The sequence below is a fragment of the Anguilla anguilla genome, chromosome 9 (genome assembly GCF_013347855.1).
Source record: "Anguilla anguilla isolate fAngAng1 chromosome 9, fAngAng1.pri, whole genome shotgun sequence".
In the NCBI taxonomy this organism is placed as follows: Eukaryota; Metazoa; Chordata; class Actinopteri; order Anguilliformes; family Anguillidae; genus Anguilla; species Anguilla anguilla.
In genome coordinates, this window is record NC_049209.1 from 600,279 (window position 1) to 738,874 (window position 138,596).

Sequence of the window (138,596 nt, forward strand, 5' to 3'; positions counted from 1 at the left end):
GCAGGGAAAGCTGATGAACAGCCAGGATCTCCAGTGTAGGAACAGCTGGGGAACAGTCGGGATCTCCAGTGTAAGAAAAGCTGGGGAACAGTCGGGATCTCCAGGGCAGGCACATGATTTACCTCCACAGGTGAAGGCTTAAGGCCGTTGCATACTGCACCATGCGAACACACAACACTGCGTCTTTTTGTTCTTCAGTTGTTCTCATTGCTTCATTTTGCTCAAAAAGTTCTACTTCTTACGACGTATACTGCCTACTTTATAGCTGTGACTTAAAAGGGGCAAGCCAATCATGGAGGACCTTCGTTTTTAAATAATTACCAAAATAAATACCAAGTATGGAATCACATTTCTGCCAAAATTAGAGAAAAAGCCTACATGACATAAATAATCATAGGAATGAACGAAACAATAAATATAACAATATAAAACTTAGTAAACAAATTGTGAAATAATTAAATAATCAAATAATACTCAACTTATAATTATTAAATATATCATAATACTGTTTCACAAAGACAATGGTTCTGTTTAAAACAGAGAAGTTATTTTTTTCCCTTTTGCGTTTCATGGCAATTCTGCAGTTCATGACGCTTTAATTTCGTTATAGTTGGAGAGGGAGATCTAATGACCCCGCTAGGGATTGCCCAGCTTTCCAATATCAAGCGACCTAGCGTGGAAATATTGTTTCGTCCGTCAAAATTGAGCAGCACATCTGACTGTAAGCCTTCAACATATACTGGTTTTCGCCCTCAAGAAGCAAGGCTAAGATAGACCACGTGACCGTGTCAGTCACGACACGCGGGGTAGGGGTACGGACAGAAGGCATTTCAGGTGATTCGCCGTTGAGGGCAGTACTTTGTTTAACCAACATGTGGCAGCAAATTCCATTGTATGAGTACACTTCGCGCTAGCTGCCTAGCCAAACATCTTACGCGGTATACTTCATAACTGTTCAGTTTTACAATATTATAGCTGTTTGGATTAGTGCACTCGTATTACATTCAAGTCCCTGTCAATTCTATATACAATCCGTCCAAACATGAATTGACACAAAATATAAAGATTATTTTCATGGGATGTGTTTAGAAATGTGTCCGTCATAATACGGTCTGAGATGTTGAATAAGGATTGTGGAAACACAAGGGGCATGAGTATAGCGCTAGAGGTCCTGATAAACAGGCTCGCGGTCTTTACAGTGCTGGGCTTGCGTGGCACTCTTCATCTTTTGCGACAGTCCTCGAGCTTGGTCCTATAATTGCGCAATAGCACAGCTGCATCATGTTCAAAAAATAAGCAGCTACTGATATATTGTCGGGAAACACCATCGCAGTAGGGGGCGGGGGGAGAGCTGTTTCCGGACATGAATGAGCTTTACTGGTGTGCGGCGTTTCCAGTGCTTCACGTAAAACACAACCCGGGATAGACAGAAACAGAAGTAGCTGCTCCCAGCCCACTGGACCGTGTCCACTCCCGTCGCAGTAGCGCTGTGCCCCCCGCTTTCCGGAGCCTTGGTAGCTTCCCCCAGCTTTGTCAGCAGCACGTAACTGTTCTAAGGAAGCTGCGGTAACCCGACCGCCTCCATCATATAAATGTCTATTTGCTTTGTCAGTTGTGTGCCAGCAGCGCAACCTCTGATCTGATCCGAACTTAGGACTTTTACCCGAGGCCGGCCTTTATCAGACGCCCGCGGCTCCTTATCGGCCCTTTTCCATCGCCGCGACGCCTGGCCAGCCTCCTACGGAGCTTGAGCAAGGGCACCCCTGTTTTGCTGTAGCAGTTAGGATGACATTAAAATCAAATAAAAACGAACCGGCGGTGGTGTTCGAACGGGTCAACAGCGTCCGAACGGCGCTCTCCGACCTGTACCTGGAACAACTGCTGCAAAACAAACCGAAGTCGGAGAAGGTAAGATGTTTTGGAGCTGAAGTGTGCTTTAAGCCACTTCCTCTCTGTGCGTTTTCTCGACCAGTGGTTAATTGCCTCAAATAAATTATACTCTTGCCTATCTGGATTATCACCACTTCCACTTGTAGAATAATTGAATGATTGAGTACTAGCTTGCTGGTATACTCAAGCAATGATGCGTAAAGGGATCCAGTACTGTGCGTCGACTCCTTTTGGCAAGGTCGAGATGCGCTGGTCTGTACTGGAACTACCCGGTTTAGCCGATAAAGAATGTTTCTATAGAAAACTTTGGCTATGATCTGGCGTGCACTGTTTTTGACACTTGCGTTCATTTAGGTTCTTGTAAAAAAAGATAATAATAATATTTTAATAAATAATATGAATAATAAAATACAATAATCTTTATTTTGTTAAATCCAAGATTACAGAGCAATATGGGTCGTAATTTTGATAGACATTTTTTATGGAAAGGAGGAAGTCTGTTTTTCCTGGTCTACGATTATTTATGTATTTTTTTATTTTTTTTAAGTTAGTCTGATGGTTCATTAATTTGTGAAGGATAACTCCACCTGTGACTTGTTTACAAAGTACTGCTGGCAAGTCAAGTGGAAATTAACTGGCGTGAAACCAGAGTACTGCCACTGCCACGCAACATTGGCAAAACATTCCAGTAACACCGTGAGGTCGTTTAGCGTTAGCAGGGTGGACAGCGCTCCGTCTTCTTAACCTTTCCCATCGCATGCAGCCGACGGAATTATCTCTGTCAGTGCGCTGTAGTTCCTAATACCCTGTGATAGTAATGTAGTGCGCGTTATCGTATACTGTAATGACCGATGTGGCCCCCGTCCCCCACCAGGCTCTCGGCTCTCACTCAAACGGGCGGAGAGGGTTGACAGCAATGCTTGTCCTTTAGGAAATGCCGACCATAGTCAGTAGTACATTAAGCACTGAGAATGCGGTTTCATTAAATAAACTTTGTTGTCGTCATCCGTCTGGGTGACGCTGCAGTGTTTAGACGGTGTTTTGGTGTGAGGTTTTCGTATTCCTCCCTCAGCAGAACGCGAGGCCCCAGGGGCTGTGAACAGCCGGGTGATGGATAAGCCTTTGTTTTCCGTTAAGTGGAATTTCAGGTTGCGGTTGCTTTGAAAATGAGCCTCCTGGGGCTGAGGGCTAAGTAGGGTGTGGGAACACCGTTAGTGTTTGTTGTTGACTCCTTCAGATTTACCCGCTGAACAGCCAGCACTGTGAGCTAAATAAGGAGCAGGGTTTAGTCTGACAACTCTGCTGCTTCAGCAGAAAGAAAGAACGGAAGAAAACGGAATGTTTCCAGGGAAACTTATGTGTGTGTGTGATTGTGTTTGTGAGTGTGTGTACGTGCGTGTGTTTGAGTGTGTGTGATTGAGACTGTGTGAGTGTGTGTCATATAAGCAAATATCAGACAATGAAACACTTCTCCCCTTTCCCTCTTTACGTTAAGCTTAGCAAGCTCCTGAAAAAACACCCTAAAAACAGCTCTTATGCACTAATGCTGCCTATAATTTTTATATGCTGGAATGCCAAGCGCCAGCTAGAGAGAAGGCGGAAAGATGTCATTTCTTTGATGAGATGGCATCAGACATCCTGAGGACTGGACATAGTGAGGACTGGACAGTGTGAGGACTGGACATTGTGAGGACTGGAGTGGTGGCACAGATGCAGGGACTATGGCTTTGTGTGCCTGACATAGAGCTGCAGTACTGCGCCCTCTCTGGAGGACTATTAACCTTCACCTGCCTAGGGGGCTGTGGGGTCTGTAGCCTAAATTACTGCCTGCAGTCGGAGTGTTTTGCACAGATCAATACGGTTAGCATGTGCCTTGCGACTTCGGTACAGAGATTGCGAAATCCTGTTCTGCAGCTTGGCTCGGGTTACATGTCAGCAGACAGAGGGGGTCTTTGTTCTTAACTATGTTCTTCAATATCATACACAACACAGCCCCTTTTTATTCTGGAATCACATCTAATGGCCAATAATAAATACACTTCTAGCCTGCAGTTCTATTGCATTTAGAATCGTGAGTCAGAAAAACAGAGTAGAAAGCAATCCGGAGTCAAAAGCTAGCCGAGTGGAAAACAACTATAAATGTCCGGCCTTCTGATGTGAAAACGCATCACAGATGTCTGTTAAAACCGCACGTTCCTGCTTTTCCCTGGGACCGTGTGTTCCCTTTATCAGAGTACTGTGTGCTCAGTACACCGTTCTGGCTCACTGACAGATCTGCTCAAGTCTGCCAGAATTCCTGATGCCACACAGGAAGAGGAAGTCCCACCGATGAGAGAATAGAGGCTGAATCCTTTAAATAAACGTCCTCGGCAGTGAACGGTTTCCATGCCGTTTCTCCCGGTGCCGTGTGCGGCGCCGCTACTCTTGAAATTCAGAAAAGACGAAGTGCCTCCCTCTCTAATGGGAGGTGCTGTTTTGGGAAATGAAAGTGTGTTTCTTGTGACTTGGAAACGTATACATGGTTTTGGCAGCAGAAGGCATTCACACTGCAACCCTGAGCTCTCTGAGTACATGTTTATCAGTTATAGGCCTACCATTAACAGCGCAGTTTTAGCTGGGCCTTGATGTCAAGTCTCAAGTCTGGCTTGACAGGGACCACAGACATTTGAGGCCAAAACATTACAATTATTCACAGTGATAGATATTCAGTATTCATCTTAAAACAATAAATGAATCCTTTTTTTTTTTAGCTTTTCGGGCATTTTGTCAGAAGGTACTTGTTTCCTTATTTTTTAGCTCATCTCTGGCCTGTCATTTCTTCCACTCTTCCACTCTTCTACTCTCACTCATTCACTCTTCCACTCTTCTACTCTCACTCATTCACTCTTCCACTCTTCTACTCTCACTCATTCACTCTTCCACTCTTCCACTCTTCCACTCTTCCACTCTTCTACTCTTCTACTCTTCCACTTCATTTGTTGAAGCATCAGCTCACATCTGTTCAATTGTTTCCTAAAACAATTATAAACTACAGTACATGCTTTTTTTCTCATTAAAGTATTCTTCAGATAGGGTAAGTTTGATACTATGATTAAATATGTCTGAATATTGCTTAATTGTTTGCACAAGAATTTCCTTACAGATAACAATAAATCAAACAGGTGTAATTCTGTCACCTTGTTAAGTTTCCAAGGTGACAAGCAGAAGTGCACTGTGGTTTGGCTGCATCAGTATGTGCACAGTTGGCATATCTGTAATCTGGGGGTGTAGAAATGTGCTACGGCGGCCTGTTCTTCAGCTGACACGCGCAATTTGGCCATAGAAGACTTGGGCGACTGGAGATAGCAGCTGACCTCTGGACTGGAGCTTGCTATCAGGATCGGCGTTCCCTCCCACCCCAAGAGTATGCGGGCAGGATGGGTCAGCATTTTACAGAGGAATCTACTCAGAGCGTTCTGGTGATGCTGGCTCCTCCCTCCTTCTGACTCGTTCAGTTCACTAGGAATCCTGGGAGCTGCGTTTCATTAGGAGCAAAGCAGTCCTATACCATGAGAGTTCAGACTGTTATGGAAGGTCCTCCTGGAAAACAGAACGGCTGATTAAAGCAGGTAGTGAGTGTGTGCAGTGTAATCCTGCGGGCACATCTGTAGACGGCCATGCCGCACTGTTCTGCCAGATCGGGCCGTCTCTGGGATGGGGCCAGCTCTGGCCTTACTGAGGCCCGTATCCGGCTCCTGTTGGTTTGGCCACTGGGCTGTAATGCTTCCTCAGTAAGAGGATGTGATTTCTGCAGACGTCAGCACCGCGAGCGACGGACCCAGCGACTCCCCGCTGCTGCTATTCCTGTAGCCTGCGCTGGTAAATACTGGCATTAGATTACAGCGTAAACACCCTGTTTATCCTGCAGACGCCCAGAACACTCACAGCCTGGGCTCGGACCCGCAGGGTCTTACCCGGGAGCAGAGAGGAGCTCTCGCTGCCGGACTGCTCTCTGCGGGGGTGTGTGAGGGTTCGTCTCATCCTCAGTCCACAGTCTCGTTCAGGGCAGGGTGGGGTGCGTGTGGGCGGGCGGGCCGGCCTGGGAGGGGGGGGGGGGGGGGGGTTTTCGCTGAATCACCAGCGTGTACTTTCGCATCAGGTGGCCTGAGTGTGATCAGACTTTGAGTGTTGTGCTGTCTGTGACGAGCTGTGCTCTGCTTATTCTGTGCTTTTTACACCCCGGCGACAGAACAGCCGCTCAGCTCAGGAAGTCTGACATGAACACGAGGCAGTGCAGAGTGCCAGACCGTCCGTGTGTGTGTGTGTGTGTGTGTGTGTCACAGTGTGTGTGTGTGTGTGTGTGTGTGTGTCACAGTGTGTGTGTGTGTGTGTGTGTGTGTGTGTGTGTGTGTGTGTGTGTGTCACAGTGTGTGTGTGTGTGTGTGTGTGTGTGTGTCACAGCGTGTGTGTGTGTGTGTGTGTGTGTGTCACAGCGTGTGTGTGTCAGAGTCAGAGCATAGAGCCCCAGTCCCCACTGTGCTGGCTGTGTGTCACAGCGTGTGTGTGTGTGTGTGTGTGTGTGTCACAGTGCATGTGTTTCCTGTGCAGACTTTGCTTGAAATGAGCTGTGCAGGCAAACAGAGGGCAGAGATTTCCAGTGATTTATGATGAATGAAATGTTGGCCCGTTGTTCCCGGCTTACCTCATTGGTGCATTACTCTAATCATAATGCCCTGATGTACCACAATTCCCTGCTGCTTGCTGACACCCCCGCCCCCCCTCATGGGAGGAACTGCTGCACGAGAGTCAATTATGCGTGAAGTAGCTGCTCCTCTCCACCTTGCGCCTCTGAATTAGCAGAACGTGCGCCTGTGCCAGCTTTCTAACGCAGCGCACCGTAAGCGATTCAGAGGCTTAAGGGGGACAGTACCGTGCTGTAAGGGGAGAGCCTGTGATTCGTTGTGACCCAGCAGCATTCTGAAGGCTCTAGTTTAGCTTCCCATTCCTCACAGGGTCAGTTACTCTTGTGATATTTCAGCTCTGTTTGGCTGCTCTGAACCACTGTCCTACGATTCATTCTGTGAATTATTTTGCAGCGATTGGCCAGATTGGATTTACACTCTTTGGCTGGGGTGTTGTGTCACATTCGTAAGAGTATGTTAACTTGCGTTGTCCCTACCAAATAAACTAGATAAAACCTAAAGGCCGACTTTCTCATCGCCAAACTCGAGTAATCGTTCACCTCCAGTCATTTTGAAGTGATCTTGGGTTTGGGTTAGCAGTGGGGGTGTAGTTCTCTGTGCTGTAGCAGTGGAGCTGTAGTTCTCTGGGCTGTAGCAGTGGGGCTGTAGTTCTCTGTGCTGTAGCAGTGGAGCTGTAGTTCTCTGGGCTGTAGCAGTGGGGCTGTAGTTCTCTGTGCTGTAGCAGTGGAGCTGTAGTTCTCTGTGCTGTAGCAGTGGGGCTGTAGTTCTCTGTGCTGTAGCAGTGGGGCTGTAGTACTCTGGGCTGTAGCAGTGGGGCTGTAGTTCTCTGTGCTGTAGCAGTGGGGCTGTAGTTCTCTGTGCTGTAGCAGTGGGGCTGCGTTGGGTTAAATGCTGAGGTGGGGAAGCTGAGTCATTGCGCTGGGTTATTTTTCTGCAGTGGTTTCCCTTGGTTCAGCAGTTCTTCTCCAGGCTGGGCTGGCTGGGGCGTTAAGAGCGTGGGCGTGGTCTCTGCGCTCGTGACTCCAGGCCATTGGCACGCCGAAACAAAAGCTCCAGATTGTTCCGCGGAGCAGATTTAGGAGGCCGGTGGGAAGGTCCCTCGGCTGAGCTGTTCTGGCTCAGTTTGACCCAGAAAGAGGAACATAAGGGCTGCTGGCTCTCAGCACTCAGCCTGCTGCTTGTTTTCTGTCTATTTGGGGGAGGGCGGGGGGGTTGTAATTTAAACTCCATTGAAATGTGGTGTGTTTCTGTTTGAGCTATGTTTGAACACTTCAGTGGCAGCTTGGCTCTCTCTTAATCTCTCCCCATAACAGATTCTGTCATGGGTTTCTACAGAGGGTTCCTTGGGCCAGGCCTTGCAGAAGTACCCCCCCCCCCACCCCCCCCCCCCCCCCCCCCCACCCCCTCTGGGCGGACACTGCTGACTCTGCGCTTCAGAGTACCAGCATGCTTTAGCTGAGTCTCAGCGCAGATATACACAGTTACTTCAGTAGAAAGTAGTTTTCAATGAAACTGCAGAACAGGGTCTGTGGATGTCTGTGAGTAACCGTGCCATTATATTGGGAAAGATGCGTTACCGTTTAGTTCTTCAAATGTAAACGGTGGGGGTGGGGGTGCGGCAGGGCAGGGTGGTGCTCGGGACACAGCTGAGCAGCCAACTGTGTAATTACAACGATGCTCGCCATTTTCCTAAGTAAATCAGTGCTCCGCTTACCTACAGACTACATAGTATCTAACACTGTATCAAGCCTAGTCTTGAAAATCCCCAGAGTTGGGGGACTGTGTATAAGAAGGGCATTAATTCTGGCACATTTCACCTGATATGGTTGAAAATTCCCTAAATTTAAAGCAATGTGCTGGAACACAGAGCCAAAAGAATACAAATTGCATCACTGTCCTAATACTTATGGACTGCACTGTATACGTGCACTATTAAAATGTCATTTCAGACACAAAGTGACAAAAAGTTCTTCTCTCCCTGGGCCCTTGTGTTTGGTATCTGGTCTCTGGAAGCAGACAGCTGACCCAGCGGGAGATGGGCGCTGCTGTTGTAAATGTAACAGGCACATTAATTTTTATGATGGATGTGTTTTTTCATATCAGTATGGTTCCTTGAATATAAGTACTGCCCTCGGGCCTACACGTGATGATTATCTGTGTCCATAGCAACCTTACATTGTGCTCTCTGGGTCACTGGCCTGGGTTGTCTTGGCCTAATGAGGTGTTAAAAATGGGGAGTTAATTTTTAACTCTGAGCAGATGTCAATAGTGCAATTAAACAGAGATGCTTGGACTCGTGTGAAGGCCTTTCCCAGTGAAACGACAGTCAGAGGTGAAATTAAGCAAGGCTCTGGTAAAAAAGGAAACCAGTTTTTGAAAATGAACTTCTATTATAAAAACCATACAGAGCTGCAACTCACAACATACAAATATACAAATTTGTCACAGTTATAAATCTGTCACAGTGGTAAAAATAATCATTTTTATACTGTTTGCTGACATTCCACAAACCCTCTGTTTTTAAGGGTCTGTAATATCTGGAACAATATTATTCCTTAAATTTACATGACTGAGTTTTTCTAGCTGTTCATAATCTTCCCCAGTTAGGTGCTTCATAATTAGCTTTAATATTCAGCTGTAAAGTGCTTACTCACGATCGAGACAAAAAAATCCTGTTATTCGATGCATTAAAGGCACTGCGTACGCACTGAAATGCTGTCTGTAATTTTCAGTGTTTTTAAGGCGGCAAGCGGAGATTCTCCCTTGGGGAAAATAAATGTGTCACATGGTGTTTTACTCTACACTTGTCCTCGGCGAAGGCTCGGTTAAATTAAACAATCGAGTGTCCTGAGTTTAGCCAACTTGAATTCGCTATATGAGGGGTTTAAACTTATCTCAGACTCAGATTAGATCAGATATACCTTCTCACTGTCTCTCCAGGAGTGTTAATAATCACTCGCTCGCTGGTTGGTGTTAATCAGTTTAGCAGACCCTGTGTACCTCCTCACTGTCTCTCCAGGAGTGTTAATAATCACTCACTCGCTGGTTAGTGTTAATCAGTTTAACAGACCCTGTGTACCTCCTCACTCTCTCCAGGAGTGTTAATAATCACTCACTCGCTGGTTAGTGTTAATCAGTTTAGCAGACCCTGTGTACCTTCTCACTGTCTCTCCAGGAGTGTTAATAATCACTCACTCGCTGGTTAGTGTTAATCAGTTTAACAGACCCTGCGTGTGACTGATTACCTGCGCAGGTGTTTCTACCGATGGGGCCTGCAGGTGACAGAACGGGTCGTTTGTTCTAGATTGTTCTAGATTGTTCTGTACACGTCAACTTTGGTGGCTCTTCACAGGTGAGCATGCAGACCTACGAGGCCAAGGGGGAGGAGGTGTACACCAACGGCAGCACCAAGATCAGCAACGGCCAGGAGCTGGCCAAGATACGCGAAGTGGCCTTTGAAAAGTCTCCCTCTGAACCCATGGTAATGAACACTCCTAACCTACAGTTCTCTCACCGAATCTCAGTTATAAACGATCTACAGTTCTCTCACTGAATCTCAGTTATAAACGATCTACAGTTCTCTCACTGAATCTCAGTTATAAACGATCTACAGTTCTCTCACCGAATCTCAGTTATAAACGATCTACAGTTCTCTCACTGAATCTCAGTTATAAACGATCTACAGTTCTCTCACTGAATCTCAGTTATAAACGATCTACAGTTCTCTCACTGAATCTCAGTTATAAACGATCTACAGTTCTCTCACCGAATCTCAGTTATAAACGATCTACAGTTCTCTCACTGAATCTCAGTTATAAACGATCTACAGTTCTCTCACTGAATCTCAGTTATAAACGATCTACAGTTCTCTCACTGAATCTCAGTTATAAACGATCTACAGTTCTCTCACTGGATCTCAGTTATAAACGATCTACAGTTCTCTCACTGAATCTCAGTTATAAACGATCTACAGTTCTCTCACTGAATCTCAGTTATAAACGATCTACAGTTCTCTCACTGAATCTCAGTTATAAACGATCTACAGTTCTCTCACTGAATCTCAGTTATAAACGATCTACAGTTCTCTCACCGAATCTCAGTTATAAACGATCTACAGTTCTCTCACTGAATCTCAGTTATAAACGATCTACAGTTCTCTCACTGAATCTCAGTTATAAACGATCTACAGTTCTCTTACTGAATCTCAGTTATAAACGATCTACAGTTCTCTCACTGAATCTCAGTTATAAACGATCTACAGTTCTCTCACTGGATCTCAGTTATAAACGATCTACAGTTCTCTCACTGGATCTCAGTTATAAACGATCTACAGTTCTCTCACTGAATCTCAGTTATAAACGATCTACAGTTCTCTCACTGAATGTGTTACAGAAGCTCATAACCTGCAGTTCTCTCACTGAATCTCAGTAATGAACACTCAGAACCTACAGTTCTCTCACTGAATCTGTTATAAAAGATCTACAGTTCTCTTTGAAACTCAGTTTCTCCTTTACATTTGGCTACTGTTGCGCTTGGGTCAACAGACACACTTTTATATGACTTTTTAACCGCTTGTATTGCATTTGTACTGGGATAGTTTGGGTTGCAGTTTGTTTTGCAGTTCAGTAATAAACCCACATTGGCACAAGTATCATAAACATTTTTGATAAAAATAAGATGTAGGACGATCATGTTTTGGAAACACGGTTTCTGTTGTTGGGATACCAGCTGCCACACGCTGTAATTTTTCCACAGTGCTGTACAGCCTCCATCTTGTTCCCTTTCTGCAGGGGGTGACGCTTAAATTAAACGAGAAGCAGAGGTGCACAGTGGCCAGAATCCTGCACGGAGGCATGGTACACCGACAAGGTACTGAACACACTGCGTTCAGCCAGCAGGGGTCTCATCCTCGTGTACTGAACACACCCTGATCAGTTAGCTGTTAGTATCATCCTCAGGAGGAGAGATGCTGTGTTCAGTCATTAAAAATCCCAGTTTGTGTGTTTCCTGTTTGGGCATGGTCATGTGGCCGAGTCTGTGATGCGTCTCCTCTGGATCCCCAGGGTCGCTGCACGAAGGGGACGAGATCGCGGAGATCAACGGGAAGAGTGTGGCCAACCACACCGTGGACCAGCTGCAGAAGATCCTGGCAAGTCTGGGCTCTTCGCTTAGAAAGAGCAGCATAGAACTTATTCTGCAGAGTCTGTCCCTGCAGATTCTGTCCCCTACAGAGCCTGTCCTTTACAGAGTCTGTCCCCTACAGAGCCTGTCTTCTACAGTCTGTCCCCTACAGTTTCTGTCCCCTACAGAGCCTGTCCTTTACAGAGTCTGTCTTCTACAGTTTGTCCCCTAGAGAGTCTGTCCCCTACAGTCTGTCCCCTACAGAGCCTGTCCCCTACAGTCTGTCCCCTACAGAGCCTGTCCCCTACACAGTCTGTCCCCTGCAGGAAAACATATTTTAAAATATTACACAAGAAGCTAGATCATATGGGATAAATCTATATTTTGGTCCTTATCATACTGAGTTTAATTTTCTTTAGTGTTGGTACTATCCGCACTGGGGTTCAGGCGAGGATATCCAAAGATGGAATACGTTAAAGCTGATGTACTCTGGGTTTAGTAATGCAGTGTGCTACATTGTTGGTTTTCTCTAATCTGTTGCAGAAAGACACAGACGGGGTTGTGACCATGAAGATCATCCCCAAACAGCAAATCCGCTCTCTCGTCTGTGAGGTAATCACATCTAACTGTCGACTCCTCAGCTGCCTACATGACACTGGCTTTACCAGGATGTGTGTGAGGTGAATTTCTGCATAACGAAGAACTGCTGCAACCCTTAATTAAAGCAAATCTGTTCCCGTCAGGCCCATCCTGCTCTAAGCCAATGAAAGACCCAGGTGAATATTCAATCAGTAGATGCCAGTAGTAGTTTCCATAGCCCATTAGCTTTTAGCTTTGCTAATCTAACTGGAAACACATGGAGAATGTGTTTCATCCTGCCATCTGCTGGTCATACTGTGCTATAACGAGCCTGGTCATGGTTCTGTAAATTAATCTTTCCCCATTACATCACCACATGGCTACTTAGTGTGTGCTGATAACATGGCACATTCTGATCCAAATCTAATTTGCTTCGTTAGTGTTATTGTTCAAATATTTTAAATGTTAAGTAAAACCAAATACATTTGAAGTAAATATTCCTCAAATATATGAGGATATTTTTATGGGGATATTTTTGTGCACATTTTGAGTCTATGAAGTCCATCTGTAATTGCAGGATAATGTGAACACATTTGAACAGTGTGGCAAGTGATGGCAGTCTTTAAGTCTCAGATCTTTTTCATACTGTCATTGTGAGAATAACTAGTAATTAAGTTTCTGTTTGAACAGTTTTTCCCCTTTTGTGCAAATCTGTCCTGTGGAAGCAGCGAAAGCCTTTTTAAACGTAAAGCAGGTGAATCGCTGTGACTCCGGGGGAGAGGTTTGCCCATGTTCTGCTGAACAGGAATCCAAACGGCCGACCAAGATGGGCTGAATGGCCTGTTCACCTCATTTTTTTTATTCTTAACTACTGTTAAAAATGTGACATTACATACTCACAATCTTATCTGGATGTTTCTTCCTGTCTTGCCATTTAGTCATATGCTGTTTAAAATGATAAATGTTAATAGTCATGGATTAGTGAGTAGACTATTTAGTTCTCACTAGAGTAGACTAACTATTAGAGGTTAAATTAGGCTCCTTCCACTCAAAGCAGCCTGACAGACCGCTCCTTCCACTCAAAGCAGCCGTACAGACCGCTCCTTCCACTCAAAGCAGCCGTACAGGCCGCTCCTTCCACTCAAAGCAGCCGTACAGGCCGCTCCTTCCACTCAAAGCAGCCGTACAGGCCGCTCCTTCCACTCAAAGCAGCCGTACAGGCCGCTCCTTCCACTCAAAGCAGCAGTACAGGCCGCTCCTTCCACTCAAAGCAGCCGTACAGGCCGCTCCTTCCACTCAAAGCAGCAGTACAGGCCGCTCCTTCCACTCAAAGCAGCCGTACAGGCCGCTCCGTCCACTCCAAGCAGCCGTCCAGGCCGCACACGAGCCGCTGGCTGCGTTGGCTGAGAGGAGCCGGATAAACGGCGGGAATGCAGACTTTGGCGTAGCGAGACATCCGGCCCGTCAGAATCCACAGCGCTCTCACACGCGTCCATTTCACCCCACGCTTGGCAGGGGGTCGGGCTTCTCTGCAGAGCCTGTGTCTGTTCAGCTGCTCTGTGTTTTATCTGCAGATGTACATGAGGGCTCAGTTTGACTACGAGCCCACCAAGGATGACCTCATTCCGTGCAAGGAGGCGGGGCTTAAGTTCAAAACGGGCGACATCATTCAGATCATCAACAAGCAGGACCCGAACTGGTGGCAGGGAAGGGTGGACAGCTCCGCTGCCGACTACGCCGGCCTCATTCCCTCCCCCGAGTTACAGGAATGGTACGTTCCAACACAGACGCCTGCTGAGGAAAAGCCAGACGGGCTGCGCCAACTTAGGAGATTTCTTCTGCCCAAATTAATTTCTCATTTGAAAATGATATCAAACTAAATTTTATTTACAGCAAGTCCTGAACAGCACAAGCTGCACATTGTGTCTGAACATCGGCCAAGGCCTTTGGTTATGGGCAGGAGACCCTGTATCTTGAGAGGAAGTCAGGAATCCAGTAACCTGAGTTCACTTCCTGTGGCTGAAGCATTCTCATGCATCTCATGCAGTTGTGGTGGTCTTTTTCACTCAGGCCCTCTCTCCCTCCCTCTTGCTCTCCCTCTCTCTCATCCTCTCCCTTCCTCCCCCACCCTCCCTCTCTCCCTTTCTCTCCCTCTCTCTCTCTCTCCACCCCTCCCTCTCTTCTCTCAGGCGTGTGGCCAGCAAACCCAGGTCCTCCTCCACAGGCAGCCAGTCCTGCAGCCCTTTTGGAAAGAAGAAGAAATGCAAAGACAAGTACCTGGCCAAGCACAGCTCCAGTGAGTGCGAGAGAGGGGGGTCAGGCCTGAACCAAGGGGGAGCTCTTATTTTTAAGGAGTGCTGCAAATTAGCTTTGGCAATAAAAGCCGCACAGCACATGCAGCAGTGCTATCTGTACTTGTCCCTTTTAAATCAGTAAAAGAAGAAAGAAAGAAAAAGTAAACCATTCATTTTATAACAGCACCACACTAAAACTTTTGTTGATAAAACTATTCTATTATATATTATATGATGTGCATTGACTGTATTATATATAATATTGTATATATTATATACATAATTATCTATAGGTAGTTTAGAATTGAATTATTTGAATAATGGTAATGGTTTTGATATACATTACTAAACTAGCATATCCATATATAATCTATTGCTGAAAGGCAATTTGGCAATATTAATCTATTAATATCTATTAACTAAAGATGGCAGATGAACATCTAAATCAGTACCATTTTATATAAATCAGTATATTTATCTAAATCAGTTGTGTTATATACATCAGCACTGTTTTATATAAATACGTAGTTTTAACTAAATCGGTACTGTTCTATATAAATACGTAGTTTTAACTAAATCAGTGCTGTTTATCTAAATCAGTACTGTTTTATATAAATAAATAGTTTTGTCTAAATCAGTGCTGTTTTATATAAATAAATAGTTTTGTCTAAATCAGTGCTGTTTTATATAAATAAATAGTTTTGTCTAAATCAGTACTGTTTTATATAAATAAATAGTTTTGTCTAAATCAGTGCTGTTTTATATAAATCAGTTGTTTTATCTAAATCAGTACTGTTTTATATAAATAAATAGTTTTGTCTAAATCAGTACTGTTTTATATAAATAAGTAGTTTTGTCTAAATCAGTGCTGTTTTATATAAATAAGTAGTTTTGTCTAAATCAGTGCTGTTTTATATAAATACATAGTTTTGTCTAAATCAGTACTGTTTTATATAAATAAATAGTTTTGTCTAAATCAGTGCTGTTTTAGATATGTACTCTGTGGTACTTCCCTTCAGCTCAACTTGTGTAAAATGTCCCCCCAGTTTTTGACCAGTTGGATGTGATTTCCTATGAAGAAGTGGTGCAGCTTCCCGCCTTCAACAGAAAAACTCTGGTTCTGATTGGTGAGTTCAGGGCAATACCCGCCCCCGAGGGCGACACGCTAGCATGCGGTGCACGCGCGTGACCCCCGCTTCACACCGCTTCACTTCCTGTGTGTCCAGGTGCCCCGGGGGTCGGAAGGAGCCACATCAAAAGCACCCTGCTGACCAAATACACCGAGAAGTTTGCCTATCCCACGCCACGTGAGTGAAGCTTTTCACAGCGCTGTTCAGTTCAGGCGCAGCGGGCATCTGGCCGACAGTAACACCAGTCTAACAGTATCACCAGTTTAACAGTAACACTAGTCTAACAGTAACACCAGTCTAACAGTAACACCAGTCTTACAGTATCACCAGTCTAACAGTAACACCAGTCTAACAGTAACACCAGTCTAACGGTAACACGAGTCTAACAGTAACACTAGTCTAACGGTAACACGAGTCTAACAGTAACACCAGTCTAACAGTAACACCAGTCTAACAGTAACACTAGTCTAACGGTAACGAGAGTCTAACAGTAACACTAATCTAACAGTAACACCAGTCTAACGGTAACGAGAGTCTAACAGTAACACTAATCTAACAGTAACACTAGTCTAACGGTAACACTAGTCTAACAGTAACACGAGTCTAACAGTAACACCAGTCTAACAGTAACACCAGTCTAACAGTAACACCAGTCTAACAGTAACACTAGTCTAACGGTAACACTAGTCTAACGGTAACACTAGTCTAACAGTAACACCAGTCTAACGGTAACACGAGTCTAACAGTAACACCAGTCTTACAGTAACACGAGTCTAACAGTAACACTAGTCTAACGGTAACACCAGTCTAACAGTAACACCAGTCTAACAGTAACACTAGTCTAACGGTAACGAGAGTCTAACAGTAACACCAGTCTAACAGTAACACTAGTCTAACGGTAACGAGAGTCTAACAGTAACACCAGTCTTACGGTAACACTAGTCTAACAGTAACACTAGTCTAACGGTAACACTAGTCTAACAGTAACACCAGTCTAACAGTAACACTAGTCTAACGGTAACACCAGTCTAACAGTAACACGAGTCTAACAGTAACACTAGTCTAACGGTAACGAGAGTCTAACGGTAACACTAGTCTAACAGTAACACCAGTCTAACGGTAACACCAGTCTAACAGTAACACGAGTCTAACAGTAACACTAGTCTAACGGTAACGAGAGTCTAACGGTAACACTAGTCTAACGGTAACGAGAGTCTAACAGTAACACGAGTCTAACAGTAACACTAGTCTAACGGTAACGAGAGTCTAATGGTAACGAGAGTCTAACGGTAACGAGAGTCTAACGGTAACACTAGTCTAACGGTAACACCAGTCTAACGGTAACACTAGTCTAATGGTAACGACAGTCTAACGGTAACACCAGTCTAACGGTAACACCAGTCTAACGGTAACACTAGTCTAATGGTAACGAGAGTCTAACGGTAACACCAGTCTAACGGTAACACCAGTCTAACGGTAACACCAGTCTAACAGTAACACCAGTCTAACGGTAACGAGAGTCTAACAGTAACACCAGTCTAACGGTAACGAGAGTCTAATGGTAACGAGAGTCTAACGGTAACACTAGTCTAACGGTAACGAGAGTCTAACGGTAACACCAGTCTAACGGTAACGAGAGTCTAATGGTAACGAGAGTCTAACGGTAACACTAGTCTAACAGTAACACCAGTCTAACGGTAACACCAGTCTAACGGTAACACCAGTCTAATGGTAACGAGAGTCTAACAGTAACACTAGTCTAACGGTAACGAGAGTCTAATGATAACGAGAGTCTAACGGTAACGAGAGTCTAACGATAACACCAGTCTAACAGTAACACCAGTCTAACGGTAACAAGAGTCTAACGGTAACACCAGTCTAACGGTAACAAGAGTCTAACAGTAACACCAGTCTAACAGTAACACCAGTCTAACGGTAACACCAGTCTAACAGTAACACCAGTCTAACGGTAACGAGAGTCTAACGGTAACACGAGTCTAACGGTAACGAGAGTCTAACGGTAACGAGAGTCTAACGGTAACGGGAGTCTAACAGTAACACTAGTCTAACGATAACACCAGTCTAACGGTAACGAGAGTCTAATGGTAACAAGTTTCTGCGCCGGCAGACACGACGAGGCCTCAGAAGAAGGAGGAGGAGGATGGAAAGGACTACTTCTTCATCTCCAACGAGGTCATGACCAAGTGCATCACGGAAAACCAGCTGCTGGAGTACGGCAGCTTCGGGGGCAACATGTTCGGCACCAAACTAGAAACCATCTGGAAGATCCACGAGCAGGGGAAGATGGCCCTGCTGGACGTGGAGCCACAGGTAGGCCCTGCAGCCACAGGTAGACCCTGGAGCCACAAGTAGGCCCTGGGGCCGCAGTTAGACCCTGGAGCCACAAGTAGGCCCTGGGGCCGCAGGTAGGCCCTGGAGCCGCAGTTAGGCCCTGGGGCCGCAGTTAGGCCCTGGAGCCGCAGGTAGGCCCCAACCAGCAGCCAGACTGCAGACGCAGGAGGTTACACCGTCCCCACACCACACAATCTACTGTTCAGGGAAACAACTATTCATACGCAATAAGCAAACATCAGACAAAATGTCATTTTGAATGTAACTCACAATGCTACGATAACCAGAACAACTAACACGCGAAGATTAAAGCCATATAGAAGGCTGTAAAAGTGAAAGCACGTCTGGTATGATGGATTAGTTCCACCATGATTATAACCACTAAGCTTGATCTGTGGGGAAACACTGCCATACCTCCTCTTCCATCCTTCCTTCACAGTTCAGAATGAGCCACGTTCGTGTTACTGAACACTTGCGGTTTTACAAATCTTTCCACGAATAAAATAAGATTTAGTATTATCCTGCTAATTCGTCCGTTTAATCTTAAAAGTAAAGCGTTCGTAGCTGTCATTCAGCAGCTAGCTGAGCTGAGGCGTTTCTGTTTTCCAGACTCTGAAGATCATCCGGACGGCAGAGTTTGCGCCCCTTGTGGTGTTCATCGCCCCCACTGACACGGCAACTCAGGTGAGCCTAACTGAGCGAACGTCTTTATCCACAGTCTGCTGAATGTCGATCGGTTTGCACCTCACGATTTTCCCCTCTTCCGCAGTCCGAGTCCCTGCTCTCCATCCAGAGGGAGTCAGACGCCATTCTCGCCACTTACGGGCACCACTTCGACTTGATCCTGGTGAACAACGACGTGGACGAGACGGTGAAGGGTCTGGAAGAAGCCATCGAGCGCGTGACCTCCACCCCGCAGTGGGTCCCCGTGTCCTGGGTCTACTGACCGCCCCACTCAAAGCCCCCGTGTCCTGGGTCTACTGACCGCCCCACTCAAAACCCCCGTGTCCTGGGTCTACTGACCGCCCCACTCAAAGCCCCCGTGTCCTGGGTCTACTGACCGCCCCACTCAAAGCCCCCGTGTGCTGGGTCTACTGACCGCCCCACTCAAAGCCCCCGTGTCCTGGGTCTACTGACCGCCCCACTCAAAGCCCCCGTGTCCTGGGTCTACTGACCGCCCCACTCAAAGCCCCCGTGTCCTGGGTCTACTGACCGCCCCACTCAAAGCCCCCGTGTCCTGGGTCTACTGACCGCCCCACGCAAAGCCCCCGTGTACTGGGTCTACTGACCGTCCCACTCAAAGCCCCCGTGTCCTGGGTCTACTGACCGTCCCGGCTGGTGCAATATCTCTCTCCCGCCCCCCCACGAGAACCACGAATGTGCAGACTGATCTCCTGGGCGGCAGCCCTTCATGTTAACATGTAAACGTCACTGAGGAGTTTGGCACCTTAAACCCCTGGGATCACCCAGAAGCAATACCCAGGCCATTATTCCATTTCAGATATGCATACTCCATGTGTGAACTCAACAGCACGCTAGTAAACACTAGTCCAGCTAAGACAAAATGTTCTCGCAATGTTGCTGGAGTATTTTGTGAATGCTGTACAACATTGCCTCTGCATGGCGGCAACATTGAGAGAACGTTGTGCGTTTGCTGGCTGTTGAGCTGAGAGCTTTAAATGTTGATTAATTTCATCCACATTATTATACAGATCTGTTTCCCACTAAGTAAAGGCATGATTGTTTCTATCTGAGCAATGCAAAGAGGACCACTACTGTGAAATTAATAATCGTACGACAGGGATTCATCACGTTCCTTTGCCTCCGTGAAGGAAACCGCCATAACATCCACTGTAAATAAGAATTTGATCAAATGATCTGAGAATACAGGGGACAATGTATGTCAACTAACCACGCATTGTTTTAATGATCTGGTTTTCATCGATCTAAAATCAACTCAAACAGTAACAAAACATACCTCATGTCTGAATGCAAGGCACTTTTAGACTTTATTAAAAAGCTCCCTTAACCTGAACTTGTGTCATTCATGTGTCAATCAAGTACGCTTTCTTCTCAAAACCCCTCAAGGGAAACTGGCCAGCTCAACAGAGCTCCTCTACGAACACCAGTCCTCGTTATCTGAAAAATGCAGGTGGACTTGCTTGTCCCAGAGGTTGAACATTGAACACAGCTGCATACTCCAAAAACTCAGCACTGCTCTCCATTTCAAATGAATCAGGATTTATGGCTTTGAAGCAGACAAATTAACAAAAACTTCTTCAGTGGCTAGTGCTTGAACTGCCAAATCCCGAACAGCCCACTTTACCACCAGTGCGCTGGGTATGGTCCACTCATGCATGTACCATGAAAAGATGATTTGCTAAATTATTTTTCCTCAAAAAGCTTTATAAACCACTCCCCCCGTGTGTGTGTATGCATGCACTAATGCTGGTTTTGGTTTCAGGTAATGTCTTCCAAAATTCAGCCACATCGGGCTCTTTACCGTTTGCGTTGTCTTTGACCATTTTCCACGAACTGTTGACTTATCGACCGCTGAGCTTATAGGGCTGGCAAACTTCCGCAAAAGATCCACCTCCTGAGGACTGGATCTCCTGAGGGAATCACCTGCTAGTCACCTTCAGGAAATTAAGCGACACTCCCTGGTTTTATAGCCTTACTGTATGTACGCAAGTAGAACTGATACTTTGGCTCTTGGTTATCACAGTTAACGCACTCCTGTCCTCGCTGGTCTGGAAACATTAGTCAGGCAGGGCTTTATTGCTCATTCAGATAAAGGGCAGATTAACCAGCGAATGCACTCTGATCTTTACTGCATTCTGAGCAGCCACAGATAAGCTAAATGAACCTGAAGCGATCGCCTGAGAGCCGATCTGATCAGAAGTGCAGCCTCAGCAGCTTCCTGTTTGAGCAGGACAGAGGGGCGTGCGGCGAACGTCACTCAGCCGGGTCAGGTGCATCCTGCAGTGCTAAAACAAGCGCTCTCACGGCACGTGCTTCCATGTCCCCAGCTGCACAAACCCCTTCCTGTAGCGTTCCTGTAGCGACTGGATCCACGTGAGCGGTCTTCCTAGTTTTATTCACGAAGCAACTGCTTAAGGTCTTAAAATGGAAAATGACCGCAGTGAAATAGACAAGTTTTTGTCTGGTTCATAGTTCCCATCTGCACGTGATCGAAAGACCAAACTTCCTGTAAGATCTTGAGACGTCAGGGTTTTTCACCAAATGCACAATGTCGCAACACTAGAAAACCCACAAAGTGCCAAATGTATGTGTGCGCGCTCATTTAAACAGAAAACACTGTTCCTAGGCAACAGCACCCCCCACCCCCATCTGCAATAATGTGTGTGGTTATTCACAGTAAACTTCTAGACAAAAAATCAAACAGCCACAAGTAGATAAAAAATCCTTTGTTGGCATATTTTCATGATTACACTTCTGCCCACTGAACACTCACCCGACTTTACTGCCACTTATTTACAATACAAAAATAAGACCCTCCGCCATCAGCATGTCTGCACACGCAATAGTAGGGTGCCCCCCCCAAAAAAAATACAGACTTAAGCAAGGGGTGAGAAGTTTTAAAAGATCAAAACAAGTTTAAAAAAAAAAAAAAAAAAAAAGGGATGTTGAACAGTCTGCGTCGGCCATGACCACTGAGAAGTGGCCCCCCCCCCACGAGAACCGAAACAAACGCAGCTCTGAAGAGAAGAGTGGGGGGTGGGGGGGGACTCCTCCGGGCCGACGTCTGTACAGCTGTGCGCTGCGACGCGCTCACGCTCTCCTCATGGAGGCTAACAGTCCAGAGCGTTCCGCTACGCCGCGTCGCCACGGTCAGTCACATGACCTCACTCGCTCTCCGCCTCCTTCTGCTTCTTTTTCTTCTTCTTCTTCTTGACGCTCTCCCCGGCCTGCACACCGGAAAGCACCACATTAAGAAAGGCCAGATCTAAGCCCGTGACTGACTGCACGCGTGCGGGGCGCGGGTGTCGGGGACTCCAGGAGCCAGTGCGGGACGAGCCCACGCTGGACTGAGCTGCAGCCCCCTGTGATGTAGCAGACTGACTCCCTCTAACGCCACTCACACAGGCAGGAGAGGGATAACCGTCTGCGGCAGCACGTCATATCCATAACCAACCACCCACCCCACACCTCATATCCATAACCAACCACCCCGCACGTCATATCCATAAGCCCCCACCCACCACGTCATAAACATAACCACCCAAACCCCCCACACGTCATATTCATAACCCTAACCACCCACAAGTCATATCCATAACCCCAACTGCCCACCCAGCACGTCACATCCATAACCACCCACCCCACATATCCATAACCACACACCCCCCACACGTCATTTCCTAACCCGCCACCCAACACCTCGAACCCCTGCCCACCTCTGTCGTGGTCTCTGCAGCTGCCTCCTCTGTTGCCTCTTCAGTTGCCTCTTCAGTTTTCAGCTTCTTCTCTTTCTTCTTTTTCTTCTTCTCCTTCTTGATCTCTCCGTCAGACTTGGGAGTGCTGGGCACCGAGGCGGCAGGTGTGGCCGCAGGTGAGCCTGCGTCACTGTCGCTGTCACTGGCCTCTCGCTTCCGCTGATAAACAAACGAGTCTGTCAGTCACTCGAGCCAGCACAGCCATTTAACACTGGACCCAGTGCCAGCACAGCCATTTAACACTGGACCCAGTGCCAACACAGCCATTCAACACTGGACCCAGTGCACACACAGCCATTCAACACTGGACCCAGTGCAAACACAGCCATTCAACACTGGACCCAGTGCAAACACAGCCATTCAACACTGGACCCAGTGCACACACAGCCATTCAACACTGGACCCAGTGCAAACACAGCCATTCAACACTGGACCCAGTGCACACACAGCCATTCAACACTGGACCCAGTGCACACACAGCCATTCAACACTGGACCCAGTGGAAACACTGGACAGTGAGCGTTTTGGGGCCACCCACAGGGCAGCCATTGCCATGGTTGAAATGGGCAGGTCACACCTGAGGAGCCCTTCCTGCTCACCTTGGGGGGCTGTGCAGTCTGTGGGGCGGCAGCAGCTGGCTTTGGTGTGCTGAAATAAGATTAAACTTAAAAATTAGTCTCTACTTCTCTCTCAGAACTCAAACACAGCAAAACAAAAGTCTGCATTTCACACTTTCTTCATTCCAGAACAAGGGTGAGGAAAACTAAACCATGAAACACCACATGTTTAATACATCTGCATGTTCTCTAACCCACCACTATGGGGCAGCAGAGGCACACTGAGGGGACCGTCTTCTACTGATACAGGCAATGTACACAAAAATCAGAAGTCCAACTTGCACTGAATGCTCTGTGAACACGTCTGAAATCTGCGAGTTGATTTTGCAGACTGACTCCCTCTAAAGTCACAGAGACAGAAAAGGGATAACTGTCTGCGGGTACAGAACTCTACCTCGCCACCTCCCCAAACCCCCGCCATCCTACCCCTGCTAGGACTCTCTCTGTCCCCAAACCCCCTCCCAGGACCCCCTCCAGACCCAAACCCCGGCCGTTCAGCGCACGCACCTGTAGTCCACATAGCCCTCCTTCCAGTCAGACGGGGTGCTGCCGTTGGGCTTCCCGTGTTTGTCCAGCAGACCCTTCTGGATCATCATCTTCTTCTGACTGGCCTGGGAGGGAAGTGCAGTATAACGGGTAAGGAGCTGGTCTGGTAACCTAAAGGTCACAGGTTCAATTCCCAGACAGGACACTGCCATTGTACCCTTGAGCAAGGTACTTAACCAGCATTGCTTCAGTACATATCCAGCTGTATGAATGGACACAATGTAAATGCTACGTAAATGTTGACTAAGTCGCTCTGGATAAGAGCGTCTGCTAAATGCCTGTGATGTAAAGACTGCCTCAGCACAAAAGCTGTCAACTACGGTATACAATCTGTTCAGTTTAACAACACGTCCAATAAAACTTTACATGCAACAATAACCAGCAGGCGAGCAAAATGGCGGCTGTCCGTACCTTTGGTCCCAGCCCCCACTTGCGAGGGTAGGTGTCGCGCTCCATGATGACCCTCTTGATCTTGGCCACCACGCCGTGGTCACAGGTAGAGATCACCGCCGTGGTCATCAGGGCGATGGCTGAGGGGACCAAAGTCAGTCTGAGTCAGAAACACCGCCAGCGCTACTCTACAACAGGGCGGGCAAACCGCAGGGGTTGCAGGTTTAACTCCAGTCCTGGAGGGCCGCAGGGTCTGCAGGTTTAGCTCCAGTACTGGAGGGCCGCAGGGTCTGCAGGTGTCCAGGACTGGAGCTTGGCCCCATACTCTACACCTGCTCTGCACAGCCATCAGTCAGGGGTGATAGATCACTGGTCATCTTTGCACTGAGTGCTACTGCAGTCTACTTCACATCATGTGGCTGGCAGAACAGGTCTGGATCGTGGTGAGAGGCGTGCCAGCCTTACCCAGACAGATGGCCTCTCCCTTCGTGGTGATGATGACGATCTCCTGGTTCACCTCGATCCCGTCCTCGTACCTCAGGACGCCCGGCAGCATGATCTTAGCGCCGTAGCAGATGGCATTCACCTGCAGGTCAAAGCAAGAGTCACTCCACATCCTGAAAGCAGCGTCAACAGCACACCCCTCCACCCATCTCTCAGACCTGAGCAGGACCTGGCGGCGTGCCTGGCCCCCCCTCCCCCCCAACTGCCCCAGCCCACTCACCGCACTGCCCCCCCACTGCCCCAGCCCACTCACCGCACTGCCCCCCCACTGCCCCAGCCCACTCACCGCACTGCCCCAGCCCACTCACCGCACTGCCCCAGCCCACTCACCCCACTGCCCCAGCCCACTCACCGCACTGCCCCAGCCCACTCACCGCACTGCCCCCCCACTGCCCCAGCCCACTCACCCCACTGCCCCAGCCCACTCACCGCACTGCCCCAGCCCACTCACCGCACTGCCCCAGCCCACTCACCGCACTGCCCCAGCCCACTCACCGCACTGCCCCCCCACTGCCCCAGCCCACTCACCGCACTGCCCCAGCCCACTCACCGCACTGCCCCCCCACTGCCCCAGCCCACTCACCGCACTGCCCCAGCCCACTCACCGCACTGCCCCCCCACTGCCCCAGCCCACTCACCGCACTGCCCCCCCACTGCCCCAGCCCACTCACCGCACTGCCCCAGCCCACTCACCGCACTGCCCCCCCACTGCCCCAGCCCACTCACCGCAGTCCCCCCACTGCCCCAGCCCACTCACCGCAGTCCCCCCACTGCCCCAGCCCACTCACCGCAGTCCCCCCACTGCCCCAGCCCACTCACCGCAGTCCCCCCACTGCCCCAGCCCACTCACCGCAGTCCCCCCACTGCCCCAGCCCACTCACCGCAGTCCCCCCACTGCCCCAGCCCACTCACCGCACTGCCCCAGCCCACTCACCCCACTGCCCCAGCCCACTCACCGCACTGCCCCCCCACTGCCCCAGCCCACTCACCGCACTGTCCTTCATGACGATGCGCTTGTGGGACACCAGCAGCTTCTCCAGGGGATAGATGACCCGCCGGAGGTAGGTCTCGTCCTTGTTGTGGTCGAACTGCCACTGGGCGTCCAGCACGTCGTGCATCGTCACCATGTTGTCCTGGGACAGGAGGAGAAGGGGGGCATTAGGAGTGAATCCTGAGCAAACTGAGCTCAGGCCAGTGTGTTAAATGCAGTTAAATCACAGAAACATGACCGCAAAAACGCATGTAGGCAGGAGTGGGGCAAAATGGCGCAGACGACTACTTCACCAACAAACCCTGCACTCCAGCCATCTCCTGTGCCAAAGTTAAATTACCAGGACCGGGGAGAACGCCCAGAACTGAACTCAACACTTTGGACCAAATAACCAGAGCAGCAGCACCACCAGGAGAACAGCGCGGGACCCTTACCCGTTCACCCAAAACTCCGGAGCGCACCCTCCTCAGCTCCTGCATCTGCCCCCCCACGCCCAGCAGCAGCCCCAGGTGCACGCACAGCGTCCGGATGTAGGTCCCGGCCTCACAGCTCACCCAGAAAATGCCTGAGGAACAGAAGCAGAAGCCAGCCTCATTCCCGACACCAGCGCCAAAGGCATCACAGCAACAGCACTCAATGGACTCGGATACTCATTCATGTTATGTCTGTAAACACATTACTTACATCAACTACATCTGATCCTCTTACTTTCCCTCCTATATTAACTTTTCAGTAACGCCAGCAAACTACCAGGTCTCTAATTACAGTGCTTTCCAAATTTCCCAGCGATGAGAGAAAATTAGACCAATCAGATCTCGGCTTGGCTCAGGTCAGGGTCTTCTAATCAGGCAAGGCAGACAGCACATTTGTGAGCTCTTACCCAGCATGCTCTGGGGCGTCCTACTCTGAGCACTTACCCAGCATGCTCTGGGGGTGGTGCTCTGAGCACTTACCCAGCATGCTCTGGGGGTGGTGCTCTGAGCTCTTACCCAGCATGCTGTGGGGGTCACTCAGCTCTTACCCAGTCTCCTCTCGGGGTCGTACTCGATGAGCTTGCTCTCGTAGATGGTGCGCACCCTCAGCTGCCTCTTCACCGCGGCGATGAGGGGGGGTCTCTGGAACAGGGCCCCCGTCAGCGTCTCCAGACCCTGGAGCCAAAGGACAGAGAGTTAGGCCGGCCTCACCACCCCCCCACCCCACACACACGTCTGTATGTGATCAGCAGGCTGCCCACCCCCCCCCACCCCACCACACATGTCTGTATGTGATCAGCAGGCTGCTCTCGTCTTGCTCTTGCAGGCCTGCTCCACCCGCCCACAGCCACCTGCACCAGTAAAACACTGAGGCAGCAGCCGGGGGGCAGGAGAAGGGGGGCTGAGGTCCAGAACAGACCACAGCGCCCCCTACAGCCTGCAGCACTCAGAGAATGGATAAACAGCTTCATCACTTCACATACTTTACACACATTCAGCTCAGGCTTTTAAACTATTCCACAGCAATCCAAGCAGTTTCACAGGAGTAAAGACATCCAAGGCATGGTAAGATCTACCATAACATTATAAAAAAGCGCTAAGTACTGAGCAGGGTACAGCGTGGCACACACGTGGCACAGCTTGGCACGGCACACTTACCCTGGCTAACTGGTGCTCGTTCTCAAGCGCATTGTGCAGCCGAACAATTCCCACATACTCTTTGCCTGGAAGAGACAAGAGCAGTCAGGAGGGGCCGCGTTTACTGTGTGCAAGACTGCAGAGAGGGGGGGCCCCACACGGGGGGGGGGGGGTTGAGGCTTACCTGCGCTCTGCTGGGACTTGACCAGGCGGGTGGCCCGGTCCACACACACGATCAGGCAGCCCGTCACCTTGGGGTCCAGCGTGCCGCTGTGCCCCGTCTTCTCCACCCGCAGGATGCGCCGGATCCAGGCCACCACCTCGTGGGAGGACGGGTTGGCCGGCTTGTCCAGGTTAATGAACCCGGACCTGCAGGGCACACATTACCAGGGGGGGGGGGGTTAGGTACAGCATGCCTACAACACGAGGCCATCCAAATCCCCTTTGTGGTGTAGCCATCAGAAAAGGGTGATAGATAACTGGTCATCTTCGCACAAAAGTGCTCAAATTATCTCAGTTCATCATGTGGCTGTCCGGTACATATTACCAGGGCAAAGGTACGCCACATTTTAGCAGAAATGTTACCTGACATAGTCCTGGATGGTCCTCTTCAGAGGGTTTGATCCATTTGGAAGAGGGGTGTAATGAGCTGTCCTAATGTTTAGCTTGTCAAAGTTCTGCACAGACAAAAATCAAAACGGCTCCAGTTAAGGAGGACCCTTCAGACTCAGCGCCACACGTTCCCACATGTCATGCGTTTGCACAACACAAGTCTGTGATCAGGAGTTTACACTCGTCTTTGCGATTGCTACACCCACTATCCCCGCCCTGGCCCCCGCCCCCAGCCACAGAACCCCCAGTAAAACACTGGAGGTACGCAGTGGGGGGGGCAGCCAAAACGCTCGGGCCTAGAACAGACCCGAACACTGCAGAGAGCAGGCGAGCAGCACTCAGAGAATGGATAAACACCTTCATCATTTCACACACGGCTCCCCCTAGTGGAGAGAGGATGAACAACCGGTTAAAGAAATGTGGATTAAAAATACCTTCAGCAGCAGAGGCCACTGAGATGTGTCCAGGCTGGCAACCTTAGACTCCGGTTTGATGAGAAAATCACCCGTTTCCTGGATGTCCTGCAGTGCACAAGGAGGAAACTGCATTAACACACTCAATTCCCACAAAAGCACAACCAATCACTTCATCTGTGACCCCGTTAGGCATCCCCACCTCAACCTCGTACCTCCATATTTATATCAATTAATACCCAGGTTTAAAAAAACATAACACCTAATGGATATATAAGCAGGTCATAATCCAATCCTTTTATTCCAGTCAAGAGTGGAAAAGGCTAAAAACCGTGATCTGCCAAGTACGAAAATACAAAATGGCAGAGACAGATTAAATGTCATTTAGTCGATATCTGGGTGTTAAGTTAAGGTTCCAACAGCATAAGAACAGCGCCTTACCCCCACTTCATCATCAGCCACTTTCTTTTCCTTCTTCTTCTTGTGCTTCTTCGCTGAGGCAACTAGGAAGAGAGGGGAATTTGCGCGGCTAAGTCCATCAGTCATGCAGCAGCACGTGGGACTTCTGCTGCCCTGACCCACGAGCAGTACGCACAGAGGGCGGCCTAGCTCAAGTACACAGGTCACTTGGTCTTCAAAACAAATATCCTGTAAGCCGTTAGGACAGGGCAGCCCAGCAGCACGCGGCTTGTGCCAATCCAAGTGCAACGCGGGTTTTATCATTTAACAACGAGACGTACTTACGCTATCAACTTAATGGATATTAAGTGCACGGTCTGGCATCGTAAAAAGTTACTTTCAAGTGGAAGTAGACTACAAGATGAGTGTTGCAGTGAGCGGGTAATATTATTAGCATGGATATTCGACATCCGGTGTGTAGATAATTCACCGACAAATGCCCTTATCCCGCTACCAACAACCACGTGGCAGGTTCTGCAAGCACGTGGGGAACTGCGGCTACCGCTAGCTAGCCGATAGCTATACTGTACGCCCATTCTGTCAAGTAATATGTGCGAACAGCGTTTCGGATTTTTCCCCCCCCGATTTACTAAACTGATGTTAGTTCATATAGCAAACTTAGCCAGTCCAGCGTTATAGTTATTTGGCGCGCCACAAAGTTTCACGACCGTTGTATCGTTAATGAGTGGGTATAATTTTGGTTAAAAACAGAATACAACAAATAAGACAACTAACAAATTAGATAATGGGACAGGGCCCGCAAGCTCCACGACCAATACCTAAAGAGAAAACAACAAATGTGTAATCTAAGAGTTAGCCCTCGCAAGCTACCTAGTTGTGATTGGCGATTTAGCTATATATGCAGACTGTTACATCAAGAAGCACTAAACCTAAACATACCCTACACGATTTAAAGAAAATGTCAGTTAGACTGCTAGACGATAGTTCACTAGGTAAATACAACGTTTGTGTCCAACTGGATTTCTTTTACCCAGTATCGTTAGCCGGGTTTTCACCCACGCTGCCATACCATTTTACCCCCGTAAAGCCAGGTACGTATATCTTGAAACCACATACATTCCTACACAATTAAATGCATGTGATTTTAGCTAGCTATTTTAGTTAACTTAAAATATACACCATTGTAGATGAGTACATTTGCATGAAATGTCTTGCTACAAAGTTAAAACGGGAAAATACACGCAGACTTACTCTCTCCGTCCGCCATCTTCACAGTGCGACTCTGGAAAGAGGAGACACGTGGGTACATCTGCGCATGCCTATTTTCAGGACATCCCGAACCAACATACCGCGAGACATCGCTATCAGAAGCGTCACAGGAATATTTACCATTTCCCTTTTCGACGAGTGGGGGTGCTATTGTCAAACTAGAGGGACTTCCTTTGGTTGGCTGTTATTCATCGTATGAAGTAGAGAACTGTATAAAAAATGTCTGTGGTTATAAACCATCATCATTTTACGGATTGCGTCATGGATGATCAATTCAACGATAAAAAAATAAGACGGTTCCCTTTTCAACCCTGATATGAACCTCAGATAGACCTTATTGAGGCTTTCAGCAGCAGAGTATATTTACGATCTAAATACTTTTAATCATTTGCGAACACTGCATATTGATTTAAAATTGGTTTGGTGGATTCAGGATGAGAACACAGTGGCAAGTCATAAAGAGTATCTTTTATTTTATTGACAAAATATAAAATACATTGGCGTATTGTTGTGATTATTATTTTATATAGCACAAGCTTCTTCCATCTTGGATTTTACCAGAAGACGTTGATCTATTTTGATAGATACCACTTAAACACAACATAGACCAAACCAATCCATTGGATAACCTGAAAATAAGCCCATTACATAAATATACAGCCAACGTTCATAATATTTTAATGGGTTATGGTGGATGAACCATGCCTGAGAGCAACCTAACTGAACCCTCACCGTTAAATGACTGAGGTAACACCGGTTGCTAAGATACTAGTACAGTATTAATCCGTTTTGCCCCAGAAAAAGCACATGAGGTGGTACAGCTTTTTTTTAAATGGTTTTACCCTTTGAATCTCAATAGAAGTGCACAGTAAGTACATAAGTAAACCTTTAGTTATACAGAACTGTTTGAAACATACAGTTACAGCAATGCGCTTTGCAATGGTAACTAGTAATAAAAAAGATTAGATAAAAACACAAATCGGCCAAATGCTGGGAATACAAATGTGTTTTTAGATGCTTTTTGGAAATTTAAAAGTATTCCACCAGTCTGAGGCTTTGGCTGAGGCTGTTTTGTAGTCTGGGGGCCCGGACAGCAAAGGTCACCTTTTAAATTAAGGTGAGTCCTTGAAACAGCAAAGGGACCGTTCTCAGAACACCGCAGAGACTTTGAGATACTGTCAGGGGGCGACAGCTCAGTTATAAACAATGGTGCCTGGCCATGCACTGCCTTATGAGTTACTAAAATAAATTCAAAGTCCTATAATTAATAGCCAGCTAATGGAGGGAGGCCAGAATTGGCACGTGACCTACATCTGCCCTTGGTTTAAAGCCCTGCTGCAGCATCTTGAACCAGCTGTAACCTGGTGATGCAGATTGGTTCAGGCGTGTAAACAAGGCACTGCAATAGACTAGGCATGATCAAACAGAAGCAGGAATAATTCTCTTTAAACCCTAGAAAGATAGAAAATTGTACCTTTATTTCAGCCTTGAACAGTGCAATCAACTTTCACTGAAAATGTGTACAGTTCCTTCAGAAAATATTCATCCCCTTGAATTTCTTCATGTTTTTCTTGTTACACCTTAACATTTTAATGCAGTCTTATGTTTTCTCTTCACCAAGTCAAAATTTATAATGCAAAAACACATTTTTATTCAACAGTTTTTCCAGAAATCAAAATTTGACATTTCTCATTTGCAAAGTTTTTCATTGGTTATTTCTCTGACAATTGCCTATGTCTGGTCACATGGTTTGGTAGATCAGGCAGATCTTGGGAGAGTCTCAGTTGTGCAATACTTTTCCATTCTAATTACAAAAGAACAAAAGACTTAAGAGAAGCTTTGCCAATCTTTTTATAACCTTCTCCAGCTTTTTGCCACCTGATAACTCAATCGCAAAGATCCACAGGCAATTTCTTGGCCTTTTATGAATGGACATCTGATTTACTGTTTAAGTTGAGACCTCCCAGTGTCTCTGGTATTTATTCTGCAAACCTGAAACCCAACACAAGTGGAGCTCCTTAAGGTATTTAGAGCGAGAGTGCACATGGCCAAATTTAGGGCGGGCATACTTATCAATTAAGTCATTTTTAACATAATTCTGAGATACCCAAATAGTTTATTTAATGTTGAGAATTATAGAGACATACTAACATTGGAGTAGGAGGGGGAAAATCCAATTAAATTTGGATTTTTAAACAGCAAAACAAAAAACAATCAAATGTGGGTGAGACCCCTCTGAAAGCAGAGTAGGCCGAGTGCCACTGATCAGACGGCCTCGATCAGAATAAGCCACATTACAGTTAACCAGCTCAGAAATTATATACGGGAGTGTAGCACAGTGGGTAAGGAACTAGACTTGTAACCGAAAGGTCGCAGGTTCGATTCCCGGGTAGGACACTGCCGTTGTACCCTTGAGCAAGGTACTTAACTGAAATTGCTTCAGTATATATCCAGCTGTATAAATGGATACAATGTAAAATGCTATGTAAAAAAAGTTATGTAAGTCGCTCTGGATAAGAGCGTCTGCTAAATGCCTGTAATGTAATGTAATGTAATGTGTCAGGATTTGTGATTTCAAGCATGAAAAACAGCTCCAGTCCAGATTCATTTGGTCATACAGTGTACTTCTCTACACTGCATGAAGGATATTATCACACATCATGTATATGCTACAATGTAAAACATCTTATAAAAACAGAAGTCCAGAGATTCTAGAACTTCTTAATTTATGCTTTAAAAACTGCAAACATTTCCAGTTTAAATAAGCATTCACCAGCTCCACTCTGTGAGCCCACATTATATAGAAAAGAAAGTGTACATGATTATATAACTTAATTTGAGAAACATTGATCATAGGCTAAGCAAATAATTATCCTCTAAAAATCCATCAGTAAGAAGACATATCTTCAGGTCCAAAACATTGTAAATGTATGATCATCAATTTCACAATCAACAGGCTGAAGCCTACATCCTAGCATTTATACATTAAAACAGGTTTAAATGCTGTCCTATGCCAGTTAAATGAAAGATTTAAAAGTGATTTCTCCTGGTGGGAGTGGGGAGTTTTCCAAGTTTGAGTGGGGATTTGACCAGGTGTGACTGGGGATTTCTCCAGGTGTGAGTGAAGAGTTCCCCAATACCCCTTTTCCACCAAGGCATTTCGAGGGCAGGTTCGGAGCCGGTGCCTAATCTCGAACCAGTTCTTCGCGTTTCGACAGCAAAAGAACCGGCTCTCGGCCAGAAAAACTGGTTCCAGAGCGGCACCAATACTTGGCTGGTCTAGAACCAAGAATCGCTTACGTCAGGGGCTGGGGGCGGAAAGTTTTGTGACCGCCAAGTAGAGTGAGAGCACCTATTATCGACCGCCTTCTTTCGACAGACAGGAAAATGTAAACTGATTTGCAACTATATATGAACTAGGTGTAATATCGGTAACAACCTGTACCTAGTTATGTAGGAAAAAAATGTCCTTGTTATTCTCCAGTGGTTATTTTTTCAGTACTTTCACTTTTTCTGTGCCGGCAAATAAGTCAGAGGTGGTCCAGCGCTAGCTTTTGGTTGCTAAGAGCACGTGTATCGACCACCCCAATGGAACTTTTATTTGAGGTTAATATGAGAAAGGGTGGTCGCTATCAGCATGTCTAGGGGGCACAAGTGTGATCAGCAGTCTATGCTGGATGAGGCTGTGTTTTGGTGCTGTTTGAGGCTGTGTTTTGGTCCTGGTTGAGGCTGTGGTTTGGTGTTAGATGAGGCTATGTTTTGGTGCTGGATGAGGCTGTGTTCTGGTGCTGGATGAGGCTGTGTATTGGTGCTGGATGAGGCTATGTTTTGGTGCTGGATGAGGCTGTGTTTTGGTGCTGGATGAGGCTGTGTTTTGGTGCTGGATGAGGCTATGTTTTGGTACTGGATGAGGCTGTGTTTTGGTGCTAGATGGCGCTGTGTTTTGGTGCTGGATGAGGCTGTGTTATGGTGCTGGATTAGGCTGTGTTTTGGTGCTGGATTAGGCTGTGTTTTGGTGCTGGATGAGGCTGTGTTTTGGTACTGGATGAGGCTGTGTTTTGGTGCTGGATGAGGCTGTGTTTTGGTGCTGGATGAGGCTGTGTTTTGGTGCTGGATGAGGCTGTGTTTTGGTACTGGATGAGGCTGTGTTTTGGTACTGGATGAGGCTATGTTTTGGTGCTGGATGAGGCTGTGTTTTGGTGCTGGATGAGGCTGTGTTTTGGGGAGTGCTTTGGTGCCGCTGGGGTCCCTCAGGCCTGCAGACCCAGGGAACGGGCTGTGTTGAGAACGTCATCCCGGGTCAGGTAGCACCCACACAACTGCCTCAGACCAGTGAAGGACTCCCGACCATGCAGAACCCGCCAGTTATCAATGAAGAGCACCTAGAGAGAGAGAGAGAGAGAGAGAGAGAGGGAGAGGGAGGGAGGGAGAGAGAGAGAGGGAGGGGGGAAGAGAGAGAACAGGCATAAAGGCACTGAACGAGTTCCCTACAGCTATAGGAAGGAAGAATTCAGCCAGCATACCATAATACAGCAGTGATGTTTAGAAGTGATTAGAAGCATGCACTCCACAGGGCAAAGGAAGTATGCCTGCACTTTTGTCACTAAAAGCCCAGGGGCTGCCTTCAATTACTACTTAACAAGTACTGCACATTTAAAAAAGAATAAACCTGCAGCAACCTGAAGTACTGTCACAAGCATGGATCTGTAGAACTCTGCACAGACAGGTTATGCAGGTATGGATCTGTAGATCCCTGCACAAATGGGTTACACAGGCATGGATCTGTAGAACTCTGCACAGACAGGTTACGCAGGTATGGATCTGTAGATCCCTGCACAGATGGGTTATGCTGCCATACCTTTCCTGGTTTGAGCTTCACCCACAGCTCATTCTCAGGCTTCCTCAGCTCGGTGGTCAGCTGTCGATGGGCCACGTACCAGCGCTGCACCACGTCATGGGGGATCGTGTTGATCACAGCACGGTCATAGTTGTTGTACCTGGGAAAGAGGCATCCCAAAAAAAATCCACTTTTACCCCATCCTGGATGTGGGGGAAGAACCAATGAGCCAACAATGGGGTCACAGTGTGAGCAGTCAGCAGCTGTCAACCGAACCGACTCTGTTCTCTGTGACCGTGCTGTCACTGGGAACGGCCGACTGTGGATCCAATGCCACTGGAACTACAGAACATGGCATGTTAACAGCAGCCATCATCCATCAGCCATCATCTTTCACTCAAGGACAACCCTTACATGCCAGGTTCTGATTAATTAAAATAATCACAAAATAGCAACTATGAAGCTTTAGAAAACTCTTCATCAAATTTGCCTTCAACTAATCTATCCATGCACATACGCAGACACACACACACACACAGGTATGCAGAACCCCATACCGGATCATGTACACCTCGTTATTCCAGGGGTACACGTTGAGCACTGGGCCGATTCCGATCATGTGGTTTCTGTGGTCGCTCATGTTCTCGATGTACTCGTGTTTGATGGGCACACGCGCCAGCAGCTCAAAGTGTTCCGGGGTTTGCTGGAGCACCTTCTCTGCGGCGTAGAAGCCATCCACCAGCAACGTCCGTCCTCCAGTGCCCTCGTGCCGAAGGCAGTGGAACACCTGGATCCTGCAACCAATTAAAAACACCGTTACAGTAACTCCCCCATGGACCATGGAACACCTGGATCCTGCAACCAATAAAAAACACTGTTACAGTAACTCCCCCATGGACATGGAACACCTGAATCCTGCAACCAATAAAAAACACTGTTACAGTAACTCCCCCATGGACCATGGAACACCTGAATCCTGCAACCAATAAAAAACACTGTTACAGTATACATCACTTACACACTGCTGTGGTGTGTGCTAGACCCTCCGAGGTGAAACTTACTAGAAAGCCAACAACTACTGAGCTGCAAAGGTTTTGACTGACAAGATTTGGAGGGTCCCAGGGACCCAACTTTCTTTGCTTTCAGTGAGGTTTCTTCGGCCATTTTCTTCTTTTTACAACTTTAAGTGCAAAGATTACTGGATCTTCCATAAATGATTGACAAATGTTGAAGGAATAAACAACAAGCAATAAATAACGAACTATGATAACTGCGTATATGAACAAAAAAAGCCTTCCATATACCGATATAAGCCCAACCTTGTGGGGTTGTATTGTTTCATCACCAAACCCACCAAAACGCAAAAGGCAAAGACTTCAGATCAGCCAGATGAGAGTCAATTTTATGACTTTTTAGAACTAACACAGAAGATTTTAACAGTACAGCCATCTTGCAACATCGCCTTATCAGTGAGATGATGCGGACTGTACCATTTTAGTTAATCTCTAACCCACACTGTGGCGATAAAGGAATATTACACTAACTCCTTATCTCTTTCTGGATCACCTGTGCCAAATCAAATCCATTCCAATTCTGTCCCAAGTCAAATCCAGAGCAACTCATAAAAGACTTCTTCTTGACTTTGGAACTTTTTCCTGGAGCAAACATTCTTTTGTATAACTCCAGAAGACTCCCCAGACTGCACGTGCAAAGACCAGAACCACAGATGCAGCTGGCAGGCTGGAAATCTGCCGACTTCACAGGAAATCAGCTGTAGCTAACCTCCCCCCGACCCCAATGGTGAAGAATAGCACCCTAAAATAATCTTCCACCTTGGCATCTAAATACATCTTTCATGACAGTTCCTTATCTCAGTTACCAAATCAGTTTAGACTTAATGTTCACAGACTGATAATGGTTCAATGATCTGATTGCTCAAACATTACAGGATTACTCTTTGTTAACGATGTCCCTTATCAAATAAATGCTCAATCATTTATTCATATACATAAGAATTAACCCCTTAAGTCACATCGGCCTGTATTCGGGCTGCAGCGGGTTTACCTGCATTCATTCTGTTTTTTTACTGTGAAATTTTCACTCAATCTGGTCACATGATATACCATTTGAAACTGTTAAAACTCATGATTCTCTCAAAATATTTTACAATGCCAATGTTTTAGTGAAAACTGTTCCTTCTTTTGTAACATATGCTCTGGAAAAACAAGCCTGGGGGTCCTCGCCTTCTTTGCATTTTGGAAATCTGACACAAATCATGATAAAGTCGATTTGTTTGTCATAGCAAGAATCCAGTGAACAAAATCCATATTCATTTTTAGTCCCAAAAACATGCTTGAAACTTGAAGAAACCTTGACAGAATGTCCAATGTTGAAATTTTCTAGAAGAATTATCATTGTTGTTCATTTCGCTTTTGTATACATTGTACTGTGTACAAAATAATGTTATCATCTCCGGTTTGTATAGATTCTCTGTAACAAACCGTGACCACCTATAAGCTTCCCTGACGAGTACTGGCCAAGCAGTCCCTCAGTATCTCCAATGGGACCTGCAACGACTCAACATGGACAATATATTTTCTGCCCAGTACACTGCCAGCCAGAGGAGGACAGCTCATTCCCCTTCAAGCCCATGGAGCAAGGAGTACACATGGAGCAGACAACTGAGTACACCTGCATATACCTGTAGTACTCACCCACCTGTATATACCTGCAGTACTCACCCACCTGTATATACCTGTAGTACTCACCCACCTGCATATACCTGCAGTACTCACCCACCTGTATATACTGCAGTACTCACCTACCTGTATATACTGCAGTACTCACCCACCTGTATATACCTGCAGTACTCACCCGCATGGTTCCTGGAAGTAGGAGGTGTCGGTGTGGCGATCCAAAGCCAGTTTGGTGTAGGCCGTGTCCCCTCTCGAGAAATCTGAGGTGAAGTTCCACACCCTGCCGTACATCGTCTCCCTGGAATATCAACCATCACAATTCAGCCCTCTAAGTATCTACCATCATAGCAGCACAATTCAGCAGCAACACTGGGGCTTAGGCCGAGGCACTGATCCCATCTCCACATGGAGAATACACAGAGTATCAACCCCATCTCTACATGGGGAATACACAGAGAATCAAACCCATCTCCACATGGGGAATACATAGAGAATCACATTCAGGCCCAAACCTTACAATCATTAAAAAACATAAAAGAATCTGAGATTTGCAAGATGTGCTGTCCTCCACATAAAGTGTGGATTAGAGTGCGGATGAAAGAGGGTTTAGTGGAGGGATTAGTGAAAGAGGGATTAGTAGAGCACTTCCAGGGGTCCCTCTTTCAGTCCAGCACCACCTGCCAAGTGTTTCCTGAACACGATGAAAAACAGAAAGTTATTTTCTTCTCCCTCCCGATTCCGTGTCTGAAATGTTAACAAGGCCACTGACACAGCAAGTACACGGACAGTCACAAGGGCTCGTTTAAAAAAGCCATTTGCTGCTCAGTGATAAAAGAGCAGTTTTTTCAATCTGATAAAGGCTAGAGGGCAGGAAGTGCCTACTGCGTGCTGTGCCACCACACCGAGCACATCTGCATCGCAAAGCAGCAAAACTGGTGGGTATGAAAATGACTCGTTCTAACAATACACCCTCCAAGAAGGGCTCAGTGGAATTTGGATACACGCACTAGCCACAGTATAATCCTTCCAATTCTGCAGGCAGTGTTCAATTTGAGATGTTTTCCAGGAAAATCCATCATGGGTCTGCGAGAACACACCAAGCAGCCAATGCTCAAATACATCCAGTGCTCAAATACAAAACAACTACTTTCCCACTTTTTCTTGAAATGAATGCAGGACCTTCTGAAGTTTTAGAGGGGTAGAGGTAGGGCAGGGGCAGGGGCAGGGTTAGGGTTAGGGGTAGGGTTAGGGGTCAGGGTAGGGTTAGGGTTAGGGTTAGGGGTTGGGGTAGGGGTAGGGGTAGACCTGGACTGGCCTTTCCAGCATCTCAGGAGCGGGAGATTTGACTCTTCCAGGGTCACGCACAAGGGGAAGCTCACCTGATGATGCTCACTCTCTGGGTCACTAACTCCGTTGCCTCCAGCGTTGCCGGGACGTTGTCCACAAAGGCGATGCCGTACAGCAGGAAGCTGTTGAGGAAGCTCTTCAGCTCCTGGCTGCAGCTCATGAACCGGTCCCAGCTGGCACTGGGCACCTTGGCACTGCTGTAGATCTCCGAGTTCCACAGGATGCGAGGCTGCATGGCCCTCTGCCTCTGTCCCTCATAGCTGTTCTCCATCAACCAGGCCAGGCCGTACCGAGTCACATGACCATCCGGCCCTAGGGATGGGAAATTAACTTTTAATATTCACACATTTTATTGCCATCACTCATCTTCCTGGACATCCAAAATCTCTTCATTTTTTTGCCATTAATGTGTATCTTCAAAAATGTTTATGCACAAGTTTATAATTTGCAAAACGTCCAAATAACACAACAGCACTGTCTTCAATGAGGACAGACACTATCTTTGGGCCACATTTCCTGTTTACAGCGATTCCCATCTCAGAGTAACAAGTCCTCTGGGGCAGATCATAGGCAATTACCCTCTGCACCCTTCAGTGCTCAATTACCCTCTCCCCTCTGCGTGATGTTGTCTCGTCCGCTTGGCAAACTGCCGTGCTGTCAGCGATTCTGCTACAGTTTACAAGATTCAAAGTTCTAACTGTGGGTTAACACTTGACCCCCAAACAACTGATCACACTTGTGGATTTCTTTAAATAACTCTGCGAGGTGATCTCTGGGGTGGACAGAGAGAGAGGATTTTTGACATCAGGGCACACTAGGTTACCCTGCTGCTAAGTGAGATCACACCAAATGTTTCTGCTTCGCTGTTTCGCTCCACAGAAGCCCTTCATGCTCATTACATCACAGCTGTATGAAGAGGTACAGAAAGGAGGAAACTGCTGCTGCTTGGCTTCGAACAGAAAATATAGCAGCTTTCATAAAAAGAGCAGGAAGAGAAGTTTCGCTCAGTAAACCAGCATAAAATTAAACTTTCCTTCATTTTACTGCTTTTTTTATACTGTCATTTGACATTCATAGTTGGCTGCATGAACAAATGTAGCATCTGCTATTTACTACATAAGATTAAGTAAAACATATTATATCATAGCTGAACAACTGGATCAAACTAGCAGTGAACATGATAGATCCAATCGTAGCCCTAACCCTGATGCTATAAACACAATAACGCACGGCACCTCAGGGGAAGGCCTTCCCGCCACTCACACGTGAGGAAGAGCGACTCTTCATCCACCCGGGTCTTCACTGGCCGTATGGTGAGCTCCACGTTTCCCGTGTCCAGGTTGCGCTGGTTGGTTTTGGTGTTGTAGCAGGACGCGGATCGACAGTGGTCCCGCAGCCACACATAATCCAGGTGCATCACGAGCCCACCGTAGTTCAGCTCTGCAAGATCAACACCAACGTATCGACACCAACGTCTTAACACCAACGTATTAACACCAACGTCTGTGTCCTGTTACCGTGTTCAGACACACACAGATTAACACTAACGTCTGCCTCCTGTTACTGTGTTCAACCACGCACAGATTAACACTAACGTCTGTGTCCTGTTACTGTGTTCAGACACGCACAGATTAACACTAACGTCTGCCTCGTCTGTGTTCAGCCACGCACAGATTAACACTAACGTCTGTGTCCTGTTACTGTGTTCAGACACGCAAAGATTAACACTAACGTCTGTGTCCTGTTACCGTGTTCAGACACGCACAGATTAACACTAACGTCTGTGTCCTGTTACCGTGTTCAGACACGCACAGATTAACACCAACGTATTAACACCAACGTATTAACACTAACGTCTGTGTCCTGTTACCGTGTTCAGACACGCACAAATTAACACTAACGTCTGTGTCCTGTTACCGTGTTCAGACACACACAGATTAACACTAACGTCTGTGTCCTGTTACTGTGTTCAGACACGCACAAATTAACACTAACGTCTGTGTCCTGTTACTGTGTTCAGACACACACAGATTAACACTAACGTCTGTCTCCTGTTACTGTGTTCAGACACACACAGATTAACACTAACGTCTGTGTCCTGTTACTGTGTTCAGACACACACAGATTAACACTAACGTCTGTCTCCTGTTACTGTGTTCAGACACACACAGATTAACACTAACGTCTGCCTCCTGTTACTGTGTTCAGACACGCACAGGTTAACACTAACGTCTGCCTCCTGTTACTGTGTTCAGACACGCACAGATTAACACTAACGTCTGTGTCCTGTTACTGTGTTCAGACACGCACAGATTAACACCCGTCTAAATTTTAATATCAATTTCCAATAGAGATTGACAGCCTGGGGAAGTACAGACTTTCACGTGAGTGCAGCTGCTCCTCAGGCCTACTGGCGATCTTGGGCTAACTTGGGCTACTAAGACCTTCCGCCATATGGGGTTGATTGTCTATGTTCGCAGTGCTGGAAAAATGAGAAACACACTTTTAAAAAATGCTTTGTTGAAAGACTGAAAAAGTAGGGAAGGTCAAAAAAGGTTATTTTAGGACTAGCAAAGTAATATAATACCAACATATAAGGGCACCGTACTGATCGAGGAAACTACACGCATATCGGTTTAATTTGCATTATATTTAAAATACAGGAATCTATCATCAGAGACAAATTGGAATTATTTTTTGAAAGTAACAACATCCAAGGGGACAGCCAGTATGGTTGACAAAATTTGACATGCCTGACAAAACTTTTGGTATTCGAGGAAGTTACCAAGTGTTTTGATTGTAGCAAGGCTTATAATATCATTACATCACAGGCATTTAGCAGACGCTCTCATCCAGAGCGACTTACATTATTACATAGCATTTACATTGTATCCATTTATACAGCTGGATATATACACTGAAGCAAGGTACAATGGCAGTGTCCTAGCGGGGAATCGAACCTGTGACCTTCAGGTAACAAGACCAACTCCTTACCGATTTTGCTACACCGTCACCAGCAAATATTATAATATTTAGATTTCCATAAAGTTCATTTGTTTGGTGCGCACCCAAGTACAGGTGGAGGTTTCAGAACAAACCAAACTTAGAAAAAGAGTTTGATTGGTCCGCACCAACAGAGGTAGGTGTGAAAGCACCCCTTAAGAGTACTGTGTGCAGTTCTGGGGACCATACTACAAGAAAGATATAGAGGCTCTGAAAAAGGTTTAGAGAAGGGCAACTAAAATTTTTCCTGGTATGAAAGATAAAAGTTATTATGAACAATTTAAGATATTCAACCTCTTCAAGCTTAGTAAAAGGAGACTTAGGGGAGATTTGATTGAGACTATTAAATTCATAAAGGGGTTTAACAAAGTAAAGTTTGAGTTCAGTAGTAGTTCCCGTGTGGAATAGCTCACCAGGTCATGTAGTAGATGCAGAGTTTTCAATATCAGGCTCGATACCGTGCGGGATACTATCTAGTTTGTAGATACAAGGTGAGGACTAGGTAGTTGTAGGAAAAGGTGAGCATTGTCGGGCTGAATGGCCTATTCTCGTTGTTATGTTATGTAATTTTATCGACCTTTACCCGTGTCTCCACTGGCACCCTCTGAAGCTGGCTACGCTGGCATTTGGGCTGATCTGGTTAAATATTATGGCTGTTAAACCTAGGTGTTATTTCAAGACTGGTTGTTAACAAATTACAGAATGTCCTATACTTATATGGAAGTGAGTTTAATATTTTTGCGAATGATAAATGCATAGGAAAACCTGTGGTAAGGGCTGTTTTATCCTTTATTCAACACTTTTTTGTAATATAGCTTTTCCATTAAGACTGCACTGATAGCATGAACGGAGGACAAAAAAGAATACACACCAAAGCAGTCATCTCGAAGCTGCCAACTACAGCTACTAGACTGTGGAGCTGTGTGTTGCCATCGTCTGTTGCCGCCCGTCCGAACGCGCGCGGGGATCACTGGTGACAGGGCTTGGGCGCGACATCTGGACAAGGAATGTAAACTGCTACCCACACGTGCAAACATCCGAGTTAAAGCCATAACCTGCAAATTAAAAAAACAGGCCTGTGTTTAAACTGCTACAAAGATACAGGCTTCCTCTTTGTTCTGCTTCATCCATAATGCCATGTTACCAGCTCCTTAAGTTTTTGAGCACCGGTATTTCGGTTGCACCAAGTTTTCGATCAACCGGTGAATCACCGAACGTCCTATAAACGGAGCACTAAATAAAACGGTGTTTTATTCCACTAAAATAAATCTTATAAATCTGCGATTGTTTGTTTAAAATGAGAAGAAAATTAAGATGCAGAAGTTAAATTAAAATAAACTAGTGCCGACTGCCAAAAGTAGCAGCTATAGCAAGTGATCTCGACTGAAGTTACACTGTAGCGGTAGCCTACCACCTATAAAGCTAGCGAAGGAAAAAAAAATAAAAAAGAACTAAATAAAGATAAAAAGCAAGCCAAGGGTGTAAAACATTTAGCCTACTTTGCAAAAATGACACACTCACAGAACGTAGCTCTTCGTAGCTCTTGCAGTCCCACGACTTTCAAATTGCAACTGTACTTACGCGAACTTTTTAATCATTAAACTTAATTTGTCTTTACTGGCGCATGCACAAAATTGTGAAGTTCAATCATTATGACAAAGCATCCCCGCCATTGCTCTAGCAGAGTCAGCTAGCTGACACGCAGGCGCTGTGTGCAAGTCCACAGAAAGGAAAAGCAGCAAATTCAGGACCACGGTGTCCGACCACAGCTGGAGAAGATACGGAAATTCAAGCGGATTCTAAACCACAGCGCTCTGCATAACAGACTGCATTGCAGTCTATGGGAGCGAATGCGTAAACACTTCAAATTGTTCCGGGTAAACGTGTTTAACAGCCAATGCCAGGAAGGGTGTCACTTCAGCTTATCGAATGGTGGCACAACTGGACTCATGCGCTCTATGGGTGACACCCACAAACACCGCTGTGCGCGCCACGTAAACGGTTACATCGTACCCACTCGTGCATCGCCCATCGTTCCTTGGAAAGAGAGGAGAAAGACATTGAAGCAGGAAAGGGCCTTCCCCAAATTGTTACCACAAAGTTGGAAGCACACAGTTCTCTAGAATGTCCTTGTATGCTGCAGCATTAAGATTACCCTTTACTGTAACTAATGAACCTAGCCGCAGACCAGTATTCTTCCTCCGCCAAACTTTGAAGTTGGAACTATGCATTCGGGCAGGTCGCGTTCTCCTGGCATTCACCACCCAATATTCGTCAGTCAGGCTGTCAGATAGTGAAGTGTGATTCACTGCAGAGAACGTGTTTTCAGTGCTTCAGTGGCGAGTGCATTACACCACTCCACCCGACTCTTGGCATTGCGCATGGTGATCTTAGGTTTGTGTGCGGTTGCGTGGCTGTGGAAACCGATTTGAGAAAGCTCCTGACGAACAGTGCTTGTGCTGACATTGCTTCCAGAGGCAGTTTAGAACTTGGTAGGGAGTGTTGCAACCGAGGACAGATGATTTTTATTTTATTTAACCTTTATTTGCCCAGGGTAGGTTCACTGAGCACGGATGCTCTTTTGCAGGAACGCCCTGCTTCACACTCATACACATTCACACCTGGGAGCTGTCCAGTACAACCACAATTCTCTATTGTTGGCCACTGAGCAGTTCCACTGGAGAGAAAGAACATTTCTTAGCCAATTAAATCAGGGGATGATTAGGTGGCAAGTTTTTGCGAGAGCCAGATCTGGGATTTTAGCCAGGACACCGGGAACCCCCTCCTCTTTGCGAATAGTGTCATGGGATCTTTAATGACCAGAGTGAGTCAGGACCTCGGTTTAACATCTCATCCGAAAGATGGTATCTCCTACAGCACAGTGTTCCTCTCACTGCACTGTGGCATTGGGGTTTATTTGACCAGAGGGAAGATTGCCCCCTGCTGGCCCACCAACACCACTTTCAGCAGCAACTCAGTATTCCCTGGTGGTCTCCCATCCAAGTACTAACCAAGCCCACACCTGCTTAGCTTCAGCCAGTCGGCAGGTGTGGGCGGGGTGACGGGGTCATTAGACTGTCTTTGGTTTAGTGAGATGTTGTCGCCACCTGCTGTTGAATATGAGAATTGTAAGAACTTTATCGCCTTTTCAAACCGGAAGTTTATTCGAGGGCGGAGACGAGGGCACATTCCTTTATTGGGAGAAAATGGCGTCTCCAAAAACAGTGCCGAAGGATGCTCAGGTAGGAAAACATTGCACAAAATCACGAAGATGTTGCACAGGTTAATAATGTTGTTATTTAAGAATGTATTTCCGTTGGGTATAGTTGTAACTACGTTACAGTACGCCGCCTTTCATATCAATAGCTAGCTGTTCAACCGCTATCTAATGTAGCCTGCGAGCTAAGGAGTGTAGTTACCGTGGCTAGCTAGATACTAACTGCGCTTTATCGAGCTTTAAAGTTAGCTTGTATGAGGATGAAAGATCAGTGCACTTTAAATTATTTATGACCACTGTGCTTCGCTAGTATTATCCGTGGAATAATTTAAATTAAAAAACCCGTCTACACGACTTGATTGCTGCTACCACTCGCTGTATAAAATTGTATTCAGGAGCTAGCCGTTTTGCTGAAGAAGAGGCAAACGAACAGTAGCTAGTTATGTAGTCAGATAGCGAATGTTGCTTGGTGCCATAACGTAAGAACTAACGTCAGCGGAGGCAGAGAATCCTGTATTTGCGATCTACTTTTAACTGACTTTTGTGGGGTCTGAATAACAGTAGAGTTATTATTGCACGAAAACTGTCGGTAATATTTGTATTTAAGCAGTGATGTGCCTTTTCTTTGGTCATGCAGGTAATGATCCAGATCCTGAAAGATATGGGCATCACTGAGTATGAACCAAGAGTGATCAATCAGATGCTTGAGTTCACCTACAGTGAGTACCTACTCAACAATGTGCAGCCATTTTATTACTTACATTATGTGTTCTGCTGAGAAATGCTTTGATTGACTTGTGGGTGGCTGTTGTCTTTCACAGGGTATGTAACAACCATAATTGAAGATGCCAAAATCTATGCAACCCATGCCAAGAAGTCCAGCGTGGACGCTGATGATATCAGACTAGCGATCCAGTGCAGGATGGATCAGTCCTTCACCTCCCCACCGCCTCGAGATGTGAGTTCCGCTTGCTTGGGGCTCGCCGTTAAACTAATCCGCACACAGGGTTTTTAATGGTTTAACAGACGTCTATCAGACTGACCCTGGGATTCTCCTCCCGGCAGTTCCTGCTGGAGGTGGCCAGACAGAAGAACATGATGCCCCTGCCGCTGATCAAGCCCTATACTGGACCCCGGCTTCCTCCAGACCGCTACTGCTTAACCGCACCCAACTACCGCCTGAAATCCATCCAGAAGAAGGTAAGGCTGTGCCACAGCACTGGGAGGTAAACCTGCAGCTCTTCTCTAGTTAACTCGCACTAGTAGGTTAATGAAGTTGTGCCTATAACTCATTGGTCTGGCACTGCTGCTCAGATTGATCGGATGAATGCACTTTTGTTTATCTTGCGTTGAGCTGCTCTGGAGAACAGTGTGTGTTAAGTGGCTGTAATGTAATCCCTCTAGCGTTTCTCCAGTGTCCCCTGGTGATTTTCAATGTATGCACTTCAGAAATGTGTGGAAGACCCTGCTGCACCTCCAGTCATTGGTGTTAGTGTTGATATGTAGCGTCTGTAGTTCCTCTGAAGAACGTCATTGAGGTAGTGTCCTCATTGGACCTCATGATGTGTCCCAGCCTGACCATGCAAAGAGCATGAAGGGTTTAAAGCAGTTTGGGAGGTGAAGTAATGGGTGTATTTCTCTAGTGTGTCAGCTGTGCACTTCAAGTGGCCATACATAGAGTGCTGGGAGTGATTAGAGTGAGAGTTGTGTCTGTTTTATGGTGTGGGAGAGGATGCAGAGTGAGAGTTGCATGTGTTTTATTGTTGCTGAGATACTGGAGAGTGAGGTGTGTGTGTGTGTTTTATTGTTGCTGAGATACTGGAGAGTGAGGTGTGTGTGTGTGTGTTTTATTGTTGCTGAGATACTGGAGAGTGAGGTGTGTGTGTGCTTTGTTGTTGCTGAGATACTGGAGAGTGAGGTGTGTGTGTGTTTTGTTGTTATTTAGATACTGGAGAGTGAGGTGTGTGTGTGTTTTATGGTGAAGTTGGAGAGTGAGGTGTGTGTTCTGGTTCTCCGCAGGTGTCGTCCTCCGCAGGTAGGATCACAGTTCCGCGCCTGAGCGTCGGAGCCGTGTCCAGCCGCCCGACCACGCCCACCCTCGGTGAGTGACGGACGCAGCTCCAGCTCAGCGCGCCTGCCTGTTAGGGGTGTAACTCCTATGAAAAAGAAAATACTGCATCAAGCCATTATTTGTTTTCCCGTGAAGGAACTGTCATTCGCATGTGTTGCCTTGAAGATTCCCAGACGGACCATGTGTAGCATGTCTCTGTGTTGGTATATCCTTTGTGTTGACCAGTATTGCTTCACTGCCATTGAAATTTTAGGTATGCTGATGTCCTTTTACATCTCTAAATGTGCATGCCTTGAGTAGAGCCATATATATGTATGTATAAATGAAAAGGGCTTGAAAACTGTTGCCCCCCCCCCAGTAAAGCTGTCCCTGTGTCCCCCCCATGTCCCTCAGGCACCCCGTCTGTCCAGACGGTCTCCACCAAAGTGGGGACGCCGGTGTCCCTGACCGGCCAGCGGTTCACCGTTCAGATCCCGTCCTCCCAGGCTTCCTCCGCCAAGTCAGGTAAGTGTCAGGGAGCCTAACTTACCTGTGTGCCAGGTAACTGCATATCCAGCACAGTATAGGAGTGTAACTTGCCTGTGTGATTTTGACTGATGTTGTAACAGGTAAAGTTAAGTGCTTTGTTATCATGGGACAGGTGCTGATGGAACCTTAGGGAGTTTATAGGGAGTCTATATTTAAAGTCAGTGGTAGGAGTTATACTTGTTTTACAAGACATTGAAGAAATAGCATTTATATATTTTAACTCTGATTTCCTGATGCCCTGTAATTTTGCATTTCTCCAAAGTGACTTTAAAAATGTAATCTTTCCTGCCACAGCTACGCCATCCACCCCAACAGTTCAGAACGTTCTCATCAACCCCTCATTGATTGGCTCCAAGAACATTCTCATCACGACTAACATGGTTTCCCAGAGTTCTGCTGGTGACTCCAGCTCCCTGAAGAGGAAGCACGAAGAGGATGATGACTATGATGCATTATGACCTCACTAATGTCTTTTAAACAAGCTATTTTCAGCCTGTTGAAGAACAAGGGTAAAGTGTAAATATAGTAGATGTTTGAATTGAAAATTGTTTCCTTTGTTTTCACTGTGGAAAATGACCCATAAGGCTGTAATGTGAAAATTGCTAATTTTGTCTATAAAAATAAAACAGTACAATCTACCACGAGTTTCAGTAATGTGCAGTTGTAAAATATGAAAAGTGAGCGCTTTTAGCCTGTAATACATCTGAGCCTGAATATTGAGATTCCATAGACCAGGGGTGGCCAACCCTGCCATAGACCAAAGTCCCTGTTGCTGTAGCTGATATGCTTCCATATAAATACATGAATGAATGCACATGCACATGTAGAATTTTTATAATGAATGGAAGGCTACTAATTTCCATACAGTCGTGTCAGTGACTTCTCATTTGTGACTAGAAGAGTGGTAATACAAATGTTCTGTTCATAAATGAAGGAGAAAGACATCTATGGTACTCACACATTGGAGTCACATACTTGGCATTTTGTCCAGTTGTTTTTTTGTGCAGTGGTACACTGTTTACTGCACGAGTCTTAATTTGTGATTATAAGACTGTGTTGGCATGAGACCATTAAAAAAAGTTTTAACTCATGCATAGTGTAAACAGATTTGTGATATTACATGTGGTGATTCCATGAATGGGTTGGACATCAGTATTAAATCTCCAGTGAACAATAGATCTGGTAAACCTTGAGGGCACACATTTTGAAGTTGGATATAGAATGCTTGGGAGTCAATGCTATCGTTATAATTCTGTGCATACACTCACAGGAACAAAAGGGACAGAAAAGTGCCAAAGAATATAAAACGTGTCAGTGGGGTGGTACCCTATAGGTACATAAAAATGTAGCCCAGCCAGAAATACATCTTTCATTTCCACACCTTTTGCTTGTAAAAGGTACTTAGTACCCAAATAGAACATTATTGCATTTCCAGGGTACATTTAGGAATTTCCTTAAAGAACAAAAATATACCTCCATTGCACCTCAGGGTGTTGATCTAAGTTTTCTAGAAGAATGCCTGCCTAACAGATTTGAAGACAGTGTGTAAATGCAGTATGCTTTCATTCTATTTCCAGTCATTCTAACTCCTATGACAAAAAATACAAAATTTAAGTTTTGTTTTAGTTGGGTATAGTATTCATTTGATAAGTTTTCTAACCTTTTTTCAAACTGCAGCACATTTAGTTGAAACTTTTAAGTCCACAGAAGGATATATTTTAAACATGGGGCATTCATTAACTTTTAAATTGAGATAAAGCTTTCTATTTAACATGACCAATGCAGTAGGCAGTATTTGTCATTTGAATGCCTGCGTTGCTGCTCGTGGAACAAAGCCACCGTTGATGTGCCTGGTGAATAAGATGAAGTACATTTCTCTTTTTACATTTTACACACACTATTTGCTCTTCTTTCAGAGAGAATTCCAAAGCACTCTTCTTATAGAGCCTTATGTTTAAAAACCTCCATGACATGGGCAAACCCATGCCTTTGAAATTTAATGTTAGCAACACGTGATCCTCGTGTTTAAAGTCTGTCAAGATCAAACCACGTGCTCTCCATGCATAGCAGCAAGACAGCCTTCAAGGCCTGCAGGTGGTCATTTTGCCGTTATACGTAGCTTGTTATTGATAATTCCTGAAAATGAGGGGCCCATGTCCAAGATTCACATTTATTTGAATCTCCTATTATTTCCACAAACACAACATGTGTCACTTAGCCTGATTCACACTTAACAAGAGCCAGAAAACACTGGATCAGCTCCTGTCTTCTAATAAGGTTTAGTCATAGCTTGCATCCTATTTCTTAATAGACAGTCTGGCCATAATCTGTTTGAGTGAGTGAATTGCTTGTCATATTTAATATGTTAAACATAAGTAATTAGCTGATAGGCCTGTACGTTATTAAGTCACCATGTGTAGGCTACTGTGAGTCACTCTATGATATTTTCGAAATGTAAAAAGAAGAAAGACGTAATAAATATATATTTATTTTCAATTCTGTTTCTTTAAATCCACCTGCCCTCTTGCGTTCGATGTTGTGGGGTTTCATTTCGGTATAACTACAAGTCCCTAAATCCTTGAGTGTAAACATATGCATTACGTAACCTTCATTGGTGTTTTCTGATTGGTCCAGCCACTGTCAATCCTCGACGGTTCACCCAATGGGTGTTGAACCCTCTTTCAAGCAGAGGAAGCCATGTTATGTTCTCACTCTTCAGGGACATGAGATTTTTTAGGAAGCAGTAGTAAAGCGGTCTTTATCCAGAGTATAACACCGGGGGTTCTGATATTGAGCTTCTACCTATAAACCAAAAAGATCTGAACTAATCGCCATGAGCCGTCCGTCCTCAGCGGGCGGCGGGGGCGGAGGACTTGGGGCCGGAAAAGCCGGAGGAGGGAAACACGGAGCTTCTGCCGGAGCCGCAGCTGCCGCCGCCGCTGCTGCAGCCGCCGCGGCCGCGGCAGCGGCGGCCGCTGCTGCCGGAGTTTCGGGCTCAGTAGCTGGGGCTGGCTCAGTCGCTACTGCTGCAGCTGTTGCCTTGCCCGCTGCGGCGTTGCAGGGCCAGTCGGCCGAGCTAACAGCGCTATTTGAGTGTCCAGTTTGTTTCGATTACGTCCTGCCTCCGATCTTGCAATGCCAGGCCGGGCACCTAGTTTGCAACCAGTGCCGACAAAAGCTGAGTTGTTGCCCGACTTGTCGAGGCCCTCTTACCCCGAGCATCAGAAACTTGGCCATGGAGAAAGTTGCCTCCACGCTTCCTTTTCCGTGTAAGGTAAGGCGCAACTCGAATCTCTCGAACTGAAAAAGCTCTAGAACTGCTGTCAGTGTTACATTTTCTTTGCTGGATAGAGGTATAACACTCACTTAATGTACTGTTAACTAGCTGCGTTAGCCAAAGAGCTTTTTGAACGAACTTGTTTTATGTTTTCATGGGTACTGTAGCTGGTTAGGACTGCTAACTGTCTGTGACAGTTTGAACAGGGAATGGAGTGGTGAATATGCAGTCGTGAGATGACATGAGTTGCATGTGGGACGTAGCGAGCGGCATAACGGCGCACTTAATTGGTCTTTAGTGACTACGGGCGAGAGGAGAGTTGCACGTTCAGTGCCACCAGCTGTTCCTTAGGTTTTACTAAACGTTTCAAATAAATAAGAAATTTCCAAGTGAAAGCCGTGCATGTGCAATTCAGCGTCGTTTTACGTTAAGCAAAGTTGTAAACACGGCGTCTATTTGCCGTAGTCTAAGCTTATGCAAAGGAACGTCTGGTTCCGGAAGTAGAAATGGCATTCATATTCGCCATAGATAATGATATCATTATATATTAACCGTAAAAGGTAGACTTCCCATGAGCTACGAGATTGTGAAACGATGGCACATGCTTCTTTAGAAGTCATAAATCGGACCAACGTTTTTAAGAAATTGTGTTTTAATCACGAATTCCCGTTGAAGTACTATGCTACCCACAATCCTAAAGTGAGTTCCACCAATCAGGGACGTCGCCGTTACCACAGAGATTAAAACCACTCTGAAGGCGCGCGGTCGACAGCTGCTTTTTAAAAATTTTATTTTATTTTTTTTACAGTTTATAATGACAGCTGGAGTTCAGTGCCAGCTAGAAACGCGCGAAGTAGTCACCGTCTGTTAGCAACCTGCTGCATCACTGTTTCCTCTTATTTACATTCAGTATGTATGCCATGCATTATATATATATATATGCCAGTTAGCTGTGTTTATGACAGTTGCACCTCTTGCGATCTATGTGATGCAGGCAGAAAATGTATGATTGGATTGGTGGTTGTTTGGTCTGAACTTGATTTAGATTGCCTGGACTGTAAATACGTATAATCTTCTGTCAGTTAGTTTATCTGTGCACAGTGCCTGTGATTAGTTTGTGATTGTGAGTTTGCGCACAGACAGACAGACAGATTGCACTGATTGGCTTTGTCTGTTAGAGAAGCACTGAGAGGCTGCTGCATTGTTTGTGCATGGGTTCCGCTGGCTCCTGCTCTAACACATTTGTGGTGGGAGACTGGTTGCGTTACTGCACCATTAAAGTTGTATTGGTGCAGCGCGGGGTCAGCGGCCCCTGAAAGCTCATCTCTGCTCTCTCGGCTGGAGTAGTGTTTCAGTGGCGTGGTGGGGGCAGTTCCTCCAGAGCGGCGTTCTCTAGAGCGGGTTCCTCCAGAGCGGGTTCCTCCAGAGCGGGTTCTCCAGAGCGGGTTCCTCCAGAACGGGTTCTCCAGAGCAGCGTTCTCTAGAGCAGGTTCCTCCAGAGCGGGTTCTCCAGAGCGAGTTCTCCAGAGCGGGTTCTCCAGAGCGAGTTCTCCGGAGCGGCTTCTCCAGAGTGAGTTCTCCAGAGCGGGTTCCTCCAGAGCGGCGTTCTCTAGAGCGGGTTCCTCCGCAGTGGGGTTCTCCAGAGCGGGTTCTCTAGAGCGGGTTCCTCCGGAGTGGGGTTCTCCAGAGCAGGTTCCTCCAGAGACGGGTCGGGGGTCGGGGGTCGGGGGTCGGGGGGGGGGGGGGGGGGGTCTTTTCTCATCGTGCTGGACATCGGCTGCAGGTTGTCCTCGACAGGCTACCGATGACAGGCTTTCTGCCATAGAAAGAGTTAATTTGGGAAACTGTGAGTTGCATTTTACAATCACATTAAATCTGATTTTTTAACTGCGTGGGTCATTGGGTCATGGGTCTCAATGTTGATAGTGTTTGCTGAGTATTTTTGGAATTACAATTTAAAAGCAAGATTGCCCTGAGCTGAATCCACATTATTGTTTAATCTGTAGAAGTTAACAGAAATATTTCCTGTGGCTATTTTATTAATTTCATGAGTTTAAATGGTATTTTCAAGCGTTTACTGTTATTACACTCAACATCTTGTCTACTGTATTAAAATGGTGTATAAAGCAAATTTTTTCTTAGATGTCTGACATTTAAAAAAAAAGAGTTTTCCTTACACCGGTCCAGAATCATTTTGATGCAGATGGTTTCTGCAGCTCTAGATAGTTTACCATCTATAACAGGGAGGAGCCCAGACAAATTATGTATGTGTCTCTAAATAAATGCTTGTTTTGAGTATATGCTCTTAGATTTAGAATAAAACAGTTGCATTAACTCTACAAAGTGCATAATATAGAACCTAGGCTTAAATGGCCTCAAGATCAACATTATTGATTAGATTATGAATACTTAATCCCAGCCATACAGATTTTATAGCGCTTCCAGAAGTGAGATTAAGCAAGTTTTTTTTATAGATCATGAAGAGTTAATTTAGCAGGGAAAACTGTGGAGAATAGCAATGAATTTATTTAAAAAAATAAATCTATGAGAAGGGCAGGGATTTGAAGAGGTGCAGTTAGATGGTTTATTTTGAACTTGGAAAATTGAAGCTTGAATTTAAGAATGACTGATTAAGCATTTTGGCTAAGGAAAAATAACAGCACAACCGTTAATACCAGCTATCTACCTGTAAATTCCACACTGAGTGCTGCAGAGTTCTGTGTATGGCCGTGTGTGCATCCTGGTGACATTTTAGAGGATATTACTGAATAAAGCTAAATCAATGACTAATTGCTCATTATTTAAATGGCAAAGATTGTCACAGTGCCACAGAACATTTGGCATTAAAGAAAACAGTCAGGCCCTTCTGCTGGGAACCATGGCAACAGAGGGGCCAGGTTCAGTAGAGGGGCCAGGTTCAGTAGAGGGGCCAGATTCAGTAGAGGGGTCAGGTTCAGTAGAGGGGCTAGATTCAGTAGAGGGGCCAGGTTCAGTAGAGGGGCCCAGTTCAGTAGAGGGGTCAGGTTCAGTAGAGGGGCCAGGTTCAGCAGAGGGGCTAGATTCAGTAGAGGGGCCAGGTTCAATAGAGGGGCCCAGTTCAGTAGAGGGGCCTGGTGATATATATAACAGCATGATATATGAAGGCTTGGTAGCCTATATGATATATGAATGCTTAGTAGCCTATCTGATAATGAAGGCTTGGTAGCCTATATGATATATGAAAGTTTGGTAGCCCATATGATAATGAAGGCTTGGTAGCTTATATGATACATGAGGCTGGTGATCACATGGGGTGATCTTTGACGGCCATTCCTTCTTATAGAATCCTTCAGTAGACCTCAAAGCCTTTGAGGTCTGCGCTTGTAGACTCTGCCCCTTTCTATTTAAACCACTAGTTGTCATCGTATTCAGGTGTGGCCATTGCAAAGTGCAATTTATTGGTCAGTTAGCCAAATTATTTCTTGGTTGATTTTGAGGTCGGCTTGGGGTCTTTGGCTTGGCAAAAGAATGCACTTGCAGATTTAAAATAGACCCCTTGAACAAAATCCTTTTCTCCAAGCAATTTTGTTTGTATTTATAAATTTAATTTTCCTAGTTTTTGATCATATCATTTATTGCTCATTTTTATCAAACATGTGAAGGCTATGTATGTATGTGCTTATGTAGGCTATATATATATGTATGTATGTAAGTACGTAAGTATGTTGGTGCAGTAAGTAGCCTACATGTGATATATATTTATGTTTAGTTGGATGTTGTATGTATGTAAGTGCTGTGTGTATATATGACATATATGTATAGTAGGATGTTGTATGTAAGTGCTGTGTGTATGTATGATGTATATGTATAGTAGGATGTTGTAAGTGCGGTGTGTATGTATGATGTAGGCTATATGTATAGTAGGATGTTGTAAGTGCGGTGTGTATGTATGATGTATATGTATAGTAGGATGTATGTAAGTGCGGTTTGTATGTATGATGTATATGTATAGTAGGATTTTGTATGTAAGTGCGGTGTGTATGTATGATGTATATGTATAGTAGGATGTATGTAAGTGCGGTGTGTATGTATGATGTATATGTATAGTAGGATGTTGTATGTCGAACAGCAGGTGTTGATGTTCCTTACACTCCCCGTCTGATATTGCTCCTCCCTCTGTTTCCCCTCCTCCCTCCCTCCACCTTTCCTTCCTTTCATCTTTCCCTTTCTTCATTTCACACTTGGAAAATCTCATCAGGCGCAACACTCCAAACTGTATCCGTGTGTGTGTGTGCGTGTGTGTATGTGTATGTGTATGTGCCTGCGTGTGTGTGTGTGTGTGTGTGTGTGTGTGTGTGCATGGTGGGGGGTGTGTGAGTGTGCGTGCATGGGGGGGTGCAGTGTGAGTGGAGGGTTTGGCAGACTGCCAGTCTTAACCCCCCCCCCCCCGTATGGCAGTGCTGGTGCTGGGGAGGGGGTCTGTTGTGCTGCCCCTGGCTGGGGCTCTCCTCCTGATGGAGTCTTCAGGCTCTGTTGGAAGAGCAGATCCACTCCACCCGGCCTGAATGCGCCAGGAGCTTCACATATCGATTCTTCCAGTACAGTATTATCATTTTCCAAAGCATTAATATTTATGTATGGCCTTCTTTTGTGTGTGTGTGTGTGTGTGTGTGTCTGCATCTGTGTGTGTGTCTGCGTGTGTGTGTGTGTGTGTGTATGTGTATGCGTGTGTGTGTGCCTGTGTGGGTGTTTGTGTGTGTGTGTGTGCACGCGTGTGCGTGTGTGTGTCTGTGTGTCTGTGTGTGTGTATGTGTGTGCATGTGTGGGTGTGTGTGTGTGTGTGCGTGTCTGTATGTGTGTGCGTGTGTGTGTGCCTGCGTGTGTGCGTGTGCGTGTGTCTGTGTACGTGTGTGTATGTGTGTGTTTTTGTGGGTTTATTTTTTGTGAACTTGTATGGGGTAGATGAAGAAAAGAGTTTTGACAGAAAAGAAATATCAGAATTGTTCTTAGCTGAATCAGAGTGAGGATTCCACCCTTCCTCTTCCTCTTCATTCCTCATCCTCTTTGTTCCACTTCCTGTAAAATCCCAGCCTCCCTGCTCCTGCTTTGCCCTGTAAACACTGGTCATTCAGCCCTCGATTGAATCTCAGGGTTTTGAGAACTTTAGTTTTGAGTTCAGCTCATGCGGCTCATCACTCATTATGATGCAATCACTGAAGCCCACTGACCCATGACCTCACTGGAGGCGGGCTTTGACAGCTGACTGACAGCTGTTCAGCCTGTGATGTGTGCGATGCCCCCTTGACTGGAGCCTCACGATTGAGCTGTCAATCACTACGCCTTCTGTAAATAGACTGAGGAGTATATTACAGTGCGCACACACACACACACACTCACACACGCTCTCGCACATGCGCACACACAATGACACACACACACACACATAGACAGACAAACATACTCACACGCACACACACACACACACGCTTCCTGCTTCTCTAGTGTAATGTGCAGTTCAAAGTGCTGGAAGGGATTTAAAGAGAAAAGCATGAAAGAGAAGATGGCTCAACCCGGCACAGGAGAGAGGACCCTGAATCTTGGGGGGGGTGAGACAGAGGGGGGGGGAGGGAGAGAGAGACAAGAGGGAGGGGGAGAGAGAGGAAGGCAAGATGTATGCAGGGGGAGTTCTAACAGACTCCCCCATCCCTCTCCGTATCTCTCTCTCCCTCCCTCCCCCTCTCGCTCTCTCTCTCTCTCTCTCTCTCTCTGGCAGCGGCTGTGTTAGTGTTGCAGTGTTAGGGTGAGGGAGCGGAGTGAAGCTCTGTCACTGTGTCCGTGTCTCACTGAGGAGTACAGCTCTGTCACTCTGTCCATGTTTGACTGAGGGGTACAGCGTCTGGAGAAACTGTGTTGCGTGCCGTGGGGTGGGGGCCTGAGACTGAGGTGACGAGCGTGGGGGGGGGCCAGTTTACGGACACGGGAACACTCTTCTCCTTCATTTCACACTGGGACAGCTGGAGCATCACCAGGAACACAAAGTTCTTTGTTTGGATCAGACTACACACACGTGTACCTGCTCGTATTTGACAGGTGTCCAGAGCATCTTGTGTGTTTTTACGTGCTTTGCTTAGCTATTGTAGACTTGTGTGTTTTTACGTGCTTTGCTTAGCTATTGTAGACTTGTGTGTTTTTACGTGCTTTGCTTAGCTACTGTAGACTTGTGTGGTTTTACGTGTCCTGCTTAGCTACTGTAGACTTGTGTGTTTTTACGCGTCCTACTTAGCTACTGAAGACCTGTGAGGTTGTGCCTGGTGTTTCAGTCTCTATTCAGTATTTGTGGGTTTTTGTGCCAACAGTGTGTGTTCAGTGGGACTGACAAACTGGATTAACGGTGAGAGTAGTCTGTTCTTGTGGGGACTGGTGGGATTAAGCGTGAGACTAGTCTGTGCTTGTGGGGACTGGCGGGATTAAGGGTGAGAGTAGTCTGTGCTTGTGGGGACTGGCGGGATTAAGGGTGAGAGTAGTCTGTGTTTGTGGGGACTGGCGGGATTAAGGGTGAGAGTAGTCTGTGTTTGTGGGGACTGGCGGGATTAAGGGTGAGAGTAGTCTGTTCTTGTGGGAACTGGTGGGATTAAGCGTGAGACTAGTCTGTGCTTGTGGGGACTGGTGGGATTAAGGGTGAGAGTAGTCTGTGTTTGTGGGGACTGGTGAGATTAAGGGTGAGCGTAGTCTGTGAAGTGCAGTCGCTCAGCGCCTTGCTGGAATCGGTCCATCTGACCCGCAGCTTCGCTGAGTCTCCTCAACATCTGCAGAGTGTTGGGCTGGCCAATCAGGGGCCACAGTTTAGAAGCGTAGTCAGCCTTTTCTTTCCAGGATAGGTTAGGGAGGGGGGCAGCAGGGTGGAAGTTAGGCCAGAGTGGGGCGTGTCTGTGGCTGAAGGGGAATCGGTGGGCTGCACGTAGGCATAGAGGGTTGGTGGCATATGAGATGGCGCCCCCTGCTGGACACTTCTGGGTGATGCTGTGCCCGGCCTCCTGCCTGCCCCTCTTACGCGAGTTGTCCCAGTGGCGCTGCCTGCTGGGATGGCCACGCCCACACAGGGTGAGTGGCACCCGGCCCATCTGCCGTGCCACTCCTCTTCCTGGGAGAGGCTCCGCCCCCTCATTCCGCGAGGTGAGTGATTTGCTTAGCTCCACCCCCTCATTCCATGAGGTGGGTGATTTGCATAGCTCCACCCCCTCATTCAGTGAGGTGAGTGATTTGGGGGTGGGGTGTGGGGGTGAGGGTGTGGGGTGGGGGTGGGGTAGGGTTGAGGGTGTGGGTTTGGGGGTGCAGGTTAGGGTGGGGTACGATGCTGGGAGGGGGAAAGAGAGCACTAAATTGTCTGCACCACCGTCTCTCTGACCTAATAATCAGAGTCTCTAACTTGGTGTCCTTCCAATCCCAGACTTTTAGTGTGATTGGTATTGATTGGAGGATGGGGTGTGGGGGCTGAGTTTTGTCCCGTGCGTACACTGCGGGGACTGAAACAGGACTCCGGGCGTCCGGCGGCCGTGTCTCCTTCAGGTCGCCGGGGCTGCGGGCTGGCGGTAAATACGCCCCTCATTATGACTCCGTATTCCCGCTAAGCGGTGATGTCAGAGGCAGCAGCCGCAGGATGACGGGAGTCCCAGGAGATTTCTCTCCTCCGTTTGAGGGCAGTCCATCTGCTCGTCCCCTGGGAGTGCACCCCCCTCCCCTGCAGTGCAGCCAGCAAACTGTGACCCGCTTAGTGGCGGTAATGATGGCGGAGTCACGGCGTGTGAACCCCCGTCCCTCCAACCTTCAAGCCCAGTACCCCAGGGACTCTCCGCAGAATACCTCCACCAAATACTCCCTGTCACTGCCACTTCTCTCCCCCTCTTCCGCCCCTCTCCCTCCCTCTTCCTCCCCCTCTCCGTTCAGCTTGACGGTGTAATGAATTGGGCCAGCCTGTCCTTGCCTCTTTAATGAGATGTTTGTTTGGTGTCCTGGTAGCTGCAGCCAGCACAGAAGGACAGCCTACTTGGTTTTGGGTGGGGTGGAGACGTGCCAAGCGTTCCTGTGCCTCTGGTACTGCACTGGGGGGGGGGGGGGGGGGGGCATTTAGGGATGGGGGGTCAGGGGAGGTCAGCCTCTGGTACTGCACTGGGGGGGGGGGGGGGGGCATTCAGAGAGGGGGGGTCAGCGGAGGTCATTCCCCCGCAGGCACAGTCTCGTTTGACTGACGGGACGCAGGATGTGTCTTACGCGGCGGTCGGGGTTAAATTTTCCAGACTCTGTCCCGGTGTGGAGGGGGAGGAGGAGGAGGAGGAGGATTTGGGAGGTAAAGGGTGCTCATTTACGGGTCCGTAGACAGAAGTGGGTGGGGGCGCGGGGGGGGGGACTGCTGTGTGAATATGAATGAGATGCAGGCTGTGTCCCCACTCGCCAAGTTCAAACTGCTTTCTGCTGACGCTCCTCTCTTTCTGACACTTCTTTTTTTTCCTGACACTCCTCTCTTTTCCTCTGACACTCCTCTCTTTCCTCTGATGCACCTGTCTTTTTCTCTGAGCTCCTCTCTTTTTCTCTAATGTATTTGGGCTGCAGTCAGTCAATCAGTCACATTTATTTAGTTGAGCGTTTCTCGCAGTGGAGCTGGACTCCGGAACACTGTGGTGTGTGCGGTTGATGCATTTCTTGGGTTCCTTGGTTTAAGAGTACAGGAATGTTCCATCAGGAGGGGGCTAAATTTAGACCCATTTGGGTCTGATTTCACAGGAGATGCATTTTGCAACATAAAAAGCTGAAATTTAAATGGGCCCTCATAAGTGGATCTGTTTCCCTGCTGCCTCATACCGGACGGCTTTAGCTCAGATTCAGTCTGTACTGGAAAGAAAATGTCTCGCTCCTTATCTTAACCAGCCCCAGAGATCAAACCACAGGCGGATTAAGATTTAATTAAAAAAGAAAGGGAAGAAAGACTACATTTCAGTGCCACTGGCAGATTTTTTTGCTTCTGTGTGTGATTTGGGATTAAAATATAAACCGATTGGTTTTTGCAAGCTTGCCTCCAGAGAACTGTGTGTGTGTGTGCACTCGTGCCCGTGTGTGTGTTTGTGTGTGTGTGTGTGTATGTGTGTGCACCTGCTTGCGAGTGCCTGAGAATGCTGCCTGGATCTCTGCTCCTGGGAGGGTCACCCATGGCGGTAAGGTCGAGCTGGACCAAGATCTTGACGGCTGAAGGATATTGCTGAAACCCGATTGGCTGATGAAGGCCAGCTAAGGGAGGAGAAAGGATGCTCTTTCTCCTGGAAAGGAAAACCAGCTGAGGATCCACGGGGTAGGTTTTGCCATTAAGAAAAGGTTCATCAGCCACCTCTTTGAACTCCCAGTGCGCATCAGTGCGCATCTAATGACCATCCACCTGATGCTTGTGGCCACTGTTGTGAGTTATGCTCCAACACTTGAAGTTAAAGAGGCTTTCTATGTTGACCTGGACAAGGTACTCACCAGAATCCCCAAGGAGGAGAAGTTAATCCTGCTTGAAGACTTGCTAAGGTTTGATGGACCTACAGCCTGTGGGGAGGCATGATCGGGTGGGAATGAGTTAGCAATACAAACTCCAATAGCATATTATTGCTAACTGAATGCTCAGAACACAATGTGACCATTACCAACACACTCTTCCGCCAGAAGAACAAACTCAAAACATCTTGCTATGACATCAACTATGTCATTATTCGCACCAGAGACTGCCGTGATGTGCACTACACCAGAGCAATGACCAGCACAGATGACTGCTGGACAGACTATCACCTCATTCGCTCCACCATGTCCATCCGTCTTGTGCGTGCGGAAAAGGCCAGTCAGCTTAGGCGCAACAGTTGGATGATACCAGCTCTCAACGAAAGCTCCAGGCTGCTCTTAGTGGTGAACTCACTGGGGCTTTCTTAAGTTCATCCCTGACACCCTAAGCAGGAGCACCCTCAGCTTTAAAACCAAGAAACACCAAGACTGGCTCGATGAGAATGACTCCGAAATCCAGCAGCTCTTCAATATCAAGCGGCAAACCTTTAGTGCCTGGCAGAATGACATCAAGTGCAAGGCTAAGAGAACTGCCCATACCAAAGAGAAGGCAGCTGTCCAGCATCAGGTGAGAGACTTGAAAAACTAGTGGCAGACAAAGAAAGCCCTGGAGCTCCAGCAGCTTGCAGACTCTGGGGAACCAGGGGCTTCTTTGACGCTCTAAGAAAGGTATACAGACCCAGCCACCATGGCTTAAACCCCCTTCGTTCCAAAAATGGGCAAATGCTGGTTAAGGATGGTGAGTCAATCAAGATGGAAAAAGCACTATGAGGAGCTTCAGAACAGAGACACCACAGCTGAGTTGGAGGCTCTTAACTATGTTCCTCATAAAGGGAGAACCATCTAGCCTAAGAGAGGTGCAAGATACCATAAGGAAGCTGGGTAACAAAAGGCTGGGCCTGATGGGATCCCAGCTGAGGTCCTGAAGGCAGGCGGGGAAAGTCTAACCCACATTCTCACCTTGCTCCTGGTATGGGACAAGGAGGAAATCCACGTACAACCACAGTACTCTGTAGCAGTGGGGTTGAAAAAGATCCCTTTAAGGTGGACACTGGAGTCAAGCAAGGCTGCATCGTAGCAGCCATCCTGTTTTCTGTTTTCATTGCAGTCATCCTCTACCTCATCTAGGGCAGTTACCTCTGCAGATCATTCGGGGTGGTTACCTCTGCAGGTCATTTGTAGAGGTTACCTCTGCAGGTCATTCGTAGAGGTTACCTCTGCAGGTCATCCATAGAGGTTACATCTGCAGGTCATCCATAGAGGTTACCTCTGCAGGTCATTCGTAGAGGTTACCTCTGCAGGTCATCCATAGAGGTTACCTCTGCAGGTCATCCATAGAGGTTACCTCTGCAGGTCATCCATAGAGGTTACATCTGCGGGTCATTCGTAGAGGTTACCTCTGCAGGTCATTCGTAGAGGTTACCTCTGCAGGTCATCCATAGAGGTTACCTCTGCAGGTCATCCATAGAGGTTACCTCTGCAGGTCATCCATAGAGGTTACCTCTGCAGGTCATCCATAGAGGTTACCTCTGCAGGTCATCCATAGAGGTTACATCTGTGGGTCATCCAGGGCAGTTACCTCTGCAGGTCATCCGGGTCGGCCTGCTGCCTTTTCTCCCAGACATTTTGAGCTGTGCGGTGGGCCCAATGGGACCTATTGGGGCATTAGGGTGGCTGATTAACTTTACCACTGGGTACTGAATACAGGCAGGAGGGAACTGCCCCTCTGGGGTTGTTCAGTGGAGCAGAAACAGATGTTCTGCCCTGCTCTCCCTCCCCCCCCCCCCCTCGCCCCAAATCAGAACCTTCCAGCAGGACAGAAGAGGCTCTGGACATAGGAAGGTTACCCTGTCCTTTTTCCCTAAAGCCAGCCCACCCCCTCCCCCGCTTCCCCTTCACTGACCTCCATTCCACCTACAAACCCGGGCAGGCACTCCACCGAATGGGCTTTCGATTAAATAATCCACTTAATGTCAGCAGAGCTCGCTGCCTTCTTTTTAGCCACTTTGGAATGCTGTCCCTGCATATAAATGCCTAATCTCGCTAGCAGGCACTTTAAAAAGCCGTGCTCCATGTCTTAATGACTAACTTATGTATTTCTTACCATAGAAAGTGGCGTGTTTAGCTGGAAAGGGTCTTGTATATTTCTATCAGTGATCTGAAACCTGTTTTTGTGTGTGCATGTGTGTGTGTGAGAGAACATGTGTGTGCGTGTGTGTGTATGTGTCTGTGAGAGTTTGTGTGTATCCAATACACACGAGTGGTATTGCGGGGACCGCACATTGGGTACAGGTTTCTATTTGGTACAGTAAGCTTGAACTGAAGGTCTTTTTGACCTTCATTGCTTTGCTTGGTGAGGTAATCAAGCAGAGAGTCCTCTGCCTTAACTGGGCTATTTTTCATCTCCTGATTGACCTGAGCTGTTCCACCCCTCTCTCTTACTCTCACTCCACACAGACACACACACACACACACACACACACACACATATACACATGCACACACTCATGAACTCATGCACGCACACATACACATGCAAAGACACACACACACACATTGGAGAGCTGTTGGCTTTTTATGGTCATGGTTTTTATGGTCCTCTTAGTGCTGGTCCTTTATGAGGACGTACAATTTGACATTGTTGTGCTGATGTATCACAGTGTTCAGAGGACTTATTCTCTGAGTAATCTGTCCACAATTTTGATTAAATGTTTCTGTTTTCTCCCCCTCCCCTTTTCTCTTGTTTTGCCTTCTTCCCATCCTTCCTTTCTTTCATGCTCTGTTCTTCTCTCCCTGCCCTTCGGCTTCTTCTTTGACTTCTTATGGCTGTTCACTCTCCCTTCGCCTTGCTCTACCTCTTCCATCCTATTCCCTCGTTTCCCACCTTTGCCTCTCACTCCTTTTTCACTCGATTTCTCTTTTGTTCTCTTGCCCTCCTCTCTCTCTCACTTACCGTTCCCTCTCTCTCTCTGCTCTAGTATGCCTCTGCTGGCTGCCTGCTGTCACTGCACCACAGTGAGAAGCCGGAGCACGAGGAGGTGTGTGAGTTTCGGCCGTACTCCTGCCCGTGTCCCGGGGCGTCCTGTAAGTGGCAGGGCTCGCTGGAGGCGGTGATGCCCCACCTGATGCACGCCCACAAGTCCATCACCACGCTGCAGGGCGAGGACATCGTGTTCCTGGCCACGGACATCGACCTGCCGGGGGCGGTGGACTGGGTGATGATGCAGTCCTGCTTCGGCTTCCACTTCATGCTGGTGCTGGAGAAGCAGGAGAAGTACGAGGGCCACCAGCAGTTCTTTGCCATCGTGCTGCTCATCGGCACGCGCAAGCAGGCCGAGAACTTCGCCTATCGTCTGGAGCTCAACGGCAACCGCCGCCGCCTCACCTGGGAGGCCACGCCCCGCTCCATCCACGACGGCGTGGCCGCCGCCATCATGAACAGCGACTGCCTGGTGTTCGACACCTCCATCGCCCACCTCTTCGCCGACAACGGAAACCTGGGGATCAACGTCACCATCTCCATGTGCTGAGAGGCGGGGTTTGGCGGGTTTGTGTGCTGAGAGGCGGGGTTTGGCGGGTTTGTGTGCTGAGAGGCGGGGTTTGGCGGGTTTGTGTGCTGAGTGGCGAGGTTTGGCGGGTTCGTGTGCTGAGTGGCGAGATTTGGCGGGTTTGTGCGCTGAGTGGCGGGGTTTGGCGGCTCCTCTGGAGTTTGGGGTGCCGTACAGAAGAGTGGGTGGGGTCGGATGAGAGCGGAGGTCAGATTTGTGTGTCTGTGTTTGTTCCTGGGGCCAGTCCCCCCCCCCTCACTGAGGCCTGGCCCGGTGCAGGAACATGGCCCCTGGGGGAGTGAGTGCCTGGAGGACAGACGGGCCTATGGGTGGACAGGTGTGGATTCGGGGCATGGCCAGTTCCAGGTGTGTCCTGGGCATTGTGCCCCCGTTGGCTTGGGCGCGTATTCAGGAGGGGGCTGAGGTGTGCTGGGATGTCCTGACTCACCTGCATCTGAAAGTAGCCCTGTGTGTATGTGTGTGTGTGTGTGTGTGCGTGTGTGTGTATCAGCAAGTACCATGAAGTACGGTATGTGCAGAAAAAGTACACTGGGCATTAGTTCAACAATCAGCATAGAAATTATGCCACTTTGACCCTATAATGACAATGAATTAGCTGATTTCCAAGTCTGTTAAATACTGTAGTGGATATTCTGATGATGACGATGAGGGTCCAGTGCCTTGTATGTAGGGCTGCATGTTGGTTATGAAGGCTGTGAAAAGACTGCATGTCTGGGAAGAGAAACAGTGGAAGGGCGTTTTTACCTGAGTGGTTTCTGACGTGTCACCTGGCTGCCCACACGGAACGGAAACGTCTTAAGATCGGATTTACAGTCTAACCCTGACCCTAACCTGCCGAAGACTTCAGATTATCAGGTCAACTCGGAACTGTGAGAGAAAGAAGAGCTGCATTTGATGGGTCTTCACAGAGATGGATCCTCACAGAGATGGGTCTTCACAGACATGGGTCTTCACAGAGATGGATCCTCACAGAGATGGGTCTTCACATAGATGGGTCTTCACTGAGATGGGTCCTCACAGAGATGGGTCTTCACAGACATGGGTCTTCACAGAGATGGATCCTCACATAGATGGGTCTTCACAGAGATGGGTCCTCACAGAGATGGGTCTTCACAGACATGGGTCTTCACAGAGATGGGTCCTCACAGACATGGGTCCTCACAGACATGGGTCCTCACAGAGATGGGTCCTCACAGAGATGGGTCTTCACAGAGATGGGTCCTCACAGAGATGGGTCTTCACAGAGGAACACATGAGAAAACAGAATAATGTTGAGTGAAAATACAAAGGTCTGAATGTCTTAATTATTCTGTACATTGAGCTCTTGTCCTCACTTTGTATTTTACCAAACACAGGTAATGAAAACGTGTAGTGTGTGTGTGTGTGGATGTGTGTGTAAATGCATTTCATTGAATGGATGTGTGTGACCGCTTTCTTGCCTAACTTTTCCTTCTTTTAAAATGGGGGCAGTTGGTAAAAACAGCAGGGACTGAGCAGTTGCTCCCCTCACACTGACAGGAAGTTGTTAGAGTTCACACTGTGATTACTTCCTGTTTCCAGTGCTGGTCCTGGGCACTGAGTTAGTTTTTATTTCCACACAGGTCACCCTCTCCTGCCTTTTTACTGCTTCAGGAAATCCCACCTGGGTTTCAGCGGACATCTTAAGCGAAACACATTTTGTAAATGTATGTAATGCTGATCCTGACAGGACTGTGTAACACCCAGATTTCTACAGTTTGTAAAAGCTGCTGAGGATCTTTTCATTTCCTCCTGTTGGTCAGTAGCCCATTAAGCCTTACTTACCTGTACAGGTATAAACAGCTCTGCACTTTGGACCGACAGCTTCTGAGCAGGTCAGGTCACCCAGGTGCAGTGTTCTGAAGGGAATCTGCGGATCCCCAGGTGAAATGCATTGTGGGGGAAAACACGCTCTTAGGTGACTCTATAATGCTCACCTTACTGAGCCCAAACCCCACCTCCTGTACAGTACAACACAAACCTACCGTAAACAAAACTCTGAAATACCTCTGATCATGGACACGTCTGTACTGGGACTGATGGAGTTCAGCAGGACTCCAGGTCCTGCCCGTTATGGAGCTGATCTCCCCTCTGTGGAAGGTGCCTGTTCCAACATTTTATTTTATAAATGACTATAAAATATGATTAACATTTATACAGTATATTTCAACAGAATTGTACACAAAAATATCTTTGTGTTATTTTAAGTCATTATTTGTCAGTGACTTTCCTACCTGCACACACACCTCAGATTCCCATGCGAGCAGCGTTTCTTCAGTGGGAAACGCTGCAGAATCACCAGGCTGTTTAACGAAGAACTGAGTCGTTAAGTGATCTGCATAAACAGGTGCTTCTCTCAGAACGTTTTCGTCCACATGAACAGCAGCCCCCACCCACAGTCCCGGTTTCTCTTCAGTAACGAGTGACCTGGACAAAGTGTGTGTGCTGAATCTGATGTTCCGGGGACACGGGGTGTGTGAAGTGTATTCGGGAGTGGACTGTTGTTCCGGGGACACTGGGTGTATGAAGTGTATTCGGAACTGGACCTGCTGCGGGGTTGCCCCTTGGTGTGCGAAGAGAAGCCGGCTGATCACTGCGGGATGTTGCCGCTCATCAAAGCAGGCTTTCAGGACTCCGTTCCTCACCCTGCTGAATTCCAGAGCCACACCTCACTGGCTCTATTACACAAAATTTGTTTAAAAAAAAAACAAAAAAAAAAAACAGCCTTCCGTGTTCAATTGGCAAATGGCAGAAATACTCTTCATGATTTCTGTATGACCCACTCCATTGTGCCCTGACCAATGTTTAATGTTCATTTGAAGAGGGGAAGAAAGTGCTGTAGCTATGAGGTCAGATTGTGTAACTGCTCCTTAGCCGAGCCCTGCCTAACATAAACGCACTTCAGCCGAGAGATGTGGGCTTAAAAAAAAAGGAACACAACAAAAGCAGTTGTATGACATGCGTCGAGAAAGACTTGTATCTGTGTATCGCATTATTTGCAAAATCGATTGTGATCAATTTATGATCAAAGCATCTTCTTGGATCTGGTCCTCTGTTTGTCAGTGTTGTAAGTATACGTAATCATGGTTTCTGTGGCAATTCATCATTGATTGTAATTATGAGTATTTACAATTCTGTATGTGTACATTGTAAATGTTATATTTACAATATTATAATTTTCCCTTGTTGATGTATATAAAAGTGCTTTTTGGAAATACGTGGATAAGCAGATGGAGATATTTGATGACACAGGAGTGTATAACCACACACGTCATTAATTTTAATTAAGTCCCAAAGGATGTGTGTTTGATTAGTTGCTGCTGCTTATGAAGAGCTGGGGTTATACCTCAGTCGATAAATACGGATGTCAAGGTTGATAATTTCCAGCAAATAAGGATACAAAAGCTCAGCAGTTTTTAACTTGATCACTAGTGAAATAAGTCTCTGTCTCATCGCTCTCTAGCGACCCCTGCTGGTCATCCAGGTGCTGCGGTCTCTTTGCTGAAACACACGAGTCTTCCTGTATTGGCGTCTGTGCAGCCGGGCTCGTGGGTGGCAGTGTGAAAAGAAGCCGCTGGCGACGCGGCTGGCGTTATCGCGCGCTTCAGCGCTGAGCGTGGAGCGTGTCTGTCAGCGCTGAGCGTGGAGCGTGTCCGTCAGCGCTGAGCGTGGAGCGTGTCTGTCAGCGCTGAGCGTGGAGCGTGTCTGTCAGCAGTCCGATATCCGCCACGCGGACTGCAGCGCGAGCGAGTACAGCCGCCACTTCCATACCGGGCAGAAAAATGAGGGGAAATCAGAGAATGTATAAACCAATAAATTATATTTACCTTTTTAGATGTCACCAATTTTATAATATGGGATTTTAAACACATCCTTCTGCTGTAAAATTTAAGACGCACTTACCCAGCAAGATTAGTGTTTTTATGATCTGTAACTTTTGTACCCGACACAGCTGAGACGGCTCCCCTTCATAGGTTCAGAGCTCCTGCTCCTCCTCATTCGACTGCAGGTGTGAGCTGTGGGGGGATTAGGGGGACCGGTGGCCGTGGTTTGAAGGTTTAAACTGAGAATAATCGCCTCCTTTTCTACTCTATTCTCCCGTTTCTACATTTTCAGACACTATCATTTTACAATGATCCACCCCATTCTCCTTTGAAAAGTCTGAAATATATTTGATGCTAATTTAATTTATTAATTACTAAATTGTGTTTGTGCAGGTTTTCTTTGCTCTCTGCTAGATAACTGACAGTACTGACGTGGCTTTGAGATTGATTCAGTGTAATGTTAGTAATGGAGATAAGTTGCTGTTGAATCCCTGTTGAGCAGGTGTTTGTGTTGTACGTGTCTTTGTTTGGTATAATGTGCCCAATTTCCGTTCATGCAAGTGTATTACATTTATGTGTTTGTTAGACGTGAAATAATTAGTGGTAGAATATTTTGTTTGATGTTAACTGTAATTTAAGTTTTTCAGATTTTTTCCCCCAAAGAACACTTATTTGAAGAGCGCAAAGAATTATTCTCTTGTAATACCCATAGGAAAAAAAACTAATTTTGGTCTTTATCTCTTGCAGTTCAATTAAATACAGTTTATACACCGCATGTCCGTGTGTCTTTATTCAGGTGATAAAAGGAGCAGAAGGAGCACAAGCTCATGGGTGCAGCACATCACTGCTGCATCCCAAAGTCAGTCCACTGTCGTCCCGGGCAACAGAGTTCCATTCCAGTCTTTTCAGAACCCGGGCATGAATCCTGCTGGATTTTTATTTAAACGCGTGACTGGCAGTTCAACGATTGTCCATTTACAGAAATTACCAAACAAAAAAGATCTTCCTTCTCTGCAGAGCAGGCAAACAGAGCGGTAAAAGCGTTCTGTTCTGATCCGTTCCATTTCAACGCGAGCCTCGTTCTGTGTGTTACCGTTCTGATCTGTTTGCCTCATTCTGTTTCAGTTCCTCCTGTACTCTCTGTCCCGACTGCGTTCTCTATAGCTGGCAGACTTGTCTCTTCCTCTGTCTCGCTGTCTGTTTCTTTCTCTCTCTCTGTTTTTGTCCCTTTCTCTATCTCGGTCTCGTTCCATCTCCCTCTCCCTCTCAGTGTCTCTCTCTCTCTCTCGGTGGAGTCTCTCTGTTTTCTGTTCCCTCTCCTCCCTCCCGGGTCTCTCACCGTCCTGTCCGTTCCCCTCTCCGCCTCTCGCCCCCTCCCTGCTCCGCCCGTCTCTCTCTCGGTCACCGTGGCGATCGCCCTGGGCCCGGTCTCTGGGGTTGTGGTCCTCGTGCGCACGTCTGTCCGGCAGCGCCCCCTGGTGGGCGTATTTCTCATAGCCGCTGTCCTCCCTCTCGCGCTTCACCCTGACAGCTGGCTGAAAGGGAGGCTCCGCCCGGCCTTCCCTCTTCTCCTCCTTCAACGCCTTCTTCTTCTCCTTCTTCTCTTTCTTCTTTTTCTTCTTCTCTTTCTTGTCTGTGGTGGAGGAGCAGAATGTATTAGTTATGGTCTGATGGTCTATGGTCTGGTCTCTAAAGGAAACCCGTCGGGCATGTTTGGCAGCTGGAGCTGCACTCTGTTTCTACAGGGAAGTGAAGGTGCAGAGAGAGGTCAGTTTGGCAGCTGGAGCTGCACTCTGTTTCTACAGGGAAGTGAAGGTGCAGAGAGAGGTCAGTTTGGCAGCTGGAGCTGCACTCTGTTTCTACAGGGAAGTGAAGGTGCAGAGAGAGGTCAGTTTGGCAGCTGGAGCTGCACTCTGTTTCTACAGGGAAGTGAAGGTGCAGAGAGAGGTCAGTTTGGCAGCTGGAGCTGCACTCTGTTTCTACAGGGAAGTGAAGGTGCAGAGAGAGGTCAGTTTGGCAGCTGGAGCTGCACTCTGTTTCTACAGGGAAGTGAAGGTGCAGAGAGAGGTCAGTTTGGCAGCTGGAGCTGCACTCTGTTTCTACAGGGAAGTGAAGGTGCAGAGAGAGGTCAGTTTGGCAGCTGGAGCTGCACTCTGTTTCTACAGGGAAGTGAAGGTGCAGAGAGAGGTCAGTTTGGCAGCTGGAGCTGCACTCTGTTTCTACAGGGAAGTGAAGGTGCAGAGAGAGGTCAGTTTGGCAGCTGGAGCTGCACTCTGTTTCTACAGGGAAGTGAAGGTGCAGAGAGAGGTCAGTTTGGCAGCTGGAGCTGCACTCTGTTTCTACAGGGAAGTGAAGGTGCAGAGAGAGGTCAGTTTGGCAGGTGGCAAAAGAAAAGGCCTCCATCACACCGGTGCCCCCCCCCCCCCCGCCCCTCACCTTTTTTCTGCTTCTTCACCACCACAGCGTACTCCTCTTCCTCAGACTCAGAGGACGAAGAAGGGGGCCTTTGGGGAGCACATCCATCCTCCCGCAGTTGCTTCGTCACGTCGTCGATGTCCTCAAAGTCTTTTGGGGGGCGGTAATTTTTTACATGGTCCACTCTGATCGTGCGCCCCTTGATCTGGACACGAGACACATGCACACGAAGAACACAACGTTACTCACCGAGTGACTCTAAATTTTAATATTCACCTGTGATTTACACTGATTCTACATAATGGATCCGATTCACTGAAGGTAGTATATCACCCTTCTACTTGACAAACTCTGACAGAGCTCCCTAACTCAGAGGAATTTTTTAAATGGCAACTTTTGACCTTTGATTTCTAAACAAATTTCCATAAGCATGTGGTTAAGTTTGAAATGGTTCATAACATTAATATTTGGCATTAATATCCATCTGCTCAGGAGATGAGGGATGACTAACTGTGTAGGGTATATTGTACAAAATCATCCCTTCCTTTAGTAAATGTTTGTGTGTGTGCTATCCACTGCACCTCTGTGCTCATATAAATTCATTCCCATAATCCATCAGCTCTGGGTACCCCAGATGTGTCAATCTGCACATCCTGTACACTCAAGTCCAAGAATTGATGTGTTTAAAAAAGCCTTTGTAATATTCTGATGTACATCCTCTATTGTACTGACAGAATATGTATGAAGAAGACTAGACATTTATTTACACAACCCAGAGCAAAACGATCAACTGCAGCCTGGGCACAGGGATATACATAAGGCACATTTATAAAGCTTCATAAGGGCACAGTGTTTTACATTCACCCCAATGAAGCTTGACGTGCTGAAGTGGCCTTACCTTGATGCCATTGAAGTTGTCCACAGCCAGGATGGTGCTTCTCTGATCCTCGTAGCAGATGAAGCAGAATCCCTTGGATTTTCCCGTCTTCTTGTCGCGCACCAGGTTGATGTTGGCGATCTCCCCGTACCTGCGACACACACCCAAAGGTGAAGCCAACTGGGGAAAACCAGCCAGGGTTATTACTCAGGGGCAGGACGGGAAACCTACTGTGAAAAAACGCAGATGATGTCTCCTTCTGTCAGCTCGTATGGAAACCCGCCTGTGGAGAGCAGCCCAACACAGAGAGGCCAGCATTAGCCAGAGAGATCTTCTAATGGACACTACGGTCAGCCTCATAATTGGATATATATCTTTAGGGGCTGGAATCTTCAATCTGAACAGTACTTGTGTAATGTATTTAGCTGTGCAACACTGACAATTGCTACAACACAGCTCTCAATAACTAATCTATAATAACTTGAGGAAATGAATAAATGTAAAATTTACCAGCTTTTAGCTAGCCATAACATATTTCAAAAAGGAACAAGCCCACAAGGACTTGCAGTCAATTCACAGGTGGTTACAGGTGCATAGACACACAAGCAGTATCTTCTAGAACACCCCTGAACTAAGATGAATGAAAGCATGATCTCCTCATCCTAGAACAAGCCCAGAAACCTAAAACGCGACAGACCAAAGAGCAGATCAGAGTGGAGAGGAACAGAGTGACTGCTTACCTATAAAGATCCAGAGATCAGAGTGGAGAGGAACAGAGCGACTGCTTACCTATAAAGATCCAGGCGCTGTCCTTGTACTCTGAGTGCCAGGACACAGATTCCTTCACACCCAGCTGAGCTTCTCTGTCATTCAGCTCATTGATGAGCTTCACCTTGGTGAGGGGGCTACAGACCAGGAAGAGAGATGGAGACAGGGAGGGAGAGAGGGAGGGAGAGAGAGAGAGACGATCACTTGACTGCATCTGTCACACTGATCTGCTATTCTTACAACTGAACACCCAAAACCCCAGCGATTAAGAGTAAGAGAGAAGGGTATATTACCTTCAACCACACAGCTATAATTATTATTTATCATTTTATCGTTCACAAAACATCACCGTTCCACTTCAAAGTAGTCAATAAGACCCATTTCTCGATGTAATTGTGCATCCGTGTTAACACATTCTACAGCTGCGGGTCAGGCACTCCTCACGGTAAGAAGAAATTTTAACATAGCGCTTCCAATATTGCTTGTGTCGAAAGTGGTGCGATGGAAAAAGCGATAGATTAAACAAGTACGGCATTGTTCACGGTCGGGAAAAATTTTAGGACAACGTCACCAAACCAGACCTACCCGTACATTAATGTTGGCTACTTAAGGGAAACAATTTGCCTTCAAAAAGCACCAGTGGAAAGTACCAATTACGAAACTACCTCCCGATAAACCTATAAAGTCATCTAAACGCTGCAGCTAGCCTGCAAAATAAACATGGTAGTCTAACTAACGTGTGTGTTTGCAAGTTAGATTAGCTAGCTATCTGTAGCAAACGAGCACAATTCGCTGGTAAAACGAACATCCCACCGCGACTTTTTCCAGCATCGCTAACAAAGTTATTATCTACGAGTCAAGATCTAGATGAGAACATTGACCGCTGACATCAAATCGAAAGTACATTTTACATTTTATTTACAATTAAATGTACTCAATGGGTACTCACTTCATCCTGATGGACCTTGCTGCAAAAGATGTTTTAAAACAATGTATCTACTGAGAGATCACACCGTATGTTCGCTTTCCTGTTTCCTGGTGCTTCTGGGTTCGTCTAGGCATTCATGTATACAACCATGTGTCGTAGGGCTTCTGGTAAATTAATCTTCTCATTCGGTTAATTTAAGAATTTTAAATGCTAGGTATATGCTTTAATATGTAATGAAAAAACATTTCTGTATGGTTAAATGTAAGAGTTCCGGTAGCGGTATGTTCTGTTGAAAGGCAGCGACAGGATTTCCGAAGAAAGCATTAAAATTTTGTTATCTTATATTATCATTCTGCCCTACTAGTTCCGGTAATGACTTTTGTACACATTTCCGTTGCCGGGTCATTGCCAAAACATGCACATTATTTATTTATACTCATACATTAATATAGTTCTTAATCTGCAATATAAATAGACATAGTTGAGAACATAATAGTAAAATTTACCTTTAAAATGAGCTTACAGACTTAAAAGCGGAAAGTTCTTTGCCGGAACTTATTTTAGTAAAACCAGTCCTCGAAAACGAACGCTAACCGGAACTCGTTAAGAGACCGTAGAAAATCGGAACGATATCTGTCAAGTGATGTGGTTTCTTTTTTATAGGCTTTGCAAACATGGTCTTATAGTTCGAATTACGCTGTATACACTGCTATCTCCTGAGCTTAAACTCACTTCAAAACCTCTAGAAATATCCCAGCTTTTAAATTGAAGGTAATGAGTACTGTGATAAATGATCACCTATCACATTTAATTGAATCAGTTTTAATGGCAACTATTTTAAAGTAAAATGTTTGTTGCAGATGTATAGAATACACAATATGTTCAAGTACAGTATATTAAAAAACAGTCTTCGGTCCATCTGTGGGGGACATGAAATACAAATTATTCAAGTAAATTCTGAGTTTATTCAATTTGTCAGTATATTACTTCAACAGTCTCCTGACTCAAGCCCACTTTTGTTTATTTAAACGTCATTGCTAAATTCTGGCTGCTGCATGCCCTCCGATCATTTGGATTTAATGGCTTCATCTCCTTTTCCTCTTTGAGATTGTGATTTTATGGTCATGCAAAGAAAACAATTATATGGGCATTTTATAGCTTAAAATAGATGGCACTGCAGGAAATGCCCTTGGCTGGATAATTACCTATCGGTGGATACAATTTCACATGGCAAGAAAAGCCAACAGCATTTTTTTTCTTTAGATCTCTGTGGACTTTAAAAAAACTTTTTTGATTTGAGATCTTGCTGATCAATCATAGCTGTTGCTAGTTATGTCTATGTATTTCAATTTAGTAAATAATCTGTTATTGTAAATATTTCTAAAATCTTTTTTTGTTGTTGTTAATAATAGATGTAAAGACAAAATATCTTCTTTTATTTTTATGTACAATACTTCATTTAGTCATATATCATGTTATATCATATTATATTCACAGTTCTGTTATTGTCATGAATAGGTCTTTGTAAATCTTGGCCAAGATTTTTTGTTTTCTTTGTCTAAAAGGATTACACTGTCACTTTCAGATTCAAAGAGACCTCTTGGTGTTTTTCTTTATTTGTCATTTTAAAGTTTTGTTTTTATTATTCACAAATAGATCAATCTGAACAGAGAAACAGATACAGTGTAATGTTGTAGAGATAAGGTCGATTAACCAGCTGGAAGAAACAGCAAAACAAAAGCAAACAAAACCATCTGGTCCATTAAATGTGCAGTGAGTCGAAAATGGCCTGAGAACAGCCATCATCGGAGTTTCTCACATTTATCCTTTTCACATTTATCCTTCTCACATTTATCCTTCTCACATTTATCCTTCTCACATTTATCCTTTTCACATTTATCCTTCTCACATTTATCCTTCTCACATTTATTCTTCTCACATTTATCCTTCTCACATTTATCTCGTTTAGTTCACATATCAAAGTTCCCCCTGTTCCCCCCACAGAATGTTAACTGGATTCTGTTTTTTCTCTCTTTTTTAGGAAAAGTACAAGTATGTCACACAGTTTTAAACCGTATGATGTCACGTGTGTGGGTTTAAAAGGTGTGATACACGCGTGTGGTTTTTAAAGGTGTGGTACACGCATGTGGTTTATAAGGACGCAGAGGACACCACTGGAGTGTCTGTGTGAGGCAGTCCAGGTCTCAGCTGGGGCCCTGAAGCAGGACAAGTTTCGGTGTGCACCGGAGTCTCAGCGGTAATGGTGCGACCAGAGTGGCGCCCCCTGTAGGTGGCATGCAGGGCTGCATTTGAAAGCTTGCTTTTTATGCAGGTGAAGAGGGCGCAGAGCTCATGGCGGACTTCCTTCTGCCAACAAGCGTACACCAGCGGGTTGAGCAGCGAGTTGGACAGTCCCAGCAGCCACAGGTCGTTCTCGATGATGCGGTAGAGCTTGCAGGACTGGCACAACACCTGCACCGTGCTGGCGATGAAGAAGGGGCTCCAGGAGAGGGTGAAGCAGCCCACCAGCAGGGCCACTGTCCGCAGGGCCTTCACGTGACCGCCGTGCCGGTTCGGATGAGGAACGGGGGAGCCGGCCAGGCTGGACCGGCCGGTTTGGCGGATCTGCCGCTGGTGGCCACAGGCGATCTTGAGGATGTCCAGGTAGAAGTAGATGAAGACAGAGAGGACGGGGAAGAAGCAGGTGCAGAAGACCAGGATGATGCTCTTGGGCCGGATGACGGAGAAGAAGGTGCAGAAGCCGCCGTAGTGGCTCTGCTGCATCTGCTGCACCATCCCCGGCAGGAAACCCACGGCCAGGGCCAGCAGCCACAGCACCGCCAGTGCCGCCGCCGTCACCCGCGCGCCCGCCAGCTGCGCATAGCGCAGCGGCAGCCTGATGGCGACGTAGCGGTCCAGCGAGATAAAGAACATGGTGAGGATGGAGGCTGTGGAGGTGGAGGTGATGAAGGCCATGCGGATCAAGCACCTGGTCCTGCTGGTCCGGGAGGTGCTGGCGTGGATCACCCCTGAGGCGATGCCAGTGATAGCCACGCCCACCAGCATGTCGGCCAGCGCCAGGTTGAGCACGAAGCACCAGCTCTGCCCGCCCTTCTTCCTGACGAGCAGTAGCAGAGCCATGCCCACGAGCAAGTTAGTGCTGATGATTAGCATGGAGCCAACGCTCAGAACCCAGCCCAGGCCCTCCACACCTGCATGCTCCTCACCTGAGTACGGCTCATCTGTCTGCAGCACACTTGTGTGCACAGGTGCGGCTTGTGTGGGAGCGTGGATGTCCACTGCGCCTGCGGCCCAGCACGTCCCATTGTCCGCAGCCATAGTCTCTGCGTGTCCTCAGGCCTCCAGTCCAGGAGCTGCAGGCAAGGGCAGCCCACGCCAAGCGGTGCGAGAGGAGGGCGATCTCTGTGCTGTCTCCTCTCTCTGATTGGCTCGTTCTCTCCGTCTCCCCTCTCTGATTGGCTTGTTCTCGCCGTCTCCTCGTCTCTCTCCAATCAACTCGTGTTCTCCGTCTCCTCTCTCTGATTGGGTCGTGCTCTCCGTCTCCTCGTCTCTCTCTGATTGGCTCGCGCTCTCTGTCTCCTCTCTCTGATTGGCTCGTTCTCTCCGTCTCCTCTCTCTGATTGGCTTGTGCTCTCCGTCTCCACGTCTCTCTTCGATCGGCTCGTGTTCTCCCTCAGAGGGGATGGTTATTATGAAGCTGAGTGTGAAATTATAAACTCACTGATGGACACAAAGAGCTGAATGTCGCTATGTGCCAGTGGAGCAGTGTTAGATCAAACCAGCCGCTGAGATAGTGACAGTTCTCATCTTGTGGCAACTGAGCAGCATATGCAGTCATTTAAATGAAATTAATTTCTCTCTGATAAAGAAAATATTTTACCATCATCCATCCAATGGTGATGTCTCCTGGCTTCACAGAGGGCAATTCCATACTCATCTCTCCATAGTTCTGCTCTACCGTCGCCTTCAGTCCCGTTCCAGTCCCAGGATCCTTTATACACACATCCCAGATGGAGAGGTTATTTTCGATAAATGCTGTCTGCCAAGTTTGGGTGATGAATGAACAAATAAACAACACAGTGTCTAACAGAACAAAACCAGAAACACAGTATCTGAATCGGTTCTGTTTGATTTACGGTCAGATAGTTTAGTAGAGATATTTGTCTTGCTGTAGCTCCTGAATCTGTGCAGCTGCGTCTGTGGCTGTGGCTTCATCTGGATGAGTGAAAGTGAGATAGAGGGGGCGGGGGCGGTGAAGGGGGGGGGGCATTTTACTGTGTGTCTTCAGGGACGGGTTCCAATGAAGCTCCATCCGCTTTCTTTGCGTCAGCCAACTATTTGCAACCGGCAAAATACACAACGTAGCCAAACATGGCATCTCCCTGCCAGATTCTGAGTCATTTGACTCTCATTCAAATATTGTTGTGAAAAAAATTTCAACTACTGAAAGCAAAATAAATAAATAAATTAGCAGTATAAAAGTTTCAAAGTGATTTTTCTTACCCAAAATGTAGCATAGATACGTATTTCTGGGGAGACACTGGTCTCAGGCATGGATGAAAAATTATTGTCTGAAACCTTTTTAAGCACCTCATCGAGAATAATATTGTTTAAACACCAGCTTTTAGGCAAGTGAATGGCAGTTTTAGAGAATAAAAAAGATCCAAAATTGTAAATCAGTAAATAGCAAGGCATGAGATTCTTAGCTGAATTTACTTATTATCCAGGAAACAATCTGTATATGAGTAAGATTTGTGGAGTGATGAACAATAATTAATCTTCTATTCATTCATTAGGTTATTCTGTGCTATTGAAGTGTTGACTGCGAAGAATGTCTTTTATAACCTGTTCATCACAGGTTTCAACATCCTCTTAAATATTAATATTAATTATTAATATTAATATATTAATATTAATAATGTTACCGTTAATTATTTCAAGAAGATAATAAAATGCCTGGTTTGGTAGGATTATTGGGGTTATTTTAACAATAAATTGAAAGTGTTTCTTACACTAATTCTTTTTACAGGGTTTTTCAGTACTAAGCCTCTGACAGTGTGAAACACGCCTGCTTCACGGCTGCTGGATGGCTCGTTCGGTTGGACGAGCCCCACGGTGCTGGATTGAATCTGGCTGGTGCCGGTGCCGGCCGTGGCTGGTAGCTTCATAGGGTGCGTGTCGCCCAGGGTACAGAGTACAGGTATAGTCAATTTGGGGTCCCTGATCTTCACTGTCTAGCAACCCCTGCTGGTCAATCGGGCACCTGCAAACCAGTCAGCCTAATATGGCGCCATAAACAGCAATAAAGCCAGGAACCCTGTGCACACAATGTGGGTGCTATCAGCCCTGATATTCAGCCAATCTAGACCTTTCACTGCCTTTCAAAGCAGCTGGTGGTCAGCAATAACTGCCCTGCCCAACCCTGCTATGTGTGTGTGTGTGTGTGTGTGTGTGTGTATGTGCCTGCCCACGTGTGTGTGTGTACGTGTGTGTGCATGTGTTTGTGAATGTGTGTGGTGTGTGTGTGTGTGTGTGTGTGTGCATGTGTGTGGTGTGTGTGTATATGTATGTGTCTGTGTGCATGTGTGGTGTGTGTGTGTGTGTGAATGTGTGGTGTGTGTGTATATGTATGTGTTTGTGTGCATGTGTGTGGTGTGTGTATGTGTGTGTGTGTGTGTGTGTGTGTGTGTGTGTGTGTGTGTGTGTGTGTGTGTGTGTGTGCATGTGTGTATATGTATGTGTTTGTGTGTATGTGTGTGTGTGTGTGTGTGTGAGCATGGCTGCGAGCATGCCTGTATGCGTGCATGCGTGTGTTTAAATTATTGCAGGAGTCTGGTGACAGTCGTTCAGCGGCTGCAGCAGTGCATTCTGAGTCTGTTGCGTGTGATCCTGTGACCCCAGGACCATCTCTCACCCTGGGTCTGGAGCAGCAGCAGTCTGCTCCACTCAGAGGATCTGCCGTTTGCACACTGAGTGCTTGCTGCTTATCATGGGATGGGAAGCTTGTTTTTAATCATTTCTACATTTATTTTTGACCCAGTGTTCACTTTTGCTGTTCACATAGCTTGGAAGATCTCAAATATCTCTACTCTTCTCATCTGGAAAGTGGGAATAAATATAGCCAAAGTGGGATAAAATACAAAAAAACTATTAATGTGTGTGTTTATTTTAGGCACCTATCAGCTCTGGATGAATATGTGGCTAGTGGTGTGATGATAATAATTTGGTGCACACACCAATGGCCATATCGCATACTGGATCTATTTCTGTGCTGTAGAGTGTGGATTTGCGGTTTATAGCAAAGGGGAATTTAATAAGACTCACTCACTCACACTTCCAGGGAGTGCCTGGCTTACAGCTTATAAAAGATTCCAGGAGCTATAGAGATTTGTACAGATGAGCATCGATCTACAGCTATATGGAAAATTACGCATCTCTAATTTTTTGTGAAAAGGCTAACTGGCTAAAAGCCTCCTAGAAAAGCCTGGATTACCCCTGATTCTCATGAAAACTGTCTCACCAGTGCCCCCTAAAGGAAGCTGAAGTGAATGACTAACAGACCCATCTCCCCCTTCTACTTGGATTAACACACGTTTCACATTGGACTAGGCATGATCTTTACTGAACCTGTGTAGATCTGACAATCTTCCAGTAATCTTCAAGTTCACTAAACTCAAATTATCAACCGGTCCATGTGTTATGATACACTGCTGAGTCCTGCATGAATGCAAATACTGTTCAAAGTGAACAAATTCATGCAAGCCACAGCATTCATCAGGAAACTTCAGTCTTATTTCCCTATCCTCAAAACTACATTGTGACTCATCCAAAAGGAAGGAAAGCATGAATATATCTTGTAATACCTGTGCTGCTATTACACGTCCATGTCTTACCTAACTGTGGATTTGATGGTATTGTCACGGTTTCTGTGCAGGTAGATCATTTTTCTGTGCCTGCACCGGCTCAGTGGTTAGCATTCCGATTAGCCACTCGGCTAATCGTTATTTTGGTGTGTGGGGACGATTAGTTCGAGCTTGCAGATTAGCCACTCGGCTAATCGTTATTTTTGGTTCCTGTGGGAGGATTGTTCCTGCTTGAACATTCCATGCATTCCTGCAGGGTTACCTCTGATCGGTTTCACCTGTGGGTTGCTCACATCTTCCGCTGATTACCACACCTGTGGCTGGGTATTTAAAGCGTCAGTAGGCAGTGGAACGGTGCTTGAGTGTAACGTGTTTTGCTCTAGCCAGTTCCCTGTCGTATTTCTGAGGAAGGTGTAAGGATTTTAAGAACAAAGAAATTTAAAAGAATTCTGACTTCAGTTTGTTTGTTTTTTTTTGGAGAAAGGTATTAGGACGGTATATGTCCAGATTCTGAGGCTGGTGGTTTTAAGGGGTTATTGTGTTGCCGTTGGGGCACAAACCTTTCTGCCTCTTACTAACCAGTTTCCCCCCTGGTTTTAGTTGGCCTCAGAACTTCTTCTGTTTGTTTTTTGAAAAGACATTTTCTTTCTCTGCTTCGGGTCGAAGTCGTTTTTTCTTTTCTTTTCCCTGTTCCTTTATTTTCTTTATATACTCCTTCTTCCTCAGTTACCCGTTTAGGGGTTTATTCATTTTTTGGGATACGTCCCTTAGGAGTATAGCACCCCCTTCTTATTTCGTCTCTCACGAGACTCAGTGGTTACTGAAGTGCCCCTTTGGTAACTTATAGATCCCCTGTTTGGTCGCGTCTGGTCTTCACACTTCCCCTCCCTCACAGGTATATTTTAATTATAATGCTATTTTTTAAAAGGTACTTAAAGTTTGTAAATGTTTTGCGATGTAATGCATTGTTTTTATTTTAAAAGGAATTGAGTGTTCTTTGCTTAAACAAATTGTTGTTCTTGTGACCTCAGGAAGAAGCCCCAGATCTCCACTTTTCACCCTGTTTTATAACAGCTGAAGTCAATTATGCGGTAAAACCAAGCGGCCAAAACCAGACTTCGTTTTTGAAGCTCATATTTTTTACAGTCTCTGGGTAAGACCCATGAAAGTATCAAAACATGTTAGAAATTCTGACAGGATGACATCATCAGTACAACAGTGCGCAGACGAGTGTACTTCAGGCTTGTGATATCTATGCATTAAAGTGTACAGCAAAACTAAGAAGAAACGTTAGCCAGTTTTGTTAAGTTTGTGGTCGTCTCACGGTTTATTAAGTGACTTTATATATGAATGTTATGGTCACTTGAATGCTAGCCTAAATCAAATGACAATCTTTATCTTTGTGAACAGAAATATACAATTACACCTACCGTTAAGTTTATTTACATTCTTTAAATAAGTTAAAAGTTCATCCACACACTGCTTATGGCAAAACACAATTTTATTGATAACCAACATATCTGTTTGCTGACCTTTGCCTGAGTATCAGGGGAAATTCTTAAACCCTACTAAACAGTCACTATTTTCTGAACATTTTCAGTTTTTGTCAACGTTATATGGTTAACGGCAGCTCGTGGAGTCAGATTCAGATGCTTCCATCAGAGATATATCCGACCTAAACGGTGGACAGCAGAGTCAACATCTGGCGGCGCTTATTGGTCTATGCTAAAGAAATAGCCTAAATGAGACACGGCTGACCTGTATTGCTGTGTAAAACCAGTATTACAATGTGTAGAATGACAGAAAAACTGGCGTATCTCTAGGACAGATCACGTAATCTTGATCACGGTCAAAAATGTGACTTTGAAAAGGGGTGTGACATCACACCACATAGACTGAGGAACTTCCTCTACATCATTTCCGGTGTCTCCGCCATTCATGTAATATGGACTGCTAGCAAGTCGTTCAAGTTTCATTTCTGAAGTTAGCAAGCTAGCTAGCTACTCTTCAGGTGGTCGACAACATGAAGAATACAATAAATTAAAGTACGATTCTAACCTCCGGCAAAGGTAAGCATTATGTAGATTAGTTGACTTTGCTTATAGAATCATAAACACTTCTTTCAGAATTATTACCTAGAATTATTCATAGCTGATTAGCTTTGGTAGCTAACTAGTGTAAGCTACCTAGCAACCAGGGTGTTAGTTGCGATGGTGGACTCCAAAAACTCGCTTGCAAGAAAAGTGTGTTTCTTCAAGGGATTGTTCGGGGTTTTTTTTATTTAAATTTTACAGTTATTTGTGTGCACTGTTTATCTGATTAAACGAGTGCTAGATCAGTGGTTTTTTATTATAATCTGAGTACGTGTGCAACAATTGCTACGACTTTCACACGTTCCAGTTAGCAAATTGCAAGCTAGTTCTGTATCAGCGGGCATGCTGGAGAGCTGCAGCCTGCAGGCTGTCATTTGTGCCGTCTCGAATTAGGAAGTGGGCGTTTCTCAGGCCAATTTTAAACCAACTGATGTTCAGTAAAATTTGATTGGCTTAACGTGTAACCAATGGTTCCCGGGAAATTCCACAATGGGGTTTGAATGAATTTTTAATGTCCGTGTTTCATTCCGGTGCAGGAGGCTGCAATGCTGCAAACCTGGTCCGGCATCTGTAGATTGGAGAACGCAATGCTGGTTTTCGTGCGTTTAAAAGTATTTATATGTTTGTACTGGGGTGGTGTGTTTCTCTTATTAGCAGGTCTGCACCAGACTGAAGCAGCTAGCACAGAGATGGCCAATCTCAACTGGAAACCGTTTATCTACGGAGGGATGGCCTCCATCGTCGCAGAGTTTGGTAAGCACAATAATGCCGGGGCTATTTTAGCAGGCCAGCTATCTCGCAGTCTTTGGAATCCAGAGTATTGAGCAATACGCTGTCAAAGAACAACGCCTGTCACCGATAAATGTAATTTGATTCAGGTGCACTGGGTGATTCCTGCGGATAAGAGGGGGTTGCAGCAAATGATTAATTGTTCTAGGTTGTCTGCTGTGCGCTTTAGGCTAATAAAGAAACCCGCGGTAATTGTGCTGTCAGACAGAACAGAATAAATGGATTGATGTAAATGCGAATGCTACGGGTTTCGTTGTTACTCCGCCACGGGGCTTTCCTAATAATGGCTCGGAGTTAAATTGCAGCGAACATCACCGTCTCGCGCTATTTATAACCGTCTGTGATCCGCACCCCGCACTCCTCTTGCTTCGTGCTTGAGTTATAACCGTCATTTTCATACACAATGGTGATGCATTATGACTCCACTGTGCGGTGTTCAATATTATCTGCATTCGCAATGGTAACTAAACCATTTGCAATCTAATAATCTAATCTAGACCGTCTAGACAGTCGTCTTCGTACGAACTGCGCAGCATCCTCTTGATTTAACGCAGAGTCGTACGTCAGTCGGTTGTTTCCTGTAAAGGTCAGTGAATACTCACAGGTGCAGTCGGGATGGCGGCCTACTGTGTAAAATCTTGTTAGCGAATTTTTTCGGGCCATTTTCTTTTTACTGATCATTACATTTCTGGTATTTAGCAGACGCTCTTGTCCAGAACGACTTGCACAACTTTTTATTTTTTATTTTTTTATTTTTTATTTTTTTTACACATAGCATTTACAAGGCTGGATATATCCATTTATACAGCTGGATATATACTGAAGCAATGCAGGTTAAGTACCTTGCTCAAGGGTACAACGATGGTGTCCTACCTGGGAATCGAACCTGTGACCTTTAGGTTACAATACCACCTCCTTACCCATTATACTACACCGCCACCCGCAACTAAGATATGTAACGCCAAACTATTGCCTGCCTGTTGTAGGGGCCCAGTATCGTTCAGGTTACTGTACCGTACTGCTTTCCGTCTCAAGGAGAGCTGCTGTTATTTTTTTGGGCAGTGGCCGGTGTTGCATTTGTGTCGTCTGGCCTGTGAGGCTGAGTACTTGTTTGCGGTCTGCCAGGTACCTTCCCCATCGACCTGACGAAGACCCGGCTGCAGGTGCAGGGCCAGAGCCAGTGCATGGAGGTGAGGTACCGGGGGATGTTCCACGCCCTGCTCCGCATCGGCCAGGAGGAGGGGGTTCGGGCGCTGTACTCGGGGTGAGTCCGTACGCAGCTCTGCTAGCGCTGCCTAAAGGCGTAAAATTCCCAGAATTCCCGGCTCCTGTGCTCTTGCAGTGAGAGTTAAGCTACGCTGTGTGTGTGTGCTGTGTTATAGGATTTCTCCAGCCCTCCTACGGCAGGCTTCCTACGGCACCATCAAGATCGGCACCTACAACACGCTGAAGAAGCTGTTCGTCAGCCACCCGGAAGGTGGGTCTGGATGCTGAGGTTGTGTATGTGCGCGTGTGGTGTGTGTGTGTGGTGTGTGTGGTGTGTGGTGTTTTAAGGTGTGTAGTGCAGGTATAAGAGCTTTTGGTATCTAGTTTTGATTCATCAATGAAGACAAGTCACCCAATATATGTGGTGGCCATACATGCCCAAATCATAACTCCCCCACCATGTTTCACAGTTGAGCGGGTGCTTTTGATCTTGAGCGGTTCCTATTGGCTTCCATACTTTGCTCTTGCCATCACTCTGATACAAGTGAATCTTGGTCTCATTTATCCACAAGACCAAGTTAGTCACAAAACCAAATTATCCACAAAAACCACACCATCTTGATTTTGTGGCTAACAAGTGGTTTGCATTTTTCAGTGCAGCCTCTGTATCTCTGTTTGTCAAGTCTTCTGTGGACCGTAGTCACTGACAGATCCACACCTTCCTCGTGAAGAGTATTTCTAAGTGTTTCTGTTGGGCAGCTGTTTGGGGGGGTTCTTCATAATGGTGAGAATTCTTTGGGCAGCAGCTGTCGAGGTCTTCCAGGCTCCTTGTCATTTCTGAGCTCACCAGGCCTCTCGTTCTTCTCAATAATGTTGCAAACGTTTTTCCGGTTTTGGTTTTGGTAAGCCCAATGTTTTTCCTATGTCTCTGACAGTTTTTTTTATTTTTTATTCCTCAGCTTAATAATGGCTTCCTTGACTTTCATTGGCACAGCTGTGGTCCTCATGTTGACAGAGGGCAATAACAGAACTCCAAAGGCTCTCTTATGCCTGTGCTAAGGAAGCAATTGAACGCACCTGACTAATCAGAAACACCCGTGACGCCATTTTTCCCAAACATTATAATGCCCTGAAATAGTGTAATTATTTATTTAAAAAATGCTGTAATTTATGCAGGGAGAAATTAATATGTATAGAAATGGCCGTAAATAAAGACTGAGCATGTGTACTTTAACCACATGTTTTTGATCACAAATCCAAAATTGTGGATTACGGAGCCAAATAAAAAAAAAAAAAAAAGTCTTTGTCCCAAACATTATGGCGCTCACTGCGTGCCGGTGTTTCCGTTGCCATGGACGCCTCTGACTGCAGTGGGCTGCTGTCAGTGCACTGCTGGCGGTTTAAAATGGCTCCTCATTTAAAGAAGCGGAGCCTGGCGTGCATGTTGAGCTGCCTTTGGAGAGCTAAACGCAGCCGCTAACACAGACCTACAGTCATGCACTGAAGGAGCCATGCTGTGTTCATGTGCTTAGTTTTTTGTTTTTTTGTTGCCAGTTATGGGGTGAGTCAGCATCCCCCTCGGGCTGGTGGGATAGGCCACAGCCCGCTGCCCTGCTGGGGCCCCGTTTGGGGTGCTGGAGGGGCGGAGGGACAGTTTCCCGCTCAAACGGCAAACTGTCCTTCTGCTGGAGTCTTCTCAGACGCCCTGTATGGGGGGAGTTTAGGGCAGTGCAGGCCATCACCCGTCCCATTGGGAGAGCAGGGGTCCACACCATACTGTACCAGCTGTTCAGTGAAAGCCACTAATTAGGTCGTTAGAGGTATTTGGAGCATGTATTTTTAGAAATCTTCACCCCAGTAGTTATTTTGGTGAACATGGTCAGACTTGTGGATGACCTTTATTACCCCGTCCCAAAGACATGGAAACTCAGCAGATATGAAGCTGAATGGGAACCCTTGCAGATGGAGCTTCTGAGCCTGTGTGGGAGTCTGCATGAAGGGGGTCTGATGTGTGAGCTGACCGGCTGCATTAACCATCACATCCCCCACTGACCGGCTGCATTAACCATCACATCCCCCAACAGGAAGCACTGCAAGCTCGTCAAATGCGTGTTTGTTCAGTTTGCTCCAGTGCGTATTTTTAAAATGGAGAGGATGTGCCTTTATCTACCTCCCGTCTGAGCAAACAGCCCAGCATCCCCCCTCGCAGAAGTGCGTCTTTAAACCCGTGTTTGCGTTAGTGTGACGCCTGCTTTCCTATTGGTTCCTTGCGAGGCTGCGTCACGCTGGATTGGATGTGACATGCAATGTGTCTTCAGTTACAAGTTGGCAAAGCAAAAAAAGTATTGTTTGAACCCCTGCTCTCAAGTAAAATGTACACTGGGGAAAATAAGATTTGGGGTTGCTTCATTTGTTGAGTGTGTTGTTGCTGCTCTAGTCTGCTTGCCTTGCCCAGACGTGCCTCTGTGTGCTGAATGCTTATTCTGATGCAGGCCTTGGTTTGCCTGGGGGCTGGCGATGGCCGTTCTGCAGCCAATGTAAAGGGCGCCTGGACTAACTGTTGGTCACATTGATCAAGGAGGACTGTAACTATTGTTCTACACTTGACCTGTTTTTTCCCTCCTGTCTCACACACACTTCCACTGTAGCTTCAGCGGTCATTTGCAGTAAGACTGGCTGTAATCTCTAAAGGTCTCCACCTCATGTCCTTCTGTGGTGCAGACACGGTGCACAGTCACTGGAAATCTTTAGCCAACTTTGTCATTTTAGCACTTCATAAAAAATAGCAGTTTGTACTGGATAATGGCACTACATCTGGGTTTGCTTTTGTATGTAATTCTCTTAATTAACTGGAAATAACTTGTCAGAGAAATGCATGTTTTTTTTTTTTTTCAATTTAAAAAAAAAAAAAGAGATTCTAATGGAAATCTGTTCCTGAAGAATTACCATGTTTTATCTGGTACTGTGCCTCTTGTCTTCCTTAATTCTCTGTTTGTGTGTTTTTGGTGCGACGTGCTTGGAGTTTAATGGCATAAACCCATTTTCTGCTTGCAGATGAGACCATGGTCATCAACGTCTTCTGTGGGGTTCTGTCTGGAGTCTTATCGTCCTCCTTGGCCAACCCAACCGATGTCCTAAAGGTAAGATTCCTCCTGGGGTTTAATAAACTTGCGATATTTCATACAGTATCTGATTTTAAACAGAAATGTCCCTATTTCTGTGGTACTGGCCTTCTCATGGGAAGTACCCGCAGTCTGTCCTCAGTTCAGTTGGACAGAAGCGACCGCTGGTGATTGGTTGAACTCAGTTCCCGTGCAGACGGGTGTTGGCGGGTGATTGGTTGAGCTCAGTTCCCGCGCAGACGGGTATTGGCGGGTGATTGGTTGAGCTCAGTTCCCGCGCAGACGGGTGTTGGTGGGTGAGGTGTTGAAGGAGCTGATAATGGCGGCTTTCCCCCAGATCCGCATGCAGGCCCAGGGCAGCCTGCTCCAGGGCAGCATGATGGCCAACTTCATAAACATCTACCAGCAGGAGGGGACGCGTGGGCTGTGGAGGGTGAGTGTGTGTCAGTACATCTACCAGCAGGAGGGTGAGTGTGTGTCAGTACATCTACCAGCAGGAGGGGATGCACGGGCTGTGGAGGGTGAGTGTGTGTCAGTACATCTACCAGCAGGAGGGTGAGTGTGTGTCAGTACATCTACCAGCAGGAGGGGATTCACGGGCTGTGGAGGGTGAGTGTGTGTCAGTACATCTACCAGCAGGAGGGTGACTGTGTGTCAGTAAATCTACCAGCAGGAGGGTGAGTGTGTGTGTGTCAGTACATCTACCGGCAGGAGGGTGAGTGTGTGTCAGTACATGAAGATGTCAGATTGTACAGCTTTCTCTCTTTTACAGTAAAGGTTTATTGAAATAACTGTTGGTAATTGGTTCTTCCTGAATGTTAGCTGTTGGAGAAAAATAAACATTTACTGTATGAATGCATGGTAAATGTTAAACAGTTTGGTTTTTTTCTACTGTTGTTCCATAGGAAGATTATACATGGTAAAACAACGATGCACTTTTACTAAATGAATTGGCCAGTCTCAACTTAAAAATGGAATGAGGTGTGATGACTCAAAAGTAATGAAAAAAAAGAGATTAATTTGCCCTGCTCGTATGGTTCAGCTGGTTTCCTCAAATCATTTGATTAAACTTTTTTTTGTGTCTATTCTTGTTTTCCCAACCTTTCCCAACCAGTATGCTTACATCAATGGAAATATAAAATTGCATAATTGTATCTTGCGAAATAACATACATTTACAGGAAGCCCTGGCGGTCAGCCAGTCTCCCGGTGCGAGCAGTTCTGTTCACAGGTGTCCTGTTCCCACAGGGTGTGATCCCCACAGCACAAAGGGCAGCTATCGTGGTGGGCGTCGAGCTTCCTGTCTATGACATCACCAAGAAGCACCTGATCCTCTCAGGCCTCATGGGAGACACCATATACACACATTTCGTGTAAGTCTGCGTCACTGCCCTTTCATCCTTCCGGGTGTGTGTCTGTAACATTTTGAACACGAAAACTCAGGGTTCTAGAACTCCACTGCTTTCAGTTACCAGCAGTGATTGTGACATCAGCATTAAGAGCATTCTAGTCATGTTTGTGATCTCACACCTTAAATGTACACAGTGCACACCGGGATAAAGATGGCCGGTCATCTCTCTCTCTTTGTCCCTCTCTCTCTCTCTCTCTCCATTCAGTTCCAGTTTTGCGTGTGGCCTGGCGGGGGCGCTAGCCTCAAACCCAGTGGACGTGGTTCGGACTCGCATGATGAACCAGCGGGTGCTGGCGGGCAACCCCCTATACAAGGGCACCCTGGACGGGCTGATGAAGACCTGGAGGAACGAGGGCTTCTTCGCCCTCTACAAGGGCTTCTGGCCAAACTGGCTCCGCCTTGGGCCCTGGAACATCATCGTATCCTTTATGCCCCTGTGCCGATGCAGAGATCGTTTACATACCGAGATCGTTTACATACCGAGATCGTTTACATACCGAGATCGTTTACATACTGAGATCCTTTACATACCAAGATCCTTTATATGCAGAGATCCTTTACATACGGAGATCCTTTACATACGGAGATCCTTTACATACGGAGATCCTTTACATACTGAGATCCTTTACATACTGAGATCCTTTACATACTGAGATCCTTTACATACTGAGATCCTTTACATACCGAGATGCTTTATATGCAGAGATCCTTTATATGCAGAGATCCTTTACTTACTGAGATCCTTTACATACTGAGATCCTTTATATGGAGAGATCCTTTGCATACAGAGATCCTTTACATACCGAGATCCTTTATACGTAGACATGCTTTAAGGCTGTGCTGACTGCTAGTTCTCCTTCACGTACAGAGAACATTGTTTATGCTGCAGAAACGCTCCGGACCCTCAGCACAATCAGTGTGGAGTTCTTGTGTGAGGAGCCCTGTGTTAGTGCTGCAGTGGATGAACCCCTTTGGGTTCTTCTCATTCATTCTTTAAAGGCTCATTCTGTGTGTTCAATGCTGAGCTAAAAAGGGCCTTTAAAACATATGAAAGGCTTCTGCTGCAGATTTATGGATCACACTGAATGAGCTGACTCTTCTGACTCATCCATTTTTAATCGTGCCGGAAGAAAGGTGAACCAAAAAGCTACGGATAAATGAATCCATAAAAAAACAAACCGTCTGATTTAAAAGGTAATTTTATAAGTCATACATTTAGGGTCAAATGGCGCTTTTGATTTGTGAACAGACTGGACTGAATATATTTTCCAGCAGGTAAGAGGCTGCTGTGAGCGCTTTGTGGGTTAATAGCCTTTAACTAGACGTTAATGACGGCTTGTGTCAAAAGCTCTGCTACTGCTTCGGGGGGTTGGGGTGGGGTGGGGTTGGGAGGGGGGGGTTATAGAGACAGACAGCTGGTTGATGTTGACTGTACGCCCCGCCCCGCCCCGCCACGCCCATCACCACAGGGAGTTAATTTAATCCCCACCTGTGGCTGCTGCCGGTGGAACTTCAGTGGAATTCCAGGGTAATGAAATGAGTCCATCACTCCTGAGAGTACAGGCCCGCCTCTGGCGAAGGCAGTCATGTGGCTGATGATGGTGTTTAGAGCTGCTCTGTGTGTCAGATTATAGGACTCCCGGCACAACCACGGCCCCCAGTGTCATGCTAATTGTAGCAAAACATCTCAGAATGTTGTTGGGGAGTTGTGTTTATTCATGGTCAGGGTGGCCGTGGTTTTAATAGAGGTCATGGAGGTTTATTGTGTTCACATTAAAAGAACAACAGTGCTCAGGCGGTAAGCAGACTCCTCTGTTCTACATGCTCTGCTAAAAATACCCAGCAGCTCGTGGCTCAGGCCATTTTATAAATGGGGGGGCGGGGGGTATTTCTGACAGGCCTTTGTGGGGGGGGGGGGGGGTGTTTCTGACATTTATGCGGTGCAGTAGTGTCAGATGAATGAACATGAACAGCTGATAGAAGCTGAAACAGCCAGTGTGACACATTCAGTGTAACACGCAGAATCCTTGTGAGGTGAAGACAAAGCTATTGCTGCTTTGTCAGTTAGATGGGACCTGGCATGGCATTGGTTAGCTGGTTAGCATAGCTCCCCTGCGCTGGTTAGCATAGCCCCCCTGCGCTGGTTAGCACAGCTCCCCTGCGCTGGTTAGCACAGCTCCCCTGCACTGGTTAGCATAGCCCCCCTGCGCTGGTTAGCATAGCTCCCCTGCGCTGATTAGCATAGCTCCCCTGCGCTGATTAGCATAGCTCCCCTGTGCTGGTTAGCACAGCTCTCCTGCGCTGATTATCATAGCCCCCCTGTGCTGGTTAGCACAGCTCTCCTGCGCTGGTTAGCACAGCTCTCCTGCGCTGGTTAGCACAGCTCTCCTGCGCTGGTTAGCATAGCTCCCCTGCGCTGATTATAAATGCCTATAATGTAATGTAATGATTAGCACAGCTCCCCTGCGCTGATTATCATAGCCCCCCTGCGCTGGTTAGCACAGCTCTCCTGCGCTGGTTAGCACAGCTCTCCTGTGCTGGTTAGCACAGCTCTCCTGTGCTGGTTAGCACAGCTCTCCTGCGCTGGTTAGCACAGCTCTCCTGCGCTGGTTAGCACAGCTCTCCTGCGCTGGTTAGCACAGCTCTCCTGTGCTGGTTAGCACAGCTCCCCTGTGCTGGTTAGCGTACAGAAACGGGGGAATACAGAAACGGGCTAAAAGCCACTGAATGGAAAGCCAATAGGGGCAATCACTGGTGAGATGTTGCACTTAAATTCAGGAGAGAACGTGGGAACTCACTTATGTTGAGTGATTCATTAGCAGCTGCATTACTACCACAGGCCAGCTCTCTTCCTCTGCTGGACTACTCTTTTAATGCTACAGGTGTACTCTGTCAGTCTGAGAGATTACACTACTGATACTACAAGACTACATTATTAATAATACAGGCCTACACTACTAATACTACAGATGTGCACTATTAGTGTAACACTATGGATCTACCCTGTTATGCTGCTAGACTGCATTTCTAGGGCAGGCCTGGGCTTCTCAGCCCTGCAGATGCACAGTCAGACAGTGAAACACTGAGGGAGGATGTTTAATAATAACAGGCAGGTCTGATTCTCCTTAACCAACGCCTCAGTTCTTCATCACCTTTGAGCAGCTGAAGAAGCTCCCTTTATAACCAGGGGGTGGAATGAGAAGCTTCGCCGGACCAGAGTGTGTGTGCGTGTGTGCGCACGTGCATGTGTGCGTGCGTGTGTGTGTGCATGTGTGCATGTGCGCGTGCGTGTGTGCACGGGTGCGTCCGTGTGTCCGTGCATGTGAGTGTGTGCGTGCGTACGTGCGTACGTGCTTGCGAGCGTGTTTGTGCACATACGTGCGTGTATATGTGTGTTGGGAAGGTGGGGTACACAGATTTGAGTCACCTCGAATCGCTAGACCCCAGCTTCCTGTCCTCACACTTGCATAGTCCCTCCATTTCCTCCCTCAGACAGAACGCTTAATTTCATGCACATTTATTACGCTCTATTTATTTTTAAATTATTTATTTTTTTGGTACAGCTTTTTTAAAAAGCATATTTATTTTGTGCTCCATCAACACTCCCCTCTTCGTTTGACGTTCATATCTACGATGTAAAATTTTATTTAACGCAGACAGAGCGGAGCGATGTTCGCTGTGGATGCCGTTGTAGTTACTGCTTTGCATCTTTAGAATGCTGAATGTGCTGAAGCGGATGGCTTGGGTTAGGGTCTGAGAGGGACGCTGAGCTGTGAGTGAGTGGGGTAGCGGGGTCTGTTCAGGGAGCGCGTGTTGGAGTGGATTTAAAAGCCTGTTTTGTTACTTTCCTTTTTGTTGTTTTGAGATGTACTTCATTAAACCACTCCTGCTGTTTTGACTGAAATGCAGGCATGTGCACACATGCGCGCGCACACACACACACACACACAAACAAACAAACACTCAGAGTTCAGATAATCATGGAACGCACATTTAATTGTATGTAGCAATGTGTCATAATTTTTTTGTGTTTTTGGTTTGGTCTTTGCATTAGTGAGTATGCAGAGGAGAGGAAAGGCATGCATTTGATGGCGAGTTCAGCACTGGTTTGGTGCCAAATGAAGCATGTGAAATATTAAGAGGTCATGAACCCATGTGACCAAACAGGAACTGCACTGTTGCATATTTATTGTTATTTCTGATGTGGTATGTTACACAGGCCTGGCGGTGTCTGAGACGTACTGTTACTCAACATTTCAAGCAGTCCTGGGACTGCTGTAGGTTCTGTTTTTAGGGAAGACGCACAACGCTAAAGCACTTCCTGTGGTTGTGATATTTTTGGACAGCCAGAGTCATACTACTGAGTTATTTTTTATGTAGGGACTGTAATTTCTGTTAGGTTTGCTTTTTTGCCCAATGATCCCAGATATGGCTGTTTAGCGAGCGGTATTTCATTTAAGTCATTTTATCTCCACGTCTCTGCCTTTGAGTTGCCTTCTACTTGCTGAACGGGCTGTTTTCTGATGTGCATGTGTATTTCTACGTGTATTTCTTGGTGTATGTAATGAAATCCTGACATGGAAAATCAGTAATGACACAAAGGGACACCTTGATCCACGTGTTTTTATTTGTACCGATGTTCTCTGTAGGTTTCGTGTTTCTTTCATGTTCTGGTCCATAAACCGCAGTAAGTTTTACTTTTCACTTTTCAGCTTGGTGTTTTTAGCTTTTTCTGAATTTCCTAAAATCAAAACAAGGTGTACAAATATTTTTTACAGTGAATTTTTGTATGGAATTTAAGCCCCCCACTGTAAGCCAATGATTAACTATCAATTGAATATTAATTTATTCTGTATGATTCATCACAGCCCATTTCTAGTAAATCTGAAATGAACTGAATCTGAATGTTCAAGTGCTGCAGAAAGACTCCTAGCGTCCTGAAGCCCAGACCTGACTCAGCCATGCACTGCTGCCAAACCAGACCTAGCTCCATGTTAATGGAACTTGTGACGTTCTTGTTTGACTGCAGTACATGGATTCTCCAGCCCGTCTGAACCGATTTTAATTACTACAGTAGAACCTCAGGCGCCGGTTCACCTCGTGCGTACTGATCAAACCGTTTGGCTTCCCCTCCAGTCAACTTGTATGCGCACCTGGGGGAAAGTAAAGGGCATGGTGTTATCAATGTGGCCACAAGGAGGCACTACTGCAATTGAAAATGACTAAGCTATGAGCTTCTGTTGCTTTGGGATCTTGAACACAGTAGATCAGTCATGCTTTACGGTCAACTGACAGCTTTAAACATTACATCCATCATAATATCGTAATTTGAAAATGCTGGACTGTTTTGTTAATCACTGGAAACCAGATTTCTGAGTCATTTGCACTTTTGTCACGTGTCTGAACATGTATGTACATTTATGATTTACTCGAATCTTTTTTTTTTTTAACCAGATATTTTACTGTCTTTCAAGCGGTGGAATCTTGCTTTTTTAAGTAAAAGTGCACCCTGAAATAAAACAAAATATACTGATGTTTGTAATGTTGTAACCGTTATTGAGAGTGCTATATGAATTGCATTTGACTGACTGATTGTCTCTAGCTATTAAGCAGTTCGCTTAATCGTGAATTGCTCTGCACGGGAACAACGCGAACAACGCGCGGGATCGAGAGCTAATCGCGTACAGCTTCAGAACTGTACGATATGACGCGGGAAGGTAAAGATTTGGCTACATGATAACCGCGATAAACGCTTTGATGAGCACGAAGATGGGTGTGTTCTGCAAAATGATTGCTGTGCGCAAAAGGTTTCCTCCCATTTGTATCGTTTATTTAGTATTTTGATTTAGTTTTTGTTACTGTAGTTTGCAATCGACTGTATCGCAACCTAGAAGTGGAATTTTTCATTTAGCCCATTTACTCAGAAATGGCACTGTTTTAGGTAAAGGGTATTTATCCATGCAGTATTTATCCATGCAATATTTAGTGCATATCTGGATTATTAATTATGTTGCGCTCCAGTAATTAGTTTCTCCGGGCAACGACAGCTCCAAAAAGAAAAGATCCATCATTAATGTCAGACGTGACTTTTAAAAACATTAACATGTTTTATTCATCATCATAACACCTGCGCGTATTAGGTGTTAAAATATCCCATGTTATGCAGTCGTGTATATGTCAAAATAATAGTTTCAGTTCCATACGAAATTATGCTGTCAGGAACGGACGATTTTTACTTTTAGCAAGGAGTAGCTAATTCGTAAAGGACTATATGAAAATGTATAGGGTTTCCCGTCGATAAAGAAGTCACCTCTGGTAAACTCTAAATTAAACTGAAAGTCTTGAAGGTGTGACTGACAACCCTTTCACATGTTTGCGCGCATGCTGTCACCTCCCTCCCCAGCAGGTAAGCCTGCAGGTAGCAGGAGGAGCGTATGGGAGCAAGGGGCGGAAAGGTTGCGCTGAGCTCACTATTTGCATAGACCGTCCATGGAACGAGCAACAAGATCGTGTTCGTATTGCGTTTAAGGAAGTTCTTCAATTTCGGGAAGGCTAAGATCTGCAGACTTGGGCAATTGTACCCTACTTACCTATCCAGCTAAATAGTGGATAATTCTCGATACTCGTGTGACTAGAACTTGCGGAATATATATATATAACATTTATAGGATAGCTAGCTAGCTAGCTATATTTCGCAAACGTCAGAATGTCTGTGCCACTCTCCCACGGAGTTTCGACCTACAGAACAGTGAGCGTATCTTCGGAAACCTTGCCGGGCACCGCATCGTCAACGGTCCAATACACCACCAATGAAAGCCCCTATTCAAGCTACCGAACCTTGGGCGTCCCAGTCTCCCCTGTCTCCCCTGTGCAGTACGCGGTAAATGGAGGCGCAGTGGACGGCAATGTTGTCTACGGGACTTTGCGCTACCTGGTTCCGGTCGAGCGGAGGGTTATGCCGACGGAATCCTACATGATCGTCAACAGTGCCCCCCAGATAATGGCCAACCAGGCCGTAGCACCTATGTACATACGGGGCTACAGTGTGAGCAGTCAGGATGGACTGGAAGTTCGGCAGCAGTCCGTTGTTGACGTTGAGGTGAGACCATGGCTTTATTTGGTTTATTGTGTACAGAGGGCACAGGGCACGCACACTCGCTTACACGGAACACCGATTGATGTGTGTTCCATGGAAGCGAATCTGATTCTCTGCCCTCTGTACAAGTTAGTGGTGAACAATAGGAATTGTGCTACAAAAAATACGTCTGAATATCGTATATATATATAAATATTTTTCTTTGGCTGTAACATTAGAATATATCTTAAAATGGATTATTCCAAACTTTCCCACAGTTTGACTTTCATTAACTTTGCCAATGCACAAAAAAAAGAATTACACCATGGCTCGGTGATGGCATGAACATTTCATATTTCCATATTTCATACGTCTCACTCGTTCCATTTTGCTGAACATCAGCACGAAACTTACCATTTGGACCTGGAGCTGCGTAAACGAAGTTGTTTCTCCAGGTGGAGGATGTTATGCTTTATGCAGGTCTGACAGAAGGAGCTCTCCTGTCCGCTCCCACCAGACCTCGTTAGCTTGCTGCACTAATTGCAGAAGCCACTCTTCTTAATTGTGTTATGGTGGCAGGTAATTCTTGGATTTGGTTTAGTTCAAGCCACAGCATCGGCTATCCCTTCATATCTTCAAATAAAGAGAGGATATGGCAGAAGAAAAAACAATGCACTTGAGGAAATAAAAATTAATCTGAAAAGGAGGATGGACTGTTGTTGTGGTATTTTCAAAAAATGCAGTGCATTTAACAATTACAATTTATTGGAAATTACATTTTTAAGGAGGAATGCTGCATATCATCCCCCCCCCCCCCCCCCCCCCCCCCCCCATCCACAGGTCAAATGTAAGGGGGAGTGAAGCCAACTAGATGTAACTTTAAGAGTTTATTTTTCAGAACATATGTGTAATTATAACGTGTGGAGGTGAGACGGGATTTAGAAATGTATTTCTTCACTGTAAACATTTGCCTGTAGGAATCAGATTTTGAAGCTGGCTTTGTGATAATGGTGATGTTCAGGGGAAATTGGGCTACATCATACCCTCATACCCAGCCTTGTATTACACCCTTTCACTGGAGCTACACGCTTTTGCCCTCGATACAACTGCTACAGCCCTGCCAAAAAAAGACTAGAAAGGGGTTTTCTGTAATTTGAACTTTTATTCAATTGCTCACAGTCAATGTGGTGCTGAATGCATTTTTATTCTTCAGAATTCCTGAAACAGCAGTTATGTTATTTTATTGAACTGCTGAAGCCAGCCGTAATGCTGGGTTCATATGCGGCACGTTGCGAGGGCGTGTTCTCTGTCCTAATCAGAGTTTCCCGACCTCCTCTAACGCAGAGTGTGAACGGGAAAGCGTCCTCGGTGGTGAGCCGCGTCTCCACTCCGCCGAAGAGCCCAGAGCCGGAGCCACAGGTGATGAGCCCGCACCTCACCTGCAGAGCTGCACACACCTGTGCAGCAACACACACCTGCACAGCGACACATACCTACACACACCTGCACAGCAACACACACCTGCACAGTCACACACACCTGCACAGCAACACACAGCTGCACAGCGACACATACCTACACACACCTGTGCAGCAACACACACCTGCACAGCGACACATACCTACACACACCTGCACAGCCACACACACCTCCACAGAAACACACACCTGCATGCACAAAGAGACACACACATGTGCTTAGACGTTATATAAGCTATGATAACCACACTGCCACACCTGTACACACAGATGTGTGTATATATACAGTGTCCTAGCAGCAGAAGCGTGTATACGTGATATCGCTGGAGTACTGCCTCCTGTTCCTCGGGCCCGTGTTGGAGGGAAGCGCTGTGAGGAGAACCCGTGGAACAGGTTGAGTGATCTCTGAAGGAGCGCTCCTCTGCCTGTGAAATGAGCCCACGCCCCTGTGTGCTGTGGCGCTCGTCAGACAGCCTTGAGAAAGAGTCCAGGTGTGGGATCCCACTCAAAATAAGGATAATGGGACGGGTGTAAAACCGTTAGCCGCCCTGTTTTATCCGTTTTACTCCCATGCTGTAATACCTGGTGCTACATGCAGCCACACCCGCGGTTTCATACACGGGGACGAGCCAGGTCTGTGGCATGTGTTCAGAGAGCGAGCAGGCAAAGCTCCCGTTTAGTCTGGTCTGCAGTAAACCACGAAGGCAACACGAGCTGCACTTCAATTATTCAAACGAATGGAAGGAAACTCAAGTCCTTCCAGTAATGAGGCTAGGCTAAAGCAGGCTAGGCTAAAGCAGGCTAGGCTAGAGCAGGCTATGCTAAAGCAGGCTAGGCTGACGGAGGCTATGCTAAAGCAGGCTAGGCTAGAGCAGGCTATGCTAAAGCAGACTAGCTGATCCTGTCCATGCAAATAAAAAGCTCTGTGGTAGAGCAAATTAACTTATCACACAAGCTCTGTTCATTTCCCCTCAAGCTGATTTGGCTTATTTAGATTTCGATTCTATGTTAGCTCTCTCAGATTAAAGTTTTAAGGGGTTATGGTGGAGATTACTATCGTGCTGAAACGGCAGACTTCAGAGGGACTGTTTTCAGATGAGCTCGTCGTATATCGTCTTTGTGCAGCTTAAAAAGTTTCACTGGCCCTTTAAAACATCCGTCCCCTGGGTCATTTTCTTATCAGTATGGGCTATTTTGAGCCTGTGTTTTGACATATGTGGTGCTGCTCTTGTAGTCATTTTCATGTCTGATTATCCAGTGCTCTACAGAAACCGGTATTGCAGAGTTTTTCCATGTGGCTTTTGCGTAACTGAGGGAATGAGAAACTGGTAAATCTCTCAGTCATGTGACCCCTAGATCGTGTTTTTAATCATACTGTGGTAATTGTGGGGACTGGGGTACTGGCTCTTTTGGTAATTGTGGGGACTGGGGTACTGGCTCTTTTGGTAATTGTGGGGACTGGGGTACTGGCTCTTTTGGTAATTGTGGGGACTGGGGTACTGGCTCTTTTGGTAATTGTGGGGACTGAGGTACTGGCTCTTTTGGTAATTGTGGGGACCGGGGTACTGGCTCTTTTGGTAATTGTGGGGACTGGGGTACTGGCTCTTTTGGTCATTGTGGGGACCGGGGTACTGGCTCTTTTGGTAATTGTGGGGACTGGGGTACTGGCTCTTTTGGTAATTGTGGGGACACACAGATGAACCCAAGTTTCTGCCTGCTTTGTGATACACTGCAGGGGACAGATGACGCTGATTAAAAATAATAAAATCATTGGAAGACTTGGAAATTGAGGCATCCTGTGAGTTTAGAGTCTGTCTGTTAAATATTAGGTTTGAAATCCGGTTACGGAGACTCATTCCCTCGCCCTATTGGAGGGTTTATTTTATGGGTCACTGTGGTTAAACGTGTTCTAGCGTGTGTGTGACCGTGCAGGGCTACGGGAAAGCAGTGACGGACTGAGGCAGCAGAAATGATCAGGTTAAGCTCAGGTTAGGCCCTGCTGTCTGCCATAGCTGTGTTTAAGGATAACTGTGTCCTGACCTGGTCTGCTTCGCTTAGTCCTGTAATGACTGAACATGTGTAATTCCTGATATTACAGAAAAAAAGATGTCTTAACATTATTTTTTCCATTTTATACCTCCCTTCCTTTATTTAAACATTATTTGGCGTTGGGACAAATCTGCATTCCTGCAAGTGAACATCATAACCCATACCTGTGCAGGTAGACCTAACAGTTTTTGTTAGCAGGGTGGGGTGTGGGGACACACCCAGGAATCGAATATCAAACACGGACTTTTCCTGGCTTACTGCCTGGAAAATGCAAGTGTTTTCTCTCTGTGTGCTGCGTTCCTTAGATGCATAGCTGGTTTACGGGTCTCGTAAATGGGCCTTCTGTTTTTCAGTTGTGAAGTTTTCACATTATAATCGCTCCTGGATCTGTGCACCTGTCAGTCACTTTTGTTGTTATGGGCAACAGTCCCCTGTGGCTCTTGCTGTACTTCAGCTGGTAAATTTCCAGATTGCTGGTTTGCCGTGCAGTGGCTCAGTTCACTCCACCCTTATTTCTGTGTCAACAGCATGTTAATGAGAAGGACACTCGGGGTCTGAAGACTCCTTATTTGCATATTCAGCCTTGAATGTCATACAGGAATGAGCTCATATGGACCTTGTAGCATATAGTCCCCCACATTGTTGTTTGTAGTTATGATAGTACCTTATTTCAGATCCCAGTTCTGGCTAGCGTACTGAATCTTTTGTTTTGCTCTGTGTGTGTGCCTCACTAACTCTCCCCCCCCCCCCCCCCCACCCCGTCACTACTTACCGTCTCCACCTTACCCAGTTCCCACGGAAACGTGGGGCCCTGCCCTTGCAGGCCAGTGATAAATGGTGACTGGTGTTCTGGCAGGGCGGTGTGGATAAAGCTGCTTCCTCCCGAAACTGGGAGTGAGGGCTCTCCGCGTTCCTGAGGAACAGCAGACAGACATGAGTCAGTGCTCTCATCTCCCCTGCATGGGTCTGGCCAGTGCCTGCTGGAGGAATTAGTGCAGAAAGCCCTTCATCCGTTCAGATCCGTGGGACAGTGCAGATTAGACGCTAACAATGTGTTATGGCCTCTCCTCATTTGCTAGGCTGTTAAAAGCCATTTCGTTTGCATCAGTAGTGTAGCATGTGAAGCTTCTTCACGTTCGCATCAGTAGTGAAGGATCTGCTTTTGTTGTGACAAGTTTGTGCAAGTGTGACTATGGGTGGTACAGTTCTCTGGGCCACAGTCCAATTTATTATTATTTTTACAGTTTTTTTTTTTTACTGTGTTCTCATTCTTGATTTGCATGGAGGAAGGATTAAAAACTGTTTTTCTGCAAAAAGTTTAATTTTCGTGGTGGTCCCTGTTCTATTTTTTTTTTGTGTGTGAATTTGGCCGCTGGACCGTTGGGTCCTTGAGCTTTTTGACGGTACTTGGATTGCCCTTGTTTTGAAAGCTGGCCCTCTTGCTGTCCTCCTGACCCGGTTCCAGCTCACTGCTCCGCTGGTGAAGCTGTGTGAAACTGACACCTGTCTGCTGTTCACACCTGGTCAGCCGAGACACACCTGCACTGTTCCCCTGCCAGCGATCCCTCTAGCCCAGATCTGCTGACCTGCTTTCTGCTCGTTTCACCCTGGTGCTGAAACACGTTCCTCATGAGGCACTAAAGAGGCCCAACATAGAGCCAAGTCATCCAATACCACAAACCCAACGCCAGTCAGATTTAGTTTCAGCCTTGCGGAAAATGGGAAGCACGTAATCCGAGGTCATGTCCTCTTGTCATTTTTCTCATAGTTTTGGGACACATTTTGTAAAGGAGAGCAGTATTAAGATCGCCTTTTTGCTGATGTAATTAAAAATTCAGAGTCACGGTGCTGAGCTGTGACTAAGGAATGAATAGTCTGTTTGTGTATCAGAATTCACATGAGATCAGAGATCACATGATATGGGCTAACTGAGAATGTTGTTAATGTTGACTCCCAAAATTTTCACATAAACCTGCATGTTACACCTCACGCGAAGGTGAGTTAAGGATAGTACAAGTATTGCAGCTATGTTGGGGTGTGGTCCACGTATCGGTACAGGTAATATTGGGGTGGCCGTTGGTGAGAGATCAGCCGTTCAGTTTGAATAACATATGCAGATGTGCGTTTCACAAACTGCAGACACAACCCCCTTGTGCAATCAGATCAAACCATTTCATACTGCATACATTCGTCACCAGACCACTCCCAGGGGTTTGGACGGGGTGCATCATGGGAAAATGAGAGCCCTTTTCCCTGCGTGGGTCCAGCGGGGCACGCTGCGATAGGCTGCAGCCCAAACTGAGCGGCTGTGTTGATGAAAGAGTTGAGCGTCATGGGAAGATGAAAGTGTGGAGCGTAGTGGGAGGAGCCTGCTGACTGATCGGAACTGCTTTCTCCACATTCCAGTGCGGTCTCAGCTCTGCCTCAGTCTCTGAAATTTGACTGTCACTGTACCCTCTGAAATCTCTCTGCAGTTCACCAGCTTTCACTATCAGCAGTGTCACATAAAACAATGACGTTTTCTGAATAATTAATGAATAATTAATTAATAATTAATGTTCTTACTGCCAACCTGGCGTATGTGTCATGTTCAAAATGGTGTCTTGGCTCAGATGGTTTAAGTTGTGAATGTTACTCCAAACAAAAAAACAGCCATTCAATGAAATTTGCCAAGATGTTAATTAGTCTGAGTTGTGGCTGTTGCACTATGTTACGTCTGTAGCTGGGAACTCAATGGAAAATGCTCATGTAATGTCTAGAGCAGGGCTGCCCAACCCTGTTCCTGGAGATCTACCGCCCTGTAGGTTTTCACTCCAACCCTAAAAAAAAGTCCCTCATTATTAAATGGGTAGACATCTCCTTAAACTCCAAATTAGTAGAATCAGGTGTGCCAAATAAGATTAGGTTAAGTGAAAACCTGCGGGACAGTAGATCCCCAGGAAAGGGGCTGGGCATCCGAAACTGTTGGAACAGGACGCTGTTTTGTCTAGACTGGGATAAGTTTGGATAAACGTATCAGTTTCGATGTTTTAAGCTTATTTCTTTGATTTATTTAGCTCCAGTCTCAAATGGCCTGTATGTGCCCTTCCCTCTGTGTTTGGGTCTGGCTCGCCTAATCGGGACATTGATGTAGAGAGTCTGGACTGTTCAGGTCTCCCGGACTGGGCTCCTTGTGTTGTCCCATGGCTGCTGGAGCACTCTGGCTCCCAGCCTGTTAATTGGCGACTGGATGGCATGTTGGCAGGGGCGTGGCAGCAGAGAAGCTCACGGTCGCTCGTTTGCCTCGTGCGTGGAATGCAGTCCTGCTGGCTCCTCCCCTGTCAGGCTGCCCAGTCCTGTCTAAACTAGCTGCTGGATTAAAGTGTAAAAACAGAGAATCACTTCGGGGACTTCATGCTGAAAACCCACTCTGATTGGCTGAGGCCCTGGACCTCATGCACCGCGTTCTGTTACCCTAAGGTGTGCGTGTTCTCCTCCGTTTCCCCTCATATCCTTTATCTGTGTGTACGGACGGTAATGCAGGACCAGACGCCTGTGTGGCACAGTGTGCGCGGGGTTAAAGTCGCCCGCTCTGGCTGTGGCTCAGCCGAACCGGAGCCCGGCTCCGGCATTTTGGCAGTACACAGAATGTAGCTCACCGCGGGGCAATGCCAGGTATACGCCCTTCACCCCGAACCCTGGAGAGCTTGAGTTGGAGCCCACTGGGATACCCCGGGGGTTCGTGTGCCTCCCCAGCCCCCCCCCCCACCCCCCCACCTTCGAGTCATCTTTTAAAAAGCTCACCAGTGCTTCCCTGCAGGAACGCCTACAGCCACCACGCTGTGTACGAGCATGCAGCCAGCTTTGCAGAGCTCCACCGAGCGTTTCACGGTTCAGTCAACAGTCAACTTGAGCATGACTTGGAAAAACTTGATGATGCACGTTACTGTCTGAGAATGACGAGTGTTAAAAGGACGATAATCCAGTTCCTGATCATTTTAACGATTGAAGTGAGATTGCCAATGATGTAATGTAATGGAGTTAATGGACAGCGTAATCGTATAGTAATAGTTTGCTCTATAAAATGATCATTTGCTTTTGTTTTGCACACAGGATCTGTGTTTAATCTGCGTCATTCACAGAAATATTATTATTGTGACCTCTCCAAAACAGAAGCACAAGCACCTGGATACCTTCCTCTTAAGTTAATGAACAAATGCACAGAAAGTCGGTTGGCAGAAAAAGCTATTGTGTGTCATTCATGTAAATAAATAAATCATTACACCCATAGGTGATCTGGGGTCAGTAGCTCTTGTGCAACAGATGAGGCCCAGTCCGCTGGAAAGCAGATTATCGCACATTCGGCAGCAGCAGCTCTACACACACACCCCACACACTGCACATCTACAGCCACATCTACACACACCCCACACACTGCACATCTACAGCCACATCTACACACACCCCACACACTGCACATCTACAGCCACATCTACACACACCCCACACACTGCACATCTACAGCCACATCTACACACACCACACACACTGCACATCTACAGCCACATCTACGCACACACACCCCACACACTGCACATCTACAGCCACATCTACACACACCACACACACACACTGCACATCTACAGCCACATCTACACACACCCCACACCCCACGCACTGCACATCTACAGCTACATCTACACACACACCCCACACACTGCACATCTACAGCCACATCTACACACACCACACACACACACACTGCACATCTACAGCCACATCTACACACACCACACACACTGCACATCTACAGCCACATCTACGCACACACACCCCACACACTGCACATCTACAGCCACATCTACACACACCACACACACTGCACATTTACTGCCACATCTACACACACCACACACACACACACTGCACATCTACAGCCACATCTACACACACCCCACACACACACTGCACATCTACAGCCACATCTACACACACCCCACACACACACTGCACACTACAGCCACATCTACACACACCACACACACTGCACATCTACAGCCACATCTACGCACACACACCCCACACACTGCACATCTACAGCCACATCTACACACACCACACACACACACTGCACATCTACACACACCCCACACCCCACGCACTGCACATCTACAGCTACATCTACACACACACCCCACACACTGCACATCTACAGCCACATCTACACACACCACACACACACACACTGCACATCTACAGCCACATCTACACACACCACACACACACACTGCACATCTACACACACCACACACACTGCACATCTACACACACCACACACACCGCTCATCTACAGCCACATCTACACACACCACACACACTGCACATCTACAGCCACATCTACACACACCACACACACTGCACATCTACACACACCCCACACACCGCTCATCAACAGCCACATCTACACACACACACACACACTGCACATCTACACACACCACACACACTGCACATCTACAGCCACATCTACACACACCACACACACTGCACATCTACACACACCACACACACCGCTCATCTACAGCCACATCTACACACACCACACACACTGCACATCTACAGCCACATCTACACACACCACACACACTGCACATCTACACACACCCCACACACCGCACATCTACAGCCACATCTACACACACACTGCACATCTACAGCCGCACCACGAGCAGAACGCCTCGTTCGCTTGCCCGCTGGAGTAATGGTGCGGGGAGATATTATATTTAACGCTTTGGCTTGTGCAGTCATTTCCATTCTTGTACTCGGGTAATAATATTGTGTCAGCCTCAAAAGAAAGGTGGCATCTCGGCGCGTTTTGACATGCAGGGAACTGAAGCGGCCTTCTAATTATGTCAGGTTTTTATTGCTTGTGCATTTTTTGAATGTGGCAGAGTGGTTAAGCCGTCACCTGGCTTTGCCCCGCGATCCGCATACTCGTTATTCCAGCTCCTCGCCCTCCGCAAACACCAGGTGATGAGACTGACAGGTCTTTGGGAGAAAAGTGGTTTCGCTGCTCAGGCCTTCAAGCGACGACATGCACAAACCATTACGCTAAAGTGGGGAGCTTCAGCGCGTCGGAGCATGTGGTGTGGGGCTGACTGGGCTGCAGTTCCACTCGAACACACACCTCCCTGCCATGTGGGGGCAGCAGAGCGCACTGCTGGGAGCCAAACCTGCTTGGTGAAGGAGATTCTGCAGATTTGGCACCAGCAGCTCTGTCCAGTCAGGATGCACATGCATTCTGCTTTCTTAGTTTGGTTTGTGATTGATCCAGAGTGTCCTGACACTCCTGTCCTGACGCCAGACACATAGTGTGAACTGGCAGCCCTGGTTTCAGCCAATCCATCTGATTACATCACATCACATGACATTCAGTTAGCATAGTCTTAGCATACAGGAGACACAAAAGCACAGCCACCTGATTAACATGCGAAACGATGGCAGACCGTGAGTAATGATGTCATGTGTTTAGTATAGGTACCACAGATGAGTACCTTTGTGATGGAGAATAATTCAGATACATCATTATGACTTAATTTGTAATTATGCAGTTCATTAAATTATTGCCTCACACCTTGGTACCACAGAACCATGTCATTACTTTTGCTGTGTTTTCATAATTACCGTTCCACAAACAACAACAACAAATTATTATTATTATTATTATTATTTCTCCCTGTTTCAGGGACTGAAGTTTGTGTGTTTTGGGTCCCTGTGACTGAAGCTTGTGTGTTTTGGGTGACGCTCTGTGTCTCTGAGTGGTGTTTTTGCTGCTTGTTTTCCTGCGGGTTGAGGAGGAGGAGGTGGTGCAGGAGGAGGAGGAGGAGGTGGTGGTGGAGCCGGTGGTGCAGAGGGTCTCCAGAGTGTCGGTGAGGACGGAGGTCCCGCTGATCGAACCCCAGGCCAAGCTGGACACGCGCTTCTTCGGCGAGCTGCTGGCGGACATTTACCGCAAGAACTGCGACATCCACACCTGCGTCTCCGAGCACGTGTCCAAGATCCGCGGGCGGTAAGGCTGAACCCCAAACCCTGGGCTTATTATACCTGAACCCCAAACCCCGAGGTCAACTAAGGCTGAACCCCAAACCCTGGGTTTAATTATACCTGAACCCCAAACCCCGAGGTCAACTAAGGCTGAACCCCAAACCCTGGGTTTAATTATACCTGAACCCCAAACCCTGAGCTCAACTAAGGCTGATCCCCAAACCCAGAGCTGAATTAAGGCTGAACCCCAAACCCTGGGCTTAATTATACCTGAACCCCAAACCCCGAGGTCAACTAAGGCTGAACCCCAAACCCTGGGTTTAATTATACCTGAACCCCAAACCCTGGGCTTAATTAAGGCTGATCCCCAAACCCAGAGCTGAATTAAGGCTGAATGCCAAACCCAGAGCTGAATTAAGGCTGAATGCCAAACCCAGAGCTGAATTAAGGCTGAATGCCAAACCCAGAGCTGAATTAAGGCTGATCCCCAAACCCAGAGCTGAATTAAGGCTGATCCCCAAACCCAGAGCTGAATTAAGGCTGATCCCCCAAACCCAGAGCTGAATTAAGGCTGATCCCCCAAACCCAGAGCTGAATTAAGGCTGATCCCCAAACCCAGAGCTGAATTAAGGCTGATCCCCAAACCCAGAGCTGAATTAAGGCTGATCCCCAAACCCAGAGCTGAATTAAGGCTGATCCCCAAACCCAGAGCTGAATTAAGGCTGATCCCCCAAACCCAGAGCTGAATTAAGGCTGATCCCCAAACCCAGAGCTGAATTAAGGCTGATCCCCAAACCCAGAGCTGAATTAAGGCTGATCCCCAAACCCAGAGCTGAATTAAGGCTGATCCCCAAACCCAGAGCTGAATTAAGGCTGATCCCCAAACCCAGAGCTGAATTAAGGCTGAATGCCAAACCCAGAGCTGAATTAAGGCTGATCCCCAAACCCAGAGCTGAATTAAGGCTGATCCCCAAACCCAGAGCTGAATTAAGGCTGATCCCCCAAACCCAGAGCTGAATTAAGGCTGATCCCCAAACCCAGAGCTGAATTAAGGCTGATCCCCAAACCCAGAGCTGAATTAAGGCTGATCCCCAAACCCAGAGCTGAATTAAGGCTGATCCCCAAACCCAGAGCTGAATTAAGGCTGATCCCCAAACCCAGAGCTGAATTAAGGCTGAATGCCAAACCCAGAGCTGAATTAAGGCTGATCCCCAAACCCAGAGCTGAATTAAGGCTGATCCCCAAACCCAGAGCTGAATTAAGGCTGAATGCCAAACCCAGAGCTGAATTAAGGCTGATCCCCAAACCCAGAGCTGAATTAAGGCTGATCCCCAAACCCAGAGCTGAATTAAAGCTGATCCCCTGCTCTCCTATGGCGTGGCACAGAACTTATTTACAGCAGAAAGCACTTTTTCTGCAAGCAGACTTTATGTAGTTGTACAGGATATGTTGGGTTTCATTAAGTATAGGTTTTTGCTCTGTCATGCTGCTCAGCTTAATGTGTAAAACTAACACACACCCACACACACACCTGTGCAAGCATACACACACACACAACTCACACACACTCACCTGTGCACGCACGCACAAATGTTACTCCTCAAACGGTCTGTTGCTTAATTGCAACTCTTGTTTTATTGCCGTCTGTAACCCTTGGTTATTAACTGGCTGCACTGTACTGGAGAGATGGTTTATCTGCAGTTATTGTTCACAGGGTTAGTTTAAATGTGTGTTTTGTTTGCGGTTATTGCTGAAGGGGTTAGTTTAAAGGTGTCTTTAGTATGCGGTTATTGTTAAAGGGGTTAGTTTAAAGGTGTGTTTTGTATGCGGTTATTGTTAACAGGGTTAGTTTAAAGGTGTGTTTTGTTTGCGGTTATTGTTAACAGGGTTAGTTTAAAGGTGTGTTTTGTATGCGGTTATTGTTAACAGGGTTAGTTTAAAGGTGTCTTTAGTATGCGGTTATTGTTAAAGGGGTTAGTTTAAAGGTGTGTTTTGTTTGCGGTTATTGTTAACAGGGTTAGTTTAAAGGTGTGTTTTGTATGCGGTTATTGTTAACAGGGTTAGTTTAAAGGTGTGTTTTGTATGCGGTTATTGTTAAAGGGGTTAGTTTAAAGGTGTGTTTTGTATGCCATGTACGTGCGTAACTGTATGGGGGCGTGTCTCAGCCTGTCCTTTTGGGCTGCAGAATCCGTGGAGGATTCCTGCAGTGTCAGTGTCTTATGTGCTTGTTAGGGCGGTTTTGACGGCAGTCGGTGGGTTTTAATGTGCTTTAGTGTGAAGTGTGTGTTTGTGTGAAAAGTGTGTGTGGGGGGGTGGGTGGGGTTCATGGAGCTTCTGGCTGTCAAACTCAGTGCTTATGAAACGCTGAGTCACGCCCCTTTCAGCGAGGCCACCGTAGAGACGTGTGACTGGAATAGCAGCATTACTGCATCTTTAAGCACCATTCTTTCAGCAGTGTTTGATATGAGAACGTCATGCCGCAGACACTCTCTCTCTGATCCTCTTCAGCCGCCATGAAGCTAACATAGATATGACTGTACTTTAGTGTGTGCGATTGCCTGGTTGTTGTGACCGTTGTTTGGTGTGTAGGAAGAGAGTATATCTGCACACTTTTTCTGCTCCCAAGGTGATTTAATGGGATTCAACGTATCGACCTCAAAGGTCTTCGTCAGGTACATCAACCAGAACACGTGACTTGTGACATGTACCCAGTCACATGTTCTGGTTGATTTACCTGACGAAGACCTTTGAGGTCAGAACGTTGTACCATTAAATCACTTTGGGAGCAGAAAAAAAGTATGCGGATATACTCTCTCTTCTGACTATTTTTTTTATCCTGCACCTGTCGGAATATTTTGGATGTGCATGCATTCCCCCGGACTGCTTGGTTTGGCGTGTGCCTTTACCTGGTTGTCAGGACAGTGGTTTGGCGTGTGCCTTTGCCTGGCGGTTGGGACAGTGGTTTGGTGTGTGCCTTTGCCTGGTTGTCAGGACAGTGGTTTGGCGTGTGCCTTTGCCTGGCGGTTGGGACAGTGGTTTGGTGTGTGCCTTTGCCTGGTGGTTGGGACCGTGGTTTGGCGTGTGCCTTTGCCTGGTGGTTGGGACAGTGGTTTGGCGTGTGCCTTTGCCTGGTGGTTGGGACAGTGGTTTGGTGTGTGCCTTTGCCTGGTGGTTGTGACAGTGGTTTGGCGTGTGCCTTTGCCTGGTGGTTGGGACAGTGGTTTGGCGTGTGCCTTTGCCTGGTGGTTGTGACAGTGGTTTGGCGTGTGCCTTTGCCTGGTGGTTATGAATCGTGTTTCTGTCGGGACCGCTTAGAATTCCGGTCAATGATGTGGCAACGTGTGTCCGAGAGATTGGCTGATGAAGCCGCGTGCTCCCCCCCTCTCCCTTTACGTGTTCCATGTCGGTAGCTCCTGTCTGGCTCATAAATACAAGAGGAGTCCTATTTTCTGTCAGTGTACTGTGCGTGTAAATCAGGGCCTGTGTGGGTAACTGCTTGTCTGTTTGATTTGATTCAGATGCTTTGGCCTTTAATGCATTGCAAACTTTTCCTTTTGCCATTTTCAGGAAACAAACCTTTGACCCCAGTGACTACAAGGTATGGAGGCTCCACTTCTGACAGTGTGTTTTATGGACATTTTATTTATTTATTTATTTATTTAATGACCGTGTTCCCCAGATTCTCAGGTTGAATGGCCAGTATTTACCTGTCAGTTTTGCTCTTTATCTGTTCTCCGCAGGTGAGCAAGGAGGAAGTTGAAGCTTTGATCCCAGATGGCCTGTCTGAACTCACCAAGCAACAGATCCGGTACCTGCTGCAGGTAGGCCAGCGGAACAGCTGTTAGGCCAGGTGTCTGACCTGGGCATTCGCGCATCAGAGTCCGGTGACTCCCATACGACCGGCTCTGCTCCTGTATAACACCACACCCTCCTCACTCTTCCTCAGACCCGTATGACTGCTGATAACACCATGAGACTCCTCCTCTCCACCTTCAGCACCCTGAGGGAGGAGCTGAGCCACCTGCAGGGGGACCTGAAGGTGAGCACCTCCGTCCTCGCACACACGCACACACGCACACGCACACACGCACACGCATACACACACACACTAACACACGCACACACGCACTCACACACGCACACACGCACACACACACTGACATGCACACACATACACACACGCGCACACACACACACACACACACCTGAACAGGTGAGCACCTCCATCCCCATACACACACTCACACACACACACACACACACACACACACCTGAACAGGTGAGCACCTCCATCCCCATACACACACTCACACACACACACACACACACCTGAACAGGTAAGCACCTCCATCCTCACACACACATGCACGCACGCACATACACACACACACATACTCACCTGGCGCTCCATATTAACTTTGGGCATGTAGATGAGTTAAATGATAACTGCATGGCCATGATTTTTGTGATATACTGCAGCAGTTAGACTGTTCATGGATGAATGAATAAATGAATGGGTGAGCGAGTGGGCGAGCAAGCCTCTTGGTGCTGTGTTCAGAGCCTCTCTCTCCTCGCAGCGGCTGGAGAGCGAGAAGGAGGAGCTGGAGAGGGATCTGAGCTTCAAGGCGGACCAGGCGCAGCAGTACGACCGGCTGCTGGAGTCCGTGCGGGAGAACAACCGGCAGCTGCAGGTAGACCCCACACCTACCTTCGCCCTGCCCACACACCTCTGCCCTGCCCACACACACCCCCGCCCTGCCCACACACACCTCTATTAGAGACAGACTGATCAATGGTGGTTTATTAGAGACCGAGACGGATCTGATGGAGGTTTATTAGAGACAGAGACGGATCTGATGGAGGTTTATTAGAGACAGAGACGAATCTGATGGAGGTTTATTAGAGACAGACGGATCTGATGGAGGTTTATTAGAGACAGAGACGGATCTGATGGAGGTTTATTAGAGACAGAGACGGATCTGATGGAGGTTTATTAGAGACAGAGACGGATCTGATGGAGGTTTATTAGAGACAGACGGATCTGATGGAGGTTTATTAGAGACAGAGACGGATCTGATGGAGGTTTTTTAGGGACAGAGACGGTAACGCTGCCGTGTCCCGCAGGCCTCGCTGAAGGAGAGCAGCGCGGCCCAGAGGACCCTGGAGACCCAGCTGATCAGCAGCCGCAGCAGCGACTCGTCCCTCGACTTCCGCGTGAAGGAGCAGGACGGCCGCCTCAAAGCGCTGGAGAAGGAGAACGAGATGCTGCGCCAAAAGGTCCCGCCCTCCACCCCGCCCCCACACCCCTCCCCCACGCACCCTGACCCCCACCCCCCCAGCTCCACCCATCTTCTCCTAGCTCCACCCTCAGCTTCGCCCCCACCCACCCTTATCCCCACTTGAGACCTCAGCTCCTGAGCGTGAGCATAAGGTTGTGTAATGGTGAGACCCATTCTGTCCGTCGCCCTGCGCTCTGTCGGCCTGTTTCTGCGCTCTGTCAGCCTGTTTCTGCGCTCTGTCGGCCTGTTTCTGCGCTCTGTCAGCGCTCTGTCGGCCTGTTTCTGCGCTCTGTCCGTCTCCCTGCGCTCTGTCGGCCTGTTTCTGCGCTCTGTCGGCCTGTTTCTGCGCTCTGTCGGCCTGTTTCTGCGCTCTGTCCGTCTCCCTGCCCTCTGTTGGCCTGTTTCTGCGCTCTGTCGGCCTGTTTCTGCGCTCTGTCAGCGCTCTGTCGACCTGTTTTCTGCGCTCTGTCGGCCTGTTTCTGCGCTCTGTCGGCCTGTTTCTGCGCTCTGTCCGTCTCCCTGCGCTCTGTCTGCCTGTTTCTGCGCTCTGTCTGCCTGTTTCTGCGCTCTGTCTGCCTGTTTCTGCGCTCTGTCTGCCTGTTTCTGCGCTCTGTCTGCCTGTTTCTGCGCTCTGTCTGCCTGTTTCTGCGCTCTGTCAGCGCTCTGTCGACCTGTTTCTGCGCTCTGTCGGCCTGTTTCTGCGCTCTGTCGGCCTGTTTCTGCGCTCTGTCCGTCTCCCTGCGCTCTGTCTGCCTGTTTCTGCGCTCTGTCTGCCTGTTTCTGCGCTCTGTCTGCCTGTTTCTGCGCTCTGTCTGCCTGTTTCTGCGCTCTGTCGGCCTGTTTCTGCGCTCTGTCCGTCTCCCTGCGCTCTGTCGGCCTGTTTCTGCGCTCTGTCCGTCTCCCTGCGCTCTGTCGGCCTGTTTCTGCGCTCTGTCTGCCTGTTTCTGCGCTCTGTCGGCCTGTTTCTGCGCTCTGTCCGTCTCCCTGCGCTCTGTCGGCCTGTTTCTGCGCTCTGTCCGTCTCCCTGCGCTCTGTCGGCCTGTTTCTGCGCTCTGTCGGCCTGTTTCTGCGCTCTGTCGGCCTGTTTCTGCGCTCTGTCGGCCTGTTTCTGCGCTCTGTCAGCCTGTTTCTGCCCTCTGTCGGCCTGTTCCTGCGCTCTGTCGGCCTGTTTCTGCGCTCTGTCAGCCTGTTTCTGCGCTCTGTCAGCCTGTTCCTGCGCTCTGTCGGCCTGTTTCTGCCCTCTGTCCGTCTCCCTGCGCTCTGTCGGCCTGTTTCTGCGCTCTGTCGGCCTGTTTCTGCGCTCTGTCGGCCTGTTTCTGCGCTCTGTCGGCCTGTTTCTGCGCTCTGTCGGCCTGTTTCTGCGCTCTGTCGGCCTGTTCCTGCGCTCTGTTGGCCTGTTTCTGCGCTCTGGTATCTGCAGCAGGCCTGAGCCTGCATGTCCGCAGGCTGTCGGCCGCCTGGCCCGGCGGACTCCTCCACAGAAACCTCCGCGTGTGCCGGAACGCTTCCGGTGTTTGCGGGCGGATTACCTTCCGCTAATTTACCCCTGTGCCCCCCCCTCCTCGCCCCCTGGCAGAACGCGATGTGACAGGGCTGCTGTTGCTGTTAGCGGTATGGCGCTGCGGTTTGGCTCGAGTTCGGCTCCAGCGCTGTCACAGTCAATCACTTCACTTCCTGCGTTGCGTCTGCTCACTTTACCAGAGCGGTGGGAAACCGCGCCGTGAACCGTCAGTAAACAGGCGGCTAGCACGGCTAGCTCGGCTAGCATGGCGAAGTGAAGTATTATTTAATGTTCTGCAGTTTGGACGTTTGCCAGCGAGACTTGCATAGTTAGAGTTTTTATTTCTGATTGATTGACAGTGTGACCGTAGGCAGTGCGCTGGAGCTATTTGAGTTACGTGCGTCGCTCAGGGGTACAAACGGCACTGCTTCACCTGGGAGTCACACCACGCCCTCAGAGAACAGCTCTACTGCACCACACTGCTGCACAGTCCGTGTAGGGTGTCTGCTTGTGCAGAGAGAGCCTTTTATGTTTGTTCCATGTATTTTTTGACGAACAGTTTTGCCCTGGGTGAATTCCATGGGCATTACAACCATGTTAGAAAGACTCTCCAACAGAGAGCATTCTGCAGAACAATGCCATACATTACTCTGCACTCACACTCCCATGATCCTCTCTACCCTCAGCCTCTCACTCCCATGATCCTCTCTTCCCTCAGCCTCTCACTCCCATGATCCTCTCTTCCCTCAGCCTCTCACTCCCATGATCCTCTCTTCCCTCAGCCTCTCACTCCCATGATCCTCTCTTCCCTCAGCCTCTTACTCCCATGATCTTGTCTTCCCTCAGCCTCTCACTCCCATGATCCTCTCTTCCCTCAGCTGGCCGGACAGGGCAGCAGCAGTAGCGTGGCTCTTCAGACTAAAACGGAAGAGCTCTCCAGGCACTACGATCAGATGCTGAGCTCCCTGAGAGAGGAGAAGGACAAGGAGATGCAGAATCTCAAGGTCAGGTGAAAGTCGGGGACACAGTGCTTATTTACCTCACTGGGTGTTAATCTGCCTTTTCCACTGCTGTTATAGAGGTAAAAGCAGCATGGAGCTTTTACCACACTGGGGTTTATCCACATATCTGTTTAATACATACCTGTTTAACATATTCCTGTTTAGCACATACCTGCTTAACACATACCAGTTTAACACATACCCGCTTAATACATACCTGTTTAACACATACCAGTTTAACACATACCTGTTTAATACATACCTGTTTAACACATACCTGCTTAACACATACCAGTTTAACACATACCCGCTTAATACATACCTGTTTAACACATACCAGTTTAACACATACCTGTTTAATACATACCTGTTTAACACATACCTGCTTAACTTATTCCTGTTGAATGCATTAGGCAGTGCGTGGGGGGGACCAGCACATGTGCTTGTGTTGAGTGTCTCTTCCTGCGTGCTCACACATGGTTCTTCTGCGTACTGCAGGCTCAGATGATGAAGATGCAGACGGAGTATTCCTCACAGTCCTCGGGCGACCGCAGCCTGCAGCTGCGCATCACGGAGCTCATCAGCACTCTGGAGCAGCGGGAGATCATCATCAAACGGCAGGAGGAGGTGCCGCTCGCGCCACGCCCGCCTAAGCTACGCCCCCTCCACCACGCCCCCTCCACCACATAGCCATGGCCCTCCTCAGCCACATAGCCACACCTGTCCTGGTTCCCCCTCTCTATAGTTTACCTGTCCTGGTTCCCCCTCTCTATAGTTTACCTGTCCTGGTCCCCCCTCTCTATAGTTCACCTGTCCTGGTCATCCTGCTGGTTTACCTGTCCTAATTGTACCTGTGTCTTGGTGAGGGGTGATAGCCAGCTTAATTACCCCTGAGGCTCACGGAAATGTTTTAACTTGCTCAGAATTCCAGTACTGGTAGGTGTATCTCAGAAGCCATCAGTCTCTTAAGTTTCATCATGAACTGTCTTGTTCTGTTATTCACTGATTTGTTTGAACCAATCCAGCTTTAGCAGTTAGACACACAAACCATGTCAATTTTAACCTGCTGCAAGCTTGAGGCCCTGATTCCTGGCCAAGATCTACCTCCTCAGCCAAGATACTCCACTAAAGGAGATCTGTCTCATAGCCCACATCCCTCTCTCTACAGGAGATAAAAAGGCTTAAAACGGTTGAAAAGACTGACAGCTCCAGCTCCAGCTCCAGCTCCAAGAACGTCACCGTTGTCACCAAGCGGTGAGCCTGAACAGGACTCCTGTCTAACAACGACCACAATACCTTTCACCAAACACCTTGAAGAGTCCATTACATTTACCACAGTGTTTTTCTAATTAAATAATTTCAGTTTGTGTTCATTAGAATTCTGTGACCTCCAGGTGAAGCACATACCCTCACTCTCTGTGGCTGTGCCCCCCCCCCCCCCCATCTAGGTATAACACCAATTACCCCATCCTGGGCCTGCTGAGTGATGACTACAAGTATGAGGCCCCAATAAGGGAGTCCAGGACTGTCGTCTTCGAGAGCTCAAGGAGGGTCTAAAATCAGGTACAGTGGACCCCTCGAGAGCTCATGGCAGGTCTGAAATCAGGTACAGTAGATGCCTCGAGAGCTCATGGCAGGTCTGAAATCAGGTGCAGTAGACTCATCAATAGCTCATAGCAGGTCTAAAATCAGGTACAGTAGACTCATCAATAGCTCATGGCAGGTCTAAAATCAGGTACAGTAGACTCATCAATAGCTCATAGCAGGTCTAAAATCAGGTACAGTAGACTCATCAATAGCTCATAGCAGGTCTAACATCAGGTACAGTAGACCTTGATGTTTTCTAGTAAAGTAAACTGACTTCATAAATTCTTTTTTGGTAAATATTTAGCACTCAAATAAGCTATTGTTCCGACTGTGTGCTTTGTAGACCTGTGTTGTCACCCAGCACAGCTATCTTTATAAAATGGAGGAGTTATGTAGGAAGAGGTTATTTTGCTATTTTGCTTCCCATGGTGAAACAGTGGAGGCGGGGGGGTGATATTTCTGATTTTTTTAAATGCTCTCAACTTTCAATGGAACTTCAAAATTTAGATTTTAATCTGCCCATTTCTAATGTACCATGGACAATGATGGGAATGTGAGTTTATCTAAAAGCTGGTGGTGTCATGAGCTCGGATTCTGCAGGAATAATGTTGAAAGCTTATTGGCTGTGCACTGTACAGACCTTGGGGTGACATAGCTAAGAGCGGTTGTCTGGCAATTGGAGGGTTGCCAGTTTGATCCCCCGCCCTGGGCGTGTCGAAGTGTCCCTCAGCAAGACACCTAATCCCTAATTGCTCCCAATGGTACCTAGCTGATTGGTACCTTGCATGGAAGCCTTTCACCGTTGGTGTGTGAGTGTGTGTGTGAATGGGTGAATGAGAGGCATCAATTGTAAAGCGCTTTGGATAAAAGCGCTATATAAATGCAGTCCATTTACCTTTACCAGTGTGCAGCAGCAGTGCTGTAATGACCTATTGTGAGCAGCAGAGGGCACTCATGGACTGCATTAGAGTGACATGGTATTAGGAGTGTTCCTAATCATCAGTGTAAATAATCTGGTGACACTGCCTGTGCGTGTGCACGTGCACGTGTGCTTGTGTGTGCTGTTTTATTATTGAGCAGGCAGTCATTCCAGGTACTTAATGGAGCTGCTTCTTTCTTCACAGGAGTGAGCTGCAAGAAGACTTTGAAGTTGGGCCTTCCCTCTACACCGACTCCAACGCCCTTTCCCCTTTACCTCTCCCCCTCTCCAACTCTCCCCCTCTCTCCCTCTCCTGCTTTGCATTCCTGTCCTCAGTCCAGGGTTTTTTTTAGGGGTTTGGTGGTTCAAGACCCTAAAATCTTTGATGTGGAGGTGTCCATGTGTGGGGTGTCTGCATGTGTGCGTGTGCGTGCAAGTGTGCATGTGAGTGTGGTGTGTGTGTGTGTGTGTGTGTGTGTGTTTGTGTATGTATGTGGTGTCTGTGTGGGTGTCTGTCTGTCTGTCTGTCTGTCTGATTGCGAGTGCGAGTGAGCGTGTGTCTGTGTCTGTCTGTCTGTCTGTCTGTCTGTGAGTGTGTGTGTGTGTGTGTGTTTGTGTATGTATGTGGTGTCTGTGTGTGTGTCTGTCTGTCTGTCTGTCTGTCTGAGTGCGAGTGAGCGTGTGTCTGTGTATGTATTGTCTGTCTGTCTGTCTGTGAGTGTGCCTGTGCGTGTGCGAGTGCGAGTGTGTGTGTGATGCAGTTCTTCGGGCAGGAGAGCACTCTGCTTTGGATGATCTGATTATTACAGTAAACAACCACAGCAGCTTCTATCAGGTGGCTGCAGCACTGAAGCACCAGAGCCCGACTAGCCCTGTGTCCCCCTCCCTATGCTCTCAGCCTGCCACCAGGTGGCAGCACCTGTGCATGTAAATACTGCCCTTCAGCATAGAAAACTGTCCCTTTGGTATGAATCAAAATGTCATATTAATGCTGATGTTCTCTTTTTGCATTTTTGCTCCTGCATATTTACATTTACTTTGGTAATGGTATAAATGTTTCTTCATGTCCTACATTGATCATTTTTATGGCAATATTTTGCATACTTAAGTGGTGAATTGGCAGATTTTTTTTGTAACGAGGTGTTGGTGTGGGGGTAGGATGCAGGTGTATTGGTGTATGTGGAGGCCTCAGGGGAAGGTTATATGGTTTTGAGGAAATACATATAAAATAGAAACTGGAGATTATGGGTCTGAGAGGCACCAGAATGGAAGATTATTTGAACCATTAAAGGAAGAATCCTCAATTTCAATGAGTTTTGGATATTAAAATAGTAAAAAAATTTTGAATCAATGTGATAAAACAGATTTTTAAATTAAAAGCATTTAGTGTAAAAAGACGTAAGCGTGAATAAGTGCAACAGAAATGTAAAAATTCTCTGGAATCCAGAAGCCGTGGGTGTGAAGGCTGGGTACTGTAATGCCTCTGGGACAGGTGCAGTGTGCACCCACAACTCACTGGCTTCAATCAAGGCTCGCTTCAGCAGCATGTTAACCTTACCCTTCATACACATGAATGAAAGGTAAATGTGATCGCAGGTCACTATGAATCACAGCTTAGCGGCTAAATCACATAGAGCAGTGCGGTAAATCACATAGAGCAGTGCGGTAAATCACATAGAGCAGTGCGGTAAATCACACAGAGCAGTGCGGTAAATCACATAGAGCAGTGCGGTAAATCACACAGAGCAGTGCGGTAAATCACATAGAGCAGTGCGGTAAATCACATAGAGCAGTGCGGTAAATCACATAGAGCAGTGCGGTAAATCACATAGAGCAGTGCGGTAACAATGATTCTGGTTCTGTGCCTTCTCGGTGATGTCACACCTTTGCATTCCTGAGACTAACCCTGATGTTCTCTGATTCTGTAAGTCACTCTGGATAAGTCTGCTGAACAAATTTAAGATCGTCTGTGAAGGGAAATCGACTCCTTGCTGGTGTGTCTGACCTCTGGACTGCTCGTGTTGCTCTTTTGTGGATGTGTTTGGTCAGCGAGGAATGAAGAGCAAGCTGTGTTGGATATTGAGGAATTATTATTTAAAAACATAAGGAGCATCTGTTAAGGCCATAACCTCTCATCCTCCTCATGTCCAGCAGAGGGCGCTGCAGTGCAGAACAGCCAAATCCACACTAGCGCTGCAGTGGCTGGCTGGCAGTGTTTGAGATGCACTGAGCTGTCCAGAGCTGTTATAATTAGAGCTTCAGTAATGTATCAGGATAGCTGGTGTTGTTTTTTTCATAATTGAGTGACCTGTCACCTGGCTACTTTTGTTTTCTGGGTCTTGTAAACCTTTCCTTTCTGACATTTGTATTTTAAATAAAAAGTTTGCAATTGGTATCCTTGATCCATTGCTTTTATGTGCTTATGTTTTCAAGATGGTTTAATTTTTTATGTTTAAGCTAAATAACAGAGTATCAAAACTCAAGTTCCATTTTCAACCTAAAACAGCTGATATATTAAGAATGTTCTCCTGCTTGTGGAATCTCGTTACAGACGGACTGCTGGGCTTTCTGGCCTGGCTCAGACTGGGTAATTTGGTTATATATGATGAAATAAGAAGATCAGGTTGCATCTTCTGCCATGAACCTTAAATCATGATAAAGATCGTGCCCTCGGTTGCATGCAGACGCACAGCCGTAGTTTTAATGTGCTTCTGAAGCAGCAGAGATGCACAACGGTTCGGCCGTAGTTTTAATGTGCTTCTGAAGCAGGAGCGATGCACAGCGGTTTGGCGATTTTGGCCTCTGTGACTTCAACAACAGTGCTAAATGCCGGAGTGTGATGATGCAATCACTGTCAGAACTGTGTGCAACAAACTCCACATTCAGCACCTGCCTGCTTACACAGATACGCTAGCGTGCATGCTAGCCTGCAGCAGTGCTCATCTGTTTACTATATATTCTATGGGTGCTGTACTGTTGGGGTGCAGTATTTGGGGTGAACACACTGCTGTATTGTTGGGGTGCAGTATTTGGGGTGAACACACTGCTGTATTGTTGGGGTGCAGTATTTGGGGTGAGCACACTGCTGTATTCTGGGGGTGCAGTATTTGAGGTGAGCACACTGCTGTATTCTGGGGGTGCAGTATTTGGGGTGAGCACACTGCTGTATTCTGAGGGTGCAGTATTTGGGGTGAGCACACTGCTGTATTCTGGGGGTGCAGTATTTGGGGTGAGCACACTGCTGTATTCTGGAGGTGCAGTATTTGGGGTGAGCACACTGCTGTATTCTGGGGGTGCAGTATTTGGGGTGAGCACACTGCTGTATTTTGGAGGTGCAGTATTGGGGGTGAGCACACTCCTGTATTCTGGAGGTGCAGTATTTGGGGTGAGCACACTGCTGTATTCTGGGGGTGCAGTATTTGGGGTGAGCACAATCTGCCTCTATCTGTACAGGCCCGTGATCCAGGCCTTTTCTCCTAATTATGCGTTTAATCATTACTGTCTGCATTCTCGCCTGTGTGTCTGACCATAGACACCACGGCCGTCTTTTTTCAGGACGCAGAGTGAAGTCTGGGTGACCGGAGGGCCAGAGATGTCCTCCTGTGTCCTGATGGGAGCTGAGCGGAGCGAGGGCAAATAGTGGCGGGTTTGTCTGGATGAAATATCCGCTCTTCATGAACTCCACGGCCTCATGTTTGCATAGCGGCTGACGGAAGGGCTGTGAAATATGTTTAGGAGGAGCTGCTGGGGGGGGGGGGGTTGTTTATTTAGTGCTGCCTCCTCAATATAAAATAATCAGGTTCTCTTAAAAGTTTGTATTTTTGACCCAAGAAAAAAAAGAAAAGGAAAAACCCCACAGGTACTGTTGCTGAACCAAGTACAGGTTGAATGCACAAACATGTTTTGATCCTGCTTGTGAAAGTTTCAGTTGCAGTTATGTAAAGTTGCAGCAGAAATGATGCGTTCGGCTGACCCTGAGGTGTGAGGCAGATGGTAGGGAGGGAATCTGAGGTCTGTTTCTGTGGAAGGTTTGGTACAGTATGAGCTCTGTTTCTGTGGAAGGTTTGGTACAGTATGAGCCCTGTTTCTGTGGAAGGTTTGGTACAGTATCTGAGCTCTGTTTCTGTGGAAGGTTTGGTACAGTATGAGCCCTGTTTCTGTGGAAGGTTTGGTGCAGTATGAGCCCTGTTTCTGTGGAAGGTTTGGTACAGTATCTGAGCTCTTTCTGTGGAAGGTTTGGTACAGTATCTGAGCTCTGTTTCTGTGGAAGGTTTGGTACAGTATGAGCCCTGTTTCTGTGGAAGGTTTGGTATAGTATGAGTTCTGTTTCTGTGGAAGGTTTGGTACAGTATGAGCCCTGTTTCTGTGGAAGGTTTGGTATAGTATGAGTTCTGTTTCTGTGGAAGGTTTGGTACAGTATGAGCTCTGTTTCTGTGGAAGGTTTGGTACAGTATGAGCTCTGTTTCTGTGGAAGGTTTGGTACAGTATGAGCCCTGTTTCTGTGGAAGGTTTGGTACAGTATCTGAGTTCTTTCTGTGGAAGGTTTGGTACAGTATCTGAGCTCTGTTTCTGTGGAAGGTTTGGTACAGTATGAGCCCTGTTTCTGTGGAAGGTTTGGTATAGTATGAGTTCTGTTTCTCTGGAAGGTTTGGTACAGTATGAGCCCTGTTTCTGTGGAAGGTTTGGTATAGTATGAGCCCTGTTTCTGTGGAAGGTTTGGTATAGTATGAGTTCTGTTTCTGTGGAAGGTTTGGTACAGTATCTGAGCTCTGTTTCTGTGGAAGGTTTGGTACAGTATGAGCCCTGTTTCTGTGGAAGGTTTGGTACAGTATCTGAGCTGTGTTTCTGTGGAAGGTTTGGTACAGTATGAGCCCTGTTTCTGTGGAAGGTTTGGTACAGTATCTGAGCTGTGTTTCTGTGGAAGGTTTGGTACAGTATGAGCTTTGTTTCTGTGAGCAAAATAAGTACATGTTTTCTTCAGCAGCCAGGTGCTCTTGTACTCTCGTCTCCTTCCTATTCAAGGCCTGACCTTACCGCACCCACTCCTCTTGCCACGCCCACCCCTCGGTCGATGCCATGTCCTCTTGCCACGCCCACTCCTGTCCCCTGGGAGTGGCCCCCTGTGTTGCTGTGTGCTACATCAGCTCCATTAACTAGAACAGCAGCCCCACCCACCCCTATCTCCCTCTCTCCAGCTCTCTCTCCCTCTCTCTCTCTCTCTCTGCGCCTCGGGTAATGGGAAGGCATTGATTATGGCTGATAATTCAGGCTTTTGATGCTGATAATGCAGTCACCCGCTCTCTCTCTCTCTCTCTCTCTCTCTCTCAATTTTCAATTCAATTCAAATGCTTTATTGGCATGACATATTTCAAAATACATATTGCTGAAGATAACATCAATCATTCATATTAGCATTTCATAAAAACTGCAACAGCAACAAGAGCATAAATGACAACAATGTGACAGTTATTAACTATTACATATTATTTATTTTATTATGTTTCCAATATATACTGGTATTTTATTGTTAGATGTTTACTCGCTGTCAAGTTGTGCCAGGCTGAAACACACTGAGCTGTGACTGAGGCTGTTGGTTCTTCCCTTAAAAGGGCTCAAAGTTTTTCTTAATTTGTTAGGGTGGGAAATCTCTTCTGGAATTTTGATACATTATTAAAATATGCTTCTCTTGTGTGAATATGATTTGCAATACAGAAGGAAGTACTCTTTCTCTCTTCCTCTCTCACTCACTTCCTATACTGACTATGCAGAATCAAAGCCCCAGAGACCGGAGAGGATATTGGGTTTGCAGGGTGTGTGCGTGTGTCTGTGTGTGTGTGAGAGAGAGTGTGTGTGTGTGTGTGTGAGAGAGAGTGCGTGTGTGTGTGTGTGTGTCTGTGTGTGTGTGTGTGAGAGAGAGTGCGTGTGTGTGTGTGCGTGTGTGTGTGTGTGTGTGGTGAGTACTTACAAGGGGGTCTGCACATATGATGGGGGTCTGAGCAGATGGTGGCAGGCTGCACAGATGTGGGTTTCTGCGCAGATGAAGGAGGGTCTGTGCAGATGGTGGGGGTCTACGCAGATGGTGAAGGGTCTGTGCAGATGATGGGGTGTCTGCGCAGATGATGAGGGGTCTGCGCAGATGATGGGGGTCTGCGCAGATGGTGAGGGGTCTGTGCAGATGATGGAGGGTCTGCGCAGATGGTGAGTGGTCTGCACAGATGATGGGGGGTCTGCGCGGATGGTGAGGGGTCTGCGCAGATGATTAGGGTCTGTGCAGATGATGGAGGATCTGCGCAGATGGTGAGGGGTCTGCGCAGATGATGAGGGTCTGCGCAGATGCCGGCTGCTTCTCTTTCACTCTGCTTTATTAAGTGGGTGGAGCCATAAAATGTTATCTGTAACTTGCTGGTTTGAACTGAACAAAATGTTTTGATTGGATCACCAGAGGCAGTGATGGATAACACATGGTAGTACATATCTCCATTCCAGGTTTCTGGGGTCAGAAAAGAATGGTTATATTTTAGATAATCTGACTATCACAGGTGCTACATGAGCATATGTCTGCACACACGGAACCCTTTGGAAACATTCTGAATGATGAAACTGTAAGATCTAAATGGTAAGAAATGTAAAGGTTGTGCACAAAATCAGTGTTTAATCCAAAAAAAAAAATGAAATGCATGCCCACAGTTAAATATTCAACACAATGGCGGCTCGTCGAGCGAGCAGCCGCTAAGCTTGAGATGGGGGAGCTGCTGCTCTTCAGACTGAAAGCACACGGAAAGGTTTCACACTGTCACACTGTGCGCAAGATCAGGGCGTGCAGTTGTCTACTATTTAGGATTCCAGATTATGTGGAATTACCTCAACTCAAAGCTACAATGGACAGGCCAGTGGGCAGGGAAAAACGAGAGATGGTGTGTGTGTTTGTATGTGTGTGTTTGTGTGTGTGTGTGTGTTTGTTTGTGTGGGGAGTTGTGGCTTCCTGTCCACAACTTGAACCCATCACCTAAAGTGCAGTAACAAATGTCTGACAGCAGGGGGGGCCCATGCCCATCGGTCTGCTTCAACATGACGTGAAAGTTATAGGCTAACATTTGTCTGTATGAATGAGGTCATAATTCTCTGTGGCTACAATAACAATATATCAACCACTGTGAAGCAGTTCATTCAGAACATATTCTTACACGTAACAGAATGTCAGCGTGTGATGACGTCACTTATAATTATGTTCTAAATGGTTATAATTTGAAAAAGGTCAAACAAATCTTTTAAGTATGAAGTAAGCCTTGCATGTGTCTCTGAGTCACTGGTCCCCATTGCGCTGCATCATGCATAAAGGTTCCCTGCAGGTGCTGCAGGTGCATGCTGGCCTTTCTGACGGGCGGTTAAGGGAATGGTGTAGATCTGTAAAGTCTCTGTGTAATAGATCAGTAGCGTAGATCTCTGTGTAATAGATCTGTCACTTACATGGTGTTGTGTGGAAAGTTTCCTCTGGTATGAGCGCCTCATCTCTTCCTGTTGGGTCGTTTGTACCCCGCTTTGTGAAGGACACAGCCATCCGTGCTGCACGCACCCCCCCCCCCCCCCCCCACTCCACATCCTGTTTCTCCCGCTAGCAGCTTTCATTGGAGCTCCATGTCGCTCTCTGTGTCTCTTCTTCTCGCTCACTGATCCAGTCTCCCGTTCCCTACTGAACCCAGAGCTGTGTCCTGTTCCCTACTGAACTCAGAGCTGTGTGTCCTGTTCCCTACTGAACCCAGAGCTGTGTGTCCTGTTCCCTACTGAACCCAGAGCTCTCTGTCCTGTTCCCTACTGAACTCAGAGCTCTGTGTTCTGTTCCCTACTGAACCCAGAGCTCTCTATCCTGTTCCCTACTGAACCCAGAGCTGTGTCCTGTTCCCTACTGAACCCAGAGCTCTCTGTCCTGTTCCCTACTGAACCCAGAGCTCTGTGTCCTGTTCCCTACTGAACCCAGAGATGTGTCCTGTTCCCTACTGAACTCAGAGCTCTGTGTCCTGTTCCCTACTGAACTCAGAGCTCTGTGTCCTGTTCCCTACTGAACCCAGAGCTCTGTGTCCTGTTCCCTACTGAACCCAGAGCTCTCTGTCCTGTTCCCTACTGAACTCAGAGCTCTGTGTTCTGTTCCCTACTGAACCCAGAGCTCTCTATCCTGTTCCCTACTGAACCCAGAGCTGTGTCCTGTTCCCTACTGAACCCAGAGCTCTCTGTCCTGTTCCCTACTGAACCCAGAGCTCTGTGTCCTGTTCCCTACTGAACTCAGAGCTCTGTGTCCTGTTCCCTACTGAACTCAGAGCTCTGTGTCCTGTTCCCTACTGAACTCAGAGCTCTGTGTCCTGTTCCCTACTGAACCCAGAGCTCTGTGTCCTGTTCCCTACTGAACCCAGAGCTGTGTCCTGTTCCCTACTGAACTCAGAGCTCTGTGTCCTGTTCCCTACTGAACTCAGAGCTGTGTCCTGTTCCCTACCGACCCAGAGATGTGTCCTGTTCCCTACTGAACCCAGAGATGTGTCCTGTTCCCTACTGAACTCAGAGCTCTGTGTCCTGTACCCTACTGAACCCAGAGCTGTGTCCTGTTCCCTACCGACCCAGAGATGTGTCCTGTTCCCTACTGAACTCAGAGCTCTGTGTCCTGTACCCTACTGAACCCAGAGCTGTGTCCTGTTCCCTACTGAACTCAGAGCTCTGTGTCCTGTTCCCTACTGAACCCAGAGCTGTTTCCTGTTCCCTACTGAACCCAGAGCTCTCTGTCCTGTTCCCTACTGAACCCAGAGCTCTCTGTCCTGTTCCCTACTGAACTCAGAGCTCTGTGTCCTGTTCCCTACTGAACCCAGAGCTCACTGTCCTGTTCCCTACTGAACCCAGAGCTCTGTGTCCTGTTCCCTACTGAACCCAAAGATGTGTTCTGTTCTCTACTGAACCCAGAGCTCTGTGTCCTGTTCCCTACTGAACCCAGAGCTCTGTGTCCTGTTCCCTACTGAACCCAGAGATGTGTCCTGTTCCCTACTGAACTCAGAGCTCTGTGTCCTGTTCCCTACTGAACCCAGAGCTCTGTGTCCTGTTCCCTACTGAACCCAGAGCTGTGTCCTGTTCCCTACTGAACTCAGAGCTCTGTGTCCTGTTCCCTACTGAACTCAGAGATCTGTGTCCTGTTCCCTACTGAACTTAGAGCTCTGTGTCCTGTTCCCTACTGAACCCAGAGCTCTGTGTCCTGTTCCCTACTGAACCCAGAGCTCTGTGTCCTGTTCCCTACTGAACCCAGAGCTCTGTGTCCTGTTCCCTACTGAACTCAGAGCTCTGTGTCCTGTTCCCTACCGAACCCAGAGCTCTGTGTCCTGTTCCCTACCGAACCCAGAGCTCTGTGTCCTGTTCCCTATTGAACCCAGAGATGTGTCCTGTTCCCTACTGAACTCAGAGCTCTGTGTCCTGTTCCCTACTTTACCCAGAGCTCTGTGTCCTGTTCCCTACTGAACCCAAAGCTCTGTGTCCTGTTCCCTACTGAGCCCAGAGCTCTGTGTCCTGTTCCCTACTGAACCCAGAGATGTGTCCTGTTCCCTACTGAACCCAGAGCTCTGTGTCCTGTTCCCTATTGAACCCACTGGTTCTGCTTTGCATTCAAATCATATTCGAATCACCCTCTCCCTTTCTCTTGCTCTTCCCCTCTCCTGCTCTCCCCCCACCTGCATCCCCTCTCCTTTTCTCCTGCTCTTCCCTGCTCCTCCACCACCCTCCTCCATCTGCCTTCATTCCCTCGTTTCCTGACCTTGCCACTCATCTTGCCCCACCCACTCATCTTGCCACGCCCACTCCTGTCCCCTGGGAGTGGCCCCCTGTGTTGCTGTGTGCTACATCAGCTCCATGAAGTAGAACAGCAGTCCCTCCCACCCCACTCTCTCTCTTTCCCTCTCTCTATCTTTACCTCTGTCTAATTCAAGTTGGCAAGAACTACATATGTAAATACTACCAAAGTAAATACTGTATAGTGAAACCAATGTACAGATGTGATGTGAAATAATAATGATAATGAATATTCTCAATGTCTCAAACAAAGACAACAACACAATAACAATGTTAATGACAAATCAACACAAGTGTGAGCAATGAATCTCTTGTGTATTTTAGAAGTGGATGGTAAGTAAATGTAATGGATGGTCCCCCCACTCCCTCTCTCTCCGTCATTCCCTCTCTCCGTCTCTCCCCTCTCTCTCCCCTCTCTCTCTCCCCCCCCCCCCCCCCCCCGCACAGCCTAGGGTAATGGGAAGGCATTGATTATGGCTGATAATTCAGGCCTTTGATGTGGATAATGCAGTCACCCTCTCTCTCTCTCACCCTCTCTCTCTCTCACCCTCTCTTTCTCGCTCTCTTGCTCGCTCTTTCTTGCTCTCTTGCTCGCTCTCTCTCGCTCTCTTTCTCTGCCTCTCTCGCCCCGTCTCTCTCTCTCACCCTCTCTTGCTCGCTCTCTCTCGCTCTCTTTCTCTGCCTCTCTCGCCCCGTCTCTCTCTCTCACCCTCTCTTGCTCGCTCTCTCTCGCTCTCTCACCCTCTCTCTCTCGCTCTCTCTCGCTCCGTCTCTCTCTCTCACTTGCTTCCTACACTGCTGTGCAGTCAAAGCCCCAGGGGCCAGAGAGGATATTGGGTTTACAGGCTGTGTGTGTGTGTGTGTGTGTGTGTGTGTGTGTGTGTGTGTGTGTGTGTGTGTGTGTGTGTGTGTGTGTGTGTGTGTGTGTGTGTGTGTGTGTGTGTGTGCGTGTGCGTGCGTGCGTGTGCGTGCGTGTGTGTGCGTGAGTGTGCGCGAGTGTGTGTGTGCGTGTGCGTGTGTGCGTGTGTGTGTGTGAGTGTGTATGTGTGTGTGTGTGTGTGTGTGTGTGCGTGCGTGCGTGCGTGCGTGCGTGCGTGCGTGCGTGCGTGCGTGCGTGCGTGCGTGCGTGCGTGTGCATGTGTGTGCATGTGTGTGAGTGCGTGAGTGTGTGCGAGTGTGTATGTGTGTGAGTGTGTGTGTGTGTGTGTGTGTGTGTGTGTGTGTGCATGTGTGTGAGTGTGTGTGTGTGTGTGTGTGTGCGCGCATGTGTGTGTGTGCATGTGTGTGAGTGTGTGTGTGTGTGTGTGTGTGCGCGCGCATGTGTGTGTGTGTGTGAGAGTGTGTGTGTGGGTGTGGGTGTGTACGAGTGTGCGCGTGCGTGTGTATGTGGGTGTGTGTGTGTGCGTGCATGCATTCGTCCGTGTACACATCTGTGTGAGTGCATGTGTGTGTGTGTGTGTGTGTGCATGCGTGCGTCCGTGTGCACATCTGTGTGCGAGTGCGTGTGTGTGTGTGTGCATGCGTGCGTCCATGTGCACATCTGTGTGCGAGTGCATGTGCATACGTGTGTTTGCGTGTGTATGCGCATGTGACGCTGAGAGTGAGAGACCTTGTCTTACGCCTGGATTCACACTTCAGTTCTGTATAAAATTCTGTATAAATTTGTCATTATTTGAATTCAGTCCTAATTCAGCCTGCCGTTGTGCATTACTGCGGAAACTATTGTGGCCTTCAGCTGTATGTGTGTGAGTGGTTGTGTAGCAGCGGAGTATGTGTGCTGAGTGGTTGTGTAGCAGTGGTGTATGTGTGTGAGTGGTTGTGTAGCAGTGGTGTATGTGTGTGAGTGGTTGTGTAGCAGTGGTGTATGTGCGCGAGTGGTTGTGTAGCAGTGGTGTATGTGTGTGAGTGGTTGTGTAGCAGTGGTGTATGTGTGTGAGTGGTTGTGTAGCAGTGGTGTATGTGTGTGAGTGGTTGTGTAGCAGCGGTGTATGTGTGTGAGTGGTTGTGTAGCAGTGGTGTATGTGTGTGAGTGGTTGTGTAGCAGTGGTGTACGTGTGCTGAGTGTTGCTGTGGAAGTGGTGTAGAAGTGGTGGTTTCATATTTCCACAGTCCTCGCTGGATCTCAATAATTAATATTCATAATCGGATATCATGACAACAACGTTTCCGCAGACTTCCCTGAACAATGTTTGAGAGCGAAGGACAAAGTGAAGGGAGGGGGGAGATGTTCTCATCTGTGCCCCCCCCTCCCCCCCCGCCAGCAGCAAGCCCAGGATCTCTAACCCTGGACCCCCACACCATGGCCCCCATCAACCCCTGACCCCACTGTGTGCCAGCCAGCCTGTGTTTGCCCCCCCCCCTCACCCCCCCCCCCTGAAAACCCTGCTGCCCCACAGCATGACTCTCTGCCCAAATGTCTCTGGCCCTCATCCTCCCAAACCCTCCACTTCACTGTCTGTCCTTCTGTTTCCTGGATAAGTGCCCCCCCCCACCCCCTGTGTGTCTGAGCTCTCACGTAGGAGTGCCCCCGTGTGACAGCTTCTCTGTGCACCCCCCCTTTCTCTGTGTTTGTGGAGGTACTGACCCCCCCCCCGCCTGCTTTTAGTCTTTCTTCATGTTAAAGATGACAGACCCCCATCTCTCTGCCCCCTCCCCTCCCCCCACCTCTCTGACTCAGTCCCACCCCCCCCCCCCCACTCTTCGGCTGTGCTTTAGTGCCCCCCCCGTGAGCGCCTCTGTCCTGGCCGGGGCTGGTAGTGCTGCTCATGCACTCCTCCACATTAATAAAAATTTTATACACAGTCAGGAAATGCATTTCCAGTTTAAGCGGCGGGAGGCTCCCAGGCAGACAGGAAATGAGCTTTTGGCCGGCAGCCAGCCCTGCTATTTCGAGGGGCGGCCCGAGCCAATCAGCAGGCTCTGGTCAGTTAATGGAACACGGATACTTCGCTGAAATATCCCCAGCAATTACGGGGGGGGGGGGGGGGGGGGGCGGAGGGGAGGGGGGGGGGGGGGGGGGGCGCATTACTCAATGGGCCTATGAGCAGGGAGAGAGGGGTGGTTGGAGGGGTGGGGGGGAGAAGAGTAGAGGGCTGGGGGGTTAGCCTCAATTCTGATCAGATACAGATGGCTTTGTTTGTGTGGCTCAGTGGTTCAGAAGAGCAGGGTCAGTGCTGAATGTGTTCAGGGTCAGTGCTGAATATGCTCAGGGTCAGTGCTGAATGTGCTCAGGGTCAGTGCTGATTATACTCAGGGTCAGTGCTGAATGTGCTCAGGGTCAGTGCTGAATGTACTCATGGTCAGTGCTGAATGTGCTCAGGGTCAGTGCTGAATATGCTCAGGGTCAGTGCTGAATGTGCTCAGGGTCAGTGCTGAAATGGGCTGAGGGTCAGCACTGAATATGCTCAGGGTCAGTGCTGAAATGGGCTGAGGGTTAGTGCTGAATGTGCTCAGGCTGAGTGATGAATGTACTCATGGTCAGTGCTGAATATGCTCAGGGTCAGTGATGAATGTGCTCAGGGTCAGTGCTGAAATGGGCTGAGGGTCAGTGCTGAATATGCTCAGGGTCAGTGCTGAATGTGCTCAGGGTCAGTGCTGAAATGGGCTCAGGGTCAGTGCTGAAATGGGCTGAGGGTCAGTGCTGAATACGCTCAGGGTCAGTGCTGAATGTGCTCAGGGTCAGTGCTGAAATGGGCTCAGGGTCAGTGCTGAATATGCTCAGGGTCAGTGCTGAATATGCTCAGGGTCAGTGCTGAATGTGCTCAGGGTCAGTGCTGAAATGGGCTGAGGGTCAGTGCTGAAATGGGCTGAGGGTCAGTGCTGAATACGCTCAGGGTCAGTGCTGAATGTGCTCAGGGTCAGTGCTGAAATGGGCTCAGGGTCAGTGCTGAATATGCTCAGGGTCAGTGCTGAATATGCTCAGGGTCAGTGCTGAATGTGCTCAGGGTCAGTGCTGAAATGGGCTGAGGGTCAGTGCTAAAATGGGCTGAGGGTCAGTGCTGAAATGGGCTACATGGATGCACTCACAAACACACGTACAAATACACACACAGGGACTTTAGTACCGGCACACACACACACACACACACACACAGGCACTTTAATGCCGGCAGACACACACACACACACACACACACACACACACACAGGGACTTCAGTGCCTGGAGTCATGAATGACTTTGTCAGCTGTGTGCCGGTCATTATCCAGGCCATTTAACATCGATCCTGACATGGACATGGACAACCATCAGCTCTGTGCTCTCCCTGTGTCTGGCCTTACCGTAGGGCTGGGACAGGCACTGTGCAGTACAGCCAACTTACACACACACATCACACATATACACACACACACACACACTCACACTCACATACAGACACATGCACACGCACACTGTGTGTGTACCGGTGGGGGTGGGGGGGGGCTTGTATCAGTGGACCAGGCCTGGCAGAGCACCCACGAAGAGCAAACGCGACCCCCCCCTACCCCAGCTCCTTCCCCACCCCCCAACCCCCCGGGCTGCACTTTCCCTGCCTCAGGTATTTCCTCTGTCATCAGGGAGGTGGGGGGTGGGTGTCCTGTTACCATGGGGACCTTTCTCCCCAGACCAAAGTCACAGAGGAGGGGCAGAGCCCGGTCCCATGAATGCACCTGGGGGGGGGGGGGGTGGGGGGTGGGTATGGGGGGGGTCACGCTGGAGAAGGGGACTCTATCAAGGACATCCTTTCACCTGCCCACCCTCCTGTTTGGACCAGGTTGCAGAACGGTGAACTTCACCAGACATCTAGCTCAGAAACCCAGGAAGACCACTATCAGACAGCAAGAGGGAGAGAGGGAGGGAGGGACACAGAGAGAGGGAGAGAGAGAGGGAGGGACAGAGAGAGAGGGAGGGAGGGAGAGAGACAGAGGGAGAGGAAGAGGAAGAGGGACAGAGAGAGAGGAAGATATGCAGGCAAGGTGAGCTGCTCTGCAGGAGAGGGCTACGTGTGCCCGTGCCAACGCAGAGCGGGTCATGAGGGTTTGTTCAGCCACACGGTCAAAGCAGCTCCACCCCCCCCTCCTCCTCCTCCCCGCACCCCTTCCACCCCCCTCCCAAGCCCCAGGTCCCTCCTCCGGAAACTCCCCCTATATCACTGAGCAGCGGCTCGGGGCGATTTGTCCGAAGAGAGGCAGCACTCCAGTAACTCTTGTCCTCCGATTAAACCCAGATGCTGAATAATTCACTGTGCTGAGCTCCTCTTGCCTTGGACAGATGTGTGGCTGACCTTAACTGAGACCAGCGCTCAGGAGGAGGAACGGCTGGCAGGCCCAGCGCACAGGAGGAGGAAAGGCTGGCAGGCCCAACGCACAGGAGGAGGAAAGGCTGGCAGGCCCAGCGCTCGGGACAGAATAAGCGCCTGGTTCATTCACTCCTCCTCCTCTGTGGATGGAGGGAGCAGCTCGATCAGGCACTCCACATTCAGTGGCGCTCTCAGGGGTCAGCGGAACATCCTGATTTCCTCTCCCCTCCCCTGGGTACTCCTGTCATCACGGTCTCAGATGGTTTTAAAGTCAACTCTATCGGCCTCTCTCTCTTTCTCTCTCACTCACTCACTCACTCAGTCACTCACTCAGTCGCTCGCTCACTCACTCACTCACTCAGTCACTCACTCGCTCACTCACTCACTCACTCAGTCACTCACTCACTCACTCACTCACTCACTCAGTCACTCAGTCACTCACTCAGTCGCTCGCTCACTCAGTCACTCAGTCAGTCACTCACTCACTCTCTCAGTCACTCACTCACTCAGTCACTCACTCAGTCACTCACTCACTCACTCACTCACTCACTCACTCACTCACTCACTCAGTCACTCACTCACTCACTCACTCACTCACTTTCTCTTTCTCTTTCTCTCTCTGTTTCCCCCTGTCATTCTCTGGGTCTTTTTCTGAATTCTGACTAGCCATCCTTTCTCTGTCTCTCCCTCTCTCACCCTCTCACCCTCTCCCTCTCTCCCTCTCTCCCTCTCTCTCTCTGGGAGTCGGGTGAAACCGAGCCTAAGGGAGAGTAAATGGGATATTTAGTTTCGGCTTGATGACGCCATTTAGCCATTAACCATCTCTAGTGAACGTGCACCCCCAGAACACTCCTCAGCCTCTGTCTACCATTCATGTCCTACCCCCCCCCCCCACTGCTCTGTTCCCACCCCCCTCCCTCTGTCTCACTCACACACACACACACTCTCACACACACACTTTCACACACACTCACACACACACACACTCACACACACTCACACTCACACACACACACACACTCACACACACACACACACACTCTCACACACACACTTTCACACACACTCACACACACACACACTCACACACACTCACACACACACACACACACTCTAACACACACACTTTCACACACACTCACACACACACACTCGGACACACACACACACACACTCACACACACACTCACACAGGGATATAGCCCACTCTCTCCCCTCAATTTTAAACAGACCACAGAGAATGAGAAGACGGGCAGGACAGAGTGACTAGAGAGAGAAAGGGGGAGAGAGCAATACAGGAAGAGTGTGAGAGTTACAGGGAGAGCGAGAGAGAGAGAGAGAGAAAGGGGGGGAGCATCCAGCGCTTACTCTCTCTGCTTTCAGCGATAGGACAGAAACTACAGACCACTGCTACCGTCCCTCTTCAGCTGCAAGAAGAGCTTTGGCGCTGTTGATTTAATTTTTTTCTTGCTTTCTGCTTCTGCCTGATTTGAGAGGCGGGACCGGGCTGTAGTATCTGGATATATTTGCTCAGCACTCTTCCTCCCGCTGGCCTTAGCTCTGAGTGGCTGAATGCATGAAGCTTTCTGTTTGTCAGTCGGGTGATCTGAGTGGGAGACGCGGTGGGATGCTGTGGGTGGGACGGTAGCTGTTCCGCTTGGATTGCCTGCACGCACGGGACGGTCTCTTAAAACCCCGCTCTCAGGGCAGAAAGTCTGCTCTTAAAACACCTCGCTGGGCAGAAGGTTTGCCTGCACGCACAGGACGCTCTTTTAAAACCCCTAGCAGGGCAGAAGGTTTGCTGGGACGGTCCTGAAACCCGAAGGTGAACAGAAGCTGAGAGGCACCTACAGAGCAGCACCATGGGTCCCTCCACGTTCAGAGGTAAGCGCAAAGAAATTAAAGCCCTTCCCGGAGGGACGTCTAGCGGTCCGATCTCCCGCTGCTGCGCGAGGGTTAGTTTATCTCCACAGCCCGAGAGGGACCAGGACCTCATATCCACGGGACCGTGAGTAACTGCTCAACACTGTAATATGACTCTAATAATGACATATAACCGTACAAAAAAATTTATTTGGATTCACGGCAAATATAAAATGTTTTCCTTTACCCTAATTCGGTATTTGCATATTCCTGTGTTTTTTTAAATAGTCTGTTGAAATTTCACAGCGTTGGGAGTTCAGTAGGTCAGACTTGCGCAGACAGAACTCTGTTGGCAGATGAGTTCGGTGGCGGATGTCAGTTCTGCGGCTCATTTTCTGTTTAATCTGAAGACAGGCGATGTCCTGCTGCCGTCGGGCTGCTCTGCCCAACTCTGTCTTTCTCTCCTTTACACTTCACTCCTTTCCTCTATCTTCCTTTTGCTGTTTGCATTCAGTTATTTCCCTTGCCTTGTGTCCCTCTCCACCTTTCTCCTAGTCTCTCTCTTTCCCTCTTTCCCTCTCTCCTTCTTTCCCTCTCCCTCTCTCTCTATCCCTCTTTCCCTCTCTCTCCCTCTCTCCCTCCCTCTCTCTCTCTCTCTCTCCCTCTCTCTCTCTCTCCCTGTCCCTCTCTCTCTCTCTTTCTCTCTCTCTCCCTCCCTCCCTCTCTCTCTCTCCCTCTCTCTCTCCCTTCCTCCCTCTCTCTCTCTCCCTCTCTCCCTCTTTCTCTCTCTCTCTCGTCCACAGTGTCTATTTCAGTCCGTGCTGGGGTCGGATTCAGCACATCCGGAATCTCATGCAGTTTATTGTCATTCAATCCCACGGCGTTCCCAGCAGAGCCTGGAGTCGTGCTCTGGGTCTCTCTGCCTGACCGCTTCGGTCCTACGGGGGATGGGCTGTGTTTGGGTCATCCGTGGCTCCGCCCCCCCCCCCCCCCCCCGAGGGCGTCTGCACCCCTGTACTCCAGCGCTAAAACCACATCCTGCTGATCAGGGCCAGCTCATCCAGCACCATGACTTTGGGCAGCATTGCCCACAAGCATCACGCTCGTTCTTGGGAATCAAACGTACAAGAGAGAAAAAAGCAGAGCACCCATCCCTCAGAGAGAGAGAGAGAGAGAGAGAGAGAGTGGGGGACAGAGAGAGAGATACAGAGACAGAGCGAGGGAAACAAAGAGAGAGACAGACACAAACAGAGCGAAAGCTGAAATGGATATCTCTGATGACAGGGACCAGCAGGAAGTCAGAAGGCTGGGGGAGTGGAAGCAGGCTTAACAGCAGCAGCATCAGACTGGGATGTGCAGACAGGGATGTGCATGCAGGGTCACATCAGAGAGAGATGTGCAGGGTCACATCAGACTGGGATGTGCAGGGTCACATCAGACTGGGATGTGCAGGGTCACATCAGACTGGGATGTGCAGACAGGGATGTGCATGCAGGGTCACATCAGAGAGAGATGTGCAGGGTCACATCAGACTGGGATGTGCAGACAGGGATGTGCATGCAGGGTCACAGACAGGGATGTGCAGGTCACATCAGACAGGGATGTGCAGACAGGGTCACATCAGACTGGGATGTGCAGACAGGGATGTGCATGCAGGGTCACATCAGACTGGGATGTGCAGACAGGGATGTGCATGCAGGGTCACATCAGACAGGGATGTGCAGACAGGGATGTGCATGCAGGGTCACATCAGACTGGGATGTGCAGACAGGGATGTGCATGCAGGGTCACATCAGACTGGGATGTGCAGACAGAGATGTGCAGGGTCACTGACAGGGGAGCTTAATAGCCCCACGTGATGATGTCATCGTTCGTGCCGAGCCCAGAGGATCCGGTGTTGCTGCACACCATCGCACCCACAGACCTCGCCTCGCTGCTCACCGGGGACCCCCGAAAAATAACCGCTTCCAAAAACCAGATAACGCCCTCGGGAGCTGCGTGTGCCTGTCACTGGGAGGGAACAGTGACGGTTAGCACACTGCACTGGGAGGGAACAGTGACGGTTAGCACACTGCACTGGGAGGGAACAGTGACGGTTAGCACACTGCAGGCCCTTCATGCTCTTCCCATGTATGCTTTTCGCTCGTCTTCTGTGATTTGTTTGTTGTTATAGTTGCTGGTTGGGCTCTAGCTCTGGGAGCTAGAGGTGTGTGCTGGTTAGTATGCGTAACACAGGCTCCTGGTCCTGGGACCAGATGAGGCGCTGGGACAGGACGCTGGGGAGGGGGACACTGGGGAGGGGGATGCTGGGACCGAACGCTGGGGAGGGGGATGCTGGGGCGGGACTCTGGAGCGGGATGCTCAGGCAGGGTTCTGCCAGCAATAATACTCCCTGGGAGCACAGCGTGTCTTCAGGTTACTCCATGGGCTGAACCCAAGCCCCTCTGACATCACACCCCTCACCCTGCCCCGTATTACCTGCATTACCTGTGTTACCTTTACTGCCGGTGGTACCTGTGCTGCCTGTGGTACCTGTGCTGCCGGTGGTACCTGTGCTGCCTGTGGTACCTGTCCCCAAACGTAGACCATCCATCCTAGCGGTGAAGTGCTCTGGCTCTCAGCGGATGTGTGGTGTGATGTCACAGTCCCTGCTGCGGCTCTGGAGTGTGGGATATCGATCTTTTTCACCCCGGCTGTGTGTGTGTGTGTGTGCGTGTGAGAGAGAGAGAGAGAGAGAGAGAGAGAGAGAGTGCTGTGGTGGTGCTGATGGGTTGGGATTGCTGAGGGGGGGGGGAGGTATGTACGGGAGTGGGGGACTGCAGCTGACCTTTACATTTCACTTAACAAGCCTGCCAGTGCACTTGTTAATGGATCTGAGTGGATCTCTCATGAATGGGAGTATTAATGGATCTGATCAGATCTCTCATGAATGGGAGTATTAATGGATCTGATCAGATCTCTCATGAATGGGAGTATTAATGGATCTGAGTGGATCTCTCATGAATTGGAGTATTAATGGATCAGAGTGGATCTCTCATGAATGGGAGTATTAATGGATCAGAGTGGATCTCTCATGAATGGGAGTATCAATGGATCTGATTGGATCTCTCATGAATGGGAGTATTAATGGATCAGAGTGGATCTCTCATGAGTGGGAGTATTAATGGATCTGAGTGGATCTCTTATGAATGGGAGTATAAAGGGATCTGAGTGGATCTCTCATGAATGGGAGTATTAATGGATCTGAGTGGATCTCTTATGAATGGGAGTATGAAGGGATCTGAGTGGATCTCTCATGAATGGGAGTATGAAGGGATCTGAGTGGATCTCTCATGAATGGGAGTATTAATGGATCCGAGTGGATCTCTTATGAGTGGGGGCATGTCTGGGTAATTTAATGGCACACGCTGATAATGGTATCACCAAAAACACAGCATCCTGTGTCCGCAGCATTCTGGGGTGACGCATTTTCCCCAACCATGGGACTTATTCTGAACTGTGAACAAGAGTTTGCCCAGGTTACCCAGAAATTAATACTAAATCTGGGTAAATATGTGATGGGCATTTGTCTAAAACTTGTGTTTGTGTCCTCGTGAGGTTCTAGTTTCTGAATTTGTTTCGTTGTTCCTTCTGACAGCAGTAGTTTGTGTCCTTCAAACACTGTTTTGGGGCTAATGTGCAAATTTACTTAGTACTGCCATAGTACTGTAATGCTGAGTACTAAACTAGTCCTGAGTGCTAGACCCATGGTGAGGACTGCACCAGTATGGAGTTGCACAGATTGGTGGACCAGAGGAATCAGTGGACACACCACAGCGATGTTCAGGCACCCAGAGCTTGCCCTTAATACCTTCACCTCCTGATGTCATTTAGACTCTCTGCATTCTGAGTTGGGGTGGGGGGGGGCAGATGCAGCTGAGATTCATGTTCCAGATGATTACTTGATGACTTCATGGAAAATAAGCAGCATCCCCCCCCCCCCCCCCCCCCCCCCCCCCCCAGCCACACAATTAGATGGGCTGATAGGGCTCAGGCGCAGGAGTGGCAGGATGTGATGCGATTACTCTCCAGGACTTCCTCTGTCCTGTTTTTTTCCTGCGGCTCTTAATGTGTAAATGCCTCTAATGGTTCCTGTGCAGGTCTCCTTATCTGGTCTGTGTGGCATCATACCTCTGAGAGCCAGGCTGGCTGAGCCAGGCCCCCTGCTCCCTGCCCCAGACCCTACCCACTGCTCCCTGCCCCCTGCCCCAGACCCTACCCACTGCTCCCTGCCCCCTGCCCCCTGCCCCAGACCCTACCCACTGCTCCCTGCCCCCTGCCCCAGACCCTACCCACTGCCCCCTGCCCCCTGCCCCAGACCCTACCCACTGCCCCCTCCCCCCTGCCCCAGACCCTACCCACTGCCCCCTGCCCACTGCCCCCTGCCCCAGACCCTACCCACTGCTCCCTGCCCACTGCCCCCTGCCCCAGACCCTACCCACTGCTCCCTGCCCACTGCCCCCTGCCCCAGACCCTACCCACTGCTCCCTGCCCCCTGGCCCAGACTGCAGGCAGGCCCACTGCCCCCTGCCCCAGACCCTACCCACTGCTCCCTGCCCCCTGCCCCAGACTGCAGGCAGGCCCACTGCCCCCTGCCCCAGATCCTACCCACTGCTCCCTGCCCCCTGCTCCAGACTGCAGGCCCACTGCTCCCTGCCCCAGACCCTACCCACTGCTCCCTGCCCCCTGCTCCAGACTGCAGGCCCACTGCTCCCTCCCCCAGACTGTGGGCAGGCCCACTGCTCCCTCCCCCAGACTGCGGGCAGGCCCACTGCCCCCTGCCCCAGACTGCGGGCAGGCCCACTGCCCCCTGCCCCAGACTGCAGGCAGGCCCACTGCCCCCTGCCCCCTGCCCCAGACCCTACCCACTGCTCCCTGCCCCCTGCTCCAGACTGCAGGCCCACTGCTCCCTCCCCCAGACTGTGGGCAGGCCCACTGCTCCCTCCCCCAGACTGCGGGCAGGCCCACTGCCCCCTGCTCCAGACTGCAGGCCCACTGCTCCCTCCCCCAGACTGTGGGCAGGCCCACTGCCCCCTGCCCCAGACTGTGGGCAGGCCCACTGCCCCCTGCCGCAGACTGCAGGCAGGCCCACTGCTCACTGCCCCCTGCTTCAGACTGCAGGCAGGCCCACCGGACGGCCTGCTGCCCTGATCTCTCCTCCTCTCTAGATTTCTCTCCAGTTCCTCTGGGCCACCGGTCTGTTTGCGATGCTTTGAGCGCTGCTCCGCCTGTCCTCCTCACAGTCCCGGGGCGATGAGCTTCGGCGTTCCCGCTAACGCTTCGAGCGCTGGAGTTTCCTCCTCTGGGGGTCGGAGCAGCGCTGGGAGGCCAGATGTAGCATTCTGAGAGCCCGTGTTTTCCTCTTCAGT

General features: G+C 47.7%; 10 protein-coding genes and 4 non-coding genes across 26 annotated transcripts in view; 6 read left to right on the forward strand and 8 right to left on the reverse strand.

Annotated features, from left to right (window-relative positions):
* The first annotated feature begins 1,394 nt into the window (after positions 1-1,394).
* Positions 1,395-20,083, forward strand: mpp1 (membrane protein, palmitoylated 1). 6 transcript variants are annotated; one of them, XM_035433552.1, is made up of 13 exons: positions 1,395-1,908; positions 9,925-10,053; positions 11,363-11,441; positions 11,636-11,721; positions 12,237-12,305; positions 13,847-14,043; positions 14,462-14,568; positions 15,613-15,693; positions 15,793-15,873; positions 17,825-18,027; positions 18,658-18,732; positions 18,818-18,985; positions 19,024-20,083. In XM_035433552.1, the coding sequence occupies exons 1-13, from the start codon at positions 1,786-1,788 to the stop codon at positions 19,030-19,032; spliced, it is 1,407 nt and encodes a 468-aa protein (XP_035289443.1). In that variant the 5' UTR covers positions 1,395-1,785; the 3' UTR covers positions 19,033-20,083. The 6 variants fall into 6 exon arrangements, with proteins under 6 accessions (XP_035289443.1, XP_035289444.1, XP_035289445.1 ...); XM_035433553.1 differs by having other exon boundaries at positions 19,062-20,083; XM_035433554.1 differs by having other exon boundaries at positions 19,100-20,083.
* A 1,378-nt stretch (positions 20,084-21,461) lies between these two features.
* On the reverse strand, positions 21,462-29,920 carry dkc1 (dyskeratosis congenita 1, dyskerin). Its single transcript, XM_035433547.1, has 15 exons — positions 29,860-29,920; positions 28,630-28,691; positions 28,210-28,296; positions 27,749-27,840; positions 27,348-27,532; positions 27,185-27,249; positions 26,575-26,701; positions 25,988-26,118; positions 25,552-25,695; positions 24,524-24,644; positions 24,080-24,198; positions 23,630-23,733; positions 23,105-23,153; positions 22,467-22,664; positions 21,462-21,977 (listed from the first exon to the last, which is right to left on the reverse strand). Exons 1-15 carry the CDS (start codon positions 29,915-29,917, stop codon positions 21,915-21,917), a joined length of 1,605 nt encoding a protein of 534 aa, XP_035289438.1. The 5' UTR covers positions 29,918-29,920; the 3' UTR covers positions 21,462-21,914.
* LOC118236797 lies at positions 24,402-24,478 on the reverse strand. Its single transcript, XR_004767081.1, has one exon. It is a non-coding gene; the product is annotated as a small nucleolar RNA SNORD83 (small nucleolar RNA).
* LOC118236809 lies at positions 25,801-25,937 on the reverse strand. The gene has a single exon (XR_004767092.1). It is a non-coding gene; the product is annotated as a small nucleolar RNA SNORA36 family (small nucleolar RNA).
* Positions 27,617-27,693, reverse strand: LOC118236798. Its single transcript, XR_004767082.1, has one exon. It is a non-coding gene; the product is annotated as a small nucleolar RNA SNORD83 (small nucleolar RNA).
* LOC118236817 lies at positions 27,939-28,146 on the reverse strand. Its single transcript, XR_004767100.1, has one exon. It is a non-coding gene; the product is annotated as a small nucleolar RNA SNORD17 (small nucleolar RNA).
* A 3,656-nt stretch (positions 29,921-33,576) lies between the features above and the next one.
* On the reverse strand, positions 33,577-43,657 carry tmlhe (trimethyllysine hydroxylase, epsilon). 3 transcript variants are annotated; one of them, XM_035435365.1, is made up of 9 exons: positions 43,282-43,657; positions 42,632-42,815; positions 41,136-41,239; positions 40,021-40,197; positions 38,790-39,069; positions 37,589-37,708; positions 35,272-35,508; positions 34,736-34,874; positions 33,577-34,259 (listed from the first exon to the last, which is right to left on the reverse strand). In XM_035435365.1, exons 4-9 carry the CDS (start codon positions 40,172-40,174, stop codon positions 34,128-34,130), a joined length of 1,062 nt encoding a protein of 353 aa, XP_035291256.1. In that variant the 5' UTR covers positions 40,175-40,197; positions 41,136-41,239; positions 42,632-42,815; positions 43,282-43,657; the 3' UTR covers positions 33,577-34,127. The 3 variants fall into 3 exon arrangements, with proteins under 3 accessions (XP_035291256.1, XP_035291255.1, XP_035291257.1); XM_035435364.1 differs by lacking the exon at positions 41,136-41,239; XM_035435366.1 differs by lacking the exons at positions 41,136-41,239; positions 42,632-42,815.
* Positions 43,658-44,913: 1,256 nt separating this feature from the next.
* Positions 44,914-48,215, forward strand: taf9 (TAF9 RNA polymerase II, TATA box binding protein (TBP)-associated factor). The gene is made up of 7 exons (XM_035432218.1): positions 44,914-45,002; positions 45,615-45,696; positions 45,799-45,935; positions 46,043-46,177; positions 46,997-47,078; positions 47,442-47,552; positions 47,871-48,215. The coding sequence occupies exons 1-7, from the start codon at positions 44,967-44,969 to the stop codon at positions 48,032-48,034; spliced, it is 747 nt and encodes a 248-aa protein (XP_035288109.1). The 5' UTR covers positions 44,914-44,966; the 3' UTR covers positions 48,035-48,215.
* Positions 48,216-50,258: 2,043 nt separating this feature from the next.
* Positions 50,259-68,598, forward strand: siah2l (seven in absentia homolog 2 (Drosophila)-like). 3 transcript variants are annotated; one of them, XM_035433624.1, is made up of 3 exons: positions 50,259-50,850; positions 63,396-63,950; positions 63,981-68,598. In XM_035433624.1, the coding sequence occupies exons 1-2, from the start codon at positions 50,410-50,412 to the stop codon at positions 63,945-63,947; spliced, it is 993 nt and encodes a 330-aa protein (XP_035289515.1). In that variant the 5' UTR covers positions 50,259-50,409; the 3' UTR covers positions 63,948-63,950; positions 63,981-68,598. The 3 variants fall into 3 exon arrangements, with proteins under 3 accessions (XP_035289515.1, XP_035289514.1, XP_035289516.1); XM_035433623.1 differs by having other exon boundaries at positions 63,396-68,598; XM_035433625.1 differs by lacking the exon at positions 50,259-50,850 and adding an exon at positions 56,229-58,005 and having other exon boundaries at positions 63,396-68,598.
* A 2-nt stretch (positions 68,599-68,600) lies between these two features.
* rbmx2 (RNA binding motif protein X-linked 2) lies at positions 68,601-73,183 on the reverse strand. Its single transcript, XM_035433622.1, has 6 exons — positions 72,838-73,183; positions 71,910-72,025; positions 71,352-71,403; positions 71,142-71,271; positions 70,265-70,448; positions 68,601-69,461 (listed from the first exon to the last, which is right to left on the reverse strand). Exons 1-6 carry the CDS (start codon positions 72,840-72,842, stop codon positions 68,950-68,952), a joined length of 999 nt encoding a protein of 332 aa, XP_035289513.1. The 5' UTR covers positions 72,843-73,183; the 3' UTR covers positions 68,601-68,949.
* Positions 73,184-74,334: 1,151 nt separating this feature from the next.
* Positions 74,335-76,345, reverse strand: LOC118236371 (glucose-dependent insulinotropic receptor). Its single transcript, XM_035434673.1, has one exon. The coding sequence runs from the start codon at positions 76,153-76,155 to the stop codon at positions 74,968-74,970; it is 1,188 nt and encodes a 395-aa protein (XP_035290564.1). The 5' UTR covers positions 76,156-76,345; the 3' UTR covers positions 74,335-74,967.
* Positions 76,346-81,612: 5,267 nt separating this feature from the next.
* slc25a14 (solute carrier family 25 member 14) lies at positions 81,613-93,853 on the forward strand. Of its 3 annotated transcripts, none has more exons than XM_035434203.1 (9): positions 81,613-81,769; positions 82,448-82,546; positions 83,708-83,846; positions 83,965-84,059; positions 86,843-86,928; positions 87,248-87,343; positions 88,158-88,282; positions 88,526-88,739; positions 91,462-93,853. In XM_035434203.1, exons 2-9 carry the CDS (start codon positions 82,483-82,485, stop codon positions 91,501-91,503), a joined length of 861 nt encoding a protein of 286 aa, XP_035290094.1. In that variant the 5' UTR covers positions 81,613-81,769; positions 82,448-82,482; the 3' UTR covers positions 91,504-93,853. The 3 variants fall into 3 exon arrangements, with proteins under 3 accessions (XP_035290094.1, XP_035290095.1, XP_035290093.1); XM_035434204.1 differs by having other exon boundaries at positions 81,617-81,769; positions 82,451-82,546; XM_035434202.1 differs by lacking the exon at positions 81,613-81,769 and having other exon boundaries at positions 82,272-82,546.
* Positions 93,854-94,712: 859 nt separating this feature from the next.
* On the forward strand, positions 94,713-116,740 carry pof1b (POF1B actin binding protein). 2 transcript variants are annotated; one of them, XM_035434201.1, is made up of 13 exons: positions 94,713-95,419; positions 96,740-96,814; positions 105,759-105,970; positions 109,513-109,543; positions 109,686-109,766; positions 109,892-109,984; positions 110,523-110,636; positions 111,070-111,222; positions 113,604-113,729; positions 114,225-114,353; positions 114,895-114,980; positions 115,175-115,289; positions 116,438-116,740. In XM_035434201.1, the coding sequence occupies exons 1-12, from the start codon at positions 95,027-95,029 to the stop codon at positions 115,281-115,283; spliced, it is 1,602 nt and encodes a 533-aa protein (XP_035290092.1). In that variant the 5' UTR covers positions 94,713-95,026; the 3' UTR covers positions 115,284-115,289; positions 116,438-116,740. The 2 variants fall into 2 exon arrangements, with proteins under 2 accessions (XP_035290092.1, XP_035290091.1); XM_035434200.1 differs by having other exon boundaries at positions 105,756-105,970; positions 116,438-116,739.
* A 15,787-nt stretch (positions 116,741-132,527) lies between these two features.
* Positions 132,528-138,596, forward strand: part of LOC118235263 (protein sprouty homolog 3) — an 8,959-nt gene continuing 2,890 nt past the window's right edge. Inside the window, exon 1 of the mRNA XM_035432428.1 lies at positions 132,528-133,209. The gene's annotated coding sequence lies outside the window, so the exon portion shown is untranslated. The remainder of the gene's footprint in view (positions 133,210-138,596) is intronic.

Bases quoted from the DNA above. Each gene is read 5' to 3' on its own strand.
- mpp1 (XM_035433552.1), top strand. From the start codon at position 1,786: ATGACATTAAAATCAAATAAAAACGAACCGGCGGTGGTGTTCGAACGG. The intron at 1,909-9,924 runs GTAAGATGTTTT...GGCTCTTCACAG, and splicing joins ACAAACCGAAGTCGGAGAAG to GTGAGCATGCAGACCTACGA. The intron at 11,442-11,635 runs GTACTGAACACA...CTGGATCCCCAG, and splicing joins AGGCATGGTACACCGACAAG to GGTCGCTGCACGAAGGGGAC.
- dkc1 (XM_035433547.1), bottom strand. From the start codon at position 29,917: ATGTACCCACGTGTCTCCTCTTTCCAGAGTCGCACTGTGAAGATGGCG. The intron at 26,119-26,574 runs GTAAGAGCTGAG...TCTGTTCCTCAG, and splicing joins CGACCCCGAGAGGAGACTGG to GCATTTTCTGGGTGAGCTGT. The intron at 25,696-25,987 runs GTAAGGGTCCCG...CTCCTGTCCCAG, and splicing joins CCGGAGTTTTGGGTGAACGG to GACAACATGGTGACGATGCA.
- tmlhe (XM_035435364.1), bottom strand. From the start codon at position 42,812: ATGGCTTTAACTCGGATGTTTGCACGTGTGGGTAGCAGTTTACATTCC. The intron at 39,070-40,020 runs GTGAGTGGCGGG...TCCCATCCCTAG, and splicing joins AGAGTCGCTCTTCCTCACGT to GGCCGGATGGTCATGTGACT. The intron at 35,509-37,588 runs GTGAGTACTGCA...AATTGGTTGCAG, and splicing joins TACTTCCAGGAACCATGCGG to GATCCAGGTGTTCCACTGCC.
- taf9 (XM_035432218.1), top strand. From the start codon at position 44,967: ATGGCGTCTCCAAAAACAGTGCCGAAGGATGCTCAG. The intron at 45,936-46,042 runs GTGAGTTCCGCT...TCCTCCCGGCAG, and splicing joins CCTCCCCACCGCCTCGAGAT to TTCCTGCTGGAGGTGGCCAG. The intron at 47,553-47,870 runs GTAAGTGTCAGG...TTCCTGCCACAG, and splicing joins GGCTTCCTCCGCCAAGTCAG to CTACGCCATCCACCCCAACA.
- siah2l (XM_035433623.1), top strand. From the start codon at position 50,410: ATGAGCCGTCCGTCCTCAGCGGGCGGCGGGGGCGGAGGACTTGGGGCC. The intron at 50,851-63,395 runs GTAAGGCGCAAC...TCTCTGCTCTAG, and splicing joins CGCTTCCTTTTCCGTGTAAG to TATGCCTCTGCTGGCTGCCT.
- rbmx2 (XM_035433622.1), bottom strand. The intron at 71,404-71,909 runs GTAAGCAGTCGC...TGCTCTCCACAG, and splicing joins CAGCGCCTGGATCTTTATAG to GCGGGTTTCCATACGAGCTG. The intron at 71,272-71,351 runs GTAGGTTTCCCG...TGTGTGTCGCAG, and splicing joins ATCATCTGCGTTTTTTCACA to GTACGGGGAGATCGCCAACA.
- LOC118236371 (XM_035434673.1), bottom strand. From the start codon at position 76,155: ATGGCTGCGGACAATGGGACGTGCTGGGCCGCAGGCGCAGTGGACATC.
- slc25a14 (XM_035434202.1), top strand. From the start codon at position 82,339: ATGCTGCAAACCTGGTCCGGCATCTGTAGATTGGAGAACGCAATGCTG. The intron at 88,283-88,525 runs GTAAGTCTGCGT...CTCTCCATTCAG, and splicing joins ACCATATACACACATTTCGT to TTCCAGTTTTGCGTGTGGCC. The intron at 88,740-91,461 runs GTATCCTTTATG...CCAACGCCTCAG, and splicing joins TTGGGCCCTGGAACATCATC to TTCTTCATCACCTTTGAGCA.
- pof1b (XM_035434200.1), top strand. From the start codon at position 95,027: ATGTCTGTGCCACTCTCCCACGGAGTTTCGACCTACAGAACAGTGAGC. The intron at 105,971-109,512 runs GTAAGGCTGAAC...TGCCATTTTCAG, and splicing joins GTGTCCAAGATCCGCGGGCG to GAAACAAACCTTTGACCCCA. The intron at 114,354-114,894 runs GTGCCGCTCGCG...CTCTCTCTACAG, and splicing joins TCATCAAACGGCAGGAGGAG to GAGATAAAAAGGCTTAAAAC.